Genomic DNA, 144,179 nt, shown 5'->3' with positions numbered 1-144,179 from the left:
AACTTTACTTTTTTTCAGATTGCTATCCATTTGTCTCACTGCCACTTACTTAAAATTCCATCTTTATCCGAGTGACCTGAGATGTCACTTTGATCTTATTTTAAGCTTTCCTATGTACTTGTTATTTCTGGGCATTCCCCTTCCCACTCCACTCATTGTTGTGCATAATCTTGTACCATTACTACACTTTACATGAGTTTTATAGTATGTTTTAATATTAGTGGGGTTAATCTCCCCTTTTAACCTATTTTTTCAAAATTTGTATTGCTATTTTTGCATATTTATTTTCCATGTTCCTAGTCCCAGGTACCTGCTGAAAGGAAATAGTCCAGAATGTAAAAAATTCTAATGAAACAAATAGAAACAAGTGCTAGCTCTTTGAGAAATAATCTAGAGCTAAAATCTGACATCTACTGTTCAGTGCAGTAACTGCATGGTGTTAACTAACATCTGACAGTCTTATTCAGTTCAGTTCAGTCGCTCAGTCGTTTCCGACTTTTTGCAACCCCATGAACCGCAGCACACCAGGCCTCCCTGTCCATCACCAACTGCTGGAGTCTATCCAAATCCGTGTCCATTGAGCCAGTGATGCCATCCAACCATCTCATCTTATGTTATCCCCTTCTCCTGCCTTCAATCTTTCCCAGCATCAGGGTCTTTTCAAATGAGTCAGCTCTTCGCAGCAGGTGGCCAAAGTATTGGAGTTTCAGCTTCAACATCAGTCTTTACAATTACACCCAGGACCGATCTCCTTTTGGATGGACTGGTTGGATCTCCTTGCAGTCCAAGGGACTCTCAAGAGTCTTCTCCAACACCACAGTGCAAAAACATAAATTCTTCGGTGCTCAGCTTTCTTTATAGTGCAACTCTCACATCCATACATGGCCACTGGAAAAGCCATAGCCTTGACTAGACGGACCTTTGTTGGCAAAGTAATGTCTCTGCTTTTTAATATGCTGTCTAGGTTAGTCATAACTTTCCTTCAAAGGAATAAGTGTCTTTTAGTTTCATGCTGCAATCTCCATTTGCAGTGATTTTGGAGGTCAGAAAAATAAAGTCAGCCGCTGGTTCCACATCTATTTTCCATGAAGTGATGGGACTGGATGCCATGAATGATGAGCTTTAAGCCAATTTTGTCTCTCCTCTTTCACCTTCATCAAGAGGCTCTTTAGTTCTTCTTCACTTTCTGCCATAAGGGTGGTGTCATCTGCATATCTGAGGTCATTGGTAATTCTCCCAGCAATCTTGATTCCTAATTCCAGCTTGTGCTTCCTCCAGCCCAGTGTTTCTCATGATGTACTCTGCATATAACTTAAATAAGCAGGGTGACAATATACAGCCTTGACATACTCCTTTTCCTGTTTGGAACCAATCTGCTCTATGTCCAGTTCTAACTGTTGCTTCCTGACCCGCATACAGATTTCTCAAGAGTCTGGGCAGGTGGTCTGGTATTCCCATCTCTTTCAGAATTTTCCACAGTTTATTGTGATCCACACAGTCAAAGGCTTTGGCATAGTCAGTAAAGCAGAAATAGATGTTTTTCTGGAACTCTCTTGCTTTTTCCATGATCCAGCGGATGTTGGCAATTTGATCTCTGGTTCCTCTGCCTTTTCTAAAACCAGCTTGAACATCTGGAATTTCACAGTTCACATACTTCTGAAGCCTGGCTTGGAGAATTTTGAGCATTACTTTACTAGCGTGTGAGATGAGTGCAATTGTTCGCTAGATTGAGCATTCTTTGGCATTGGGTTTCTTTGGGACTGAATGAAAACTGACCTTTCCCAGTCCTGTGGCCACAGCTGAGTTTTCCAAATTTGCTGACATTGACTGCAGCACTTTCACAGGATCATCTTTTGGGATTTGAAATAGCTCAACTGGAATTCCATCACCTCCACTAGCTTTTTTCGTAGTGATGCTTCCTAAGGCCCACTTGACGTCACATTCCAGGATGTCTCGCTCTAGGTGAGTGTGAGTGATCACACCATTGTGATTATCTAGGTCGTGAAGATCTTTTTTGTACAGTTCTGTGTATTCTTGACACATCTTCTTAATATCTTCTGCTTCTCTTCAGTTCAGTTCAGTTCAGTCGCTCAGTCGTGTCCAGCTCTTTGCGATCTCATGAATTGCAGCATGCCAGGCCTCCCTGTCCATCACAATCTCCCAGAGGTCACTCAAACTCATGTCCATTGCATTGGTGATGCCATCCAGCTATCTCATCCTCTCTTGTCTCCTTTTCCTCCTGCCCCCAATCCCTCCCAGCATCAGAGTCTTTTCCAACGAGTCAACTCTTCGCATGAGGTGGCCAAAGTACTGGAGTTTCAGCTTCAGCATCATTCCTTCCAAAAGAACACCCAGGGCTGATCTCCTTCAGAATGGACTGGTTGGATCTTGTAGTCCAAGGGACTCTCAAGAGTCTTCTCCAACATTACAGTTCAAAAGCATCAATTCTTCTGCTTCTCTTAGGACCGTCCTATTATTGCATTATAAATTAATGCCTTATAACAGTTTTCAGTTGAGTACTGTATACTCAAGCAGCCTTGCAAATGCATAGATCTTTTGGAGAGAGAGCTCCACATCAATTAGTAATAAGGGTAATTCAATGTTAGGTATTCTTGTTTGTAACTTTTAAAATCACAAAAGCATGAATAAGGGGAAGTGAGCAAAAGTTCACTCAAAAAGTGAACAAACTTGGAACAGGGTTGGGAACATACACACCACGAGCACTGCTGAGGCTGGAGGGGCTAAAGGAAAAAAGGGGAGGCTGGGAGTGGCTTCCATCTCCTTTTCCTCTCATTGCCAGGTACAGTAAGGTCAGAAAAAGCAAAGAGCTATTAGCAATTGGGTTTTATAGTTGGAGCCAATATTTTTACCAGAGATTGAAAAACATGGGTGATTAGAAACCTGGGGAAAGGGAACTAGGCTGTTGATGCTGGCTAGACTGTACTTTTTTTTTCTTTTTTTTAGGGCTTCCCTGGCAGCTCTGTCCGAAAGAATCCTGCGCTGCAGGGGACCTGGGCTTGATCCCTGGTTTGGGAAAATCCCCTGGGGAAGGGAATGGCTACCCATTCCACTATTCTTGCCTGGAGAATCCCCATGGATAGAGGAGCCTGGCAGGCTGCAGTTCATGGGGCCAAGAAGAGTCAGATAAGACTAAGCACAGCACAGCACGAAATAATTCCAATGCTAATATCCCAGCTAGAAGAGAGAAATCATCTTTGAAGGTGGTGCGGTGTGATTCCATCAGTTGTGTTTTACTTTCAGTTTTAATTTTTCCCTGCTCCTAGTGAGACCAAACAAACTGACACGTGGGAGTTTGTAGGAGAGAAAGGCTTACTGCAGGGCCATGCAGGGTGGTTCATACCTTAAAAAAGTCCCAGCTCCCCGAAGTATTTCAGCAAAGCACTTTGAAAAGCCAGGTGAAGTGGGGTGGGTTGCAGGGTCAGCTCGTGCACAATTCTCTGATTGCTTGATGGTGAGGAAACCGGTGGTATCACATGGGTTAACATCAGTCCTTAGGCTCCAGGAGGCTTGGAGCTGTGTGCTCACAGTTGTCTGTAGTTAACTTCTTCCATTTGGTGAGGGAGGGGAGTGGTTTCATATTTGCAAAACAACTCAGGAAATGTACAGCAAGTACTATTATCTAGGTACTTCTGAGAGGAGCTCAAGTAGAGGATGTGCGGAAAGCCCTGTTCCCCTCCCCCGAAAGGCCCCATGGAGTCCTGCTCAGTTACATTAGAGTTTAATGCAATAAGGGAAAACTAGGTATTATCACAGACAACTGAAAGACAGGTAATTTATAGTTCTTTCATGTTTTTGTCAAAATTTAAATCACCAAACAAAAATTTGTGACAGAATTGCAAAGTGAGCAGAAACAAAGCTCGTGGTGTTGGATGAGATTCTCTTCTAGAGGACGCGTAAATGTCTTCCGAACTGCCCTGTCTTATCCTGCTCCCAAAGTCTGAGCAGACTGAATTCTCCATTCCTCCTCTGCATTTCTTCTCAGTGGGTCTGATGCAGAGAGAACGCTTGTCCTCACTCAGTGCAAAGACAATTGCAAAACCCAGTCAGCCTCCACCCTGAGCAGACAAGCACACACCTCACTGTAGCTGAGGATGTTGTCTCTACTGAGTCCCCAAAGAGTTCCAAGCTGCTCGAGAGGCCAATAATAATTGAAAGTACAGGCCTCAGGGGACTTCCCTGGTGGTCCAATGATTAAGACTCCGTGCTTCCAAAGCAAGGGGCACGGGTTCAATTCCTGGTTGGGAAACTAGATCTCACATGCTGCTACTAAAACCTGCCATGGCCGCAAAAAAAAAAAGTACAGGCTTCAGAATCTGACAAACCAGGCTCTGATCATGACTTAATATCTGCATAACTCTTGATAAGTCATTAAACCCCTGAGCCAGATTCCCCATAATAAAATAAACACGTATATTTATTACACATAAGTATATATAAAATTTGGCACAATTATCAGCATGCAGTTACATGTTAAGTAAACAGTAGGCACATTATCATTAGGAAGAAATAAGGCACAAGGCTGTAATAATGAGACCATGTACCAGGTGGGAGTAACCCTCTGTTCATCAGTGCTATAGATACTGTATGTCCCTGGGGTAGAAATTAGACACATTCTCCTGAGAAACTTATGGACTCCAGTTCCTTATAACTCTCCCCTCCGGCCCCAAGGATAAGTCTCTAGGTAACCACTGGCTCAGGATGACCTAAGCATATATTCACTCTCAAGGAATTGTTTTCATTATAACTGAAGCTCTCCTTCAGCCAGTTTACTTTTCTCAGAAAAGTGAAAGTGAAGTCGCTCAGTCCTGTCCGACTTTTTGCGACCCCATGGACGGTAGCCTACCAGACTCCTCCATCCATGGGATTTTCCAGGCAAGAGTACTGGATTGGGCTGCCATTTTCTTCTCCATTACTTTCCCCACAATAAACACCTAAAATTTAAGTTTCCTCTTATCTTTGTAGTTGACATTTGTGTGACCTCTGCACAATAAGAAACCATATAAGCCATATATTTTCTATACGGCTAAGTCAACTTCATCCAGACTAGACAAATCCAGCCATTGTTTGCGTCAGCTTTTATTGCAGATGGAAGAACACAGCTTGTGATGTTTAGCTCCTCCTTTACTGTCCTTGAAAGATACACAGACACAAGCAATTGGAACCCAAATTAAAAAAAAAATACCAACAAGAATAAAAGATGAAGAAGACGTTGATTTTATTATTTAATCATTTAAATTTCTTTTACATTTCCTAAAAAGATACATGGTCTAGTGAAAAGAAAACAGTTTAAAATCAACATAACACCATTCTGGCTCAACCTCTAGCACTGGTTATCTACATAATCTTGAAGAAGTCATTTGTTTTCTTTTGTCCACAAATATTCATATGTAATGAGAATAAAGTTTATTATCTTACCATGATTCTCTGAGTATGTACGTATGCACACAGAAGTAAGAAAGAAGTGAAAATATATGTATATGTATGTTTATATTTGCATACCAAATGCACACCTACATAAACAGGCCTCTTAGTTTTCCATGAGAAAGCTGATAATGAACAAGGGGGCTGGAATAGGTGATAGGCAGTGTCCAGTCTTATGCTGATAGCATCTGCTTCTAGCTTTTTAAAATGCTCCATCCAAGGTAACTGAGAAATGGAAACTTGCTGGAAGTACAAATTTTCAGGCCCGACCTCAGACCCATCCTCAAACTTATTGAATTAGGGGCTGTGCGGAGAGACTCAGCTATCTTTGTTGCAACCTGCCCTCCAGGTGATTCTGAAGTGCACTAAAATGTGAGAACCACTACATTTAAACATTCCCGGGGAAGAACTATAGGCTAGAGGAGAGACAGGAATTAAAGGGGGGAGGGGGGAAGGCAGGATAGTCTACAGAGATCCTGAGTCACAGGTGGTAGGAAGAGATTTGGGGAGACAGAGCAGTGGCAGGCACAGGAGAGTGTTATTTATGGTTGTAGGACACCAGTGTGGTTGCATAAGCCCAAGGGAAATAATAATGCAGTTAGTCCCATGTTAGTCATTTGTTCTCATGCAGTCATTTCTGCTCCTGTGCTAAGACTGATGGCTTTACAACCTTTTTCCTGCAGTGGATCCTAAAGGAAGATAGTTATCCTGTTTCTAGTCACAGCTGTTTCTGACCTCTATCATCACTACCATAGAAATTTGAGACAGGGAGAGTTAGGGCTTCCCAGCCTAAGCCTGTTTGTCTTCTGGTCTTTTTCAACAATTTAAAGTCCCCCTGATTCTAGTTTTAAGTGTCCCCTCATTGGCAGTTAAGGAGTGTGTGTATATTCAGAAAAAGGAAGAGAACTCCTGGAGTTCCAATGGGCTAGAGGTGAACTTGCCTAGAGAAAGCTGGAGGGGTGAGAATCAGCCTATGGAACCGACAAGGCAAGAAGTCGCTGTGGATGCTCTTCGCGAGGTTAATGGATGTAATGTTGTCATCCACGATGTTGCCTTGACAGGGGAATCCCCGGCTTTGCAACTTTCTGGCCAACGTGAGGATCACCAGCCGATTATAACCTTTCCTGCGATGCTCAGGCATGGTGTAGCCATGGCACATGGTGGCAAACTGGTCCATCATAGACCAAGACACGGGGTTGCCCTTGTCATCACGGACACACACACTGGGGAAGCAGGAGATTAGGTTGGTGATGTACCGGCGACACTGTTCATTGCCGCCCCGAGACCAAGTCTGGTTGAGTAAGTCAACATCAGCAACACTCAGGTAGGTTAGTTGTAGGGAAGAATTCATTCTTGAAGAAAATGACATGGGAAGAAATATGAACTCGGGATCATATGATGACAAACAAGTATTTCTCTCTTTTTCATTCGCTTCAAACCCTGGGGAATCTTAGTTCTCCCACCAGGGATCAAACCTGGCCCCAGCAGTGAAAGCACCCTGTCCCAACCACCGGACCTCCAGGGAATTCCCCAACTAGTTCTCTTTTTACTTTGATTCAAACTGAGAAAGCATCCTGGAGATCAGTTCAGTCCAGTTGCTCAGTCGTGTCCGACTCTTTGCAACCCCATGAATCGCAGCATGCCAGGCCTCCCTGTCCATTACCAACTCCTGGAGTTCACTCAGGCTCACATCCATAGAGTCAGTGATGCCATCCAACCATCTCATCCTCTGTAGTCCCCTTCTCCTCCTGCCCCAAATTCAGACTTAAATTGAAGAAAGTAGAAAAACTGCTAGACCATTCAGATATGACCTAAATCAAATTCCTTATGATTATACAGTGGAAGTGAGAAATAGATTTAAGGGCCTAGATCTGATAGATAAGAGTGCCTGATGAACTACGGAATGAGGTTTGTGACATTGTACAGGAGACAGGGATCAAGATCATCCCCATGGAAAAGAAATGCAAAAAAGCAAAATGGCTGTCTGAGGATGGCTTACAAATAGCTGTGAAAAGAAGACAAGTGAAAAGCAGAGGAGAAAAGGAAAGATATAAACATCTGAATGTAGAGTTCTAAAGAATACCAAGAAGAGATAAGAAAGCCTTCTTCAGCAATCAATGCAAAGAAGTAGAGGAAAAGAACAGAATGGGAAAGACTAAGACTAATTTTCTCTTCAAGAAAATTAGAGATACCAAGGGAACATTTCATGCAAAGATGGGCTCGATAAAGGACAGAAATTGTAGGGACCTAACAGAAGCAGAAGATATTAAGAAAAGGTGGCAAGAATACACAGAAAAACTGTACAAAAAAGATCTTCACAACCCAGATAATCACAATGGTATGATCACTCATCTAGAGACAGACATCCTGGAATGTGAAGTCAAGTGGGCCTTAGAAATCATCACTACAAACAAAGCTAGTGGAGGTGATGGAATTCCTATTGAGCTATTTCAAATCCTGAAAGATGATGCTGTGAAAGTGCTGCCCTCAATATGCCAGCAAATTTGGAAAACTCAGCAGTGGCCAGAGGACTGGAAAAGGTCAGTTTTCATTCCAATTCCAAAGAAAGGCAATGCCAAAGAATGCTCAAACTACCGCACACTTGCACTCATCTCACATGCTAGTAAAGTAATGCTCAAAATTCTCCAAGCCAGGCTTCAGCAATACATGAACATGAACTCCCTGATGTTCAAGTTGGTTTTCGAAAAGGCAGAGGAACCAGAGATCAAATTGCCAACATCCACTGGATCATGGAAAAAGCAAGAGAGTTCCAGAAAAACATCTATTTCTGCTTTATTGACTATGCCAAAGCCTTTGACTGTGTGGATCACAATAAACTGTGGAAAATCCTTCAAGAGATGGGAATACCAGACCACCTAACCTGCCTCTTGAGAAATCTGTATGCAAGTCAGGAAGCAACAGTTAGAACTGGACATGAAACAACAGACTGGTTCCAAATAGGAAAAGGAGTACGTCAAGGCTGTATATTGTCACCCATCCTGGAGATAAGTGCCTAGCAAATACTAGAGTATTTTCAATAAATAAGAATCTATCACTTACCACTTACAAACATCTTTAGGATTTCATTTTTAACAGGACAAAACACTCATTATATTGAGTCTAAGTCTTTCGTTCAAATTTTATGCCCACTTGTTATTGTCCTCAGAATAGATGAAGGAAATTATTTCATTTTTCTGGAAAACAAACCTCAGACTTATTCTTATTAAGTCCTGAGTCTGCTGACACCCTCTCTGAGGCCTTGAATAAGTCCAGATACTTGGGCCTCTAATCTTTTTCTTGATAATAATAAATGTTTTAGGATAGGACTCCTACATTTATGCAACCATGTCCACAAAAGAAATATAAACTGCTTAATGTTCTAGGCATTTGTAGGTGCTTAAGAAATGCTAGCTCTTTCAGACCTTTCCCTAAACATTCTGGAAAAAGATTTCAAAATCCATGGGCATTAAGATTAAAAAAAAAAAAAAAAGGACAGAAATTGTTGCAGTTTCTAAGAACTGAGACAGGTTACTTAGTTGCAAGTCTCTGGGGGCTGGTTGTGTTTTGAATTTTCTTTCATGCTTGAAGTTATTAATAGATCCTAAGATCATCCCCAGTTAAGAGGCCACTGACGTCATTCTCACTATGTCCTTTTTTAAAATATTTGTCTGACTGCCCCAGGTCTTAGTTTCAGCATGTTGGATCCTTTACTTGCAGCAGGTGAGATATAGTTCCCGAGCAGGGATTGAACCTGGACACCCTGGACGGGGAGCGCGAAGTCTTAGCCACTAGACCACCAGGGAGGTCCTGTACCATGTCCTTCTTTATGAAGTAAAAGTTGGTGTTTTCTCATATATATGGAATTTAGAAAGATGGTAACGATAAACCTGTATGCGAGACAGCAAAAGAGACACAGATGTATAGAACAGTCTTTTGGACTCTGTGGGAGAGGGAGAGGGTGGGATGATTTGGGAGAATAGCATTGAAACATGTATAATATCATATAAGAAATGAATCGCCAGTCTAGGTTTGATGCAGGATACAGGATGCTTGGGGCTGGTGCACTGGGATGACCTAGAGAGATGGTATAGGGAGGGAGGTGGGAGGGGGTTCAGGATCGGGAACTCATGTACACCCGTGGCAGATTCATATTGATGTATGGCAAAACCAATACAGTATTGTAAAGTGAAATAAAATAGAATTAAAATTAAAAAAAAGAAAACAGGAAGATTCATTACTTGGCACATAATAATAGAAAAAAAAAGTTTGTGTTTTCTTTTATTAGTGGTTATGCAATGTTAGCTCATATTTCAGGTATTCTGTGGGACCTGGAGCTGGGCCATTCGCCTAACCACTAAGCAGGGGGAAAGAATATAAATAAATGCAAGCAATAACTGGCTTAACAGGATTTTTTCATTTAATTCTGGAAAATAAACTTTCAAACAAAGTCAAAGAAGCTTCAGGTAGTGATGTCGCTACAAATGAAAACACTAAACTACGTGTTTCAGGAGGGACATTCGAGACAATGACCTTGTATGTGAAGGGCAGGTATCCAAAATAAAGTGTACAAATTTGGGTAATGATTTAGGTTTTAAAGATAAATTGTCTAACTTCTTATGCAGAAAGGAGCAATTCAAGAAAAAATTTGATTTAAAAAAGTCTGATGGGGGATTGAAGAAAGTTTTAAATAACATCTCAGGGATATGACAGCAAACAGACTTGTTGAGTAGCTCAGTCATGAGCGGCTCTTTGCAACCCCATGGACTGCAGCATGTCAGACCTCCTCGTCCTTCACTATTTCCTGGAATTTTCTCAAACTGATGCCTATTTAATTGGACAGACTGTGGGGAAACTCTAAAGGACAAATAGCGTGATTTTTTTTCAACCAAAAGTAACATGAGAAATAAAAAAAGATGAAAGGGGTATCTGTCTGTCAAAAGAAACTTAAGAGAGATATTAACCAGTTACATATAATAACCAGGTGCTTATTCAAAACAAATAAAGTGCTAAAAGTTTTGTGATAATTGGGAAAATGTGACTACTAATAGGTTATTTTATATTTAGGAAATAGTGTTCACAAAATTTTAAGGAAAGAGCTAACAAAGAAGGCTCAAGGCCACTGTTTTTAGAGAACCTGCTTGCGAAGTTGGCCTTTGGCTGCTGCTGCTACTAAGTCGCTTCAGTCATGTCCGACTCTGTGCGACCCCACAGACAGCAGCCCACCAGGCTCCTCCGTCCATGGGATTTTCCAGGCAACAGTACTGGAGTAGGGTGCTGCTAGGTGTCAGGTAATTTTGATTGCTGGAGGAGTCCTGCCATTCCCAGAACTGGTAAGAGTGGTTAGCTTGGCCTGTTTGTATAATCGATGCAATTTATGCTGAACACCTGTTTTCCTCCTGGGAGTCTAGGAAATTGGTCTAGTCAAGGCTATGGTTTTTCCTGTGGTCATGTATGGATGTGAGAGTTGGCCTGTGAAGAAGGCTGAGCGCCAAAGAATTGATGCTTTTGCACTGTGGTGTTGGAGAAGACTCTTGAGAGTCCCTTGGACTGCAAGGAGATCCAACCAGTCCATTCTGAAGGAGATCAGCCCTGGGATTTCTTTGGAAGGAATGATGCTAAAGCTGAAACTCTAGTACTTTGGCCCCCTCGTGCGAAGAGTTGACCCATTGGAAAAGACTCTGATGCTGGGAGGGATTGGGGGCAGGAGGAGAAGGGGACAACAGAGGATGAGATGGCAGGATGGCATCACGGACTCGATGGACGTGAGTCTGAGCTAACTCTGGGAGATGGTGATGGACAGGGAGGCCTGGCGTGCTGCGATTCATGGGGTCGCAAAGAGTCGGACATGACTGAGCGACTGAACTGAACTGAACTGGCAGAAGGTACCTCCAGTAAAAAAATTCTTATCTGTGTTGTCACAACTCATTGCTGAAAATCAAACGCATACTGCGTGACTCTGCTCAGGGAGGCCTCTGGGGAGCTTGTGTCCGATTTCCTCTGGACTTTGCCAAAGCACCTTTTTCCCCTTGTGCTGATTTTGCTTTATATCTTTTCATTATAATAAGTTATGCTGCTAAGTCACTTCAGTCATGTCCGATTCTGTATGACCCCATAGACGGCAGCCCACCAGGCTCCCCCATCCCTGGGATTCTCCAGGCAAGAATATTGGAGTGGGTTGCCATTTCCTTCTCCAATGCATGAAAGTGAAAAATGAAAGGGAAGTTGCTCAGTCATGTCTGACTCTTCGCGACCCCATGGACTGTAGCCTACCAGGCTCCTCTGTCCTTGGGATTTTCCAGGCAAGAGTACTGGAGTGGGGTGCCATTACCTCCTCCCATAGTAAGTTATAGCCATGACTAAATATATTGAGTCCTGAGTCCTCTTAGCCAATCACTGAACTTGTGGGTGGTCTGGGGGACTCCTGACACAGAGGTGATGTTACTATAGCAGTTAAAAAAAAATTCTTGGGAATTCCCTGAGTGAATTCAATGTGTTCACTTTTGGGGCCAGGGTTCGATGCCTGATGGGAAAGCTATTAATAAGATCCCACTAGCCATACTATGCTATGCTTAGTTGCTCAGTCATGTCTGATTCTTTGCAACCCCATGGACTGTAGCCCACCAGGCTCCTCTGTCCATGGGGACTCTCCAAGCAAGAATACTGGAGTGGGTTGCCATGCACTCCTCTAGGGGATTTTCCCAACCCAGGGATTGAACCCAGGTCTCCTGCATTGCAGGTGGATTATTTACCATCTGAACCACCAGGGATTAATAAGATGCCACAAGCCGTGAGGCCTGGCTAATAATAATAATAATTCTTTTTTTGGAGGTATAATATTTAAGTGGCTTCCCTGGTGGCTCAGACGGTAAAGTGTCGTATAATGGAATAATATATAAGATATTTCCTTCAGAATAAATCAGGGGGTGGGAAAGATAGAGATCTGGATAAAAGATTCCTAACATAATAAATCTTGTTCTTTTTGTACATTTTAAAAATATACATGTATATTTAATGAGCACAAGTTTGGTTGTATTTTTAAAATTCAATTAATAGGAAAATATATTGTTGAAAAGGTTACAGTTGGATCGAACAAAAAACAAAATTGAGAACTGCATTACTTTGTGATTGAAAGAGGCAGGTGTTTAAGATTTTTTTTTAAGTATATTGGTGTTGGAGGTTAATTACACTAGTTTCTCAACTCTTGTGTTTGAAAATTTTCATGACTGAAAAAGTAACAATAAAATCCAGTTGCTTTATGTGACTTAAAATGTCCCTTCTTTTCTAGGTTTAGTCTTGTTTTGCTTAATAATTACTTCAACATACACCACGGAAGTGGAGAAAAGTAACATTCAGTGAAGTGGCTAGTTTCATTTGCTTACAGGAAACATGCAAAGAAGGTATGATACATCAGTTTTTAGGAAGAATTGATTGAGGCTCAGAAAGGTAACCTGGAGAAGAAACTGGCAACTCTCTCCACTATTCTTGCTTGGAGAATCCCATGGACAGAGGAGGCTGGGAGGCTCGAGTCCAGGGGGTTGCAAAGAGTCAGACACACTGAGCGACTAACACACACACACACACACACACACACACAGAAAGGTAAGGCAAAATGGAAAGTAACTAGTGAATGACAGATCAGGGACCACAAAGTGAAAGAATGCAGATATAAACTAACACACATTCTGAAGGGCTGGATCCTGGAATTAGGCTTCTTTTGGTTGTTTCTGGCTCTACAGTTTGCTCCTGTGTGTTATTTCAATTCTGTTCAAAAAGGGAGTAATAATGGTACTGTTTTATAAGGTTGTAGAAAGGATTCAAGAGGCAATGTATTTAAAACTTTGAAACATTTAGTGCCTGGCATAAAAGACACGTAAGTCAGCTAAACACCTGCATCCCTGAAACAACAAAAAACAATTATAACCACCTTGGGCACAGACAACGGAAGTTATTTAGAATTATTTGGAGGAGGAGGATGCCCAAGAAATGATTTTTTTGTGTATTCTGTGAAAAAGCTGTCCATAGTTAATGACAATGGAGAGAGACACAGATTTGATTTTGCAGGAAATTATGAGCAGTCAAGCACAGCAAAAAGGAAAAGCGTAAACACATACACACATTTAGATTCAGTCCTCTAGATCCAATATTCCTAAATGGTATTCAGTATTCCAGGCAGTTTGTACTGCCATGGCATAAATTCTCCCCTAGAAGAAGCTTGTTTACGTACAAGAAACTGGTGTCTGCAGCTGAAATCGGAGGTAAGCAAGTGGCCTTGAAGGAAGCTAGCTTTACATCCACCTGCTTTGAGTCAGCAACAGCTTTGGAAACATCATGTAATTCACTCTGCAGCCCTGCATGTGGAAACACACAATGAAAAAAAAAATGTGGATGCTTTATCTGAGAATGCCAAAAGCAAATTTGTTTTAGTATTTCTATACTTGGTATCATCAATACCACCAGCTTCCCACCTTGTATTATCTTAACCACTTTGTATTCATACATATATTATCAGAGCTACTCCTTTGTCTGATTTTCAAGTCTTGTATGAGATTTTCAAATTTCCATGTTGATCATGATCTTCCATGGGAATTTCTGATGGGACTATCCCTTAAGAATTTGTAATGCTTTATGGGAACTTTTTATTTTCTTGACTTCTCAGATTGATCTTAAACCCCTGAGGGTAAGGGATGTTCTGGAAGTATGAAAGAGCTTCAATTTATTTGGCAGGGCAATCTTACTTTAAAGACTGTCTTTCAGTCTCCTGCTTAAATGCCCATCATGGCAATGTCAATATATAAATTTAGACTGGTGAGGTTTATTCTGAACTTAACTTACCCAGCACTCACTCATTTGTCATAGCTATACTGTATTCTCTATAAACCCTTACTCAGTACTTCTTGTATGTAAAGTGCTGTGCTGGGCATAGCCCCAGAGTGGGATATAAGAATGGCATGGTCTCTGTTCTGATAGTAATTACAGCATGACAAGGGGCTTGTTTACTTAGAACTGATTGTCCACTTCTCCAAATCCTGATCTGCTCTGTCCTTTCCATTCTGGCTGCTATTGCTTGAATGCTCTGGAAATTGACTTTCCCACTTCCTTTCATATCTAATTGCTTGCTTCCTTCTCCTAGAAAATCACTTCCTCTTGAAGAAAACATGAACGGCAGGTCCTGGTGAACACAGACTGTGCTCTGAGCCTCGGCTTCTCCATCATGGAGTTAAGTCTAAGAAAAGATAAGAAAGTCTTCAAGTTAATGCTATTAAGATTATAGATGCTGTGGCTAGCACTCCATATTAAAACACTGAATTACATCTAAGTGGTAGTGAGCCCTGCTGACTCAAAGTGTGGCTGGTAGTTCCAACAGAATTTTTTTCTTCTAAGTTAGACTGAGTCAATTCTTTCTAAAGGTCATCCTAACATTAAAACAAAACCTTTTAGACTTATAAGATGTAACAGGTAACAAAAACTGCATAAAAGGTATAGCTTAATTAGAAATAATTACATACATTTTAACTACTTCTAAAGCCACAGAATAGAATTTGATGAGCTCCCTTCTATGTATCACTCTCCCAATCTTTTAATCACAATTCCTTCTCTCTCCTTCAAAAATAATCATTATAATAATTTTTAAGATAACCATTTTCTTTTTTTCTTTACAGTTTTATTATCCAAGTCTGCATCCTTAAACACTACAGTTTGATTTTGCCCACTTTTTGTCTTGTGAGTCTTTTCATCAACAGACCTTTCAATTCCCACTAAAATCCTCTCTCCCCTCTTTAAAAACTTCTTTTGTCGGAGAATCCTGGTGGTTAGGGCCCTCTAATCACCAAACAACAGGATTTGTTGTTTAGATTTTGCCAATCATCTCTCCATGGTGCTGTGGATTGTGTCCTTCTATCTGTTGACAGGGTATCATTTTTAACAAATGATTTTCTCCTTTCTCAAGGAGAAAGCAATCTCTACTTCTCGTTCTGCTATTGACCACTCCACCTCCTTACAAGGGGAAGGGTTGCTAACTGAATAAGCCAGAACCTGGGACATTTTTTTGGTTCATAGTTACCAGTGAGCAGGCCTTTGAAACTTTCAGGCTGGTGCTCATGTAGACAAGCTCTCTCGTTCATGCAACTAGCAGTGAGCAACAAGCAGGGCCTGTCTGGGCAATTATGCATGTTTTTGTTTCCTGTGTACAGCAAACATAAGGAGTTTGGCTCCTCTGAGTCCATTAGAGGATTAACCCTGATTTAACATTGTTTATGGATGGTTCCTAGATTAAAAATGACAAAGGCATTCCTATGAAGGGTGTGTTCTTGCTCTAAACACCCAGTACTGAAGCAGCTTCACTGCCTAAATCCTGATCTATCCACCAGCCCAACTAGTAGCTCTGACCTCGCCTGCAGAAAGTAAAAGGCTGTTTATATGTAGCTGATAGGCTTTTAGGGAGGCTCATGATTTAGAGATGTTATAGAAATGGCTCCTTTTTAGGTTCTCTGAGTAAGAATAGTAAAGACCCTGATGACTTCTTAGAAGCTATTCAGTGTCCTAAAGAGATTACAGTTCTTACCACAGAAACCTACAGTTGAGACCACATCAGAAGTCAAGAGCTCTACATGGTAAATGAGGAGTTTTACCATTCCAGCTATATTAGGTGCTATAAATCACATCTCTCCCCACCAAACCCTCAGGAAAGATGACTATCAATTAAAATGAGTATAACTCACAACAAATAGCTCAGCCTTCTGAAAAAAAGTATTGGCAGTTAGAGGGATGGTCTCTCCATAATGATGAATTCAGGGGATTTGAGGATATTAACCAATAATACCAAAATCCATCCAGTAACTGCCATGACTTTTCACATCAAGGAGGAGATATACACATTTCCACATTAAAGTAATCCTGGTGAGATTTTTCTGAATTGTTAATTAGATATGCAAGTAGTTGAATTATGCCTCACTTCTAACCAGCGTAACAGGGGTAAATCTGTAAATGTGTGAGAGAGTTTAGAACTGCCTCTATAAAGTCTTTTTGAGCATTTGCAAGGGGATTCTTTTTTAATATATATATAACATCCCAAGTTTTTAGGTTATGAATTTACATAAATCATTATAGGTGGACAGAAACTTTTCTTGTAGAGGGCTTCAGCTACTTCTGGCTGATAAAAATTACCAGAATTTATATATCTAACATGGGGGTTCCTACCTTCTTGTCAAATGATCAAGGAACTCATTTCACTAGAAGAGCTACACACAAACTTCATTGCCTATATCAACTCCCAATCATTATAAAAAGTTGAGACAGCAAGTGATACACTGAAGCCAAAGCTATCCATCCAAATAATCAAAAGTCTTAATCTGTTTCAGTCTTGGCCTAAAGTTCTTCTAGAAGCGTTGATGGCTATGCAGTTATCTCCTTGGAGCCCACATATACTCTTTCCTTATAAAATCATTTCAGTTTATCCTATGCAGACCAGTTGATTATCTTTTTCAAGAATCATTTGCTTTAGAAAGAAGAAAGGCTTACCTATTGGCTTAGACTTAAATTAGATTTTCTTTAAAAGATTATGATAGGAAAGGGTTAGAAGTAATAAGGAGAAATATCCTGTGATATTCCCTGATACCATTTTTTTGAAAGAAAAAAAAAATCACTTAAGAACAGCCTAATTTAAATGGCCTCTGCCAACCCCAAAGGCCAAACCTCATTAAAAAAAAAGTATTGCTATAAGACTGTAATACATAAGCTGTTAATATATAAAATGTATGTAAGTGTATTTGTACATATGTGTGCTTATATGTGTGAAGTGTGTCATATTTATATATCTGAGAGATACGACAAAAAGAAGAAAAAACAATGCGTGTCTAGTGTCTTGTACTTGACCCACCCTGTATTTGAAAAACTTGATCCCAGTTGATAACACCATGTTCTTCCAACAGCTGTCGGTAAGCATTGACATCTTTGTAGAACACAGCATAGGCATTAGTATAATGGTCCAGGTTGTCTGTCTCAGCCTAGGACAGAAGACATAACCACAAACACATAAAACACACCACCTTTGATCATGTGAGCCTCTCCTTTGTCTCAGAGGCAGAATGGGGAGGATGCTGTCTTTTTCAATCTTCTTTCATATTTATCCATATGCCCAAAGTCAATGATCATAAGGAATCATCAAGCCAGTGGGAAAACTAGTGTGTACAAGTATATCTGCTTCATGCTTCGAGGGGTTATCAAACACTAGAGAAATCATCCTAGTGAACACATTTAGACTGGAGGTTTCCATATGTCTGATACTCCAAAGCCAGTCAAATTAGAAGCTAATGGTGAAGTGTATAGCTTGTTAAGCTATGATGGTTACGATTTCCCCTTTACCTCATCTTTTCATTTCAGTTGGTACCAATTCTTTTTTGCCTTTTAAAACTGTACCTCTTTCTGCCGCCGTGTGATGATGGCTTTGAAGTCAGGCCATGAATCCAACACCACTTCCTTTTGAAAGGGATTCCCACGATTTATGTTCATCACTGCTCCATAAACCTGAGGCAGAGAACCCAGAGGAATAGCTAGTTATATTATTAACCATTTCAGATGCTTATTGCTCTTTTCATTTCTTGTACTAGTGCAAAGTTATGGCCATGAGGGAAAATTATAAATATACACACATATATTCAGAACCCATACACATACAGACTTCTCCCTTTTTATTTCATCAGTGCACAAGGAAACTGTTAAAGTGTCTATGACAGTCTATGAAAATGCTCCCAAAACTTAGTGGTTTTTTTAGCACAATGGTGAGAGGTACCAAATCAATAGGCTTACCAGACAGGGACTTGGAATATAGGTCAGTAATACTTAATGAATCAGCATCTAATATCTAGATTTAGAGTTCATATGCCTTTTAAAATTTCTATGGATAATTTTGATGTGCAGCTGCCTTTGAAGTTTACTACACTATCTTAACAGAGAAGGCAATGGCACCCCACTCCAGTACTCTTGCCTGGAAAATCCCATTGACGGAGGAGCCTGGTAGGCTGCAGTCCATGGGGTCGCTGAGAGTTGGACATGACTCAATGACTTCACTTTCACTTTTCACTTTCATGCTTTGGAGAAGGAAATGGCAACTCACTCTAGTGTTCTTGCCTGGAGAATCCCAGGGACGGGGGAGCCTGGTGGGCTGCCATCTATGGGGTCACACAGAGTCGGACACGACTGAAGCGACTTAGCAGCAGCACACTATCTTAAAATCATATGTGAAGTACAACTACTCTTTCAACCTTGAATTACAATTAAATATCACTTGAGACAGAGATACTATCCCCCAGAAAAAAAAGCCAAAAAGCATACCCTGCATGTTAGATTTGATAGAGCAGGTCTGTATAAGCATTCCCTAAGGGTTGTAACTATGTCTTATTCACAGTTATATCCATGGAGTCTGATAGAGCTGACCAAATGCTTATTGACTAAGCAATACTGAAGTATCACTAGAATTCTGTTCTGTGACTTTTCACATTTTTTTCCCACTAAGAATCAAAGATTCTGTCCCACAAAGCAACTTCCATATGTTATCTCTGTGCTTCTAGAGAAAACAAAGTTGCGGTGGTAAGGAGGAGAGCTAAGCTATAGGCCAGTGTTCACAGCAATGTTTTTATAATACGGTAGACAGAAACTGGTAACAATATCCAGCAACAGTGGAATAACTAAATAAATTGTGGCATATTCTTACAATGGATTACAAAAGAGAACATGGTATTGAGCTTGCCCAGCCAAAGAAGCTAAGTTCAAAAAGATACTGTGTGATCCAATTTATATTACATTCAAAGACAGGCAGAATTAAATGATGACTTTAGAAGCTGATAGTGGTTACTATGGGAGAGCAGGGAAAGATATTGACAAGAAAAGAGTATGGAGTGGGGGAAGAATGGTGTTTGATGTACTGTTCTTTCTTGAATGGAGTAGAAGTTACCTAGATATTCACTTTGAGAAAATCCACTGAGCTGTATCATGTTTTGTGCACTTTCTAGTGTTATGTGGGTGCATGACAAGTTGCTTCAGTCCTATCTGAATCTTTGTGACCCTATGGGCATAGCTGTCCAGGCTCATCTGTCCATGGGATTCTCCAGGAGTGAAGAAATCCTCCAGGGGATCTTTTCAACCCAGGGTCTCTTATGTCTCCTGCATTGGCAGGCAGTTTCTTTACCACTAGCACCACCTGGCAAGCCCCTTCTAGTGTTGTACTTCAGTGAAAAAAGTTAAATTATAAGAGCTTCGGAGCCCACATTTTACCTCCTTTATCACTGTCCTAATTCAAATCACTCACCTCATCTCAATGCCTAGAAGATGATCCAACTCTCTTCTGTCTTATCCAAACTGGGACCTCGCTCAGATTTTCACATAGACAGTATCTTTCTAAATGTAGTCTAATACTAATGTGCAACATGGATCACACTTAGGGAAATCCACCAACTAAAGTAACCTGGAAGGATCATGCTTGTTCTCTTCATGGTTAAATTCCAGAATTGATGATCTTATGTGTACAGAGTAATACATTTATTAAAATGGTTTCACATGAGCAAAGCATAATCCTTATTAGAAAACAAACACATTATTTCAATAATTTATTTATCCAAAGAGTGAGTGTTGAGAGGAGATGCAAAGTGGCTAGGAGGGAGTACAAATGCTAGAGAAATGAGCAGGTAGAGCTTGTGAAGGAAATCCGGAAGGTTATTTAAACATTTAAGCCTAAAGATTTTCCTGGTGGCTCAGATAGTAAAGTGTCTGCCTACAGTGTGGGAGACCTGGGCTCGATCCCTGGGTCGGGAAGATCCTTTAGAGAAGGAAATGGCAACCCATTCCAGTACTCTTGCCTGGAAAATCCGGTGGACAGAGGAGCCTGGTAGCCTACAATCCACAGGGTCGCAGAGTCAGACACAACTGAGCAACTAAACTAGATTTTAAGCCTAAAGTGAGATTATAAAAACGCAGCCATAAATTCCAGTGGGTGGAGGAAGAGGAAACAACTGAGACTACCTTTTCTTTATCTTTTTTATTCACTAAAGGACTTAGTGTTTACTGAAAGGGTATTTTGAAATGATGGTCAAAGAACAAAGCCAGGCATTATATAACAAAGAAATCATTAAAGGAGGATAAAGAGATTTAGGGATAAAAAGACTCAGGGTAGGAGAAATAAGAAATTAGGAGCAAAGAGCTAAGCAGCTATTAAAGAGGAGATTTCTCAGAAAGGCATCTACCTGTGCCTATACGGTTCCTTTCCTTAATTCTTACTTCAGATGGTGCTGTGAGAGGCAAGCATTTCCAAAAACACTCAATTTGAAACGTGATAATCTGGATTTTAGTCTGAATTCTAGCACCTGGAAATGGGGAAGTTATTTAGTAATATTACCTGTATAATTATAATATAAATATCTGCCTATTCAGAGATTTTAATATTACAAGGGAATTAATTTTAGAGAGGGATTGATTAGGTGTTTTTGGAGCTCAAATGAGATAATGTGAAAGATATTTCAAAAAAATTATACATACCATTCAGGCCAAGTCAACTAATCTGAATTTAGAAGTCTTTAAAAAATAAAATTTTAACAAGTAAGAAATTACCCTTCTGCCATTTAATAAAATTTAGAACTGAAATTTATTTCATAAATAGTCCAGTCTAGCACAGCCTGAATTTTCCTAGCAAGACTGTATCTAGCAAGACTGTCAAAAATATAACTAACTGCATTGTATCCCCAATCCACTGAATCAGTCTCTAGAAGGAGAGGATTGGGAAACTGTATGTTTACCAAGTACTCCCAGAGTCTTACCATTAGGAAAATTTGGGAAACAGCTATAAGTCTAATATTATTTCACAGATTAATAAAATGAAGATAGAACTATTCAATGTTTCATACCTTGAGTGATTCAGGAAAGTGACTCTTCAGCATTTTTTCCAGGATCAGTAATTTGGTAGAACAGTTAAGAACCTGCATCTTCTCTGGAGAGTAGAGAGCTAGTAATTCCACCCCTATTTAAAAACATGAAAGGATGTATTTAATTTTTGTCTGTTAATATTTAAAGCTATCCTGAAAGATCCTTGAAACTTCTTTTTGTCTTTGTTTGTTTGTTTGTTTAAACTGGGCTTCATTCACTTTTTCTCATATAATGATATGGTGGCTACAACTGGACCCGGGGTCTTCTGCCCAGAAACTCTGGTGTGGGTCTTAAGATGGTCAGTGAATTCCTAATATGAAGACTTGGTGAATACCATCTCTTTTAGGAGTGAGCTAGCTGTAGGTCTTGGAAATGGCATCAAAAGTTATTTAGTGGTTAGAACTCCCTGCTTTCACTGCCAAGGACATGGGTTCAACCTTTGGTCAGGTAAATATGATTCATCAAGTGCATCCAAAAAAAAAAAAAAGGGAAAGTTGCCGATGGAGGCAGTACAGCCCCTGGCAGAGGTACAGAAAGTCACCAGTTTGAGATATTGTCAGTAACTTCTTAGACACAGGGGCTGGGATGATGCTAGTGCCACTGGGGACAGGGATGTGGTACTGCAGGACAAAGCCAGAGCAGCCAGTCACCTTGCAAGGGTTGGTATGGGGCTTGTCAATCTCCCCAGTAGCCTCACTGCATAGGGATAAGGGTGTAATTCTTTTTAACTGGAGTGTAATTGCTTTACAATGTTGTGTTAGTTTCTGCCATATAATGAAGTGAATTAACTATATGTATACATTATCCCCTCCCTCTTGGACCTCCCTCCCACCCTCTCAATCACACCCATTTAGGTCGTCACACAGCACTGAGCTGAGCTCCCTGTACCCTACCACAGGTTCCCAGTAGCTATCTATTTACATATGGTAGTGTATATATGTTGAGCTTCCCTGGTAGCTCAGCTAGTAAAGAATCCGCCTGCAACACAGGAGACCTCAGTTCTATTCCTGGATCAGGAAGATCCCCTAGAGAAGGGATAGGCTACCCACCCCAGTATTCTTGGGCTTCCTTGGTGGCTCAGATGGTAAAGCATTTGCCTGCAATGCAGGAGACCTGGATTCAATCCCTGGGTTGGGAAGATCCTCTGAAGGAGGGCATGGCAACCCACTCCAGTATTCTTGCCTGGAGAATCCCCGTGGACAGAGGAGCCTAGAGGCCTACAGTCCATGGGGTCGCAAAGAGTCGGACACCACTGAGCAGCTAAGCACAGCATAGTGTATATGTGTATAATCTTCCAAATCATCTCATCCTTCGCTTCCCCCCACTGCGTCCCCATGTCTATTTTCTACCTTTGGGTTGCTAGTCCTGCCCTGCAAACAGATTCATCTATACCGTTGTTCTTTTTTAAGATTAATTCTGAATGCCACCTTCATCTGAAGAGGGAAGAAAGAGAGAGAGAAGGAGGCCCTGGGATGTGTCAATCAGAAGCACTGGAAATGGAAAGTTCACAAAACTGGATCACGGGGAGATGTGAGTGTCTGCACTGGGTTAAGCCTTTGATTATACATGTTCACTGTACTCTGAATTCTTCCTTCAGGACATGCCAGCAGTTATAACTTTACATTTATTTGTGCTTTCTTTGGTATAAGCCTGTCTTAAGTAGCCTGTGAGCTGCATGAAGAAAGACCCACGTCTGCTCTGTGCTCCACTGAATCCCCAGCACCTACCACAGGGGCTGGCATACAGTAAGGGTCGCTGAAAGTAGTTGTTGAATGCATGATATGAAGCTCAGAGGAAAGTCTTAGGTTAAGTAGGGAAACTTCTTTTCACAATGCGGGGCAAAGACCAGAGAAAAACTTGAGTGGGTTAGGTGGCTAAGAGGAGAGAAATACCTAGCTTAAAGATGAATCAGATGTGAACAAAGTCTGAGGCTCATTTTAATCCAATAAAATTAAGGGCCTAAATGTAATGTATGCAACTCCATGCATTCTTATATAATTGCATTTTGTAGATTTTGGGGGCTCTGTCCCATGGCTTTTTGTTTCCAAGAAATTTTTTTTCCCCCCATATTTCCAATCGGGTCTTGACTGAATTAGAGAAAAAAATTTTTTTTTAATTTTAATTTTTAAAATTTAAAAATAGTGTAATAGAGCTTATCCAACTTACTCTTGTTCCCTACCCTGAGTAGCCAGGCACTTGGATGCAAAGATAACTAAACGTTGAGAACTTGGGCTTCTGCTGGATTATTTCTTTACAATACATTTTCCAGACAGAGAAAGCTACTTGACTTCTCTATGTGGCATCTCTGTGTGGCTATGAGACACTCAGAATGTATGACTGTAGATTTATTTAAAATCCATTGTCATAAAACTCTGTCATATAGTTTATGTGGGTCTGAACTTCTGAGAAGCATGTTTCTTATGATCCAGCCCCTGGGCTCCAGTCCACTGAGTGGTATGTCTGAAGTGTTTGCATTCCCAGCAAGAGTCGGAAGAGATATGAAAGACTACACTTCCCTGGTGGCTCAGACGGTAAAGCGTCTGTCTACAATGCAGGAGACCCGGGTTTGATCCCTGGGTTGGGAAAATCCCCTGGAGAAGGAAATGGCAATCCACTCCAGTACTATTGCCTGGAAAATCCCATGGACAGAGGAGCCTTGTAGGCTACAGTCCACAGGGTCGCAAAGAGTCGGACACAACTGAGCGACTTCACTTCACTTCAAGGCAGTCAGTAAATCAGGCTTCTGAGCTTCTGAGCCAATATTAGAAACTGAAAAGAGGAAGTTTTCAGAGTTGAGGTTGAACAGAGAAAGAAGTATAGCCACTATCTCCTTATCCTTGTATCTGCTTGACTTTTCACTCACTCACCTCATCTCTAAACGCAATCTTAACTTCTTAGCAAATCCTTAGGTTAAACACATTCACTAATTCTAATCCAGCGTCTTTTGAGAGAAAATGAAATGAAATGATTTTAAAGGGAAGTTGATCATATTTCTCTTACTAGGTTTGATGTTCAGAGATCTTTTTGTATACAAATACGTAGTAAGGTCGCTAGTGCAAAGAAGAGGAATTCTAAATACTTGTAGCTGATTTGCTTATTAATTGCTTGGTTTGTTCCCCGAAGGAGTCAAAACCACTTATACACACAGGAAAAATACACAAAAAATTAAATTGAAATAAAAATTCAGGCTACCAGAAACACAAAGAAATATGGAGTTACGAGTGAAGTAGGCAGGCAAGGCATATAGAGTACAATCTTGCATGTAGGGTTGATCCTCTTTATTCATGGATTTCATATTTGTGAATTCACCTACTTGTTAAAATTTATTTGTAACTTCAAATCCGTACTGACAGCGATCCTGAAGTCATCTGTGGACATGGATAGGGCAGTGAAAAATTGGAGCCTCCCAATGCCACATTTTCAGTCAGTTGAAGCTGAAGAAGCTGACTTCTTGCTCAAGCTCTCCTACTGCAAACAAGTCCTTTACACGTCTAGTTAGTGTCAGTTTTTTTTTTTGTTTGTTTGTTTGTTTTTGTTAGTCTTAGTTGGGATTTAGTTCCCGCACCAGGGATGGAACCTGCAACCCCCTGCATTGGAAGCTTGGAATCTTAACCATTGGACCACCAGGGAAGTCCCAGTGCCATGTTCTTTTGCATTTTTCTTTGCTTTTTGTTGGCTATTTCACTGTATAAAGTGGCCCCCGATCATAGTGCTTAAGTGCTGTTTAGTGTTCCTAAGTGCAAAAAGGCTCTCACGTGCCTTTCTAAAGAAAATACATATATTGGATAAGTTTCTTTTAGGCATGGGTTATAATGCTCTTGATTGTAAGTTCAGTGACAATCAACAAGATACATTAAGTAATTTGTCTTTAAATGAAAATACACATATAACAAGGTTATGTATTGATCTGCTGATAAAAACCTTGTGACCAGTGGCTTGCAGGAAACTAATCTTGAATTTTCCTTAGGAGCAACGGTTCAAAAATAATTAAGACAGGTGACTTTTTCAACCTTACCACGAACAATGAGAATCAACTATACTTGCAGGTAAGGGTCCGTATTGTACTCTAAGCTTTCTAGCAGGTAACACAAAGAGAAATAAACATGATTAGTTACATGATTCAGACTGCCCATAAAATTATCCTAATACTTTTTACCAGAGCATTTGCTAAAATTTCACTTATTCATTTCTTAATTAAGTCCAGTTCTCTAACTTTTATATAATCAAAATCAACCTTGCTCTGGCTTCAGTTTATCTTTCTAGGCTAAGCAGCTCTTTTGAATCACAAATTTTTCAGGGTCACAGATTGGTGACATTAAAATCAGAGAGACAGTTCTCCCATGGGTTCACACAAAGAGGACACTGTAATTAATATACAACACTATAGACAATATCTTTAGTGAAAACAGCGATAAATTTCATAAGGATCTTCCTTTTGTTTAAGACAAAGATAAATTTTAAAGCTCACAAAAAAGAAAACAGAAATTCCCAGAGAATAAGAATGAAAAATAGTCCCATAAAATATTTTTTAACATTTGGAATCCCATTAGAAAGTCATAATGACAACTATTAATTCTGAAAAGTGTTACATCAGAATGTTATATCCTCATAACTCAATTATAAATTCCCTATAATAAGCAAATGTTCTTTAAAAATTATTTTATTGAAGTATAGTTGATTTATAATGTGCTAAATTCTGCAGTACAGGAAAGTGATTTGTTATACATATATGTACATTATTTTTCATTATGGTTTATCACAGGATATTGAATATAGTTCCCTGTGCTATACAGTAGGACCTTTGTTTATCCGTTCTATATACGATAGCTTGCATCTACTAATCCCCAACTCCCAATCCATCCCTCCCCACCGCCACCTCTTGGCAATCACAAGTCTGTTCTCTATGCTTGTGAATTTGTTTCTGAATAAACACCTGTTCTTGAATAGGAGAGTAAAGGTTTGTGCCTCCTTTGGCCACAATTTTATCATTAGCAGAGTCGCTGTCTCAAGGAAAATAGTTAAACTCACATAACTTTTAGGAACTGAGGTTTCTTGAGGCATTTGGGTGTCCATCAGGACACAGCAAGCAGCTAAAATATGTTATTAGTATTAATCAGACAAGAAAGGCATGACACGCTCCTAGAATTCATTCTTATAAATAAATAAAACATAAGGTCTCTGTTTTTATGATGTAATATGCAATTTATGGGCTTCCCTGGTAGCTCAGATGGTAAAGAACCCGCCTGCAATGCGGGAGACTGGGTTAGATCCCTGGGTTGGGAAGATCTCTTGGAGAAGGGAATGGCAACCCACTCTAGTATTCTTGCCTGGAGAATCCTATGGACAGAGGATCCTGGGATGCTACAGTCCATGGGGTCACAAAGAGTTGGACATGACTGAGTGGCTAGCGCAGCATACACCATTTATAATACAATAGTGAATGTTTGTTAAGGAGGAAATAAAGAACTTTTTACAGTACTTGTAATCCAATAATACTGATTATTTTTCAGATGATAGGTTTTCTGTATAGAAAGATTCTTATCTGTTTCCCTAGTGTGCCCATGTCACAGTGCAAATAATTTATATTTTGTAAGACTTTTTTTTCTCCATATCAAAACTTAAGAGAGCAAAGAGACAAAAGCACCCCCAAACCCCAAAACAACAGCAAGAAATTATCTTTTCCTGTAAACTTAAATATAGGTTGATCTTCCTATACAACATTGAATTTCACCTCTCCTCTTTCTATGTCTCCCATTTCTGCTTGTAATTATAACCAATGACTCGATACTTGCCATTTTAATGAATAAATGCTTACCTGATGTTGAGAGTTCAGTCTGGAACTGAAGTCTTAAACTGTGTGGCAGTGCAGTATTTCCTTCTCCGTCCAAGGCTGGTTGATTCTTCAACCCTACCTTCCCTAATTAGTTCTACGTGGAAAGAGGAGGGCAAGAGAAAGACAGGGTATCCACAACAGGAGGAAGGGAGGAGTTTATGACGTCAGGTGGAAAAAATCACCATGAGTATTTTCATTCCTCCTCTTTCTACCACATTGGGTTTTATGGTGTAAAAGGCACTGAATACTCATCTTGATTGAGAGATGGATGTTCTCTAGACACAAAATCTATCTTTCTGACAGGATACAATGGAAAAGAATAAAAAGGAATGGGACCCAGACAAATAGGATACAATAGGAAGACAGTACTGACTGTTTATATATTTTTATCTATTCTGAAGAAAATGATTTTGCTGCTCTAAACTTCCAAGTCTGAAAGAGAGTGATCTCTAAGGAGGCCCCTCATGGAACAGAGTGTTTTTTGAGAATTTTAATTCCTTTACCTTGGTCTTTCAAATGAAAATTCATTCAGAATTTACTTGGCTCCACTGGCTGCAATTTCAAGCACCACGGGCATCTCAGTACACAATACCTGAGCCTTAGGATAATAAGCAGTACAAATGTCTCAGGGGTATAGAGAGAGAACTTCAGCGTGGTCACTTGGGAGGATACTGTTTACCATGTTTAAGTCTGACAAAGTCAAGATCAAACCTAGAGATGTTAGGGCATTCTTATTTGAAGACGTTGGTTTAAGTAATACAACGGATAGTTGGTAGTTGAAAGTGACTGGAGGAAATTGTTTTAGAGGACAATTACTGGATATCAAAGTAAGAGCATTTTTGATCCTGGTATACTGATAACTTTTAAAAAATGATGTTACCCAGGGACCTATATAAATCTAATCTTTCCTGTACATTAATTCGAGAAAAATGGATTTTAAAAAATGAACGCAAGCTGTTATTTATAGAACAGAAACTGTTTTAGGTATGAAGTATAGTATCAGAGAAAACCTTAAAAAGTCAGGGGCCGAGTTATTTATGGACTTGGAGGACTTATACCTGTCAGGAAGCAACAGTTAGAACTGGACATGGAACAACAGACTGGTTCCAAATAGGAAAAGGAGTACGTCAAGGCTGTATATTGTCACCCTGCTTATTTAACTTCTATGCAGAGTACATCATGAGAAAGGCTGGACTGGAAGAAACACAAGTTGGAATCAAGATTGCTGGGAGAAATATCAGTAACCTCAGATATGCAGATGACACCACCCTTATGGCAGAAAGTGAAGAGGAACTAAAAGCCTCTTGATGAAAGGGAAAGAGGAGAGTGAAAAAGTTGGCTTAAAGCTCAACATTCAGAAAATGAAGATCATGGCATCTGGTCCCATCATTTCATGGGAAATAGATGGGGAAACAGTGGAAACAGTGTCAGACTATTTTTTTGGTCTCCAAAATCACTGCAGATGGTGATAGCAGACATGAAATTAAAAGACGCTTACTCCTTGGAAGAAAAGTTATGACCAACCTAGATAGCATACTCAAAAGCAGAGATATTACTTTGCCAACAAAGGTCCGTCTAGTCAAGCCTATGGTTTTTCCAGTGGTCATGTATGGATGCGAGAGTTGGACTGTGAAGAAAGCTGAGTGCTGAAGAATTGATGCGTTTGAACTGTGGTGTTGGAGAAGACTCTTGAGAGTCCCTTGGACTGCAAGGAGATCCAACCAGTCCCTTTTGAAGATCAGCCCTGGGATTTCTTTGGAAGGAATGATGCTAAAGCTGAAACTCCAGTACTTTGGCCACCTCATGCGAAGAGTTGACTCATTGGAAAAGACTCTGATGCTGGGAGGGGTTGGGGGCAGGAGGAGAAGGGGATGACAGAGGATGAGATGGCTGGATGGCATCACCGACTCGATGGACGTGAGTTTGAGTGAAGTCCGGGAGATGGTGATGCACAGGGAGGCCTGGCGTGCTGTGATTCATGGGGTTGCAAAGAGTCGGACACGATTGAGCGACTGAACTGAACTGAACTGATACCTGTCTTCCCAGGTTTAGAGTACATGTTCCAGAACAGAAACTTCTACTCTTTTTACAAAGTTCTTTACGTACCTAGAATAGTAGCTTTTTGCCATAGGAAAAATAGCTAAAAAGGAAAAGTATATCTTTTCCAGGAAAACTGCATTGGATGAAGATAATTAAACTTGAAATAGGTTCATCAAGTTAACCTAAACTTTTTTTTTACTTTATTTCTGTATAGTCATTAAGCAAGTAGAAAATTAAAGACAAATTTTAATGCAGGTTATCTGTAGCAGAAGCTAAGTGATGCAAAGAGAAACGAGAATGGGTAGAAGGAAAAAAAATGAAACATTGATCATAAAATCCCATAATATGTGAGAATTTGGGTAAATATATATATATATATATATATATATATTTGGATGTAAAGAAAATTTTTTCAAATACATTTAATTCTACAGTGGAATGATTACCAAATATCCATTGCCAAGTGAAAGAAAATTTTAAAATTAATTGGAGGATAATTACTTTACAATATTGTAATGGTTCTGGCCATACATTGACATGAATCAGTCATGGGTGTACGTGTCCCCCCATCCTGAAACCCCGACCTGCCTCTCTCCCCACCCTAACTGAAACTTTTGACTCTTGAAATTAAAAGGAACAAAAGAAAAAAAGGAGGGAGGAAGGTTTCTAATATAAATTTAAGATTTTCTTCTAGAAATCCAACTGAACAAATTCATAATACATATTATCAAATATTTGTACATTGCTGTATTAGGATTCACTCATTAGCTTCAGAACTACCTTTTATTTGTAGCTTATCAGCAAATTCCTAAGAAGTCAAAATTATAATTTTTTTTTCACATTCTAGCTCTATCACTTACTATTTGAGTGATCTCAGTTACTTAGCTTCCTTTGCCTCAGATTATGCAGGATGTGAATAATGCTACTACAGGGTTTGATCCCCATAATTCGGATTAAATATTGGTATAAATACATGTATACATGTAATGGGCTTACAACAGTGCCTGGCATGTAGCACAGATCAATAAATATCAGCCACTTTATCACTGTTATTTTTGTTATATAGCTTTCATTCCATTTGAAAATCTACCTTAATTTTAAAGAACTCCTTAGGGGTGGAAATGATTAAAACTGATTTTAAGGTACATTTGTTTCTATTAGTTAAGAAAAAGTTCATTAAAAAAAAAATAGTTTTATTGTTTTTTTTTCTTTTTTTGGCCTCACCATGCAGCTTGTGGTAGCTTAAACCCCTGAGACTTGGGATGGAATCTGGGCCCTCGGCTGTGAAAGCACCAAGTCTTAACCACTGGACTACCAAGGAATTCCCACTTTGTTGTATTTGGAAAATGTCCCTCCTTTATCTTCCTCTTTGTCCAATTTTAACAAATGTAACCAGTGTTTGGATATGGTTTCTACAAGCAGCAGCCACTTTAATGAAAGTGGTTGTGTGGCAGTGAACGGCAAGAAATACACTCAAGGACAGCAACTTTTTGATGTTTTAAATTAATTTTTATTGAGGTATAGTTGCTTTGCAATGTTGTATTAGTTTTTCCTGCATGATAAACTGAATCAATAAGCTATATGTATACACATATCCCCTCTCTTTTGCATTTCCTTCCTATTTCGGTCACCACAGAGCACACCCCAAAGTTCACTGCATTACTATTTACAATAGCCAGAACATGGAAGCAACCTAAATGTCCATCAACAGAAGAATGGGTAAAGAAGATGTCATACATATATACAAAGGACTATCACTCAGCCACGAAAAGGAACGAAATTGGGTCATTTGTAAAGATGTGGATGGACCCAGAGACTGTCCTGCAGAGTGAATTTAGTCAGAAAGAAAGCGCAGCAACTCTTAACAAGAAAACTAGTTAGGACAGAAAAATATATCAGTCGCTTTAGAAAGAATAAAGTGCACACGGGAAACATGAATTTCTCTGTTTTTGCTTTCCTTCTTTCTTCCTTAAAGCTGAATATTTCTCGACAGTGAATGAAATCTGAGAGGATTTAGGAGACTTCTGTTTGGAAACTACGCCAATCTGAATGATTCAAGTATTAATTTTGACAGATGCACCTGTATTTATTTTCAGTAAACAATGCCAAGATATTCTATCCAACCAAATAAAAGAAAGCAAATCCTTTAATTTTAGGTCACTGAGCAGGTGTCTCATATTCAGGCAAAACCTGTTTGTTAAACATATGCCCAACTGAAAGTTGTGAGAACGGATGAATTAATATAAAATAATGACTTTAAATGACTGATAGTAAACTGTGTTTCTGTTAACGTATCTGTACAGGTTGCACTCTCCCTGGCCCCCGCCAAATGATATCATTTGCCCTCCTTCCTTCAGCAGCATTACCAGGTACCCATTTTCCTGTATGTTCAGCAACTTTCCTTTTCAGTCCTTTTCAATCTTTTTCAGCCCAATAATTAAAAAAGTTTGTCTTCATTTGCATTTACATGATTTTTAAGGTTGAAAAATCTTCCAAGTATTGATACTTATTGACTACTTATTTCCTTTGACAATTGCCCATTTTCCTATTGGTATTTAACCTGTTACTGGATTTTACAGCTTTATGAATAAAAATACTATGTTTTATAGATGTTGCAGATATTTTTCAGTCTGTGTTGTGCCTTTGGCTTATTTTTTTCAAAATTGTATCTTAAAAAGTTCAAAGTCTTAGGTAGTGATCTACTGATTTTTTTCCTTTATGGTTTTATCTTTGTTTATATGCATAATACAGGCATACCTCATAGATTCTGCAGGCTCAGTTCCAGATCACTACAATAAAGCAAATCTCACCACAAAGTCACACCAATTTTTTTACTTTACAGCGAGTATAAAAGTTCCATTTACATTATACAATAAGTCTATTAATTGTACAACAGTATTATATCTTATGGAGAACAGTGTGGAGATTCCTTAAAATACTAGAAATAGAACTGCCTTATGACCCAGCAGTCCCACTTCTGGGCATACACACCAAGGAAACCAGAATTGAAAGAGACACATGTACCCCAACGTTCATCACAGCACTGTTTATAATAGCCAGGACATGGAAGCAACATAGATGTCCATCAGCAGATGAATGGATAAGAAAGCTGTGGTACATACACACAATGGAGTATTACTCAGCCATTAAAAAGAATACATTTGAATCAGTTCTAATAAGGTGGATGAAACTGGAGCCGATTACACAGACTGAAGTAAGCCAGAAAGAAAAACACCAATATAGTATACTAACACATATATATGGAATTTAGAAAGATGGTAATGATAACCCTGTATCCAAGACAGCAAAAGAGACACAGATGTACAGAACAGTCTTTTGGACTCTGTGGGAGAGGGAGAGGGTGGGATGATTTGGGAGAATGGCATTGAAACATGTATAATATCGTATATGAAACAAATTGGCAGTCCAGGTTCAATGTAGGATATAGGATGCTTGAGGCTGGTGCACTGGGACGACCCAGAGGGGTGGTATAGGGAGGGAGGAGGGAGGAGGGTTCAGGATAGGGAACATGTGTATACCTGTGGCAGATTCATGTTGATGTATGGCAAAACCAATACAATATTGTAAAGTAATTAACCTCCAATTAAAATAAATAAATTTATATATATATAAAAACAATGTAGACACCTTAATTTAAAAATAACACTGTTTGGAAAATGGCATCAATATTGCTCGATACAGGATGGCCACAAACGTTTGTAAAAAATGCAGTATCTGCAAAATGCAATAAAGTACTACAAGACGAGTGTGTCTGTAGGGGTTTAGACACACTAACATCAGTTATTCATTCATAAATTCTTTTTAGTTTCTATTTTTTCATTTAATTTTATCTACTTTGAATCTATTCTGTCATAAAGTAGGAATATTTACCACCACCACCCCTCTACCCCCTGGGCTTTCCAGGTGGTGCTAGTGGTAAAGAATCCCTAGCACCCCACATCAATGCAGGAGAGGTAAAGAGACATGGGTTAGATCCCTGGGTCGAGAAGATTCCCTGAAGGAGGGCAAGGCAACCACTTTGGTATTCTTGCCTGAAGAATCCTTTGACAGAGGAGTCTGATGGGCTACAGTCCATATGTTGCACAGTCAGACACAACTCAAGTGACTTAGTACATATGCACCCATGCTCCAGCTCTCTCCCCAGTGGACTTAGCTAGTTTCTTCAAGATCATTTACTGAATATATTTTCTCTACATTTTATTTGATATGCTATCTTTATCACAGCCTATATTTTTACACCATATATCCTTTGCTCCAAAATATTTACCTTTGAGAATTTAAAGTTTCTTCCATTGGTACTCATCAATCACTGAAGAGAACGTGTATCATAGTTGGCATGGCCTTTGTATGTGAGAATTTAGACAGATAAGAATATTTCAAGAGGATGACCATCTGCATTACTGGGACCTTGTGTAGTTGAATTTTAATTTTACTTGGGTCTGTTACTAACTCTTAAATTCTTCACAAAGAGTACACACCAAAATTCAGCCTTTGAAGAAAATATTGTATATTTTGCCTACCTGCCAGGAGATACTGCAGATATCTCAAAATTAGATCATGTACTTTTTTAAGCTATGCATGCATGCATGCTAAGTCGCTTCAGTCATGTCCAGCCCTCTGTGACCCCACAGACAGCAGCCCACCACGTTCCTCTATCCCTGGGATTCTCCAGCAGAGAATACTGGAGTGGGTTGCTATTTACTTCTCCAATGCATGCATGCATGCTAACTTGCTTCAGTGGGTAATCCTGTCCAGCAGGTTAACCCTGTCCAATACCATAGACGGCAGCCCACCAGGTTCCTCTGTCCACAGGCAAGAATATTGGAGTGAGTTGCCATTTCCTTCTCCATTTCTAAGCTATAAGAGGGTAATCTAGTCAAGGCTATGGTTTTTCCAGTGGTCATGTATGGATGTGAGAGTTGGACTGTGAAGAAAGCTAAGTGCCGAAGAATTGATGCTTCTGAACTGTGGTGTCGGAGAAGACTCTTGAGAGTCTCTTGGACTGCAAGGAGATCCAACCAGTCCATTCTGAAGATCGGCCCTGGGATTTCTTTGGAAGGAATGATGCTGAAGCTGAAACTCCAGTACTTTGGCCACCTCATGCGAAGAGTTGACTCACTGGAAAAGACGCTGATGCTGGGAGGGATTGGGGGCAGGAGGAGAAGGGGACGACAGAGGATGAGATGGCTGGATGGCATCACTGACTCAATGGACGTGAGTTTGCGTGAACTCCAGGAGATGGTGATGGACAGGGAGGCCTGGCGTGCTATGATTCATGGGGTCGCAAAGAGTCGGACACGACTGAGTGACTGAACTGAACTGACTGATGGCCAGTTTATGTGTGATAAAGAACTACCCCTTAGCAACAATGGTGAACTGAAATTCTTGTTGACTTTCAGTCACCTGTTAAACAGACATTCTGACAGGACAGTAGACTTAGTAACTCCTTCATCCCACCAAAACTATTATAAACATCATGACTAATGACAGAAATCAGTGAGCTGGGGCTCTCCTAGCATTCTAAGAAACACAAGATTATAAATTTCCCAGATTTTTGAAGTTTTAAGACATTTTGTAAAATCTTTTTCTTTTAGTTGCTTTTCCTAGCACATAGTAGACAGTCCAAAGTATATACAATCATGTTCTCTTTAAATGCTGCGCTACAGATTTCCTTTTTTGAAGACCTTTCTTCCCTTAAAATCTATTAATGTCCTTCTTGACCATTATTTCCTAAGAGGATATTGCTTCTGACCCTTTTGTTGAGCTGTCCAAGGTTCCCAATGACTACAGTGAGCACTAAATCCAATTTGTTTAACCCAACCTGTCTTCCCGGTGGTCTCAGTCTGGAGGCATTACCAGAATTAGTGCACCTTCTAAATTAACTGACTAAACATCCTAGGTTAGACAGAAAAGTAATTAAATGAGTTATTTTATTCCACAAATACTTAAAAACAACCCACACGATATCTTGTGATTGGTTAAAAATGATTTTTAATGTATTTAAGTGATAATTTCTTCACATGAATATGCATATTATCATGAGGAAAGGTTTAGAAAAAAGTTTTTTTTTGTTTGGCATTTGTTTTAAGGGAATAAATGAGCTTGGGTTTCTTTTTAACAATTTTATGAAGTAAAGGTATGCTCTGATGAGAGTAGAAAATAAATATTCAGCATCTATTCACTAACCTAAAAAAAGAAACAAAACTTTCATGCTGCCTTTAAAGTTAAAGATACCTGGTTAATCATAATGATGCCGCATACAGTCTAGAGTGTTGTGTAAAAGAGCAAGGGCGATTGGGAATGTTGCAAGTTCCACATGACCAGACAGAAAATGCAAGTCATCAGCTAAAGAACAATAAGGAGAGCAAACACTTATGTTTTTATGTGCTAGGCACTATAAACAATATACATACATTAAATCATAGTATCACACTTGCTTTGCATTAAACAATAAACAAGCTCTATCAGCTATTATAAACCATCAGATTGTGGCTATTCTCACTTTATGGTTATGGGCACATAACTGGAGATACAGTAACATAAATGTGAGTTCCTAGACTTGTGAACTGATAAAAACAGTCTTTAAGGCCTACATTAGATGCTAACGGTAGACCTATAGAGGTTAAAGTGCATATCTGAAGAAGCCTCAGCCTCTGCAATATCACATAGATTAACATTTTTACAATTCATAAACATTAATATGGGACAATCTACAAAAAAAAAAACCCAACTCTTTAAGAGGCATCCAGTCTTTTATAGACTTCTTCAATGAAGGTGAGCATGTGCTTCATCTGGTATGAATTATGGAGAACTTCCAAGTCCTTCAGAAGACTGTTCGGATTTGGAATTAGCGTCAGAATTTCTCTCTGTGGGCATGAGAGAATAACTCATTTTTTAAATTTTATTTTTTATTGATATGTAATTGACATGAACATTATATTAGCTTCAGGCATATAACATAATGATTTGATATGTGTATACACTGCAAAATGATCACCACAGTAAGTTTAGTTAACATCTATCACCAAACATGATACAAATTTTTTTTTCCTTGTGATGAGAACTTTCAGATCTACTTTCTTAGCAACTTCCAAATATACAATACAGTATTAACTCTAGTCACCAGCTTATACATTACACCCCCATGACTTATTTATAAGTAACTGGAAGTGTGTACCTTTTGACTTTACCCATGTAATTAGTTTTTAACCTTTCACTATGAAAAATATTATATGTATTGATATGTTATTTAGAGAGAATGATAAAATAATAATCTTATATAATCACTCAACTGCAATTATCTATCAACTAATTGCCAGTCTTCTTTTAAATCTATATTATTCTGTTTCCTCTCTGCCCATTCCCATTCCTCAGACTACGTAGATTTCAGATAGGAAAATTTTTGCTACTTTTTGAGAAAACATACAGACTTTCTACCAGGGTAAACAGTGACACTACAGTATCTATTGGGGTCCCTTGAAAAAAGATAAGTTACCAGTGTGCAGCCTACTACAAACAGGACATAGTATACTATTTTAGGAAAAGTTACATGCAATTATTGGAAGCATAAACAAAGCAACTGTCAGAATTTACTCCCAGAAATCTATCCTACAGCCATGAATATACAAATGTGTAATAATGCATATACAAAGGTGTACACAGCATTACCTGTACTAGAAAAATTATTTATTTCCAAAATCTCCACAAATTACATTATGGCACATCTATATAATGGAATGTTATACAGCAAAAGACAAGCATGAGATGTTCAAACTATACCATCATATGAGAAAAATAATTTTCCCTTACAGTTTATATCATAGGTTTCATTTGTTTAAAAGAAGAAGTAGCATATAATTTTTTTTACCTATATGAAATTTATAACTGGTGATACAGTCAATATGGTAAATTGTAAGTACTTACCTGAAGGATGGGTGCTCTGAGACTCTTCTGAGAAAGTTCAGGAAGAGAGAGTACCCCACTATCTATATGAAACATCTAAAGTAGAAAAAGAAAGCTATAGATTATTTTGTAAAGCTAGACTGTTTCAAAAAGTTGATTTCTCTTATTATACTCAAAAGCTGTCTGGGTAAAATCTAATAATGAAAAATTATATCCAGATTCTAGTAATAACTTTTTTTTTGGTGGGGGACAATTACCTGTTTTATCTTCTTTTCTTCTTCTTCTACCTCACTTGTCAGAACACGAACTTTGTTCTTTAGGCTGTGAATATCCCCAGTCATTGACTCTATAGTCGCTACCATTTTATCTGTTTCTTCCTGCATCAGAAAGAGAAAGCTAATGTTTTAAATTAAATATACTATTAAGTGAAACCCAAACAGTTTTAAAAACATCTTACATATTGAAACACTTCTGGAAGAAACTGGTAATTTTCATTTTTCTTTCAAAAAAGTCTCCCTAGAGATTGATTTACCAGTGGAACAAAGATGTAAATGAACCTTTTGAAACTTTCCTCAAAAACTTACCAAAGCTGCTGGTATCAGAGATCCTGGAAGACCTATGTGAATTTAGCAGAACCCAAGGATTCACAGCAGCAGGTATAGCAGCATTCCTTAAGCAGCATGTAATAGCAGAGAAACTCTAATTTAGGAATATCTGAGTGCTATTTTCACTTGCCAAAAGAATAAGTGCTGAACATTTGGGCAAAGATAATAACAGAAAATGAGTGGCAGTTTCTCACATAAAAAGAACATAAAACGTTCAGAGGAAACAAAACAGAAAATAAATGAATGAAATAAATATGGGAATACCAGGGGTGTACTGACTGCAGGCCACACATAGAGTTAGCCAACTTCTGGGTTTTTAAATGGTATTAAGTACTGCATTGCTTTCAAATCTAGTCCTAGCAACAGCAAAGGACAGCGCGGCCTCTGGGGATCAGGGAACAAGTAAAGAAGCCATACAGAAGCCACACGAAAGTAATGAAGTAATAACTCTGAAATCCTGATGCGCAATATGGTTGGTATTTACATTTAACATCATTTTCCAAATACTGAAAGCAGAACTGTTACTGTCAATTATAGTAATCTTCCTTAACAAATATATTATGGCTTCCAGAAACCATTAGAAAGGGTACCTACAGAGGTCTGCAACTGCTCATGGGCTGTTTTTGATTGGTTCAAGAGCTATGAATGATTTTTACATTTCTAAAGGATGTTAAAAAAATGAAAAAGACTGTGCAATGAAAACCAATGCGACTCATAAAGAGCAAGATGTTTATCATCTGACCCTTAAAGAAAGGTGCTGATTCCTGAGTACCCAAAACTCTAGGTCTGAGAGCTCCATTTACCAGGCCAAACAAGGTCACAGGATCTAATACAAAACATGGAGAACTTGTTATATAACTGAAATTTGTGTCATATAATTGAAAGTAGAACTTAAATGTCCTTACCAAGAAAAAAAAATAAGAGTGAGGTGACAGATGCATTAATGAATAAGACGGGGGGGAAACCCTTTCACAATGTATACATACATTAAATCACCATGATGTACACTTTAGATATCTTACCACTTTGCTACTTATATCTCAAACAAAGCTGAAAAAAAAAAAAGCCATATTATGCTTCCCAACTGTTCATTAAGCAGGGGAGCTAGTGACAGTACTGAAAATATACTCTTGCCAAGCTACACTGTAATGAAAGTTAAATATAACCTCACGCAATGAAGAAAGTGAGAAAGCCACTAAAAACACCACTCTATAAATTTACAGAAGTCATGTATGGATGTGAAAGTGGGCAATAAAGAAGGCAGAGCTTTTCAACTGTGGACTCTTGAGAGTCCCTTGGAAACCAAGGAGATCAAACCAGTCAATCTTAAAGGAAATCAACCCTGAACACTCTTTGGAAGGACTGATGCTGAAACTGAAGTTCTAGTATTTGGTCGCCTGATGCAAACAGCTGACTCACTGGAAAAGACTGTGGTGCTGGGAAAGACTGAAGGCAGAAGGAGAGGAAGGTAACAGTGGATGAGATGCTTGGATGTTATCACCGGGGAAATTCTGGGAGATGGTGAGGGACAGGGAAGCCTGGTGTGCTACAGTCCATGAGGTCTCTAAGAGTCGGACATGACTTGGTGACTGAACAGCAACGTAAATTTACAATATATATAAATTTACAAAATATATTAAGTTTACAATATATTTACAATATATAAATTACAAATTTATAAACCTGTAATTTACAGAGCTACAAGTAGATCTGCTGCTTACAAATAAACTCTTCCATTTTTATTCTCAATCACATGGAAAAGCTGGAATGACCTATTTGTGAATGCTGACTCACTGGGGTGCAACCCCTGTTTAAACTACCACCACCCTGTAACAGATTAACAGACTTATTACTTTAGAAAGTTGACCTGCAGACAAAGACCAGATCTACAAACTACTTCAAAACAGCAAAAGTATATACGGTCCAATCTGTTTTAGTTTTAATAATTATATAATAAGCCCCTTAAGATTGATTTTCTTAACTGCTGAAGTATCCACTAATGAAAAGCCTGTTGTTTATCCTAACAGCAAATATTATCTCTCACTACCTTCCACAGGATAAAGATAAAAAATCACATGCCCTAAAGTTGGACTAATAGGACTGCATCACAACTGTGAGCAGTTTGTCTAAGGTTCAGCTAAAAATGCCAATATTTCTCTTTCTCACATTTGTAAAACATGAAATATAGCACAAGCCTCTGTAAGTCATTAAGGGCTATAACTATAAAGTGCTTACAACAGTGACTAGAAAAACATAGAAGGCTCTTGTTACAAGTTATCTATAATGATTATAAAAATGATGATGATGATTGTGTTCTTCTTGTCAATAAAGTAGCACTGAAGGACAGAAAAACTAATGTTTTGAAATTCTACAGCATTTAGTGATGAATTCCTATAACTTGCTAATCAAAAATAAGAGTTCATTATATTTAAAGTCTGATAAAAAAAATAAGGCTGCTACTTAATTACAAATATATTAGAAATAGTCAACTTTAGAGGACCAAAATTGAAAGGTTTTGCTTTGATTAAAAAAAAAAAAAGTTAATAAAAAACCTTGCCCAAGATGTAGTACTAGTTATTAGAAAAATAACATAATTCAAAAAACTTTAAATTAAATCTCTTCCCCTTTCCCCTAATAATGAATTCCCTTTTCAAACTTCATACCTGCAATGATGCCAGACCTTCCTCATTATCTCTGTGCTGTGCCCTTTCCGTTTTCAGTAGACTTGACACATGAGATAAATCTTGCAGCTTTTTGGGAGGGACTTTCAGGGTTTCACACAGTTGCAGCAATCTTTGGGACAGAATAACAACATAACTGCTTATTTTTGAGTACCACTAGTATTGTTTTTGATTTGAAATACTGTAGTCCCCTTTTTCTTTCCCTCATATTTCTAAAGGCTGAAATATTCTTTTATTAACAGCAGCTAATCTTAGCACTAAGCCTCCCCCTGACCAAAAGCCCTGACAAGTCCTCATTAAGTCTTTCGATTGATTAAGATTTACCACAAATCATGGGGTATCTAGGTTGCTTTATAAAAGGAAAAGTTTCTCTTTTACACATTTAACGATTGACTATTTATACACAGTTTAAAATAAACTAAAAATTTCCTTGTATCTTCTGAATGTGTTTCTTGGACTACTACAGTACATAAGTCTATCATTTAATGTGAATTTCTGGTAAGAGGTGAAACACTATTCTGTTAGTCTTAACTATGACTCTGAACTTTAAATCTCGGTTGTTTCACAGAATGTGACCAATAATAGAGAATGCCTGTATCAGTTACTCTAAGTTAATGATTTTTTCCTAACTTAAAAAAAAATCCCCTTCAAATCTTATGACTAACCTCACTTCCAGTAGACAGCAATACAGCTTTCCCAGGTTTGATTCTTGAGTTCCATGAGGAAGAAATCAAGAAGCAAAATCTAAATTTGGTTCCTTCTGTCTAATAGCAGTGTGTCTGGATCCTAAAAAATCCTACTACTTGAGATTTGCAGGCAATTAGAAGAACAGTGGAGCCCAAGATTTGTCTTCCCGGGATCATACTCAAAATATTAATTTTTATAAAGAAAAAAGTAGGTTGTTTAAACTCTACCAATCATACTTTTCATTAAACTGTCAGGATAAACTTCAGCTATCCCCCAAATCATCATTAGCCCATAAGCACAAAACCTGTCTGAATTTTTGGTTTAAGTAAAATAAAGATTCCCTTTATAAACAGTTTTTTTCTAAAACTTTATCAAACCTGTTCTGCAGAAAGGTCATTCACCATTCCAAATGTTCTAAATTTGTAGGTTATTCTACAAAATCTTACTAAACTAAAAATATAACCAGTGTTTATCATGTTACAATATACCTATCATAATACTATGTCAACAACATCTAAGCACATTTACGACATTGTATATCTATAAATCAGAATTCCCCAAAATATGTTCCTCTAGAAAGTGTAGTGGTTAATTTTTGTTGACTAGCAACTCTATTGTTTCATGACAAGGAAAAGCATATATGATTCCATCTATGTCAATCATAACAGCTCTTGCCACAAAATCAGTACAACAAGAGGCAAATCACCCAAACCAATCAGAATCAATCACCCAGAATATTCTAACTGAAGCTAAGAGGCTAAGAGCTTTCTTTTGCCTCTTTCTAAACAGGAAGCTATCTATATATACAGTTCTAATCTACTGAGGACAACTTGTCTAAAAGAATGAAGACAACATGAAGACAGAAGCAAAGACGAGACTAATTATACAATAAAGAGTTTCTGTGGTAAACACTAACTTGGAAGATGCTGGGTTGGGAAGATCCTCTGGAGAAGGAAATGGCAACCCACTCTAGTATTCTTGTCTGGAAATCCCATAGACAGAGAAGCCTGGTGGGCTATAGTGTATAGGGTCTCAAGAGCTGGACATGACTAAACCTCTACCACCAGGTTAAACAAAATGAAACAGATTTATTTACTGTAGGATTTTAATATGTTAATATACCAGGAAACATAATTCTCTATCACTTTTATTCACAAAGTATCTCTAAGCACAAGTGTTCCAACTATATTTGGAGACATGCTGTGCTGTGCCTAGTTGCTCAGTTGTATCCGACTCTTTGTGACCTTGTGGACTGTAGCCCCCGCCAGGCTCCTCTGTCCATGGAGATTCTCCAGGCAAGAATACTGGAGTGGGCTGTCATACCCTCCTCCAGGGGATCTTCCCAACCCAGGGATCGAACTGGGGTCTCCTGCATTACAGGTGGATTCTTTGCCAGCTGAGCTACCAGGGAAGGCCACAGAAATGGTGCTAGAGGAAAATTTGTTCAGATTCTAATTAGAATCAATTTGCTAAGGCTACATTCTGTCACATCAGTAGAAGGGAAAGTATCCTGAGTATTGCTACTTTGGGAACTAAAAAAAGAGAGCTGTGAAAGCAAAAATGAGGAGACAATAAGTAGTCTTTGAAATGTCTCTCCATGGCTGCTGTATTGTGAAAAAACAGGTTATCTGTTGAACAGAATTTAATCTTTTCTGATGAAGCAGTGTGATCGCTGTGAAGAAGAGTTATTACATACTAAAATATTCTCATTCATACACACCAAACATGGCTACCTGCCCCATATTAAAAAGATCATATATAGCTAAATTTTATTTATTTTTGCTACACTTTTATTATGTATTAGTTTATCTATTAAATTTTTAGTCATTCCTTCTTTACTAACAGGTTGCCATTCCTGTAAACAGTTTATAAGTTCACTACTAGTTGTCTTTCTTTAATCTCTTCAACCTGTCTCCATAAACTCTCACACCCATCCACTCCATCCTATCTTCAGTTCAGTTCAGTCGCTCAGTCATGTCCAACTCCCTGCGACCCCATGAATTGCAACACGCCAGGCCTCCCTGTCCATCACCAACTCCCGGAGTTCACTCAGACTCACGTCCATTGAGTCGGTGATGCCATCCAGCCATCTCATCCTCTGTTGTCCCCTTCTCCTCCTGCCCCGAATCCCTCCCAGCATCAGAGTCTTTTCCAGTGAGTCAACTCTTCGTATGAGGTGGCCAAAGTACTGGAGTTTAAGCATCAGCATCATTCCTTCCAAAGAAATCCCAGGGCTGATCTCCTTCAGAATGGACTGGTTGGATCTCCCTGCAGTCCAAGGGACTCTCAAGAGTCTTCTCCAACACCACAGTTCAAAAGCATCAATTCTTCGGCACTTAGCTTTCTTTACAGTCCAACTCTCACATCCATACACGACCACTGGAAAAACCATAGCCTTGACTAGATGGACCTTTGTTGGCAAAGTAATGTCTCTGCTTTTCAATATGCTATATAGGTTGGTCATAACTTTTCTTCCAAGGAGTAAGTATCTTTTAATTTCATGGCTGCAGTCACCATCTGCAGTGATTTTGGAGCCCCCAAAAATAAAGTCTGACACTGTTTCCACTGTTTCCCTACCTATTTCCCATGAAATGATGGGACCAGATGCCACGATCTTCGTTTTCTGAATGTTGAGCTTTAAGCCAACTTTTTCACTCTACACATTCACTTTCATCAAGAGGCTTTTTAGTTCCTCTTCACTTTCTGCCATAAGGGTGGTGTCATCTGCATATCTGAGGTTATTGATATTTCTCCCGGCAATCTTGATTCTAGCTTGTGCTTCCTCCAGCCCAGCATTTCACATGATGTACTCTTCATATAAGTTAAAAAAGCAGGGTGACAGTATACAGCCTTGATGTACTCCTTTTCCTATTTTCCATCCTATTTTACCCTTTCTATTTTCTTACTATTAATATCATTGAGAATTATGAGTTAAAAGAGCAGTATTTGTGCTCATGCTTCCCAAGAATAAAGTACTAGGTCACAAACATTTCCAGGCAAACCTGAGGAAACACTTCATACAGCAGCAGCTTAGGGCAGATAGTAGGAAAAAAGAAGTCACTGAAAATTATTGGCAGTGGTGACTTTAAAGAACACTTGGGGGCTTCCCTGGTGCCTCAGTGGTAAAGAATCTGCCTGACAATGCTGGAGATGCAGGTTTGACCCTGATGGGGAAGATCCCACGTTTCAGAGCAACTCAGCTCCTGTGCCACAACTATTGAGAATGTGCTCTACAGCCTGGGAGCTGCAACTACCAAAGCCTGGGTGCCTTAGAGCTTGAGCTCTGCAGCAAGAGAAGCCACCACAATGAGAAGCCCATGTCCTGCAGCTAGAGAGTAGCCCCTGCGTGCCACAGCTAGAGAAAAGACAATACAGCACCGAAGACCCAGTACAGCAAATTTATTTATGTAAATAAATAAAATAGAATTACTTAAACAAAACACAACAAAAAATACTTGAAAAGAAACCTCCACCTGAGACCTGCCAGAAATAAATAGCAATAGTATCCTGGAAAATTATACTTGTTACAAATAAGGTTATATAATATGAAGTGAAGAGAAAACAGGGCAATAGGGTTAAGTATCAAATGAGAGTGGTGAACTGTTAACTTGCAATTGGTCAAAATGAAGTTGAAAGGAGTTAGAGTTGAAAAAATTTTTTTTCAAACCTCAACACAGAAAACTGAACTTTCAAAGTAGTTCCGATTTTCAGATTCTTTAGAAATTCTCTTAAATTTACTTACTTCAGAATTCCATGCAGCATCAGTTTAGGGTAGAATACATATTCCCAAACCATTCATCTTCTTAAAACGTCAACAACAAGACAAAACAAACAAACAAAAAAAATGACAACAACAAAAGAATGAAAACCCCAAATAAAAAAGTTCTATATTCCATAAATATCTGTTCTGGTAGCACAAGAACAGACTGGATTTTTACCAACTGTGTTTCAACTGTTTTTTTAATTGTGTAACTATATTACCTTTTCTTTAGGAAATTCAGATGATATTGAATTTGTTTATTTTCTCTAATACTGTCACTCAGAACTGATCTAGAAAAGAAAAAATAGGGATTGAATAAATATTGGGATTGAATATGTATTAGTTTCAAACATTACATTATATTTAATCTGTTTATTTTTTCTAATTTCTTTCAAGTGCCCCTTCTTACTAACCAGGCAGAATCAATCACTTTATTTTATGTCAAGGACATTTAAAACAGAGGAATAATCTAAGTGAACTAAGATGGACTGGAATGGATGAATTTAACTCAAATGACCATTATATCTACTATTGGGCAGGAATCCCTTAGAAGAAATGGAGTAGCCATCATCGTCAATGAAAGAGTCCGAAATGCAGTACTTGGATGCAATCTCAAAAGTGACAGAATGATCTCTGTTCATTTCCAAGGCAAACATTCAATATCACGGTAATCCAAGTCTATGCCCTGACTGGTGACATTGAAGAAGCTGAAGCTGAATGGTTCTATGAAGACCTACAAGACCTAGAACTAACACCCCCAAAAGATGTCCTTTTCATTATAGGGGCCTGGAATGCAAAAGTAGGAAGTCAAGATACACCTGGAGTAACAGGCATATTTGGCCTGGGAGTACAGAATGAAGCAGGGTAAAGGCTAATAGAGTTCTGCCAAGAGAACGCACTGGTCATAGCAAATACCCTCTTCCAACAGCAGAAGAGAAGACACTACACACGGACATCACCAGATGGTCAACACTGAAATCAGACTGATTATATTCTTTGCAGCCAAAGATGGAGAAGCTCTATACAGTCAGCAAAAACAAGACCAGGAGCTGACTGTGGCTCGGATCATGAATTCATAACCAGACTGAAATTGAGGAAAGTGGAGAAAACCACTAGACTATTCAGGTATGACCTAAATAAAATCCCTTATGATTATACAGTGGAAGTGAGAAATAAATTTAAGGGACTAGATCTGATAGAGTGCCTGATGAACTATTGATGGAGGTTCATGACATTGTACAGGAGACAGGAATCAAGACCATCCCCATGGAAAAGAAATGCAAAAAAGCAAAATGGCTGTCTGAGGAGGGCTTACAAATAGCTGTGAAAAGAAGGGAAGCAAAAAGCAGAGGAGGAAAGATATACCCATTTGAATGCAGAGTTCTAAAGAATAGCAAGGAAAGATAAGAAAGCTTTCCTCAAGTGATCAATGCAAAGAAATAGAGGAAAATAATAGAATGGGAAAGACTGGAGATCTCTTCAAGAAAATTAGAGACACCACGGAAACATTTCACGCAAAGATGGGCACAATAAAGGACAGAAATGGTAGGGACCTAACAGAAACAGAAGATACTAAGAAGAGATGGCAAGAATACACAGAAGAATTATACAAAAAAGATCTTCACAACTCAGATAACCACAATGGTGTGATCACTCGCCTAGAGCCAGAAATCCTGGAATGCGAAGTCAAGTGGGCCTTAGGAAGCATCACTACGAACAAAGCTAGTGGAGGTGATGGAATTCCAGTTGAGCTATTTTAAATCCTGAAAGATGATGCTGTGAAAGTGCTGCACTCAGTATGTCAGCAAATTTGGAAAACTCAGCAGTGGTCACAGGACTGGAAAAATCAGCTTTCATTCCAATCCCAAAGAAAGGCAATGCCAAAGAATGCTCAAGCTACCGCACAATTGCACTCATCTCACATGTGAGTAAAGTAATGCTCAAAATTCTCCAAGCCAGGCTTCAGCAATATGTGAACCGTGAACTTCCTGATGTTCAAGCTGGTTTTACAAAAGGCAGAGGAACCAGAGATCAAATCACCAACATCCACCGGATCATTGAAAAAGCAAGAGAGTTCCAGAAAAACATCTATTCCTGCTTTATTGACTATGCCAAAGCCTTTGACTGTGTGGATCACAATAAACTGTGGAAAATTCTGAAAGAGATGGGAATACCAGACCACCTGACCTGCCTCTTGAAAAATCTGTATGCAGGTCGGGAAGCAACAGTTAGAACTGGACATGGAACAACAGACTGGTTCCAAATAGGAGGAGTACATCAAGGCTTTATATTGTCACCCTGCTTATTTAACTTATATGCAGAGTACATCATAAGAAACGCTGGGCTGGATGAAGCACAAGCTGGAATCAAGATTGCTGGGAGAAATATTAATAACCTCAGATATACAGATGATACAACCCTTATGGCAGAAAGTGAAGAACTAAAGAACCTCTTGATGAAAATGAAAGAGGAGAGGGAAAAGGTGGCTCAAAGCTCAACATTCAGTAAACTACGATCATGGCATCCAGTCCCATCACTTCATGGCAAATAGTTGGGAAACAGTGGCTGACTTTACTTTTTTGGGCTCTAAAATCATTGCAGGTGGTGATTGCAGCCATGAAATTAAAGGATGCTTATTCCTTGGAAGGAAAGTTATGACCAACCTAGATAGTATATTCAAAAGCAGAGACATTACTTTGCCAACAAAGGTCCATTTAGTCAAGGCTATGGTTTTCCAGTGATCATGTATGGATTTGAGAGTTGGACTATAAAGAAAGCTGAGCACCGAAGAATTGATGCTTTTGAACTGTGGCATTGGAGAAGCCTCTTCAGAGTCCCTTGGACTGCAAAGAGATCCAACCAGTCCATCCTAAAGGAGATCAGTCCTGGGTGTTCATTGGAAAGACTGATGCTGAAGCTAAAACTCCAATACTTTGACCACCTGCTGCGAACAGCTGACTCATTTGAAAAGATCCTGATGCTGGAAAAGATTGAGAGCAGGAGGAGAAGGGGACGACAGAGGATTAGATGGTTGGATGGCATCACCAACTCGATGGACTTGGGTTTGGGTGAACTTGGGGAGCTGGTGATGGATAGGGAGGCCTGGCATGCTGCGGTTCATGGGGTTGCAAAAGTCATACACGACTGAGCGACTGAAATGAACTGAATGATCTAAGTTCTTTTTATCACATTATATCATTGTAACTAATTTATATGCCTCTTCTCATGGATTTCAGTGCCTTGATGGCCGAGTCCTATCTCTGTATTCCTGTTAGCACTGCTTCCATATAAAGTATCAATTTGAGCAAATTTCTTCCTAAAGTATCCCTCTTGACAGAAAAAAGTTTTAAGTTTACAGAGAGCAGATTAGGCCATGTAAATTTCATTTTAATTTCAGCAATAAAATTCCAAGTTTCTGATATTAATAAAGGCTTTTTTTAATTGAAGGCGTAGGCCATCAAAAGACATTAAAAAAACCTTGCGAAAGAGAAAAACACCATATCACCATAAAATAGACAAGAATATTTAAAAGGATACTGTTTGTAGGAAACATAAGTAGAAATGAAAACAGTGAAATGTAAAATATTTCACACTCACATTGCTACAGATTCCATCATATTTTGCAAATGTTCTCTGCTACTCTTCGAAAGAGGTTGCCAGGTTTTTCTCTTGTTGGATGCTATCTTTACCTGTTTTAGAGTAGTATGCTTTGTTTGTCTTGTCACTGGTCAAAGAAGAGACTGTGGTTAATCTAGAAATGTGTATATTTTTATTTATAAATTCAAGGACAAGTTTATCTAACAAGAGCCAATGGAATTCTGAGAACCACGATACTATAAAGCTGTATTAGCTGTTTAATTTCTTTTTTTATTGCACAGTCATAAAATGCCAGGTGTTGAATATGTTGTTATTGTGTTAACTTAAATACCATTAGCTGATATTGCAGACAGAAACACAAGACAATTTTAAATGAAGAACCAATTATTAGGATTCAGCATAAAAGTCTGGTTCTCAGAAATGACCTGAACTAACGGACTTATTGAGAAGACTAGGAAAATGCTTTTTGCCATATGTTGGGTGGCAACTGGAAGTAAGGCAATAAACCAAACCAAAAATGGATATTGAGCGTCTGGTAGGTTACCGACATTGTTCTGTTTATAATAAATAAACAAAGGATATACACTATTGGCTTACACGAAAATTCATTTGGAGAGAAGGGAGATTAAATAATTATAGTTACAGGTATGCAGAGCATTACAAAGGAAAAAGCACTGTTCATTATGTAAGTATAAAACCAGAGGACCTAACCTGTTTCTGGGTGAGGAGGTAGAAAATTCTTCCATGATGAAGTGATATTTAAGTAAAGATGATCACTCCAAACTAATTTACTCTAGACAAACTTAGCTCCAATTTAATCTAAACAGTGGTAGCAGAACACGGTATTTGTCTCAAAGAGAAAACAGCAGGCGTGTCTCTATATCACAAATCAGAATAAGTCAGACTGTTGTATACTTTGAATTTCTCTAGTTCCTTTCAGTTTAGAAACCCACACAGTATTTTGCTGGTGGTGGTAAGTAAAATTTTAGCTGACCTAGGTATCTGACTAACCAGCACTACATATTCTTGCAAAAATGAGAATGCTTCCATTTATTACTATGTTTTGCTTATGCAAAATTCATAAACAAGATGCTGAGAACTTTTTCATAAATAGATATAGCTTGAGAAAGATATGGTGAAACTAAACATAGAAAAGAAATACCTTCAGAAGACAGATGTTTCGGATGATTTTTATTTTTTTTCACTGTGTTTCTAACCTAGAGAGAAAAACACACAAACATGCACATACAATTAAGCACTTAATAAAAAGATACTGCTTTTGCGATAGACTTGTCATGTATATTGGAGTGAATTCATATACCTTCTGGAAAGATGAAAAAAAAGTATATTGCTACTTCTACAGCAAAAGGTGTGTATTTATCACAAGTGGAGGATATAATAAAGCAACTCCTGAACAATGGTGATAATGTATAAAAGAATTTCATATGGTGCTAAAGAATGTTTTAAAGAAATCATTACTTATTTTGCCTGTGAAATAGTGTTAAATACTTTTCCTGCAAAACAAAAAATATAGGCATTACCTAATACAGAGAAAAACATGCTGATTATTCTTTTTATAAGAGAGGCACAAAGTTATGGCAGGAAGAAGCTAATTCCTCTCCAACTAATTTTTCTCGATGTTAATAAAAATCTCTTCCATCAACTGACGGATTCTCTTGTCTTTTAATATATGAATGCCATATTCACTTTATTATACTTTATTACCAGTATTCCCATTTGAACACCTTAGCAATGTCCCATAGCATCTTTCCCAAAGAATTCTCTGATTAATATTTTGGAAAAGAATAAAAAAATCTTTATCTGAAAGTTTTTAAATCATGTTGCAGCAGCTCCCACATAACCATATATATGGAATATAAATTACTATAATTTGTAGTAAAGCTGACCTTTAGTCTTCACATACTCCTTTATACAGAACAGATATTTTTACCAGAGTCCTGAATGATAAAATCTTTGAATAAGTCCTGAATGATTACCTTTTTCTCTGGTAATTCTGCTTTTTCATCATCAATTTTTCTTTTTGGATTTCTTTTTAACTGTTGAGATTTTTTCTTGGAAGCATTTGCTTTGCTAGACATCTTGATTTAAACAGAACAATTGTAACAGTTTTTCACATCTGTAAAGATGAAAAGGACACAGAAAAATGCTTAAGACTTGTTTTATTACAAATATTTTGTTAAAAGGACTACCTATAAATGTTCCAAGTTTGCCTTTAAAAAACCAGAATGAAAGTTTTGGGACAGTATTCTGTGTTTTTAAAGCATTTAAACATATTTAAAAATAAATAATGCTGGTTATCAATAAAGATGTCTAATTCAACTTCATTAAAAAATTTCTGCCATTTGTATGGCCTTAAAAAGTCATATAAAACCACTTTCACATTTCTTACTTTATACTCCCCCATATAGTAATATTATCTCCATGCTTAAACCCAAGAAAAGGGAAATATAAAGTGCTGAATTGTTTTTTTCTGGTTACAGATAATGTCAACTCAGAGTAACATTCAGGTGGATTCATCATTCTATGTGACTTAGCACACGCACAGACAGATTTATGCCAAAGATGGGAGGAAATAACTTTTAGGATTATACCATGAGTCTACACTGTAGAAATTTATGTGGTAAATTCCCTCTTAAGGATTTAGGCTATAATTCTTGCTAGGTTGCAAGAATTATAACAAAGATTCTTCACATCAAACTCATCTCTGCTAAAAGAAACAGAGGAATAAAATATTCATTTCTGCATTAGACCATAAGGAGCAGTTTAAAGTCAGGTACAGTATGTTGACATGCACACACATATCCTCCTAAATATGTGTGGTATGTACATTACACACACACACAATTAGATATATAGATAAATCAGTCACCATTTCTTTTCTAAAAATTCAAAGTTAATTACATTAATACAGTTATATATGCAGATTTAGAGACAGACAAAGAAGGTACTCTGAATAAATCTATTCCCTCAAATTTTAAAAGGAAAAGTTCAAGCTTTCCCCCCACCCCAAAAATGGTCGGAAAGAATAAACTGAAAGATCATTAGCTATACTTAGGGATTACACGTCAAATCAGTTACAAAATACAGTTGTTCAGTCGTGTCCGACTCTTTGGGATCCCGATGGACTGCAGAACGCCAGGCTTCCCTGTCCTTCACCATCTCCCAGAGCTTTATGAAACTCACGTCCATTGAGTCGGTGATGCCATCCAAGCATCTAGTCCTCTGTTGTGACCTTCTCCTCCTGCCTTCAATCTTTCCCAGTATCAGATCTTATACAGTGAGTCAGCTCTTTGCATTAAGTGACCAAAGTATTAGAGCTTCAGACTCAGCATCAGTCTCTCCAATGAATATTCAGGATTGAGTTCCTTTAGGATTGACTGGTTTGATCTCCCTGCAGTCCAAGGGACTCTCAAGAGTCTTCTCCAACACCACAGTTCAAAAGCATCAACACTTTATCGCTCAGCCTTCTTTACAGTCCAACTCTCACATTCACAAAACACAGTGGAAGCTAAAATACACTTTACTATGCTCCTGAACAATGTGGTACCTTATACTATACCAGTCTCCTCTGCTTCATTCTTGAAATGTCTAATTCTCTTAACTGAACACTCATGCCCTTTACTTCCCCTACTTAGAAACCAATCCATATGCGAGCTGCGCTTGTGGACCTCTCCTGGAAGGGCTGCCATGTACAGTTCAGGCTGTTCACTGGAGAAAAGCATCCAGGTGAAGAAACCATTGAGGGCTAAGATTTACTCCTCATTCCATTCAGGAGACTAAAAATGGTACAAATTCCTTCTCACTCCTGTTGTTGAGAGGTGTAGTCTATGTCCCCTTGTCTTAAATCTCGTAGACCCTGCAGCAGTTTAAGTGGTAGAATATGGTGCAAATGATTCTGTACCAGATTTCTGGCCAAACATGAACAGATTAGTAGCTACCACTACCCCTTGCTTGGAATATTTGCTCTTGAAACCCAGCTAACACTCTATGACCAAAGTCAACATGGAGAGGAACTGAGGACCTAGCCAAAAGCCCCAGCTGAATTTCCAACCAATAGCTAGTATCAACTTGCCAGCCTCATGCATGTACCTGAGCCAACAGGCTGCGGCTGATACTGCATGGAAAAGTCATCAATCAACCCTACCAGCTGATCCCAATTCTAAATTCAGGAAGAAAGTAAGTGATTTTTTTTAAAATTAAAAAATAAAAACCCTTAAATAACACCCACCTCATAATACCCAAACTCTTTACCATGACACTTGCAGTCCTCAACAATCTAGCCTTGCCAAGCTTTCCATACTTCTCTCCCACGACTCCTCAAATGAGTCTCCCTCTCCAGCTAGACTTGATTTCCTGAAGACACTGTGAATAATGCACTAGTTCCACCTGAGCTTCACTCTCCTGTCTGTGCCCACCCTCCTCTCAGATTGTGAGCCATCTGCTTCTGAAAACCTTCCTAACCACTTCCCCTCACTGCTCTCTGAAAGTCTGTGGGCTCTTATGGTCTCTCTCATTTGGCACTTATTTATAGTTCGGTTTTGTTAATCATTTTTCTTGATATTCTTTATTCACTAACATGTAATTCAGTGCTACAGTCTTTTTAAGTACAGAAATTAAAAATATTCATTTAGAAACTTTTATAGCAACTTGACAACAATTTTAGGAATGTTAGGTCTGGTCAAAAAATAACTGGCTTTATTTTAAGTTTAATTTTTCTGGTAATTCATTTAAAAAGAGACTTAAGGTAAGTTTTAGAGAAATTAAGCAGAATTTGAATATAAAATTTGAATATATCCACCTCACCTTCCCTACTATCAACATCCCTTACCAGGGCAGAGCACTTACTACAATCCATGAACCTACAGTGACACATCATATCACCCCAAATTTATGGCTTACACTGGGGTTCTTCCTTGTACATTTCATGGATTTGACTAGTAATTTGTTTATTGTATTTTACAAAAGTAGCAGTTGTAGTGACTGATTAAAAATTAAAGCAACAATAACAAAAAAAAATTGGTCCTTTATCACAGACCATCTGAAAAGCTCTATTTTCATTGATACATACTTGAAGCAATAAGCCATACAGCAAAGAAACTAAAGAGCTTCCTGATGAGGATAAACGAGGAGACTGAAAAAGTTGGTTTGAAACTCAACATACAAAAAACTAAGATCATGGCTTCCAGTCCCATCACTTTATGGCAAACAGAGGGGAAAAAAATGGAAGCAGTGATAGAGTTTATTTTCTTGGGCTCCAAAATCACTGAGGATGATATCTCCAGCCACGACAATAAAAGATGCTTGCTCCTTGGAAGAAAAGCTATGATAAACCTACACAGCCTATTAAAAAGCAGAGACATCACTTTGCTGACAAAGGTCCGTACAGTCAAGCTATGGTTTTTCCAGTAGTCACATATGGATGTGAGAGTTGGACCATAAAAAAGGTTGAGCACTGAAGAACTGATGTTTTTGAACTGTGGTGTTGGAGAAGACTTTTGAGAGTCCCTTGAACTGCAAGGAGATCAAACCAGTCAATGCTAAAGAAAATCAACCCTAATATTCATTGAAAGGACTGATGCTGAAGCTAAAGCTTCAGTACTTTGGCCACCTGATGTGAAGAGCTGATTCACTGGAAAAGACCCTGATGCAGGGCAAGACTGAAGGCAAAAGAAGAAGGAGGAGGCAGAGGATGAGACGGCTGGATAGCATCACTGACTCAACAGACATGAATTTGAGCAAACTCCAGGAGACAGTGAAGGACAGGGGAGCCTGGTATGCTGCAGTCCACGGGGTATCAAAGAATCGGATGGTCAGGACTTAGTGACCAAATAACAACCACAAGTGGTAGTAGGCAGAGACAGATATGAAAACAGTTTCCGTGTATAGTCAATTATACATACTGCAACAAATGTTAGACGAGTGCATATCTCAAATTGGTGTGTGCATGGGGAGATATAGGGTACTCAGAGAAAAAAGTAGTATATGAATTACATTTTGAAATATTTAGCTAGAAGAAAGGGAAGTAAAGTATCTGACAGGAAAAAAGGCCCATTGGCAGGACAGCTTAAAAGAAGTCAGTCTGTTCAGGGAAAATTCAGAGAGGCTTTGACATGGGCAGACGCAACGGACAGAAGAAAGACTCGAACTGTAGTTTGCGGCCAGACTACATACTGCAGTAAAGAATGTATTCTTTACCCTGTAGGAAACAGGGAAGCATTCTAGGTTGTCTTGGTTTTCTTTGTCAGCTTGCTGAAACTCGTGGAAACCACCAATCTAAATCTCTATGTGGGTAGAATAGGTGAACACGACGTCTGCCAAAACTTACAAACACGCAATGTTTACTTTTTGCAACTGATGCCTCGGGGTAGCGACGCTGCCAACCGCAGTTTCCTTAAGGCTCAAAGGCACTTATCACTAACGCTGCACTTCGCTCCACGACTGACTGCGGGAAAGAGTAAGGAAGCAGGACGAAGATGAGGATGATTCGGGGAAGGGAGGGAGGAAACATGCGTGGCTTCACTCCTTCTTTGCGAATCATACAGTACTTTGTTTATCCCCGGCTGCGAAAGGCAAACCTGTTCTGATCTCCCACTCTCCTTTTGGAAAACCACTTGAAACTCCTCAAACACAAGCCGCCAAGTTTGCCACAAACGTGTTGGCCGCAAAACTTATCCCCCAAACTGGAGCCACCGGCGGGCGAAGCGCTTTCATTACTCACCAAAAACTGATCCTTGAACCCTTTCAGGAGCTGTGCTCAGAGCATTTCGCGCCCAAACCATCCAAAGCAGAGGAAGCCCGGAAGTGAGCACAGAGAAACCGGAAACGCCTACGGGGAGTGGCGGGCATCTATCCACGCCCCCTAACGTCATCAGGAGCGCGCCCACGAAAGCGTGACGGGATTGGTTGGAACGAGGGCGGTCGGCCGACGCCCCCATCCCGTCCCATCGCGTTGGCCTTTGCGCTTGCTTGGTCCCGGGCCCTGCTTTGGGGACTTCTGACTTGCAGAGCTCGGGGTTCCTAGGTCTGGCCGTCGTCTTCCAAGGCCTCGGTCTGAGACAGGCCGACTCGTGAGTAAGACCGTGCACCTTGAGGCACGTCTGCCTTTCAGATCCCTCCATTCTTCAGACTCCTCCCCACCCTTAGTTGTCCCCGGAGAAAGTTGTCCTTTCTCTCTTCCCAACTCCCAACTTCCTCCTTCTTTACTGCTGAGAAGGGATCCCACTCTGCTCTACCTCTTCTTAGGTTTAAATGCTCCACTGGCCTCTCTCTTTCAGTGAGGTCTGCGGAAGTTCGGAGGTACTGCAGAAAAGAAGGTGCTTTTAATGTCCCAGAGGCCATATTGCCATCTTCCCTGGTTACCCAGGAACCCCGAAGTTCCTCCGGGCAGAGAGCGATTGTAGGATTCCAGAGGAATATGCTGTCTCCAGAGCTGCCTCCTTCGAGGCCGCGGTGGTTGTGAGGGTTTTTTGTGAGGGGTGGCGATATTGGAAGTCTCTTTCTGTGTACAGATGAAGGTGATGGTGAGAAGTGGAAAGACAGGTCTAAACGTACTTGAAAGTGTAAATTGCTAACTTGTTCTCGTTTTTATCTGGAAAGAGAGTAATCTTTTATACGCACCAAATTGAGTAATATATTTGTGTGTGTCAAATTTTAAATCACTTGATGATTTTTCTCTCAGTATTTTATGTTTAAAGACTTATTTATGCTGATACTAAATTTAATTTGCATGCTCTGTGTTGTCCTCTCTCACCTAAATTGGACGAACATTGGAGGCGGCTAGCTTTTAAAGTAGAATCACGTGTAAACAAATTTAAAAGGGATTTGATTCAGAACTGTATGTAGGTGTTTTACCCGTATTTTTTTGAGGGTGTGGCAGATGTTGCTTCATCATTAGGGCAAATGTTGCTTCACTGTTGCTCTTTCACACATTTTAATCACTCATAACTTATTATATTTGCTTTGCATATTATTTCTTTGGTTGTTGAAAGTGTCTCTTGATGTATCTTTTGAGAAAAGTTCAGAAATCCTGTTTCCATCAGCCGAAGTTGTGTTCTTATCTAAAAAAGATGTCTATTTCCAGTCTTTACCAATTTGTCATGCGATTTTCAGGAAGTCACCTCTTTCCAATCACTTATCCAGGTTTAGGAAAGCCCTACCTGCATTTTGTAAAGCCCTACCTGCAACATTGTAAAGAGCAGTATTGCATAGAAACCTGGAATGTTAGGTCCATGAATCAAGGTAAATTCAGCTCAGTTCAGTTCAGTCACTCAGTCGTGTCTGATTCCTTGCGACCCCATGAATTGCAGCACGCCAGGCCTCCTTGTCCATCAACAACTCCTGGAGTTTACATAAACTCATGTCCATCAAGTTGGTGATGCCATCCAGCCATCTTATCCTCTGTTGTCCCCATCTCCTCCCACCTTCAATCTTTCCCAGCATCAGGGTCTTTTCCAATGAGTCAACTCTTCCCATGAGGTGGCCAAAGTATTGGAGTTTCAGCTTTAGTATTAGTCCTTCCAATGAACACCCAGGACTGATCTCGTTTAGGATGGACTGGTTGTAAATTGGAAGTGGTCAAAAAGGAGATGGCAAGAGTGAACATCGACGTTTTAGGAATCAGTGAACTAAAATGGAATGGGTGAATTTAACTCAGATGACCGTTGTATCTACTACTGTGGGCAAGAATCCCTTCGAAGAAATGGAGTAGTCATCATCGTCAACAAAAGAGTCTGAAATGCGGTACTTGGATGCAATCTCAAAAATGACAGAATGATCTCTATTTGTTTCCAAGGCAAACCATTCAATATCACAGTAATCCAAGTCTATGCCCCAACCATTAGGCTGAAGAAGCTGAAGCTGAACAGTTCTATGAAGACCTACAAGACCTTTTAGAACTAACACCCCCAAAAGATGTCCTTTTCATTATAGGCAACTGGAATGCAAAAGTAAGAAGTCAAGGAATACCTGGAGTAACGGGCAAATTTGGCCCTGGAGTACAGAATGAAACAGGGCAAAGGCTAACAGAGTTTTGCCAAGAGAACGCACTGGTCATAGCAAACACCCTCTTCTAACAGTACGAGGGAAGACTCTACACATGGACATCACCAGATGATCAACACTGAAATCAGATTGATTATATTCTTTGCAGCCAAAGATGGAGAAGCTCTGTACAGTCAGCAAAAACAAGACCAGGAGCTGACTGGCTCAAATCATGAACTCCTTATTGCCAAATTCAGGCTTAAATTGAAGAAAGTAGGGAAAACCATTAGACCATTCAGGTATGACCTAAATCAAATCCCTTACAATGAAAGTGACAAATAGATTCAAGGGATTAGATCTGATAGACAAAGAGTTGCCTGAAGGACTATGGATGGAGGTTCGGAGGTTCGTGACATTGTACAGGAGGCAGTGATCAAGACCATCCCCAAGAAAAAGAAATGCAAAAAGGCAAAATGGTTGTCTGAGGAGGCCTTACAAACAGCTATGAAAAGAAGAGAAGCTAAAGGCAAAGGAGAAAAGGAAACATATACCCATTTGAATGCAGAGTTCCAAAGAATAGCAAGGAGAGATAAGAAAGCCTTCCTCAAGTGATCAATGCAAAGAAATAGAGGAGTAGAGATCTCTTCAAGAAAATTAGAGATACCAAGGGAACATTTCATGCAAAGATGGGCACAATAAAGGACAGAAATGGTAGGGACCTAACAGAAGCAGAAGATACTAAGAAGAGGTGGCAAGAATACACAGAAGAACTATGCAAAAAAGATCTTCTTGACCCAGATAACCACAATGGTGTGATCACTCACCTAGAGCCAGACATCCTGGAATGTGAAGTCAAGTGGGCCTTAGGAAGCATCACTACGAACAAAGCTAGTGGAGGTGATGGAATTCCAGTTGAGCTATTTAAAATCCTAAAAAATAATGTTAGTGCTGCCCTCAATATGCCAACAAATTTGGAAAACACAGCAGTGGCCACAGGACTGGAAAAGGTCAGTTTTCATTCCAATCCCAAAGAAAGGGAATGCCAAAGAATGCTCAGACTACCATCAATTGCACTCATCTCACACACATGCCAAATAATGCTCTAAATTCTCCAAGCCAGGCTTCAACAGTATGTGAACTATGAACTTCCATGTGTTCAAGCTGGATTGAGAAAAGGCAGAGGAGCTAGGTATCAAATTGCCAACATCTACTGGATCATCAAAAAAGCAAGAGAGTTCCAGAAAACATCTATTTCTGCTTTATTGACTATGCCAAAGCCTTTGACTGTGTGGATCACAACAATCGGTGGAAAATTCTTCAAGAGATGGGCATAGCAGACCAGCTGACCTGCTTCCTGAGGACAGAAATGAGTACGTCAGGAAAGGAGTACGTCAAGGTTGTATATTGTCACCCTGCTTATTTAACTTACATGCAGAGTACATCATGAGAAACACTGGGCTGGATGAAGCACAAGCTGGAATCAAGATTGCTGGGAGAAATATCAATAACCTCAGATATGCAGATGATACCACCCTTATGGCAGAAAGTGAAGAGGAACTAAAGAGCCTCTTGATGAAAGTGGAAGAGAGTGAAAAAGTTGGCTTAAAGCTCAACATTCAGAAAACGAAGATCATGGCATCCAGTCCCATCACTTCATGGCAAATAGATGGGGCAACAGTGGAAACAGTGGCTGACTTTATATTTTTGGGCTCCAAAATCACTGCAGATGGTGACTTCAGCCATGAAATTAAGAGATGCTTGCTCCTTGGAAGAAAAGTTATGACCAACCTAGACAGCTTTTAAAAAGCAGGACATTACTTTGCCAACAAAGGTCCGTCTAGTCAAAGCAATGGTTTTTCCAGTAGTCATGTATGGATGTGAGAGTTGGATAATAAAGAAAGCTGAGCATCGAAGAATTGATCCTTTCGCACTGTGGTGTTGGAGAAGACTCTTGAGAATTCCTTGGACTTCAAGGAGATCCAACCAGTCCATCCTAGGGGAAATCAGTCCTGAATATTTATTGCAAGGACTGATGTTGAAGCTGAAATTTCAATACTTTGGCCACCTGATGAGAATAATTGACTCATTTGAAAATACCCTGATGCTGGGAAAGATTGAAGGCAGAAGGAGAAGGAGACGACAGAGGATGAGATGATTGGATGGCATCACTGACTCAATGGACATGAGTTTGAGTAAACTCTGGGAGTTGGTGATTGACAGGGAGGCCTGCTGTGCTGCAGTCCATGGAGTGGAAAAGAGTCAGACACGATTAAGCGACTGAACTGAACCTGCATTTTGCATGAAATGATTGTGATATTATCTTCTGCAACGTAGTCTCAGGCAGTTTTCAGATTACTTTTTTAAAAGTGTATTTTTTATTGAAGTATAGTTGAATTACAATGTTATGTTAATTACTGTGTACTCTGCATGCGTGCTCAGTCATATCCTACTATTTGGGATGCCATGGACTGTTGTCCACCAGGCTCTTCTGTCCATGGGATTTCCCAGGCAAGAATACTGGAGTGAGTTCCATTTCCTTTTCCAGGGATCAAACCCACATTTCTGTGTCTCCCGAATTGGCAGGCAGATTTTTTACCACTAGAGTTAACCTGAGTGTTAATTACTGCTGTACAGTGAAGCCTCTCAGTTACACATACATGTACATTTTTTCATGTTCTTTTCATTATGGTTTATCACAGAATATTGAATATAGTCCCAGATGCTATACAGTAGGAGCTTGTTTTCTATCCATTCTATTAGATTACTTTTTATAACATTACTACCCTAGTAGTTCAGTTATAAATTTTTTCTTCTCATCTGCCTTTTAAGCTAGTACGTGCAGTTTATGGCTCAGAAGAAGATGGATGTCTAGGACCCCATGAGTTTAATAGAATAAAAGGCATACTAGTTTAAAGAAATAGGAATTGTTTTTGTTGTATTTCTGTTTAGACTTTGTTCTATGCAATTTTTACCTAGGACACTTTTTTTTTTTATCTTTTAATGCTTCTTGAGCCTATCTCCTTTTTTTAAAGACACTGCGCATAACATTTTAAATTTTAACTTATGTATAATATGTTATGTATAATATACTTATAGTTAAGTGCATGTATTATATTTGTAAAATTTGATGAATTTCCACAAACTGAACACATCTATATAATAGGAATTCAGATCAAGACCATCACCCTAGAGCTCCTTTCTTTCTTCCTTTCTCAACTAGTCACCACACAACCACTCTTCTGACTTCTGACATCAAAGATTAGTTTTGCCTAATTCCTAAACATATTTTTACAGCTACATAAAATTCTGTAATTTTTAAATACTGAACTTATTTATTTCTTCTTCATTGATGATGTTTCTGAGTTTTCCTAACTATAAGTAAAACTACTAGGGAATGTGTATTTTGTCTAATAATTTTTCCAGGAGTAATGATCCTCAGTGGAATGGCATGATCATTTCAGAGATTGTTTGTGTATGTTACCAATTTGCTTTTTTAAATAGTTAATCTCAGTTAATACTCCCACCAATTGGATTCCTTTTTCTTTTATAATTCCCTAACAAATGTTGGGTATTCTTAATTTTGTTTAAAATTCACTAAATTGATAGATGAGAAATGGTATGGAAAATAGAATTTTGAACTCACTTTACTTGTCTTATGTATTGTAGGGAATCATGAATATATTAATAATAATTTCAACTCAAAATGCTTTTAGATACTAGGCTCTACATGTTGAGACTATGACTCTGATAAGCATTAAATAATGCAGAACTTTCAGTACTGCTTTTCTGTGTAGAATTTTGATAAGCTGCTTTATTTCTGTATTTCTTTGGACTTTAATTTCTACATCTGTAAAATGATGAAATTGGACTTAGTTATATAGTATAAGACTCTGGGTAATTATCAGGAATATATAGCTCTGATATTAGATCAGTTTATGGAATAGAAGAGAATATATATATATGAAATTTTATATGCACATATTTTATATAAACAAAACATAAAGAAATATATCTTATATGAAATAAAAAACAGTGTTCTAATCTATTGAAGTATGGGAGATGATAGATTTATAAAGAGGGAAACAGAGCTCTGTGGTATAGAATACTGAAGAGGCCATTTAATCCAGCTTGTAGTTTCAGGGACAGGGTGTGAATGTATTCGTTAAATGCTTTGCTTTCCAAGATTAAATACTAGCTCTTCTGTGCCTGAGTTTCCTCATCTGTAAAATGGGGATAATATTAGTATAAATTCCTATTTCTTGGTGGTGTTTTGAGGTTTAAAATTGCTGCTCTACATAAAGTCCTTAAACAGTACCTGTCACATAGAAAGCCCTGCATACCAGAGGTTATGCCTTAGCCAAAGTAGTGCATTCTAGGTCAATAGAAGAGCAAGGGCAAGTCATGGAACTTTGACACATGAAGGGCACTGTAGGTGATCCAGAATTTCTAGAATACAAAATGTGTAGAGGTCAAAGAAGTGAAGTGAAGTCACTCAGTCATGTCTGACTCTTTGCGACCCCATGGACTGTAGCCCGCCAGGCTCCTCTACCCATGGAATTTTCTAGGCAAGAGTGCTGGAGTGGGTCAAAGGCAGAGGTAATTCTGAGAGATAAGCAGGATCAGGGCATAGGGGACTTAAATGTCTGTTTGATTCACCCCTTTTTTCTCCAGCATCCAGTACAATGCCTGTCATAATATAGATGTTAAATAAAAACCTTCTGAGTGAAAAATTAATTAGGAGGCTATGCTGCATCCTCTACGTGATGCATCGCCTTTGAAAAATCTTCACAGTGTGACATGATCATCTCTGCATTGGTGTCAGGGTGCAGAATGGATGAGAGGGGGCTGAAGACTGGTCAGCACAACCTGCTGAGAGGCTCTTGAGGAAGAGGACTAGACTAGAACAATGACAGTAGTTTTGGACACGAGGGACCAAAGTTATAAAATATTATGTGTAGGGAACAGAAAAGGAGAAGAAATCATACTTATATACTGTTTTTTCTCTTTTTCTTTCTCACCAGTAAGCTCCAGTTTTGCCAGTCTTGCAAATACATATGCACTGTGCTTCTTTTTCTAGGTCAGTTCTTGTTCTTGTTTGGCGTGTTCCATGTTCCATCATGTTGAGGGCTAAGACTCGGCTTTTTTTGCTTTCACCACATCACCTGAGGCAGCTGAAAGGGTCCTCAGGCTCCAGGCTTATCTGGCAACGACTTCTGCATCAGCAACAGCCCCTTCATCCAGAATGGGCTGCCTTGGCTAAAAAGCAGTTGAAAGGCAAAAACCCAGAAGAACTAATATGGCACACCCCAGAGGGGATCTCCATAAAGCCCTTATATTCCAGCCGGGATACCAAGGACTTCCCTGAAGAACTTCCAGGCATGAAGCCATTCACGCGTGGACCGTATCCCACCATGTACACTTTCAGGCCCTGGACCATCCGCCAGTATGCTGGTTTCAGTACTGTGGAAGAGAGCAATAAGTTCTATAAGGACAATATTAAGGGTGAGATTTTAATGTGAGACATAGTACTTATGATCAAATATAACACTTCCTCATCTTGGCTTTTTGAAGGGAGACTAGTTAATCTCAATAGAGCTAATAGTCACTTTATAATCTAGTAGTCAAGGCTATACTCTCAAAAAAAAAAAAAAAAGAATGTTTTTCAATTTACATGGTCAAAAAAATAGATAACCCAGAATAAAGTGCTCAATTCCTGAAAGAAAACAATACCTAAATGCACATTGTATAAAAGGAATTAGGTGAAGTTATATGAAGAAAATTCTGAGACATTGGCTTTGCCTTTGAAAAGCTTTTAATTTAAACTGTCAGGATAGGAATGGGAGGGGAAAATGGTTTATGAGACGACCAAAGAAAGGAATAAACAAAAATGTGGTACCGATTTTAGTTTTTTGAGTGTTTTTTATAATTCTATTTCCCATTAAATTTCAATGGCCAAGACAAGAGCAAAAATAAATGAGCATACAAGTACTAAATAATGTTAACTGTATATAAACAGCCATATCTTCCCATGAATCTTAAAAATATTTCTATCAAAAATTGTTAAGATTAAAAAATCCTCAGATGGACATGAGATCAATATGTTTTATTCCTTCTAGTCTTTATTATAGTGAAGTCTGGAATTCACTTTGTGTGTTTTTCAGTACATGGGAAACAACAGACTCTTAGGAACTAAAGTCTCTTTATGTAAGTTTGTTTTGAGCATAAAGATTGTTTATTATCAAAGTAGACTGTGATGAGATGAATCAGTACTTTTAGTAGTGTTAAAATCAGTTTACTTTGATGCCAGACTGTTTAATCCTACCTTATTTTTCTCTATATATTTAGCTGGTCAACAAGGATTATCAGTTGCCTTTGATCTGGCAACACATCGTGGCTATGATTCAGACAACCCTCGAGTTCGTGGTGATGTTGGAATGGCTGGAGTTGCTATTGACACTGTGGAAGATACCAAAATTCTTTTTGATGGAATTCCTTTAGAAAAAATGTCAGTTTCCATGACCATGAATGGAGCAGTTATTCCAGTTCTTGCAACTTTTATAGTAACTGGAGAAGAGCAAGGCGTACCTAAAGAGAAACTTACTGGTACAATCCAAAATGATATACTAAAGGAATTTATGGTCAGAAATACTTATATTTTTCCTCCAGAACCATCCATGAAAATTATTGCTGACATCTTCCAATATACAGCAAAGGTATCCTTTGTTATTATAGGTTTTACTATTGTTCTTAGACTGTAGGAATTTTTATAAAATGCCATAACCTAATTTGAATTTGGTAATTGAGTCTGAGTAGTAGTTATAGTATAGTCAGGATGTGGGATTTGTGTTTGTATGTATATTATTAGCTTTTATTTTTTAGTCTTTAATGTACTAGTTTTATGGTCTGTCATTACTTATAGGAGTCTGAACAGTAGGCCTTTATTGTATTTTCTTTATTGTTAAAATTTTTATTCTCTGATAATTGTTAGAATCAGGGAGGGCTCATTATTTACACTTCTTTATTTCTCTCCAGATTTCAGAATCAATTGTGAATAGATACTGGTGTCAGATAGATGAGAATCAAAATAGCAACTTTGTTTCTGCAAGAAAACTGGATTAGAAGATATCACTTGTATCTGCAACTACAATAAGATCCTTAATATTTCACCCCTGAAGTAGGTTCATTTTCCCCAGAGTGGTAGGAAAAGAAGGTTCTTATAGTATTTCTATATTAGCAAACCTTCAACAGGGAAACATAAAGCTTCTTCATTTCCTCTAAGTAATTCATTTATACTTTCCCCTGTCATTCACACTTTACTTTTTGCTGACAATGTTCTTCTCTTATCTACCTTAAAATTAGACCATTATTTCACAGTAAAGGGCAGTCATTCTGTAATCAAAACTTTTTTTTTTTTAATCTCTTTACCTCTTATAATTGCCATTCTCTCAGTACCCTTGCTAGTATTGCCTACTCTCCTCATTTGATATTTAACCTTTACACTTTTCCTTTTTTTTTTCATAGATTCCATCTGCCCATGTGAATTGTTTAGAATTATACATTCCTATCACCTTTTTCAATTTCACAAACATGCATAGGAGGATTAGTTGAGCCGTATATGACAAACACACACACAAATAGCAGTATCTTTAAGTAAATGAAGATTCTAAGAGAAGTTCTCTTTCATCTAAGAGAAGTTGGAAGGTAGGCTGTCAAGGTCTTGGTTATATGGAAGCTCCACAGCCATAAGGATTCCTGTGTCCTTTCATTTGGCTTTCTCCTCTATTTTTAGTGTGCCAACTCATGATTAAGGAAGTAGGGAGGCGGACTTTGTTTGGGGAGAGGGACACCACCCCTCTGGTTAAAGGTGAGCTTCCAGAAGGAAAAAACCAAACTTCCACTTATATCTCAGTGGACACACAGAGAGGAGGTTGGAAATGTAGAACACATTGGCACTCTGACTGCATGGTTCATATACAAGAGGAGAATGGAGAATGATTCTTGGGGTAGATAGTAGCAATCTGCTATTATGGACTTGGACTTTTAACCTTGTGAAAGACTCTAATGTCACCTGCAAGTTCAAAATCGCTTTATATAATTCTTCATGTAAGTGATAAATGTGCTAGTTTCATATACTGATGAAATATGTTATATTGAAGTACTTTGTAAGCTTTTATGTTATTCCTTTAAAAAAAATTTACTTGTGGCAAAACACATATAACATAAAATTTACCATCTGAGTCATTTCCAAATAAACCATTCAGTGGTTTTAAGTCCATTCACTTTGTTGTGTAACTATCACCATCATCCATCTCCAGGATTGTTTTCATCTTGCAGAAGTGAATCTCTGTGTCTGTTAAATACTTTGCATTTCCCCCTCCCTTTGGCCCCTGGCAAACACCATTCTACTTTTTGTTTGTACTTATAAGTGGAATCATAGCGTATTTATCTTTTTGTGTCTGGCCTATTTCACTTAGCATACTGTCCTCCAGGTTCGTCTACATTGTAGCTTGTGTCAGAATTTGCTTCCTTTTTAAGACTGAATAATATTCCAGTATTCTAGTATTTCTGTTATTCTTAAAGAAATTCTATTAAACTGCTCTCAGTAGGGAAGCACCTGTTTGCTTCCTTGCTGCTTTCTTTGTAACTGTAAATATACTCAAGTAGTCTGTCAATGCCATGTAATTCAGTCCCCTTATTACTTTGTAATGAACGTTTTTCAAGAGCTGTTGGTTATAAAAAGTATTTGCAAGTGTAAAATACAGATAATCCATACCATACCAACAACTAACTTTTTTTGAATACTTTATATATAGGCATAATACTAAGTGGCTTTGGTGAGTCATTTCTGTTAATCCTACAATTCCATGAGGAAGGTAGAATTATGATATCTATTTTATACTTTAGGAAGCCAAGGGATAACAAGGTTGAGAAAATTGCCTACAGTCCTCTGGCTAGTTAAGTGATATGACTATAATTTGAGCACTCTGACTTGAGTTCACATTCTGAACCCACTGTAATGAGTGTTTTGTGATTTAGTATATATTATTTATTTTTGATTAATTCTTGGAAGGATAATAGTTTTTTTTTTTTCCTTGGTTCTGGGGGTTCTGTGTGATATGTACCCTACCTAACATGACTTTTTAGGGGAATAGTGGATTAGTGATTGTGGGAGAAGGAGCCTGTCTGAGATACCCTAAGCATTAAATGTCATAGTAAACCAAACTGAAATCTTTGAATTTTAAGTCATGCGTTTTTCCTGTTTAGTTTTCATATACAGTACTAGCACTGAATCATTTTCTTTTTTTCCCCCACTGTGTACTTACTCATGTTCAGATAAGATAATTAATAACTAGTTAACAATAGTTAAATTTATACATCTTCAGCACATATGCCCAAAGACTTGAGGTCTTAGGACCTCTTATGAGGTCAGAGGCATCAATTTCTAATTAAAGATGTTATCATTCAGTTCTTGGACCAGAGGTTACATTCCTAATCTCAGTCAACTAATTCAGTGTTTAACTTTTGGTGCTGATCAATGGTTGATGATTCCTTTTCACTAGGAAATAAAACAGGTACATGTAGTCCTTTGTGGTTCATTGGATGAGCCATTTAAATTGAAAAATGAGTGTAACTAAACATTAAATCTTTTCAGTTAGTGTTATATCTGAATTGAACATCATTTTCAAGTAGTTTTATTTCATAGAAAATAAATTTAATAGAACCTTTTTAATATTTTTATTTAAAGTTGTGTTTTTTATTATTTTATATAGCACATGCCAAAATTTAATTCAATTTCAATTAGTGGATACCATATGCAGGAAGCAGGGGCTGATGCCATTCTGGAACTGGCCTATACTATAGCAGATGGTTTGGAGTACTGTAGAACTGGACTCCAAGCTGGCCTGACCATTGATGAATTTGCACCAAGGTGAGTAAATTAAACTCAAATATTACCTCAACATTAAAAAGTTTATAGGACTATTTTATGATTGTACAGCAAAATATATTGATACAGTGAATTTGTGTATATAAATATACCAGATTCCTTTAGGGAATAAGCCAGTACTCTTTATAATTATTAATAAAATTCAGAGTTAAGTTTGACCATACTTCTTTGTAAATTAGAGGAATTTTATTCTCTGCTATTCTGAAAATAATTAACTGACACATTTTGAAAAATAATTTAAAAATGTAAATATAATTTTCAAGACAGATTTGTTTTTGTTCTTTTAAAAGACAAGTCCTCTATTATAGGTTTAAGGTTATTGAAGTACATATGCTTTGATTTTGATTCAAATTAAGTTATTTGAAATTAAAATCTGAGCTCTTGTATGTGTGTGTGTGATGCATTTAGTTTTATTTTCCATTTTATAATTAGATTTTAGACTTAACATTACTATTTTAGGTTGTCTTTCTTCTGGGGAATTGGAATGAACTTTTATATGGAAATAGCAAAAATGAGAGCTGGGAGAAGACTCTGGGCTCATTTAATAGAGAAAATGTTTCAGCCTAAAAACTCTAAATCTCTTCTCCTAAGAGCACATTGTCAGACATCAGGATGGTCACTTACTGAGCAAGTATGTATGAATTTTAAGAAGTCATTTATTTTCTTCTAAGCAACTTGGCCTAGGCAAGAAATGTATTTAAGAACTTTTCTGCTAATATTTGAAAATCACAATTGTTCTGACGTGAAAGTGAAGTTGCTCCGTCGTGCCTGACTCTTAGCAACCCCATGAACTGCAGCCTACCGGACTCCTCTGTCCAAGGGATTTTCCAGGCAAGAGTACTGGAGTGGGGTGCCATTGCCTTCTCCATAAGACCCAGCCCAGCTAGCTAATAAATAAAAAAAACTGCAGTAACTAAAAACTGGTCACAATTTGTTAAGTGTCTGACTAAAGTTGAGAAGGTGACAGATACCTCTCTGTGCAGACATCATGCTGCTGCTGCTGCTGCTAAGTGGCTTCAGTCGTGTCTGACTCTGTGTGACCCCACAGATGGCAGCCCATCAGGCTCCCCCGTCCCTGGGATTCTCTAGGCAAGAACACTGGAGTGGGTTGCCAATTTCCTTCTCCAATGCATGAAAGTGAAAAGTGAAAGTGAAGTCTCTCAGTCGTGTCCGACTCTTCGCCACCCCATGGACTGCAGCCTTCCAGGCTCCTCCGTCCATGGGATTTTCCAGGCAGGAGTACTGGAGTGGGGTGCCATTGCCTTCTCCGAATTGTTCTGAAGCATAATGCATATTTAATGTTTGTTTTTACACAAATTGTAATAAAATTTGCTCCCTCTAGTGGTTAACAATATAAAATCATTTAAATCTTAGCTTACTTGTATGGCTGTGTGTTTTATTTTTCTAACAGTAAAAAATAAGTGATGATGAGGAAAAAGTACAGTTATAATTTAATATCATCTTAAGTAATTTTAATGATTGAAATTCTTAACACAAAACTTCCTCATTAAAGTTGGTGTTATACATACTTTTTATGTACATGTTATATGTTTAAGTAAGCATCTGTGCAAATAAACCACTTAAAAACTATTGTCACTTGGATAATCTATTTTCATTTCATTTAATTAAAAAATTATATAGTGGTGATCTTTTTAACATGCATTTTCTTAATGTATTGAATTATTTTGATATATTAAAAATAAGTTATAACTTTAAAGTTACATTGCTTTTATACATTTAAAAGCAAATAAAAACTAGAAGTATCCATATTACAAATGACTTCAGGTACTTATAAATGGAAAAATACAGATTTCAGTGTTGGAACGAATTTCAGTAATCATTTTTGTCTTAATCCCCTCATTTTTACAGCTAAGTCAACTAAAGTTCCAGAGAAGGCAATGGCAACCCACTCCAGTACTCTTGCCTGGAAAATCCCATGGGTGGGGGAGCCTGGTAGGCTGCAGTCCATGGGGTTGCAAAGAGTCAGACACGACTGAACGACTTCACTTTTCATGCATTGGAGAAGGAAATGGCAACCTACTCCAGTGTTCTTGCCTGGAGAATCTCAGGGATGGGGGAGCCTGGTGGGCTGCCGTCTATGGGGTCACACAGAGTCGGACACAACTGAAGTGACTTAGCAGCAGCAGCAGTAAGCTAAAGTTCAGAAAGGTCTAGTGACTTGCCCAGATCAGAGTTAGGAACAGAACAAACTATAAGACATATTTCCTTTCTCATAGTCCATTCTTTATCTGTTTTATTAATAAATCATCGCCAGTTTTGGCCACCTCATTAGAGTAGATACTTAAGGTATACAGTAATTAGGAAATAGTGAATTATGAGATGAAGGATAATGTATTACCTTCATGATGCTCATATAGAAGATTATTTAGGCGATAAAAAATAAGCACAACAAATATTTAGTATTTCAAATGATTATAAGAGGCAATGTTTTATTGCTTAAGCACAGACTAGGCACCTGGGCTCTGAATTCTAAGTCTAGTTTGTTTCCTAATTTGTTTAAGTTTATTTGATATTCTGAAGACTAAGGCAGATTTTGGCAAAGAAAGTATGCATCAGGCACTCCTAATCGTATCATTATTTACAGCTGCAGTATATATCAATTGGCTTGTTTTGCTTTTTACTAAATGTTTTAGGATCCTTACAATAACATCATTCGTACCACAGTAGAAGCAATGGCAGCGGTGTTTGGAGGTACTCAGTCTTTGCACACAAATTCTTTTGATGAAGCCCTGGGTTTGCCAACTGTGAAAAGTGCTCGAATTGCCAGGAACACACAAATCATTATTCAAGAAGAATCTGGGATTCCCAAAGTGGCTGATCCTTGGGGAGGTTCATATATGATGGAATCTCTCACAAATGATATTTATGATGCTGCCTTGAAGGTGAGTTTCTCCTCTTTGAAACTTTGCTTTCAAGATTTACAGATTTATGAAGATTTATAGATTTTTGATTTATAAATGAAATCATTTATAGATTTGTATCAGGATTTATAAAGTGAGAGAAAAGGGGAATTTTAGATTTGACTTTAAAACTGAAATTTAATTTAAAAGTATATTTTTATTTATATTATTTTATTCAAAGAGTTAAAAAGATGACTAAGGTTAAAAGGCTATAATAAAATAAGCAATCCTTTGTCCTCCACTTGCTTGTTTTCATGCTTCCTTGAATTAGCTACATTTTTTGTTTGTTTTTGTCTCCATATTTTAAAATTACATGTGTTACCGTTTGTCCTGACTCAGTCAGTTTTAGACCTCATCTATTGCTTTGCTAGTATGGTGGTGTGGTATTTTAGCTGGATCTTGCCCTTTCTTTCCCATCATACCATAATACTCATGTATTGTAATTATATCTCAGTGTAAAACCTTCCTGAAGCCCTCTAAATTCTCGTTTGATTTAGACTGGTTTCTCTCTGGACCATTACTATCCTTGGACTTGTTACTCTGGGAATTCTTTTCACCTCTGCTATGCTGAATCTGTATCCTGAATCCTGTCTCTTTGTTAATTATCCTTTGTTGTTCTAAAGCACATCTTATGAGAACCTCCTAAAAATGGTTCATGGGAAATGAATTATTTGAAAGTTTGGATGCTTGAAAATGTCTTTATTCTACTTTCATATTTGATAGCGTGGGTTTGGAATTTTTCATTTGGGAGTTTGTAAGCAAATATGTAAGTTTTCACTTGCTTTTTATTCCAGCTTCCAATATTTCTGTTCAGAAATCTGATGCCATTCTCACCCAGGCTCTTTCTTTCTGAAAGCTTTAGGATTTCTTCTTTATTTTTATATTGATCTATCTTTGGTATGTGTATTTTTCCCTACATTGTCCTTGACCTTTGGTGAACATTTTTTCACCTGGCCACTTTTTCATGTTTTCATGGCTCTGGGAAATAGTCATATATTATTTCTTTGGTAATTTCTTTCCTGTCATTTTTCTGTGATTTCTCTTTTTTAGAACTTTAGAAATCTTGTTCTGAAATTCTTATAATGCATCTTTAGGGTTTTTTTTTCCTGTTTTTTTTTGAAGAGTCCTCAGCTTTATCTTTCTACTTAAATACTTTAAAATTCACATATCGTGTTTTTAATTTCTAAGAGGTCACTTTTATATTCTGCTTTTTCTGCTTGCATATCATGCTATTTGTTTCATTAATATAAAATCTCTTCTTCCTTTTCTGAGGATAATTATGTCTTTTGAAGTTTTCTTATATATCTTATGTTGTCACTGTTTCCTCTGTGCACCTTTTGGTTTGTAGTTTTATTCAGAATGCAGGGTTTTGTTTCATACACATCTTATCCTTGCCTCTTCCGGTACTTGATGTTTCATAGGCCATTGCTTCTCTAGTCTAAAGTTTTAGTTTTCCTAAAGAAAGGGAAAAGGTAGTTACAAACTCTCAAGTAGTTTCCATCTTTTTAGCTTCCTAAAAGATTCTCAGCTTCTGTTGAATCTAGTATAGGTTTCTCTTTCTTAAATTTGTCAGGGGGAAGCCAGTTTGACCTTGCTCCTTTCTGAGAAGTCATATCCCATTCCACCATCCATTTTCCACTATCTCGTGTATATATGAGGCTGTGATCGAAGGTTTAGATGTTTCTTGATGTCAGTAATAGAGTTATATCATTACTCTATACCTCAAATCAAAAATAAAATGGCATTTTGAAATTGTTTTTTAGAGTCTTTATTTATGTAACCAAGGAAACTTTATTTATATAACTAAAATTAAAGACTACACAGTTAGTGTTATCTTTAGTTGGCTTCTCAAACAAGTGAGAGCTGTTGTGTTTTCCAAAATGGACTTGTTAGTTCTGTTGTCTTTTTTTTTTCTTGTTTTTGTTTTTAAAATTAATTAATTTATTTTAATTGGAGGCTAATTACAAGATTGTGGTGGTTTTTGCCATACATTGACATGAATCAGCCATGGGTGTACATGTGTCCCCCATCCAGAAACCCCCTCCCACCTCCCTGCCCATCCCATCCCTCTGGGTTGTCCCAGTGCACTGGCTTTGAGTACCCTGTTTCACACATCAAACTTGGACTGGTCATCTATTTCACATATGGTAATACACATGTTTCAATGCTATTCTCTCAAATTATCCCACCCTCTCCTTCTCCCAAAAGGTCCAAAAGTCTGTTCTTTATATCTGTGTCTCTTTTGCTATCTCACATATACGATCATCATTACCATCTTTCTAAATATCATATATATATGCATTAATATACTGTATTGGTGTTTTTCTTTCTGACTTACTTCACTCTGTATAATAGGCTCCGGTTTCATCCATCTCATTAAAACTGATTCGAATGCATTCTTTTTTAATAGCTGCGTAATATTCCATTGTGTATATGTACCGCAGATTTCTTACCCATTTGGCTGCCGATGGACATCTAGGTTGCTTCCGTGTCCTAGCTATTGTAAACATTGCTGCGATGAACATTGGGGTACATGTGTCTCTTTCAATTCTGGTTTCTTCGATGTGTATACCCAGCAGTGGGATTGCTGGGTTGTGTGGCAGTTCTGTTTCCAGTTTTTAAGGAATCTCCATGCTGTTCTCCATAGTGGCTGTACTAGTTTGCATTTTTACCAACAGTGTAAGAGGGTTCCCCTTTTCTCCACACTCTCTCCAGTGTTTATAGACTTTGATAGCCATTGCTGACTGGCATGAGATGGTACCTCATTGTGGTTTTGATTTGCATTTCTCTGATAATGAGTGATATTGAGCATCTTTTCATGTGTTTGTTAGCCATCTATATGTCGTCTTTGGAAAAATATCTGTTTAGTTCTTTGGCCCATATTTTGATTGGGTCATTTATTTTTCTGGCATTGAGCTGCACGAGCTGCTTGTGTATTTTTACGATTAGTTCTTTGTCAGTTGCTTCATTTGCTATTATATTCTCCCATTCAGAAGGCTGTCTTTTCACCTTGCTTATAGTTTCCTTCATTTTTCTTCAGTTTTCCTTCAAAAGTGCAAAAGCTTTTAAGTTTAATTAGGTCTCATTTGTTTATTTTTGCTTTTATTTCCATTACTCTGGGGCATGGGTCATAGAGGATCTTCCCGTGATTTATGTCAGAGAGTGTTTTGCCTGTTTTCCTCTAGGAGTTTTATAGTTTCTGGTCTTACATTTAGGTCTTTAATCCATTTTGAGTTAATTTTTGTGTATGGTGTTAGAAAGTGTTCTAGTTTCATTCTTTTACAGGTGGTTGACCAGTTTTCCCAGCACCACTTGTTAAAGAGATTATCTTTTCTCCATTGTATGTCTTTGCCTCCTTTGTCAAAGATAAGGTGTCCATCCTGCTAAGTCACTTCAGTCGTGTCCGACTCTGTGCGACCCCATAGACGGGAGCTTACCATGCTCCCCTGTCCCTGGGATTCTCCAGGCAAGAACACTGGAGTGGGTTGCCATTTCCTTCTCCATAGAGCGTGGATTTATCTCTGGGCTTTCTATTTTGTTCCATGGGTCTATATTTCTGTCTTTGTGCCAGTACCATACTGTCTTGATGACTGTTGCTTTGTAGTATAGCCTGAAGTCAGGCAGGTTGATTCCTCCAGTTCCATTCTTCTTTCTCAAGATTGCTTTGGCTATTTGAGATTTTTTTTGTATTTCCTTACAAATTGTGAAATTATTTGTTCTAGCTCTGTGAAAAATACCATTGGTAGCTTGATAGGGATTGCACTGAATCTATAGATTGCTTTGGGTAGTATACTCATTTTCATTATGTTGATTCTTCTGATCCATAAACATGGTATATTTCTCCATCTATTTGTGTCATCCTTGATTTCTTTCACCAGTGTTTTATAGTTTTTTATGTATAGGTCGTTTGTTTCTTTAGGTAGGTTTATTCCTAAGTATTTTATTCTTTTTATTGCAATGGTGAATGGGATTGTTTCCTTAATTTCTCTTTCTGTTTTCTCATTGTTAGTGTATAGGAGTGCAAGGGATTTCTGTGTATTAATTTTGTATTCTGAAACTTTACTATATTCATTGATTATCTCTAGTAATTTTCTGGTGGTGCCTTTAGGGTTTTCTATGTAGAGGATCATGTCATCTGCAAACAGTGAGAGTTTTACTTCTTTTTTTTTTTTCCATCTGGATTCCTTTTATTTCTTTTTCTTCTCTGATTGCTGTTGCTAGGACTTCCAAAACTATGTTGAATAGTAGTGAGAGTAGGCACCCTTGTCTTATTCCTGACTTTAGGGGAAATGCTTTCAATTTTTTGCCATTGAGGATAATATTTGCTGTGGGTTTATCATATATGGCTTTTATTATGTTGAGGCATGTTCCTTCTGTGCCTTTCTGAAGAGTTTTTATCATAAATGGGTGTTGAATTTTGTCAAAGACTTTCTCTGCATCTATTGAGATAATCATATGGTTTTTACCTTTCAATTTGTTAATGTGGTATATCACATTGATTGGTTTGCAAATATTGAAGAAACCTTGCATCCCTGGGATAAAGCCTACTTGGTCATAATGTATAATCTTTTTAATATGTTGTTGGATTCTGTTTGCTAGAATTTTGTTGAGGATTTTTGCATCTGTCAGTGATATTGGCCTGTAATTTTCTTTTTTTGTGGCATCTTTTCTGGTTTTGGTACTAGGGTGATCATGGCCTCACAGAATGAGTTTGGGAGTTTATCTTTCTCTGCAATGTTCTGGAAGAGTTTGAGTAGGATGGGTGTTAGCACTTCTCTAAATTTTTGGTAGAATTCACCTGTGAAGCCATCTGGTTCTGGGCTTTTGTTTGTTGGAAGATTTTTGATTAGTTTCAATTTCCATGCTTGTGATGGATCTGTTAAGATTTCCTATTTCTTCCTAGTTCAGTTTTGGAAAGTTACACTTTTCCAAGAATTCGTCCATTTCTTCCAAGTTGTCCATTTTGTTGGCATTTAGTTGCTGATAGTAGTCTCTTAGGGTCCTTTGTATTTCTGTGTTGTCTGTTGTGATTTCTCCATTTTCATTTCCAATTTTGATGATTTGATTCTTCTCCCTTTTATTCTTGATGAGTCTGGCTAATGGTTTGTCATTTTATTTATCTTCTCAAATAACCAGCTTTTAGTTTTGTTGATTTTTGCTAAAGCCTCCTTTGTTTCTTTTTCATTTATTGCTGCTCTAATTTTTATTATTTCTTTCCTTCTACTAACCCTGGGGTTCTTCATTTCTTCTTTTTCTAGAAGGTGTAAATTTAGGTTATTTATTTGATTTTTCTCTTGTTTCCTGAAGTAAGCTTGTATTGCTACAAACCTTCCTCTTAGCATTGCTTTTATTGAATCCCATAGGTTTTGGGTTGCTGTGTTTTCATTTTTGTTTGTTTCTATGCATATTTTGATTTCCTTTGTGATTTCTTCCATGATTTGTTGGTTATTCAGAAGCATGTTGTTTAGCTTCCATATGTTTGTATTTTTAATAGTTTTTTTTTTCCCTGTAGTTGACATCTAATCTTACCACATTGTGATCAGAAAAGATGCTTGAAATGATTTCAATTTTTTTGAATTTACCAAGGCTAGATTTATAGGCCAGGATGTGATCTATACTGGAGAATGTTTTGTGTGTGCTTGAGAAAAAGGTGAAATTCATTGTTTTGAGGTGAAATGTCCCATAGATATCAATTAGGTCTAACTGGCCCATTGTATCACTTAAAGTTTATGTTTCCTTGCTAATTTTATGTTTGGTTGATCTATCCTTAGGTATGAGTGGGATATTGTCTCCCATTATTATTGTGTTACTGTTAATTTCCCCTTTCATACTTGTTAACATTTGCCTTACATATTGAGTTGCTCTTATGTTGGATGCATATATATTTATAATTGTTATGTCTTCTTGGATTGATCCTTTGGTCATTATGTAGTGTCCTTCTTTTCATGGCCTTTATTTCAAGGCTGTTTTATCTGATATGAGTATTGCTACTCCTGCTTTCTTTTGGTCTCCATTTGCATGAAATATCTTTTTCCAGCCCTTCCCTTTCAGTCTGTATGTGTCCCTTGGTTTCAGGTGGGTCTCTTGTAGACAGCATATATAGGGGTTTTGTTTTTGTATCCATTCAGCCAGTCTTTGTTTTTTGGTTGGGGCATTAAACCCATTTACATTAAAGGTAATTATTGATAAGTAGATCCCATTGCCATTTACCTTGTTGTTTTGGGTTCAAGTTTATAAACCTTTTCTGTGTTTTCTGTCTAGAGAAGGTCCTTTAGCATTTGTTGAAGAGCTGGTTTGGTGGTGCTGAATTCTCTCAGCTTTTGCTTGTCTGTAAAGCTTTTGATTTCTCCTTTATATTTGAATGAGATCCTTGCTGGGTATAGTAATCTGGGTTGTAGGTTTTGCTCTTTCATCACTTTAAATATGTCCTGCCATTCCCTTATGGCCTGAAGACTTTCTCTTGAGAGGTCAGCTGTTATCCTTATGGGATCCCCTTGTGAGTTATTGTGCTCTTCCATTGCTGCTTTTAATATTTGCTCTTTCTGTTTGATCTTTGTTAGTTTGGTTAATGTATGTCTTGGGGTGTTTCACCTTGGGTTTATCCTTTTTGGGACTCTATGGGTTTCTTGGACTTAGGTGGCTATTTCCTTCACCATTTTAGGGACATTTTCAACTATTATCTCCTCAAGTATTTTCTCATACCCTTTCTTTTTGTCTATTTCTTTTGGGACTCCTATGGTTCGAATATTGGGGCATTTAATATTGTCCCAGAGGTCTCTGAGGTTGTCCTCACTTCTTTTAATTCTTTTTTCTTTTTTCCTCTCTCCTTCATTTATTTCCAATATTGTATCTTCCACCTCACTTATCCTATCTTCTGCCTCAGTTATTCTACTGTTAGTTCCCTCCAGACTGCTTTTGATCTCAGTTATTGCATTACTCCTAATCAATCGACTCCTCTTTTGTTTCTTCTAGGTCCTTGTTAAACATTTCTTGCATCTTCTCAATCCTTGTTTCTAGTCTATTTCTCTTTAACTCCATTTTCTTTTCAAGATTTTGCATCATCTTTACTATCATTATTCTGAATTATTTTTTAGGTAGACTCCCTGTCTTTTCTTTGGCTTGGTTTGGTGGGCATTTATCATGTTCCTTCACCTGCTGAATATTTCTCTGCCTTTTCATTTCGTTTAGATTGCTGTGTTTGTGGTGCCCTTTCTGTAGGCTGGAAGTGTGTGGTTCCTTTTTATTGTGGAGCCTGCTCCCTGTGGGTGGGGTTGGACCAATGGCTTGTCAAGGTTTCTTGGTTAGGGGAGCTTGTGTCTGTGTTCTGGTGGGTGGAGCTAGATCTCTTCTCTCTGAAGTGAAATGAAGTGTCCAGTAGTGAGTTTTGGAGTGTCTGTGGGTTTGGTATGACTTTGGGCAGCCTGTATATTAATGCTCAGGGCTATGTTCCTGCATTGTTGGAGAATTAGTGTGGTATGTCTTGCTCTGGAATTGTTGGCTCTTGGGTGGAGTTTGGTTTCAGTGTAGGTATGGAGGTTTTTGGGTGAGTTCTTGTCTATTAGTATGCCCTGGAGTCAGGAGTTCTCTGATGTTCTTAGTTTTGGATTTAAGCCTCCTGCCTCTGGCTTTCAGTCTTATTCTTACAGTAGCCTCAAGACGTCTCTATCCATACAGCACATGATAAAACATCCTCGATCATAAAACATCTATGTTGATGGTAAAACAATTCTCTACAGTGAGGGACACCCAGAGAGATTCACAGAGTTACATGGAGAAGAGAAGAGGGAGGAAGGAGATAGAGGTGACCAGGAGGAGAAGAGGGGGAGTCAAAAGGAGAGAGACCAATCTAGCCAGTAAGGAGTTCCCTAAGTGTTCTCCATAGCCCAGAACACCCAGAGAGATTCACGGAGTTAAGTCGAGAAGAGAAGGGGAAGGGAGGAGATGGAGGTGACCTGGGGGAAAAAAGATAGAGTTAAAAGGGGAGAGAGCAATCAAGCCAGTAATCACACCCCTAAATGAAAGTGGGTACTGAAGATTAGATTCTTAAAGGTACAAAATTGATATCAAATACCAAAAAGTAAAGATTAAAAATCTAGAGTAGAGGTTGGATTCTCAAAAATACATATTAAAGATAACAAAACCAAAACCAGTCATAAAAATTATAAAATATATATATATGAAACTTGCTTTAAAAATAGTCTTTTTTTTTTCAAGGTAATTATAGTTTATAAAAATGAAAATTAAAGGAGTAATAAATAATTTAAAAAATTAAAAAGTGATCATAGTAAAAATATATCTAGGGATTTCTTTGGAGCTGTTGTGAGCATTGTGGGGTCAGTTCAGTTTCAGATAGTTCCTTGTTCCAGCTTGTACTTGTTCTCAAGTTCTATAGGCCCCCTCCAATGCTTAGTCAGTGTTAACTACAGGGTTTTAATCTGTTTTACCTGTCACTTCCAGAATGGTTCCCTCTTGTTTATTTTGGCTTCCTCTGTTTGCAAGTTTCGTCAGTGTCTAAATTCCATCCTGACACAAGGGTGCAAAGGTGGTCACTTGTTTAGGCTCACTTGTTCAGTTGTGTTATGGGGAGGGAGGGATACTGCAAACAAACATTGCTGGCATGTGTGGGGAGTGCTTGGTGTGTATGGACCACACTGGGTTTGCTCCAGCTCAAGGCAGTGTGTGCTTCCCAGGTCTAAATCGCTCAGCTTCTGGGGTACTCTGCAAGTGCACAGACTTGGTTGGGCATGCGTTTTGTGCCCTTCCCAGGTCTCAGCAGCTCAGGCAACCAGGTGCTTAGCGAGTGCAGTGTCTCAGGTGGGCCATGCATCTTAATCATCTCCCTGGTCTTGGCTGCTTGGTTTCCTGGTTGTGCCACGAGAGCATTATCTCAGGTGTGCTGTGTGTCTCCCCTGGGGAGCTGATCTCAGGCTGTGTCCCTCCTGGCAGATATCAACTGTCCAGGATCCCAGGAAGACGTGGTTAGCAGCTGGGAAGCTGCTCACAGTTTGGTGGAGGATGCCGGTCTCTGGGGCAAGACTGCAGCAGCCCCTTGCCTTCTGGTTCAGGCTGTCACATGCCTTTCTGCCTCCGGTGGAGGCTAGGGGCCTGTATGCAGCCGACTAGCTATCCTTTGGTATTCGCTCAATCCTTTGCTGTGTGAATGGGCCAGTCTTCACGTTAGAGCCTTTTGCAGTAAAGTTCTCCTTTTTTTTTTTCCTTTCTGGGGATCCCGCAGTTTGGGTTGCTATCTCATGTTAGCTTCCTCAGATTGTCCTCAGGGCATTCGTGCCCGGTCCTTAACCTAAGCACCAGTTATGCAGCCCATGCCTCCCTGTCCCGCCCCTGCTTGCTGCTGGCAGATGCAAGTGTCTGGGCTACTTCTCTACTGGCAGTTGTGGTTAGGTGTGTATTCTGTGGGGTTTTTTTTTTTTTTCTTCTCCCTGTTATGTTGCCCTCTGAGATTCCAAAATTCCCCACAGACCTGCCTGTGAGAGAGTTTCTTACTGTTTGGAAATTTCTCCTTCACGCCACCTCCCCAGGACAGTCTCCAGCCCTAACTCTTGTCTCACTTTTTGTCCTTTATATTTTGTCCTACCTCCTTTAGAAGAGAATGGGCTGCCTTTCTGGGTGCCTGGTATCCTCCGCCAGCATTCAAAAGTTGTTTTGTGGAAGTTGTTCAGCATTCAGATGATCTTTTGATGAATTTGTGGGGGAGCAAGTGGCCTCCCCGTCCTATTCCTCTGCCATCTTGGGTCCTCTCTCCCCTTCTGTTGTCTTTTTAAATGATTTTAAACACAGAAAGTCCTTTTTAATTGATGTAATTTGCATATTTACATTGTGTTAAAGTGTACAGTGTAAGGATTTAATATTTGTATATATTGTTAAAGAATTATCTGAATAAGTTTGGTTAACATCCATTACTACACATAGTTACAGATAGTTTTGCTTGTGATGAGAGCTTTTAAGATCTATGCTCTTGTGAAGTGAAGTCGCTCAGTCATGTCTGACTCTTTGTGACACCATGGACGGAGTAGCCTGCACCAGACTACTCCATCCATGGGATTTTGGAGTGGGTTGCCATTTCCTTCTCCAGGGAATCTTCCTGACCCTGGGATTGAACCCAGGCCTCCCACATTGTAGATAGACTCTTTACCGTCTGAGCCACCTATTAAATAGTATTGTTAGCTCTGCAGAATTTCTAATCAATGCCCTTGTTAACTTACTTCTTTTCTCAAGAAACCTTAAATTTATCACTAAAATAATTTATAATTTTATTAACTTTAGTATTTACATAGCATAACATTTGTACTATTTATTAAAATATTTTCATATTTTCTTCTAGTTTCTTCTAGTAATGTGTTTTTCTTATTAGCTCATTAATGAAATTGAGGAGATGGGTGGAATGGCCAAAGCTGTAGCAGAGGGAATACCTAAGCTTCGAATTGAAGAATGTGCTGCCCGAAGACAAGCTAGAATAGATTCTGGTAAGACAAAGTAGAAAAGGCTTTATGTGAAATGAAGTATTTAAAAAGAAATATTAATTTCTATTTGAAGATAGCACATACAGTTAATAGAACAAAAGTTATGGATAAGTGAAACTTGGATAAAATGTTTCTCATGAATCTGTATGTATCTATCTCTGTGTTGTATTTTTGCATGCCTGGATACACATGGGAAAACATGTATAAAGTATATTTGGAGGCATTATAAAGCAGAGTTTGTAATTCTAGTTTATTGTTTATAAATTTTAAAGGTTTTTTTTTGTTGTTGTTGTTTGAAAGTGGTTGGCTGTAAGGGAATTAAACTACTAGAAAAGCTCTTGCACATTTATCTTCTACCTTATAAATCTTAGATGGTAGCTGCTACTACTGTCTTAATTTTGTAGTGTTAGAAGAGAGTTTATCAGAAGCTCTGGGAAAGTTTGAGAGAATAATAAAAGCCCTCCCTTACAGATATTCTGATATCTACTTGTCTTTTCCCCTTCTACCCCTATTCCATGTTGGTATTTGCTGATCTTTATTGATGTCTATTAAGAGTTAAGAATACTACTTAAAAATATCAAACTTATAAGAAAAGTATGTGGTGATCAGAGCATTACTGTTAGACAATTATTTGTGAATAGAATCTACATATTATTTTCCTCTGGGAAATTGATAGGTTCTGAAGTAATTGTTGGAGTAAATAAGTACCAGTTGGAAAAAGAAGAATCTGTGGATGTTTTGGCAATTGATAATACTTCAGTGCGTAATAAGCAGATTGAAAAACTTAAGAAGGTAATAACAGCTATCATATTTTGAGTGGTTTTGTTTGGTATGCTGGGCACTGTCCAAGCCCTCAGATGTCCTGCTCTATTGTTACAACCACCATGTGAGGTGTGTATTATTTCCCAACATTTTAGAGATAAAGAAACTAAAGATAAGGGAGATTGAGAAACTTGCTCAGGATAAATAATTAAGCAAGACTCAAATCTAAGTCTGTTGATATTAAACGTTCACCTTTTTAATCATAATATCTGCCTCTGTGAAACTTGTATGTTCTTATTAAAAACTGCTCCATAATAATAATAAATCAATAATTTATTGAAGTAAGGCTTAGATGGTTATACAGCTCAAAGTTAAAAACAAGATTAAATTCAGAGTCCATATTTAAACCCAGGTCTTCTCACTGTAATTGATTTTTGTGTTCCTGATACTACTATGAAAGAATTATTTGCTTTCATTTTTTTAAAAAACATTCAAATATATTTGAATAGTGTTTCGGTAAGATATAATTTAGAATGAAAGATATTTATTTTGATTGGAACTAGAGTACTGGTATAATTTTTTATTTCCAGTTTCTTACTGAGATGACCCAAAGTATACAAAGTACTAAAATAAAATAGATAAAACATATTAATTCTTATTGTTGTAACCTATATATTTCTATTACATGGAGCTACTTTGTCTCATAATCTCTGGCTTTAGTAATTACTGCTATTTCTAAGGCAGGAAAGTTGAAGTTCCTTAATGATTTTCTCTGTTTACTATCCTTGTGATTAAGATAGGACTTTCCTCCCCTCAGTTTAAGTATTCTTTTAAGAATCTAATAGACTTTGTCCAGTTAGACTATATGCACAACATTCATCTTCCATTTGTTTTTCTATTAGAGTTAATGGCAGATGTTTAATGATATTATTTCTTTTTACACCCTCATTCAGGAGTTAATTGTTCCTCTCCCACATTTTGCCTTTTTTAAAAAAGAGTTTTATTTAGGATGTAGAATTATATTTCCAGTGACCACAAAAGTCTCAATATTTATTATATTTGGAAAACTCCTTGTTTCCTCTTTTGTGATTAAACTTTCTTAAACTTACAGCTTAAGGGCATACAGTTAACATAAATGATAATATAACTTATTTTTAGATAAGAGTGAGAAGTTCAGTAATGATAATAGATGTGGTTTGTTCTTTGCCTTTAATATAAATTTCCTAATCCCCCTCTGCTTATAAATATGATAAAATTTTAGTGGCATCTTAAGCAGTATCATATTTTAGACTCATACAGATGTGAAAACTTGTAAAAAGTTGAACTTTAGGTAACTTTGCTTAGGTATGTATTTGGGTCCAGAGCTAATAAAGTATTATATAACTAAGATATTTCTAAGTTTGATCTCTTAAGTACTTGGGAGTGTCAGCACTATTATTTATTATTGCCCTGCTTATTTCTGAATGATCAGTGTTAATATAGAATTTGGCATTACTTTCAGTTCAGTTCAGTTCAGTCACTCAGTCCTGTCCAACTCTTTGCGACCCCATGAACTACAGCACGCCAGGCCTCCCTGTCCATCACCAACTCCCGGAGTTCACTCAGACTCACGTCCATTGAGTCAGTGATGCCATCCAGCCATCTCATCGAGTCAGTGATGCCATCCAGCCATCTCATCCTCTGTCGTCCCCTTCTCCTCCTGTCTCCAACCCCTCCCAGCATCAGAGTCTTTTCCAATGAGTCAACTCTTCGCATGAGGTGGCCAAAGTACTGAAGTTGCAGCTTCAGCATTGTTACCTCCAAAGAAATCCCAGGGTTGATCTCCTTCAAAATGGACTGGTTGGATCTCCTTGCAGTCCAAGGGACTCTCAAGAGTCTTCAGCACCACAGTTCAAAAGCATCAATTCTTCGGTGCTCAGCCTTCTTCACAATCCAACTCTCACATCCATACATGACCACAGGAAAAACCATAGCCTTGACTAGACACGACCTTAGTCAGCAAAGTAATGTCTCTGCTTTTCAATATGCTATCTAGGTTGGTCATAACTTTTCTTCCAAGGAGTAAGTGTCTTTTAATTTCATGGCTGCAGTCACCATCTTTAGGAAGTTCTTAAATGTTGAGGGAGTGAATAAATGAACAAAATACCAAATGTAGGATATATGTTATCTCTCTCTCTCTTTTTTTTTTTTTTTTTTGCTTTTAAAGTTAGGATTTTGGAACAGTTTCTATATGAAACGTGTGTGTATATATATGTGTATATATGTGTGTGTGTGTATTTATATATGTATGTATAATCTGATCTGTATTTTATTTTCTAATCACACAAACTGTCCCTTTTTTACCTGTTTCTGTAAGGTCAAATCCACTAGGGATCAGGCTTTGGCTGAACGGTGTCTCGATGCTCTGACGGCATGTGCTGCTAGTGGAGATGGGAATATTCTCGCTCTTGCTGTAGATGCAACTCGAGCAAGGTAAAGGATATGTAAGTTTGAAGTTTTCCAAAAACTAAAAGTTGACCAGTTGAGCTTTTCAGAATCAGTCTTAAATAAGCGATTGATTCTGTAAACCATGTGAACCTAGAAGAAAATAATTGGAAACCAAAATAAAATTGATTCTTGTTTTTTTTTTTTTTTTTTTAAAATATCTGTGCTTTAAAAACATTCATCCATTTTGCATGGAGTCTATTAATAGCTGTATTTCCCTGTGGCTCAGGACATTTGAAGCTCTTGTAACGTCACTGATTTACAGGTTCAAATTTGATGTTCTTTCAAGTATAGGAAGACATTATGCTCACAGTAAGCAAACCTGCCTTTTGTCAAAGGTGGACAGTATCTCTTTCTTCCTGAGCTGTGTACTATGTAGACATCTTTGAAAAAATAGTCTAGAATAAAGGCAGTTAGTCCTTTGCCTTACAGAACGTGCAGAAAAGCAAGTGACCCGCAAAATCTTTTCTCCCAATATATGATAATGTCACTAAAGAAATTGGTTTTGCTTTTATTGTTTATTGGTTAATATAATTAATATAATGAACTTTTGTTTCAGCTGTTTAAGGGATAGAATGAATAGTATGTTACTTTTTTGTTTGTTTTTCAGTTTTAATTTCTTAAAAGAAATAAGATGACTTATCTGCTTAAAATCCTTCAATGGTCTCCTATTTCTTTTAAATTAAAACCTAATCTTACTATGGCTTGTAAGACAGCTGAATGTAACTCTTGCCTACTTCTCTGACCTTGTCTTATCCTGCTTCCTTTGTTAATGTCCCCAATTTCCTTCTTTCTATTTTTAGCACATAAAATATATTTTCCTACTTCTCAGAGTCATTGCATTTGGCATTTCCTTTTTCAAACACTTTTCTCTCAAGTTCCCTTGAGTTTCTCTTTCTCATCATTTAGATCTTAGTTCAAAAGCTGTATCTTCATGTCTTCAGCTGCTTTAAAACAGCTTTCCCAAGCACCTCATTCTATTTTGCCTATTTTAATGTCTTCATAGTACTTATTACCATATGAAATTAATTTGTTTGTTAGTGTACTGTGTATACTCTGACTAGATGATATGCTCTGCAAGAGTAGGGGTTTTTTTTTGTTTTGTTTTTGTTTGGTTTTATTTATCACTATATCTCTAGCACTTACCAGTTCTTGCCCCATATTAGGTACTCAGTACATGTTGAATGAATTAATAAACAAAAATGTAATATGCTATTAATAAAAGATTTACTTTTTATCAAAAAAATCTTACTGGGAATATTGCTCTTTGCCCATTTACATTGCTAAGCAGTGAATTGCTCAGTAATCTTTAGATACTTGTCTATTAGTAGTTTTTAGGTCATTAGGTCATTTTTCAGTTGACAAATGTTGAAAAGAGATCACATTGTATAAAGGCATCCAGAGTATTTTTTTTCATAATTATTCTGAGGAAAGATGCAGTCGTGAATGCAGTAAAGAACATTCAGATTTAGGTTTTTGACAGCCTATTTTTGACAGAGGTAATAAAATATGTCTAAGTATATTGAATGTTAAGATAAATATTATATCCAAAATAGTGATATTATCAGAACCTCCATTTAATATTTTAGATGTACAGTTGGGGAAATCACAGATGCCATGAAAAAGGTATTTGGTGAACATAAAGCTAATGATCGTATGGTGAGTGGAGCCTACCGCCAGGAATTTGGAGAAAGTAAAGAGATAGCATTTGCTATCAAAAGGTAATGTGTGAGATTTCTTAAACCAGAATGTCATCTTTTCTGTTAACACAATCCTCATGTATCTACTGTGGGCTTAATTTTCTCACATACAACTGGAAAATATTGATATTTGACTTATACTTTCCTCCTTAATCTGTAGTTTTACTATAGTAATATTTTGAACTTTGACCATGGTCCCCTTTAGGAGTTTCTCATTTAAAGCAAATGTTTGTTTAACTAATGTTGATATTGCTTCACATCCTCCAGGGACTTAGATTTCAATCTCCTTAAGATGGTATACTTTTATATTAGCTTAAATTTTATTTACATTGTGTAATCACTCTAACAATGATAAAATCTTTACTTTTCCTATTTGAAAGTAAATATTTGGTTGCCATCTATGAATAAGTTAAAAGCAGTCATTACTGAACTGATAGTAAGTGACACAGTCTAACATGAGTTGGAAATATGAATTAATATAAATTGATCATGTTTCTGTAGTGTGAGTAGTACCTTCCTGTTGATTGGTTTTCTCAACCTCTGTAATAAATTTTCCACAATTATATCACTACTCATATATGAGATAAATATCAAAACAACCAAGGTGAAAGTCATCAAAATGGCACGTGTTTTTTTTTCTTTTAACAAAAGCAAATTTGTTTCTTACTGCTTTTTCATCTGGAGCATACATTTATTGACTTAAGCATGATTATACATTATCATAAGATATCACATTGAGGCCACTTGGAGGAGTTCACACTTGTGAATGGTAAGTGAGATATGGACAGTCCAAAACAGCTAGTGAGTCAAGTATATGTACAAATAATTCTGAAGGCATTTTTTAGTTAATATTTTACTATTTCTGCATATTGTACTATAGAGACTATCTTAAGAAGTTGTAAAGTTGTTGTTTTCTCATCTTGCTTCACTGTGATGTTCTCAGTGTTACAGGCTTACAGTCTTTCAAATTTTCTTCTAGGGTAGGAGATGGTAAACATATTCAGGCTTTAATTTAGTTCTTGATATAAAACAAAGATATTAATAAAATATGAATAAACAAATTAGGTGTTTTATATAAATTTGAAAGATTTGCTGCAGGTAAATTATAGTTTTATATCTTAACTTTGGGCAATTATTATATAACTTATATTTTATTTTATTTTTGGTATCTAATGCCTTTATTCTCATTTTTATTTGCTAGCCCCTTAAATATAACTCTTTTACAACATCATAATCTTGAAGGTCTGTGATGTTATTTCTTTACTGACTTCCTGTCCTGAAGGTTTCTTTCTAGAAGTGATACTCACACCTGCTAACACTAAACTGTCTTTTCTTTTTTTTTTTTTTAGGACTCTTAAGTCTTAAAATATATTTTAAAATGTTCCTTAGGGTTGAGAAGTTCATGGAACGTGAGGGTCGCAGACCTCGTCTTCTTGTGGCAAAAATGGGACAAGATGGACATGACAGAGGAGCAAAAGTTATTGCTACAGGATTTGCTGATCTTGGTTTTGATGTGGATATTGGTCCTCTTTTTCAGGTATTGAAAACTGTTGGGAGGAATTTCAAGTCCTGTTGTTATATGCTGCAAATAGGTCAACTGAAATGAAGACTAAGGAGTATTCATTGAATTTTTACTGGGAAAGAAGTATACCTTACTCAAGAGGCCCAGCCTTTATAGAGTCTCCCATTAGAGTTTTCCCATTTGGGATTTTAAGATATTGCTCAGAAAAGCTAGAGAAAATTTTTATGATAAAGAGTTAGCCCAGACTTCTGGGTATGTGTTCTTAAACTGTATTGGTAGATAAATATGTAAATGTGTTTAGAGTCTCATATATTTAAGGTGAGTTTTGTTAAGAATCTCAAATATATTTAAGATTAAATAAATTGTATACAATGTATTTAGTTTGCTTTCAGTCCTCTAAGTTGAATACTTTTCCATTCTACTTTCTTACTCACACTTTGCTATCCCTTTGCTTTAGTTTGTTTGCTTATTTTAAATAGTGATCAAATATAACGCAAATATTTAGTGGTTAGCTTTTGGGAAATGTTTTTTCCATAAAATAAAAAGAATTTTAAAAAATTGTTGGAAAAATGTAAACAAATTGGAACCTAAAGGAATCTTAGAAATAACTGAAAGTTAATTTCCCCATTAAATACCATCTCTAAAAGTTTAATTTGTCTTTTAGTAACATCAGCTTTGTTACCATAATTCTGCATCATTAAAAAAAATAGTTATCTATGGCTGAAGGTACAATCATGTAGTACTCTGATGACTGATTTAATAAAAATAATCAATTTGATGTTTTTAAAATTGCAACATTTGATAATTTCCACTTCGACTTATATAAACATAAGGCATGGAACTGAATTATTCAAATGGAGTTTTAATCTAATAAATTCTGGTAGCATGGATGATATGAATAACAAATCATGCTTAAATTAAATGCCTTATCTTTAAGAAATCAATAGCAAGAATATGCACAATTTTAAAAGGTTTTAATTTCATGTCAATATTTTTTGCAGACTCAAGGTTTTACCAATATGTTATATGACTTTCCTCGGGATCTTCTTAAATGTAGTTCCATTAATGAGTATGAATCCTTTGTTTTTGCACTAAAATTATGAGTCTTACAATCTTACCAAACTCCAAGAAAATTCACAAATTTTATAGTATTTTTTCTGCTTATAATTATGCAGTGGTTTCTCAGATGGCCTTATCCTTCCCAATTGTCTTGATTTACATTATATGTACCATTAGAGACATGTAGGTACTTTTTTAAAATATGAAATGATTTAAATTCATGTATATTATCTAAGCAATGTCATGAACTTATAACAGAGGAGATATGATCTTTGTTAATTCATAATTGAATGTTTGAAAACATCCTTTATAATTTTATATCCCAGTAGTAAACTAAGATTGGAGAAGGCAATGGCACCCCACTCCAGCACTCTTGCCTGGAAAATCCCATGGATGGAGGAGCCTGGTAGGCTGCCGTCCATGGGGTCGCGAAGAGTCAGACACGACTGAGCGACTTCCCTTTCACTTTTCACTTTCATGCATTGAAGAAGGAAATGGCAACCCACTCCAGTGTTCTTGCCTGGAGAATGCCAGGGACGGGGGAGCCTGGTGGGCTGCCGCCTATGGGGTCGCACAGAGTCGGACACGACTGAAGCGACTTAGCAGCAGCAGCAGTAAACTCAGATAATAAATGAGAGACATGGCCTCACCTGAATCATCCCTTCTCTTGTTTATGCACTTCCCTGGATGCTATAGCCCCTTAACTAGTTTCTACAGTTCTCCTGTTATTTTGCTCCATGAAGTGAAAGTGAGATTGTCAGTCGCTCAGATGTGTCTGACTCTTTTTGACCCCATGGACTAGCTTGCCTGGCTCTTTTTGACCCCACGGACTAGCTTGCCTGGCTTCTCTGTCCATGGAATCCTCCAGGCAACAATACTAGAGTGAGTAGCCATTCCCTTCTCCAAGAGATCTTCCTGACCCAGGGATTGAATGTGCATCTCCTGCATTGCAGGCAGATTCTTTTACTATCTGAGCCACCAGGGAAGCCCTATTTTGCTCCATATATTACCGTTAATTTCATATTTCCATGGGAGAACAAGGTCCTGGTGCTTCGTAGTCCACACCATCTTCTGTCTTCTCATTCAATTTTTAATCCTAAAATTCACTTTTTTAATGTTGCATTTTAAATTCAGTCTTTAATTCTTTAGATCCTATCACATGTTACCTCTCAGTTAATGTTGGTAAGGAAAACAACAGATGTATTTTTTAAAAAATTATAATGAAGAGATAATATATTTTGCCTATATCTCCCCTTTATCTTAAAGATTTTGTAGGGAACTTCATCTTGATATAACTTAATTGATAAATGCTAGAGCTAGCATTTATCAGCAGACCTGGTGTTTATTAGCACTGGTGTTTATTACAACAGTTGGATGAGGTGGTATTTGAGAATGGTGAAATATGAAGTTACATTCACATCAAGATTTTTAATGAGGACAATTTTAGAATGTCCGCTGAAGTAGTTGTAACACTTTAGAAACACTTTTGGGGATTAATAATGATTTGCGTCTTTAATTTATAACTGTTCAGACTCCCCGGGAGGTGGCCCAGCAGGCTGTGGATGCAGATGTGCACACTGTGGGTGTGAGCACCCTGGCTGCTGGGCACAAGACCCTCGTTCCTGAGCTCATCAAGGAACTCAACGCCCTTGGACGGCCAGATATTCTTGTCATGTGTGGGGGAGTGATACCGCCGCAGGTATTTTCATCTCCTACATTTTCTAATACTGTACTGGGACTGCTGAGTAACAGTAGTTTGTATGTAATTATTTAATTTACTGTATATTTTCTCTAAAAATGTGTTGCAGAGTTAGAGCCAAATTAGAACCAAATTATTTCTTAGTGCTTCTACTAAGTAAATTCTACAAAAGTGGTCAATGTTGTTTTCTGTTTAGACTGTATTGTAATTCAGTATGCATGCTAAGTTGCTTCAGTTGTGTCCAACTCTTTGCGACCCCATGGACTGTAGTCCGTCCTCTGTCTATGGGATTCTCTAGGCAAGAACACTGGAGTGGTTGCCATTACCTCCTTCAGGGAATCTTCCCGACCTAGGGATTGAACCTGTGTCTTAGGTCTGCCTGCGTTGGCAGGCATGTTCTTCACCACTAGCATCACCTGGGAAGCCCTCAGTATGCATAATTTAATACTATATAACGCTTCTATGAGAGAGTTGCCTCCCTACAAATTAGTCACCTAGATAGAGATCTGTCTTCGTCATATTCAGTAAGCACTGATGGAAAAGGAACAGGCTGAAAGTAATAAAATCTAACAACTGGAATAGAGAAGAATGGTGAACACACAGTGAGGATATCAGCCCTCCCCAGGGAAAGAGTGAACACCCCTCATCCTGGCAGTGGAGTCAGTCCTTTAGTTGCCCAGTCCTCTCAGCACTTGCTTCTGTTGTTTCAGAGTTGCTACCTTGTTCATTTCCTCCATATCCCTATCCCCGAATGCTGCCCTAACTTAGCACTGTATCAGTTACATGGTCCTATAAAACCCCCATTTTCATGAAGCTAATTCAATTGGGATATAGTTTTCTGAGAGCCCAAAACACCTAATTCAGACATAAATGGAATCAGCCTGTCCTGAAAATTATGGCTGAATGGAGAATATGTGGATTCTAGAACAAGAATGTGGATCCTCTTAGGAAAAGATAAATGGATGCTAGATAACAGTAATGTTAATTAATTTATTAAGGAGACAGGGCCGCTGCCCGTATGTGACCTTGTGCTGTGTGTGCTTAGTTGCTTAGTCATGTCCAACTCTTTGTGACCCTATGGACTGTAGCCCGCCAGACTCCTCTGTCCATGGGGATTCTCCAGGCAAGAATGTTGGAGTGAGCTGTCATGCCCTCCTTCCCGGGATCTTCCCAACCCAGGGATCAAACCCAGGTCTCCCGCATTGCAGGTAGATTTCTTCACCATCTGAGTCACCAGGGAAGCCTGTGAATACTGGAGTGGGTAGCCTATCCCTTTTCCAGGGGATGTTCCCGACCCAATATATGACCTTACCAATCAGTTAAAATAGTTAAGGTATAACCTGGGTCTATTTCCAATCCAGTTTTTAATAATATCAAATTGTGTTTTTACTGAGAATGTAAAAAATATTGAGTTACAAGAACTGTATATGAGATTGCTTCTAAGTAAATGACCGTACGTAGTACAAAGACCCCCACCACTATATAGCAGGAATCTGTCAGTGAAATGTGACCTTGTGCCCATGTGTTCAGTTTTTCTCCTTCTGTTACAACTCAGAGTATAAAATAATGAATGTGTACACAACTTATGAAATGAGAAGATACATATGTATGAGCTTGTGAGGTTGGTTATAATGGACTGGCAACCAAGTTGTGTATTACTTCTTTCTAACAATGCAGTGCTTAATGTGGTATAGTCAACACAAAAGTGGTTTTGTTCCCTGGTGGCTCAGATGGTAAAGAATCTGCCTGCAGTACAGGAGACCCAGGTTTAGTCCCTGGATGGGGAAGATCCCCTGGAAAAGAGAATGCCTATCCACTCTAGTATTTCTGGAGAAGAGAATGCCTACCCACTCTAGTATTCTTGGCTGGAGAATTCCATGGACAGATGAGCCTGGTGGGCACAGTCCATGGGGTCACAGAGTCAGATATGACTGAGTGACTATTTAATTTTTATTTATTAGTCAACACAAAACTATTTTTATTAGCACCTTTGCCTCTTATTTTGATAAGTATAGTTTATTATTTGAAAATATAAAGGACTTTAATTCTTTATTACTGTCTGACTATGGAACACTTCTATCTGTATTGCAGTTTTAGAGCCCATAATAGTAATACCTAAGCTCTTAGGCATGATATTAAAATGTAAGACTCAAAATAATTAGGCAGTACAAGGTAGTGGCATTGAAATACAAATTGATGCCAGCCTGGATGGTAGGGGTTTTGGGAGAGAATGGATATATGTATATGCATGGCTGAATCCCTTTGCTCTTCATCTGAAACTACCACAACAGTCTTAATTGGTTATACCCCAATACAAAATGTTTTTGGTGTTAAAAAAAAAAAAATTGAGAAGAAATGCAGGCCTGTAATACAAGGGGCTGACATTTTCAAGCTGTATATTTCATAGAAGTCTCTAGATATTTAAATTACCTAGAACATCTGTGGAGAAGGCAATGGTACCCCACTCCAGTACTCTTGCCTGGAAAATCCCATGGACAGAAGAGCCTGGTAGGCTGCAATCCATGGGGTCGCTAAGAGTCGGGCATGACTGAGCGACTTCCCTTTCACTTTTCACTTTCATGCATTAGAGAAGGAAATGGCAACCCACTCCAGTGTTCTTGACTGGAGAATCCCATGGACAGAGGAGCCTAGTGGGCTGCTGCCTATGGGGTCACACAGAGTTGGACACGACTGAAGTGACTTAGCAGCAGCAGCAGCAGCAGAACATCTGTAGGTGTTTGCCGTGCTTTTTCCTCTTGAGTTTAAAGACGAAGGATCATTTTTTATAATGACACATTTGTGTGTTAATATTGGCATCTTTTTTAAATATAATGATATCAGTTAACACCCATGCATTTTTCTCATTACTTGTTTTCAGTAAATATATAAAATGTTGTTATTATTCAGCTGAAAGTCTCTTAGCTTTTAAATTAGAGAGCACTAATGTATGGCTGTTAATCAAAATGATTTAACCATTGCCATTGTGGAGCTTATAGCAATAAGACATGTAAAGTGCCACTGCAGAATTATGGTATTATAAGAATATTACAAGGAAATAATAGAGACAGAAAAGAAGTAGTTGGGGGATAATTAGCATGACCATGTGATTTATCATCTCATGATCAATTTTGAGAATGAAAAATGGATACTACTAAAAAGGGTGTTGCAAAAACAAACAATTCAATTAAGAACTGGGCAGAGGATCTGAATAGACATTTTTTCAAAGATGACAAATGATCAACAGGTACATGAAAAGATGCTCAACATTACCCATTAACAAGGATGTGCAAATCAAAACCACAATGAGATATCACCTCATATCTGTTAGACTAGCTGTCATCAAAAAGACAAGAAATAACAGGTGTTGTCGAGGATATGTAGAAAAGGGAGCTTTCGTGCACTGTTGGTGGGAATGTAAATTGGTGCAGCCACTATGGTGAACAGTACAGAGATTTTTCAAAAAGTTAAAAATAAAGCTACATATGATCCAGCAATCCTAATGCTGGATATTTATCTGAAGAAAACAAAAACACTAGCTTGATATATGTTCACCCCCTGCCATGTTCATAGCAGCATTATTTACAGTAGCCAAGACATGGAAATAACCTAAATGTCCGTCAGTGGGTGAATGAATAAAGAAAATGTGGCACGCACACATGCACAGAGGAATATTATTCAGCCATAAAAAAATTCTTGCCATTTATGACAACATGGGTGGACCTTGAGGGCTTTATACTAAGTGAAATAAGTCAGAGAAATACAAATAGGGCATGATCTTACTTATATGTGAAAGAACAGATTGGTGGTTGCTCGAAGCAGCGGGTAGAGGGTAGGTGAAACGAGCAAAGGGAGCCAAAAGGTACAGACTTTCAGTTATAAAATAAATAAGTTCTGGGAATATATGTGCAGTGTGGTGACCATGGGTAATAGTACTGTACTGCATATTTGAAAGTTACTAAGAGTAGTATGTAACTAAGTAACTAAGTAGTAACTTAGAGACCAAGGACTAAGGACATTGTTGTTGTTTGGTTGCTAGGTAATGTCTGATTCTTTTGCAACCCTTTGACTGTAGACTTCCAGGCTCCTCCGTCCATGAGATTTCTCAGGCAGGAATACTGGAGTGGGTTGCCATTTCCTCTTCCAGGAGATCTTCCCAACCCAGGGACTGAACCCACGTCTCCTGCATTGGCAGAGGGATTCTTTACCACTGAGCCACCAGGGAAACCCTCAAGGACATAGTACTAAGAAACTAAGAGAGGTACCAAGAGCTCACAATGTTGCACAGTGTTCAGGATATCTTAGAAGTTCTAAACTCATATGTGCACACACAAAATTTTTTTACTAATTTATGGTATAGATGTTAACTAGATCTACCATAGTGATCATCTTACAAGGTATACACATATTGAATCATTAGGTTGTACACCTGAAACTAATGTCAATTAAAGCTAAAAAAAAATAACCTCATGGGAAAAAAGGTATTGCAATAGAGAACACAAGCCAGGATGTCCTGGAATTATGTTCACTCTAGTGAATGGAAAAGACCCTGATGCTGGGAGGGACTGGGGGCAGAAGGAGAAGGGGACGACAGAGCATGAGGTGGCTGGATGGCATCACTGCCTCAATGGACATGAGTTTGAGTAGACTCCGGGAGCTGGTGATAGACAGGGAGGCCTGGCACGCTGCGATTCATGGGATCACAAAGAGTTGGATACGACCGAGCGACTGAACTGAACTGACTGACTGAGTGAATGAGGATTAGGGCTTTAAAGCATCTCCTAAACTTGATATTATAGCTCCAAATACTCTGATATTAAAACAGTCTAAAGCCTGGAACAGTATTTGTGCCCTGGGAATCTTTTCACTCAAACTTTATTTAAAACAAACTAATAAATAGCAGCAACAACAACAGAGAATTTTTTTCAAATGAGTTAACATGATTTTGAACAAACTCTAGGAGATAGTGAAGGATAGGGAAGCCTGACGTGCTGCAGCCCATGGGGTCACAAAGAGTCGGACGCAGCTGAGTGACTGAACAACAACAATTTTCATTTATAGAAAATCTAATTCCAGCATGAAGCCAAATTCAAAGTACTGCCATTCACTAGCTGCAGGCAAAGCACCTGGAGGAAATAAATAGCCTTGTAAATCTGAACCTATAATGTGATACTAAATTTAACACAAATAATGGCAAATAGTAAAAATTTAGGTAAGGTAATATGATGTAGGGTCCAGAAATTCTCAGCTGCTGGACCATACAGCTTCCCACCACAAACAATACACTGAGGTATTTGGAAAATTGGCAGAATGTCTTTTATTCTTTTAATATCTTGGAGTGTAAAGGTTAGAGTTAGGGCAGGCCCAGTCATGGAGGATTTTTTCAGCCTCAAATGCCAGTAGTGTATCAGATGAGAAAGTTTGCGGCACTGAGGATAAAGAAGAAAGGACAGCATTCATTGTCCTTTTGTTTCACTTTCTTGAAATATAAATATTGTCTCTTCTATTAATAAAATAAATTCTTTCAACAGGATTATGAATTTCTGTTTGAAGTTGGTGTTTCCAATGTGTTTGGTCCTGGGACTCGAATTCCAAAGGCTGCCGTTCAAGTGCTTGATGATATTGAAAAGTGTTTGGAAAAGAAGCAACAGTCTATATAACATCCTGTTTTGGGGTTAGCTTTTTTCTAATCTATTCTTTCAGTAATGATCAAAGAGGCCATGTCTTCAAATTATTCAACACCTAATATGTGCTTTCCTGAAAGCTTTACGTTAAAATACCTGACTTATGAGAATGCTGTCATGCTATGTGTGTGTATAGTTTCACTTTAATTTTAATTTTAAAAATTAAAATTATCCTTAAAAAATCTCTATAATACATGCTGAGTACTTTGTCAGAAACTGGAGAGAAAGGTATTATTTTTAACAATTGTGATATTTCTTTGAAATATTTCTTATAAATCTGTTTACTTTCTATTTTAAGAATTAAACAATACCTAAAGCAATCTGACTAAGCCTGTTCTTTCAGTTTAGTACAGTTTAGTTGCTCAGTCGTCTCCGACTCTGCGACCCCGTGAACCGCACGCAGCACGCCAGGCCTCCCTGTCCATCACCAACTCCTGGAGTCCACCCAAACTCATGTCCATTGAGTCGATGATGCCATCCAACCATCTTATCCTCTGTCGTCCCCTTCTCCTCCCACCTTCAATCTTTCCCAGCATCAGGGTCTTTTCCAATGAGTCAGCTCTTCGCAGCAAGTGGCCAAAGTGTTGGAGTTTCAACTTCAACATCAGTCCTTCCAGTGAACACCCAGGACTGATCTCCTTTCAGATGGACTGGTTGGATCTCCTTGCAGTCCAAGGGACTCTCAAGAGTCTTCTCCAACACCACAGTTCAAAAACATCAATTCTTCAGGACCCAGCTTTCTTTTTAGTCCAACTCTCATATCTATACATGACTACTGGAAAAACCATAGCCTTAACTAGTCTTATTCTTTAATTTAGTTTTAATTGACTTAAACACCAGAAAATATAATCCATAGGTAAATAAAATAATTATACCTATATTGGAAAAAATAGTAGAAATATTTATGAAAGGAATATATTGTGATTGTGGTCCTCAGCCAAATTCTACCAGAATTACTTTGATACAAGTATTAAGTCAGACCTGAAGTTGGAATGGGGAGGCAGGAAAGAAATGGCAGAAATTCTTCAGGTGACTTTGCTTTCATCTTAGACATGAACATGTGACCCTGTTATTTCTGGGCTTGGCTTAAGACCCAGGAGAGTGGGTCTTCATGAGTAGTCCCTAAAATGGAAGTCCTTAGGCTCTTAGCATGGCTTAGAATGATGATATGAGCTAGGAGTGTAGAAGGGCCACTGTGTATGTATCTGAAAAGACAGTGATATGATTCAGGCTGAGTCTGAAGGCTTGAGAACCAAGGGAGCCCATGGTGTAAATCTCAGTCCAAGGGCCAGAGAAGATGCAGTGTGAGATGGGAAAAAAGTGGTGAATTCCTTCTTTCTCTACCTTTTGTTTTTATTCAGACCCTCAGCAGATTTCATGGTGCTCACTCACATTGGGGAGGGCAGTCTACGTTGCCAAGTCCATTAATTCAAATGCTAATCTTATCTAGAAACACACTCACAGACACATCTAGAAATAATGTTTAATCTGGGTACCCCATTGAGTTAACATGTAAAATTAACTATCACAGAGTTGACACTGCAGGTAGAGATGCACAATTATGCAGCTACTATGGAGGAGAAAATGGCAAATGACTCCAGTATTTTTGCCTGGAGAATCCCATGGACAGAGAAGCCTGTTGGGCCACAGTCCATGGGGCTGCTAAGAGTTAGACACAACTTAGCAACTAACCACCACCATCGAAGATGACAGTGCTCAAAAAAATTAAACAATTACCATATCACCCAGCAATTCTACTTCTGGGTATATATCCAAAAGAATTCAGAGCAGGGACTCAAATAGATACTTGTACATTAATATGTGTATTAATATTCATGGCAGCATTATTTACTGTAGCCAAAGGGTGGAAGCAACCCAAGTGACCACTGACAGATGAATGAATAAGCAAAATGTAATAAACACATAGAATACTATTCAGCGCCCATGGATGGAGGAGCCTGGTGGGCTGCGGTCCATGGGGTCTCGAAGAGTCGGACACGACTGAGTGACTTCACTTTCACTTTTCATTTTTATGCATTGGAGAAGGAAATGGCAACCTGCTCCAGTGTTCTTGCCTGGAGAATCCCAGGGACAGGGGAGCCTGGTGGGCTGCCGTCTATGGGGTCACACACAGTAGGACATGACTGAAGTGACTTAGCAGCATTCAGCCTTAAAAAGGAAATTCTGACACAGATGAATCTTGAAAACATGATGCTAAATACTTCAGTCACAAAAGGTCAGATATTGAATGATTTCACTTATGTATTCATGCATGCTAAATCACTTCAGTCATGTCCAAATCTTTGCGACTATATGGACTATAGCCTGCCAGGCTCCCCTGTCTGTGGGATTCTCCAGGCAAGGATACTGGAGTGGGTTGCCATGCCCTCTTTCAAGGGATCTCCCAACCCAGGGATTGAACCTGTGTCTCTTATATCTCCTGCATTGGCAGGCAGGCTCTTTACCACTAGCGCCACCTGGGAAGCCCAATTTCACTTACATGAGGTATACCTAGAATAGTCAAATACATAGAGCCAGAAAGTAGAATGGTGCTTGCTAGGGCCTGGAGAGAACAGGGAATGGGGAATTAATGTTTAATGGGTATAGAGGTTCAGTTAGGGAAGTTCCAGAGATGAATTATGGTGATAATTGCACAATATAAATGTATTTAAAGCCACAGAAATATATGCTTAACAATGGTTAACATGGTAAACTTTATATTGGGTATGTGTGCTGCATGCTAAGTCGCTTCAGTCATGTCCAACTCTTTGTGACCCCATGGACTGTAGCCCACCAGGCTCCTCTCTCCATGGGATTCTCCAGGCAGGAATACTGGAGTGGGTTGCCATGCCCTCCTCCAGGGGATCTTCCCGGCCCAGGGATCAAACCCACATTGACAGGTGGGATCTTTACCGCTAGTGCTACCTGGGAAGTGCTTATGTGGTATGTTTTTACCACCATTAAAAATATTTAGGACAGCCCTGGCATATGGCATCTGTTTTATAAATGTTAGGGTTATTATTTTAAAAGGAATGAATGCTAAGGCATGAAACTGGGAAGGTAGGTAGGCAGGGGCTGATCTCATACAGAGGCTTGTACAGTTAAGGGATTGAGACTTTATCCTGAAGATAAAGATAATCATATAAGGATTTTTACCAGGAAAATAATCTGATGAGATTTGAGTTTTAGCATAGCAGCTGTGTGAAAGATGTCTTTTAATGGAGGCAAGACTGGAGATAAGAATTAAGAGACTGTTACAATAATATACCAGAGAAATTCTAAGTATCTAAGCTTATCTGCTTAGGTGCTGTTCAGAGATGGAAAAGATGGAGAGGCTATGATCTTATATTGGAATATTGAATTGGCAGAATCTGACTTTTATCTAAAAAAAAAAACAGTAGGCTCTTGATCCCTAGGTATTTGCTGTGTGGAATCTGCTGTTCCATCACTCATTGTAGTTGTTCTTTTGTGGACTCTTTTTTAATGTGCAGTGATTTCACAACTGGATACACAGACCTAATGTCAACATTAGGAAAAGGTTGAATTATAGGATTTGTTTTCTAATGATTATTTGGGTCAATATCAGAGCTTTAGAAGCTTTTCTTTCTTTGGAAGTGTGTCGGGCTTTAGAATGATGTCTAAATTCTTTCCCTGCAATTTAATGGAAATTTGTGTTATATAAATATTATAGTAGTAATATCAGAAGTGGAGGAGAGGTTTGAAGAGGCATACTTTCTGAGCAAAACCTGCATGGAAGCAGGAGAGGTAAAGTAACATGAAAAAAGGATGAATTCCCCCTCTAATTTCTGTTTCAGGGAGTTTTGTAATGGAGGTAGGGGGGAGGGTTGTTAACAGTTCTATATTCACAGACAAGATTATGTCAGATGTAACTGCCACCCTCCACTAGTATCTGTAAATTCCTATCCACTTTATACTGTTAAACAATCCTTTTTAAAAACAGGTCCTGGTGGCTGGTGGTTTAGTTGGTAAGTCATATCCGACTCTGCGATCCCATGAACTGTTGCCCACCAGACTCCTCTCCATGGGATTTCCCAGGCAAGAATACTGGAGTGGGTTGCCTTTTCCTTCTCCAGAGAATTTTCCCAATCCAGGGACTGAACCCGTGTCTCCTGCATTGCGGGTGGATTCTTTACTGACTGAGCCACCAGGGAAGCCTATGTTAAGGCATAAAAGTGCCAGCATAGACCATGTTTGTTCTACCAGAATTATTTTTATTTTAAATAAGGGGAAAAAACTTACCGAAGTGATGAATACCTAAATAAACTTGTTGCTATTTGATAGACACTCAGTAAAAATGATGAAGATGATGATGAATGACAGCAACTAATGTTATTTCTACCAGTCAATAAATCCTGACCCATTTCCAACAATTATGGATCATGCTTTAGACCATTTGACAAAGTTTGATTTAACTAGCCTGAAGTTGAAAGATAATATATATATACACATTTGTTACTAAGATATTCTTGTCTAATTTGTGCTTATAAAAAGTTCTCAGCATTCAAAAGTATTTTCAAAGAAGATTATTTCGGTTTTCCTGATTAAGTATTGTTTTCTGACTCTCGGATCCTCCTTTCATTTTATCAACTGTGCCTGTAGGTGTCTCCCTAAGTTCAGGATTATTCTGTTTCTCTGAAACAATATTTGAAATGATGCCCATTCTGGCAACCCATAGGTGCTATAAACACTCTCAGAAAATCTCTTTGATAATCTATTTAGATACACCTAATGTCATCCTTGGTGATTGAGATCTGTGATAAAACTAAATGTTGGTGATCGTTCATGAACTGTGCTGCATTTGTGCTAACGTGATTAGTTCATTAGTAGAAGCTAGAATATGACCTTGAATATGAGATTATTATTGAATTCTATTCAGTAAATCCATCCGTAATTCACACTGACTTATTTTAAGTTACTAAGTCTTCATGACCTGTTTCCTCCCTCTGCATTCAAACCTCTTATTGTTATATTGACCTTCTCTTACTATCTACCATGAGATAGGAGAGTGATGATAATAACAGCATTCACACACAACAGAGTATACAAATTCCTTTAAAAAAGAGCAATGTAGACTTTAATAACTTCTCTCAGGATTATTCAAATATCCTTTTGATTCTGAGATCATGGACAAAATATCAATTTGGATAAATGCTGTGAATTTATGTAATATATGGTTCTATTGGTTGACTCTCAATTGTTAAGTTCTAATATGGTATTACTTTTAGAAAATAAAAACATGCAAGATTTTCTGTGAAATAATCAAGTACTAAAATAGCCTCGAGCTTGTAGTAGAGTAACAGTGATGATATTCTCGGATTTTCTGGTCTATCTTTACTTCAAACAGCCTGTCCTATTAGTCTCCTTTAGTTTTCTCATCCTCGTTAGACCATGTGGTCATCAGAGCAATGCTAGTGACAGTTTTCTGTCAGATTAAATGGTTACCTGGACAATAAATTTTGAAGGACACTAAGCAGATGGCTGTCTTTGCCTATAACATGTTTTTTGGTTCAAGGCATCAAGACCTCTAAAAATATTCTTCAAAATTGCCAATACATCTGATAAAAGCCTACTATTCATTTTATCGTGACTGCACCCCTCCTATTGTCTTGTGGCTTCTTCGTCTTTGGATGTAGGGTATCTTTTTTGGTAGGTTCCAGCAAGTTTTTGTTGTTGATGGTTGTTCAGCAGTTAGTTGTGATTTTGGTGTTTTTGTAAGGAGTCAGCTCACATCTTTCTACTCTGCCATCTTGTGGTCAGTCCTCAAAAGCCTAATATTCAGTTGAACATTATATTTGTTTCTGAAAGCATCGACTGAGACGATCCCACTAATTCTGCATGGGTTGTGGCACTGCCCAACTCCAGGGAGAGGCTTCTACTTTGTAGCCTTGAGTTTTCATAGCCCTGCATACTTGGTATTGCTGTTTTCTACCTTGAAGGGGTGATAATGGCAGAGCCCATGTCAAATATTTGTCTTAAGGATTAAATGGGAAAATGCATGTAACGTGCTTTGAACTGTGCAGCTTACAGTGAAAGACCAATGAGTGTTTTTCTGACTCTCATCAAAGTCACTATTCAGTTGGATAATTACTTTGTAGACCGAGAGAAGAAATAATCAACTAGTATGATTTCACAGATGCCACTCCCAAATACACTTTCTTGCATGCTTAGTAGTACTAGAAATGCTTATAAAAGTAGGCCACATCTTTAATTCTAGTTAGAACTGAGAATAACTGTTAATAACTCTGGGAGACATGTTGACAATTCATATTAGATGTTTTTACACACATGCATTTTGATCTGGGAGAGATTATAAAGAAACTAAGAGAGTAAAATGAGTATTTGTGTGAGTAGTAGAATGCAGGGGGTAGACAGAGAAGAAGGGAAAATTGAGGCACATCCTTTTTTTTTTTTTCAAACTCAATCTCAGTTTCCACCAGAGAACAAACTCAGGCTTGGAGCAGTGAAAGCGCAATCTTAATCACTGGACCACCAGGTCCAATTCCCAAGCCACATTCTTGCAATTGGTTCCCCTAAACAATGGGAAATTGGCAAAAAAGTTTTTTGTTTTGTTTTTTCAGTTACCTGTGTATAACTTATGCTCTCATCCACTTTGCTATCCCACTATTCCCAACGGGTTTGCTGAGGCCAAATTTGATTCAAGAACCAGGAGACCCCAACATATATATGTCCAAAAGGACACTTTCCTAAAGAGAATGTCAACATGAAATGTGTGCTCCATAGAGAACCAAGGATGGAAAGAAAATATGTATGCTAGAGAATGCTGTATGTACATCTCCTCTATATAGACACATTTCCTCTGTCAAACTCTTTATTTGCATTAACTAGTTTATTTGTAACATGTATGTGGTCATACATGTGTGTGTGTGTGCGCGCACACAAAGGTGAAAAAAACCTCTTTTACTTCTTATCTTTGCTGAGGGTCCACTAAATGGTGTTGAAGACGTTCGTGCAGGTGATGTGGAAGCAACCTAATTTTGGGTACTGATGGGTATAAAGTTTTCTATTTAAAATTTTTTAAAAAAATTCAGTAGTACACATTTATTGAGCAGCTGGGTGTGCCTGCAGCCTCTTCAGGGTCCCTGGGAAATGGATGATGATGAGAGAACAGAATCTAAGCTCCCTTGGCCTGTGCGTCCCGGGACGTTAGGTCAGGGCCATTTGGGTCCCCGCTGGGCCCCTAAGTAGGGCTCTCCAAGTCGTTCTGGAAAAAACACGGGATTCGAAGTGCCACACCCCGCCAGGTGGAAACAGACCCGGCGTGGCCAAGGCGTCTCAGGGCTTCTGGGATCCCCACCTGCGGCGCGGGAGGCCTGGCGGAGACTAAAACAGGCTGTACCCATGTCCTGGTGTTCTCCCCGGGGCCATCGCAGCTCAAAAGACTGATTGAGGAGAGTGAGCCGGGTTGGGGGTCCCTGCCACTAGCCCTGAAGCTCTCTCACCCCGCCCCTGCGCCTTCCACGCTTTTGGCTCCGACTTCTGGCACCTTCCAGATTCCACCTGCCCTCCGGGTCTCCCCTCTTCTCCATCTTCGATTCCCGCTGCCTTTTGGAACCTTTAGCTCGCCTTCCCATATCTGGGCGCTCCGTCCCAGGCGGGCCGGCGGGGACTTCTGAATCCTTGTAGTCTATCCCGCGAACCTGGAGCATCCCTCCCTGTGTTGCCCAAACCTTTCCAGATTCCTGGACGGTAGAAATGAGTATCTTCCACAAGACTCTTATACAAGCACAGAATTTTATTAGAAGAGATAGCCTATGCACAAGGGAGAAGAAAGAAGGGGAAAGAAAAGTGCCAGCTCCTTGGGGCAAGTTGCTTTTATAAAACATGGAAGGATTTGTCTCATAGTCACTGGTAATTTCCAGAAATCGTCATACTTCTTTGATCAGCCTCAAGGGGCTCCAGGGTGGCTATCAGGAATGGGGAGTGCTTCTGTGAGGGGAAAGAAATGCAGGAGAATTTTCTGCAAGAAAGCACAGGAAGAGATAAGGTTAAAATCTATAGTTGAGCTTTTTGTCTTGGGGCAGCTAGGTATACTCATTAGTGTAACAGAGATAACGTTAATCTTTTAAGCCTGTTTTTCCCTCCTCTGCAATTCAAGCCCCTCAGGGTCTTTATTCTTTAACTTACAAGGCCTGTTTGCCCACGATCTTTTCTGGTGCTTTCCCCAAATATCTGCTTTTGTCTTCCTGTCTCAGATGCAGTCAGTAACTCCACTAGAGCCTGGGAAAGCACTTGCGAACCCCACTCTGGGGACTTGGACTGGGGAGGGTTGGCACCAGGGCAGAGGTCACCCTCTAAGATTCAAATTCCAATATGAAAATGCATTTATTTTTTTCTTTTCATTCTGTTGACCAAAAGGCTTCTCTAGGTGTATGGCATTAAAAAAAAAAAAAATTTACTTTTTTTTGAACTGTAGTTGACAGACAATGTTGTGTTAGTTTCTGGTGTACGGTAAACTGATTATATATATATATATATATATATATATACACACACATATATATATGTACATATATTCTTTTTCAGATTTTTTTCCATTATAGGTTACTGAAAGAAACTGAAAGTGAAAGTTGTTCAGTTGTGTTCGACTTTTTGCAACCCCATGGACTATACAGTCCATGGAATTCTCTAGGCCAGATTACTGGAGTGGGTAGCCTTTTCCTTCTCTAGGGGATCTTCCCAACCCAGAGATCAAACCCAGGTTTCCCGCATTGCAGGTGGATTCTTTACCAGCTGAGCCACAAGGGAAGCCCTAGAATTCTGGAGTGGGTAGCCTATCCCTTCTCCAGCAGATCTGTCCAACCCAGGAATCAAACCAGGGTCTCCTGCATTGCAGGCAGATTCTTTACCAACTGAGTTATCAGGGAAGCCCTTATAAGTTACTATAAGATATTGAATATAGTCCCTGTGTTACACAGTAGGTCCTTAATAGTTTATTTACTTTATATATAGTAGTGCTTGTGCTTAGTCACTCAGTTGTGTCTGATTCTTTGTGATCTCATGAACAGTAGCCCACTAGGCTCCGCTGTCTGTGAGATTCTTCAGGCAAGAATACTGGAATGGGTTGCCATTTCCTTCTCCAATATATAGTAGTATGTGTATATTAATCCCAGATTTCTAATTTATCCCTCCCCTCATCCCCTTTGGTAATCACAAGTTAATTTTCTATGTCTGTTAGTCTATTTTTGTTTGGTAAATAAGTTCATTTGTATAATTTTTTTAGATTCCACATATAAGTGGTATCATATGATATTTGTATTTCTCTGTCTGACTTACTGCACTTCATATGGTCACCTTTAGATCCATCCATGTTGCAGCAAATGGCATTATTTCATTCCTTTTTAAATGACTGAGTAATATTCCATCACATACATACACACACACACACACACACACACACACACACACACACACACTCTTGAGGCTTTTATGATTGTGTACCCAGGAGGTAGAGTCTCAGATCACCCTCAGTTAATCGTGTCCAGCTGTGGAAAGAACATGGACTGGCATTAGACTGACCCAGGTTCTAGTTTATTGTCTTTCCAGATGTTGAGTGGTAGGTAACTTCATCTACTTGTCCTGCTGAGCCTCAGTTTTCTGTATACCTTAATGCCCTTTTTGAATGTTTTGTATATGAACACAGGTCTCAGAGTAAACACTGAAGAATGTCAGTTTTACTTTCTTCAGGGAGAGGGAGAAAACACAGTGTGGGTTGTCCAAGAAGACAATGGAAACAATTTTTCATTCATTAAGACTGGAAGGAAAAAAATCAGATTTTCTACTTCACCTTGACTACTAAAGATATCAAAGGACACTGGTACATAAGATATGATATTTATTTAGTTTGCTTCCAAGCTGTGGATTTGTGATATATAGAAATCTACAGCAACTAAACTGAAGTAGGTTCTAAAATTGGATTTGATTTGTCACCTTTTCAGTTTAGAAACAATATTATGAATATAAGTGACAAAGTTTGAAGGAAAGGCAACAACATGCCACTATGCCAGCTTTCACAAAACCTAATTTTCCATGCAATCTCTAGTGCATTAAAAAATGAAATGTAACATCAGTGTTGAAGGGTGTCTCCAGATGGCCTTTTATTAGCTTCTGAGAAGGCTGCTTTTATTCTCCATGAACTGTACATGTTGCTCAACAATTCTCACCTTTATATACAATAAGCCATCACTGTTGTACAAAATACTAAATGCCAGGTGGAGGGCTGGTCCCTGAAATATTTTTTGAAAGGCCATGTGCAAGGTAGAGTTCGCATGATCCCAAATCTGGATTTGCTTTATTTATTTGAAGGTCAGATAATGTTGGTTTGCAACCTTGGGAACTTGGTGGGTGAAATCTGAAATTGGCTCTTATACACATAGGGCAAAGAGAGAATGCAGAAAGAGGTAGATCACTTCAGATTAGTAGGTGGCAGTTTTAATAAGTTAAGGAACTTACATATGAGACTTGTCTTGGAAGAATACAAGATAAGTAGATCTTCACATGCATCCATCAGAGTCTTCCAAATTTATAGAGGCCTTGATTAAGGAGGAGAGTGAAAAAGTTGGCTTAAACTCAACATTCAGAAAACTAAGATCATGGCATCTGGTCCAATCACTTCATGGGAAATAGATGGGGAGAAGTAGAAATAGAGTCAGACTTTATTTTTGGGGGCTCCAAAATCACTGCAGATGGTGATTGCAGCCATGAAATTAAAAGACGCTTACTCCTTGGAAGGAAAGTTATGACCAACCTAGATAGCATATTGAAAACAGAGACATTACTTTGCCAATAAAGGTCTGTCTAGTCAAGGCTATGGTTTTTCCAGTGGTCATGTATGGATGTGAGAGTTGGACTGTGAAGAAAGCTGAGTGCCGAAGAACTGATGCTTTTGAACTGTGGTGTTGGAGAAGACTCTTGAGAGTCCCTTGGACTGCAAGGAGATCCAACCAGTTCATCCTAAAGGAGATCAGCCCTGGGATTTCTTTGGAAGGAATGATGCTGAAGCTGAAACTCCAATACTTTGGCCACCTCATGTGAAGAGTTGACTCACTGGAAAAGACCCTAATGCTGGGAGGAACTGAGGGCAGGAGGAGAAGGGGACGACAGAGGATGAGATGGCTGGATGGCATCACCGACTCAATGGACATGGGTTTGGGTAGTTGGTAATGGACAGGGAGGTCTGGCGTGCTGCGATTCATGGGGACGCAGAGTCAGACACGACTGAGTGACTGAACTGAACTGAACTGAACTGATTGGGTTCAATCGTGTATTCAGTCCAGATGATCTCAATAACACAGTGCTCTCTCAAGAAATGTCCTTGAAATATCTCCTGAGCACATCACAACAGCTTAGTAGTAGAAGTTCCTTTGTGAGGGCAAGTCAATTTTTAAAGAACCCTGAAGGTAGAAAAAATGTTTAACTTCACTTTATATTAGTTTATAGAAAATCTTTGTCCACTTTTCATGAGCTTTCCAGCACATTTTCTCAGCACTTTGCAGCACTTTCCATGTTTCTAATTGTATCACTTCCATAAGGATCTGCAGAGAGCAAATATATTCAGGGTTTCCTAGTGGTACAGATTTAAGGAAAAAACAAAACAAAACTAGAAAGATGTTGAAAACTTAGGGCTTCATTCTGTAAGTTGTCTCTTCATTTTGTTTATGGTTTCCTTTGCTGTGTAAAAGCTTGTGAGTTTGATTAGGTTTCATCTGCTTATTTGCTTTTTTTAATTAAAAATTATTATTTAAAACAAAAGAAAACTTAGGGCTAAATAACTATATTTTAGGTCAAATTTTGGATAGAACCTAGATCTTGACAATGTGTTGATTTACATGGTTATTAAGGATTTGACAGCCAGGTCCATAAGCACTTGATCTCAGTAGGAGAAATTGAGGATCACAAAGAACAAAATATGTAATGAAATGGAGACCAAGGACTCTTCTGACCAGCTCATTACAGTCCTCCAAGGGGGTCTGCATGAACCATGGGATATGTCTCTCCACTCATACTCAGATCAAATGTGCACAGGTCTTTAAGAATATGGCACCTTGGCCCATATCCATCCTGGCTGGTTGGTGTTCATGTCAAACGATCTGGGAACAAAAATTTATTCTGTAGGAAGAAAAGGAATTCTCATTAACAATGAACGTCTCATGTGGAGGGAAAAGAGAGCTAAATAAGAGATTGTGGTGTCTTACTCTGTAAAATCTGCCTACTTTTCTTTTTTCTTCCCTCAAATGTGCATGAGATATTGAGCTTCATGTTTCTAGCAGAGCATTTACTAATTGGTGCTACATTAGACTCTGCTCTCAGATCACAGAGACTAAGTCTAATTCACATTGATTTTCTCCACAGTCTAACTTTACATGAACAGTAAGTGCCCAACAAATATGTAGAATTAAACTTCTCCATTGGTGTTGCCTTCATGATCCCTGTCTGAAAATTAACCCTTTCATTGGCTACTCACTTTTGCGGGTCTGCTCATTCCCTCTCCTAGACTATTTGCTAATTTTCGTGGGTAATATGCCTACATGGTCCTGATTTCCCTGCCTCAGTCTCTGGCTTTCATATCTTGATTCCAATTCTGTATAAATCCCCATGATTTGTAACTTTGTATACTAATAGACTTAAAAGGTTGAAGGAGGCTTAATTTGTACTATACTGCTAACCTTTTTCCATATTGAGATTCAGTTTCCTCCTTAAAAATATGGAAAGTGTAATTTAATCTATTTTGCAGGGTCATGTGATGATTAAATGAGGTAATTTATTCTAAAGGGTTTTTTGAACTGTCAGTCACCATACAAAATGGTGTTATTGTTAACAGTCAGTTGTAAGCTCTTTGAGAGTGAAATGCTCCTGGTCTTGTGTGGCAGGTTCTGTGGACTGCTCACGTGTATTGTGGGCTTTCTGTTTCTTTGCTGTCAGAATCCTTCTCCTGCTGTCAAGACTGAAAATTCCTGAATACTCTCTTCGATGCATCTCTGGCAGCTAGAACTTGGTCAGGGGGCCTAATTCTAGTCTGTAACACCTGAGTGGAGATCAGCTCTGTGGTTCCTGGGCAATATTTAACTCTCTGATTGCAAGAAATTCATGGAAATAAAATTTCCGGTTTTCTGCCTGGAGCTCTGACGGTCATCCTGCCACTCCAAAGAGAAATGCCAAAAATGAGAGCCAGTAATTTAAGGGTGGCAGAGTGGAAAGCTGTATGGAACACAGATCTCTTATACTGACGAGTGGCCACACCGACCCTGGAACTTCCTGGCCTCCAGGACTTTCATTATGGGGAGAAATAACTGTTCTGACCTGTTAAACCAGTTTTAGCTGCATATCTCTTTCTTGCACCCAACACATTCCATGGAAGATATATTTCTCTTGTATCTTTGATGGTGCCAAGACCAAGTTTAGGTTCTTTTTCAAAAACTTTTTTATTGAGGTATAACTGATGTATAATGTTATATAAATTTCAAGTGTATAACATTGTGATTCACAATTTTTGAAGATTATATTCCATTTATAGTTATTATAAAGTATTGGTGATAATCCTTGTACTGTACAATATATCCTTGGTGGCTTATTTTATTTTTTAAAAAATATTTATTAATTTGGCTGCAATGGGTCTTAGCGCAGCACTTGAGATCTAGTTTCTGCCCTAGGGATTAAGTCCACACCCCTGTCTCAGCCACTGAACCACCAGGGAAGTCTCCTCGGTGGCTTATTTATACATAATTGTACTTCTGAATTCTCTATCCTGTATTGCCCCTCCTGCTCCCCACTGGTAACCACTAGTTTATTCTCTATATCTGTGAAAGTTTAGGTTCTTAAATACTTCCTGTTTGATTATAATTATATTTCTCTTTATCGCATGTTTTTGCATAATGGGTACTTGTGTTCACAGACTCCTTGCAAAGGCAAAGAAACTGCACCCCAGGAAAGCAAAGATTGTTCAGATTATACAACCCTGTCATTAGCAGGACTCCACAGGCCCGAGGCCTGAAATAAACTAGACTTAAATTGAAAGCAGACATGCTGTAGGCAAGATACAAAGATTCAGTGGAAATGGAAACCATGATTGAGGACAGTGCTTCCGACTGTGACTCTGCAGACTGGAAACACAAAGCTTCACAGCTTCCTGCTTGAACAGCCCCGCACTTGCTTCGTTATGGTGATGGCTGTTTCTTCTCCACTTCTCCCTTCTCCCCTTTCTCACTCCTGGGGTGAAGTGTTTGTCATTTAATGGGCTCTATCACAATTTAAATTCAGAAAGACTGGCCATAAATTTACTCAGGAATGCTCAAAAATTGTGTACACGCTTTCTAAGGAAGCGACCCTTAGAAAATCCCAAGGCGATCACGGAATATCTGTGCTACCTAAAATAATCCATCCAAAATTGTTTGTCAGGCTATGACCGTAATATAAATGGCATCAGATGCATTTTACCAGTTGGATAGTTTTCACTGTTAAAGCTTTGCTCTCTAATTCTATCTTAGCCGGCTATTAACTCTCAGCATGAAGAGAAAATATTGCTGGTCTGACTGACAAATGCCCTCATCAAGTGATTGTATTGGCCTGGTTGTGTTGCTGGCAAGAAAGCTGGCTGGCCATTAGTGGCTACAATAGTGTTATGACCCATGGAATTGCATGGTAGTGGAGTGATGTCCATAAGGACTGACCAAAGCAAGGTTCTGTTTCCCACTACAGCTGGAGACCTTTGGAGCCTCCTTTTAGATGTTAGGACACAGCCCCCTTACACTGAGAGCTCCCTGGAGTGACAGATGGAATTTCAGTCATCCAAGGGCCCAGCCTTCCTTCTCTCATAACTGATATTGCTGCCAAATTCATCTGGTGTGGAGACTCATAATGATCAAAGCCAGTTGTGTTGTTCAATTAGGCGGAAAGGGGACACAGATGAGAACAGAAAGGCACAAAACCAGGGAACACAAATGAGAGTGAGAAAATTCAAATCAGTAATGGAAACCCTGTCTTGAAAAAAACTCCCTGAGTCTAAAAATGTCCACAGCAGAGAAGTCTCCAGTGCCCACAGCTAGGTGATGAACGAGCTCTTGAGAATGCCCGTGCATGGTGAACTTGGATTTTTACAGTGGCAAGACTGACACTAAGGACATTGAGGATTATTGGTAGTGGGTCTCTAGCAGCGTTAGCCTCTCAGGCACCTCTGGTCGTCTCAGTTCATGTGCATCATGTGAAGAGACAACAGGTTGGTTGATTGATTTCTGTCTCAACGAAAAACTGTCTCCATTGGAAGAGCTGCAATATCAGAAATGGCCAGAAGAGGTCAGCATTCAGGAAGCTATAGGAGGATCTGGCTATTTGGAGAAGCCAGGGGCAATTCAAAAGCGATGGGAATCTCCGACCCAGAAAGGAAAGGTTTGGCTTTCTCAGGGACTTGAGCACACAATAGGTTTTTGGTGAGTATGGGACGATAGCACTGCATGGCTCCAGGAGTTTCAAGGCCCAAGACTGGAGCTATCTATCGTCTTTACAATTGCCTACCTCCTGCTACTCCTATTTCTTCTCAAAATGTATACTCTTTTCCCTCCTTATCTTTCTGCTATTAATGTTTAGCACTTTATATCTGTCTAATACATAACACATATATAAAGACACACATACATCTCTACATGTTGCACAGATGGATTTGTTTCTGACTGTTTATTCTGAAATTTTCAATTAATATTGTCATGTCATTAAATACTTTTGAAACCATAGCTGTTAATGACTACTTCCTGTTCCATTGACTGCATGTAAGTAGTTCCTGTAACTATTTCTTTAACTATTGAGTTTTTATGTTGTTTAGTGTGGGTTCTACTTGACCTCAGTGCCATTCTCCTTAGGGAGAGGCAAGCTGACACACTTCCTGTGCTTTGAGGACAGAAAATCAAGGAAACAGCTTATTATAGTAGAACTTGCTCAGGATCCATGCTAAGCAGATCTAGATTTCCATCTGAGGTCTATCCTCTCTTAGACAATCATTTAACTTCTTTGAACTTAGATGGTAAAGAATCTGCCTGTAATGCAGGACGCCCAGGTTTGATCCCTGGGTCAGGAAGATGCCCTGGAGAAGGGAAAGGCTGCCCACTCCAGTATTCTTGCCTGGAGAATTCCATGGACAGAGGAGCCTAGTGGGCTACAGTTCATGAGTTTGCACAGAATCAGACATGGCTGAGTGACTAACACTTTTATTACATATAAAAATGAGATTAATAATATGTGCCCGCTAAAGTTATTATTAAGTTGCATGGTTAAATTGTGAAGATGAATTAAACATTGGGAGAGCAATAGCACTTAGAAATGGTTAAAAATATGTATATGTTTTAGGAATTATAAAGGCTTTTCCTTTCCTAAGCAAAAATCATTAGGAGAGGAGGAAAACTAAGCAGCAATAATACCAGTACAGCAATAATACCAATGCAGTCAGGATTCTTGGTTTTCAAAAATAGACACCAATTCCACTTAAATGGGATTTACTTAGAGGGTAATAGAGATCACTGGATTTAAGGGAGGGCTGAGGAAATAGACTAAGAAACTGGACCAAAATTTGAAGCTCTGTCAAAACCAAAATTTCATCCTACGCATAGGAGCATCCTTTGTTCTGTTGGCACTGGACTGACCTCTAGGATGTCAATAACCTCAGATATGCAGATGACACCACCCTTATGGCAGAAAGTGAAGAAGAACTAAAAAGCCTTTTGATGAAAGTGAGAGAGGAGAGTGAAAAAGCTGGCTTAAAACTCAACATTCCAAAATCTAAGATCTGGTACCATCACTTCATGGAAAATAGGAGATAAGTGGAAGCAGTGACAGATTTTATTTTCTTGGGCTCCAAAATCTTTGGGATTGGTGACTACAGTCATGAGATTAAAAGATGCTTGTTCCTTGGAAGGAAAGCTATGACAAACCTGGACAACACATTAAAAAACAAAGACATCGATTTGCTGACAAAGATCTGCATAGACAAAGCTATGGTTGTTCCGGTAGTTATATGTGGATGTGAGAGTTGAACCATAAAGAATGCTGAGTGCTGAAGAACTGATGCTTTCAAATTGTGGTGCTGGAGAGTCCCTTGGACTGCAAGGAGGTCAAGCTAGTCAGTCCTAAAGGAAATCAACCCTGAGTATTCACTGAAAGGACTGATCCTGAAGCTGAAGCTTCAATACTTTGGCCACATGATGGGAAGAGTTGACTCATTAGAAAAGACCCTGATGCTGGGAAAGATAGAAGAGAAAAGGAGAAGGGGCGGCAGAGGATGAGATGGTTAGATAGCATCACCAACTCAATGGGCGTGAGTTTGAGCAAACTCTGGGAGATAGTGGAGAACAGACGAGCCCAGTGGGCCGCAATCCACAGGGTTGCAAAGAGTTAGACCCTGCTTAGCCGCTGAACAACATATGCAATATCATGTTATTTGAAAGGGGGACAGTTTTGCTTGGTTTTTTTTTTTTCCCAATCTTGTTCCCCTTTATTTAATTTTTCTTGCCTACTTACCATGGCTACAATCTCAGTATGATGTTGAACAGAAGAGGCAAGAGTGCACATTTTCATCTTATTCCTGATCCTTAGGGGAAAGGAATTAAGTCTTTCAAGGTTAGGTCCATTTTTTCCATTCCATTTATCAGCTTGATATAGTTTCCTTCCATTCCTAGTTTGTAATTTTTTTTTTTTAATGAGGTGATATTGGATTTTGTGAAATACTCCTATTATGCAACTGTTGGCATGATCATGTGGCTTTTGTCCTTTATTGTACTGATATGGTGTATTACACTGATTGATTTTCAGATGTTAGGCTAGTTGGTCATGGTGTACAATTCTTCTCATATATTGTAGATTCTCTTTTCCAGTGTCTTATTGAGATCTTATTTTCCTCTGAAGTTTTTTGTATTACTTTCTCAAGGTTCAAAAATTCAGTTGGGACTTGTACTGCCTAAGGTTATGTCTGACACCCATGCCCAACTTCCAGAGGGCTGGGAAGGACAGTGTTTTCCTTTTTTTTTAGATAATTAGAGGTGGAATCCCACCTCTACTTTGAGATCCCCCTCAAACAGAAAAAAAGTTTGCATATTAGATATCTCCAAAATGACAAACATTCTTTTTAACATTCCATAAAACAACTACATTTTGGAAATCATTATTCTGTGCTGTGTATTCACATTTATAAGTGTATATAGAATTATACTATGAAAGAGGAAAGGTTTTTGATTTCATAAGGTGAACTGAATCACACCCTATCTTGCATTTTCACTTTGACGTACAGCCTCTTCAGTGCCTTTGGACTAATGATGTGGGCACGAAGACAGGTTTACGGCCTAAATTATGGGATGCCAGTGTTAGCACTGAGGGTGACTTTTGGTGGCATGGATATATTTCTAGTGCTAAAGAGCTTCTCTTCTCTTTTCTACTTTTCTTTTCAAAGCCATTGCCTACTGCTGGGTGAGGATAGTTAGAATCCATCTCAGAAAAGTCAGAGGTCACCCTTTTATCCCCACTGAGTTTCCATGCTGTATTCATTCTTCCTCTTTACAGTATCTTCCCACTCTCAATCCACATACCCACGTGGAGTGGGGAAGGGAGTGTGCAAACCCTCGTTAGCTCCAGTGAGGGATTTGGAAGGCAAGTCAGAGGGAGGTACAAACCTAAGTTCTTCCAGCACAAGGAGAAATCAGCAATCGAGGTGTCAGTGTATGCCTGTGAATGGATTGCCTTTAAACATCATGATTTAACACAGTGAAGCCTTCTGGGAGCAATAGCAAGAAAGCTGGACATCTTATATTGGGCTGAGCAGAATTTGCTTTTGAGTTTTAGGTCACAAAACCCTGGCCCTGGAGCTAAGGAGCTCTCGTCTGTTACCTTTCAGTTTATACTCTACTGAGGGCAAGGCGCCACTGATAATTGGACACATTCATCTTTTGGTGACAGGATGATGCTATTTAACATCCAGCCTGACTCCTGGTGTGCTGTTCAGAGTGAATGAGCTCATTCTCTGATTACAGAGGAATGTAGGATAATCGTGTCTCATATTTTAAACCAAGCCCTGCATTTGTTTTTCTTGGAAATTTAAAATGATTGAATATGTGTTTGTTTAACAGAGGAAATGTGTCTGATTCTTGCTGGAAAAGAATTGAATGAGGATTCCATTATTAAGATGGAACAGGGGGATCTTGAACTAGTCCAGGAAGCTGCTAGTGAGAGCTGGGAGATGTTGATCAAAACACCCCCAGAGGACAAATGCCAGCATTTATGGGTACCATCACATTTTGACGTGAAGAATAGGGAAGCAGGAGACTGTGACAAAAATCTCCTAAGGTCATTTACAGTTTTTTTTTTTTTTTTTTTTACAAAGAGAGACATTTATGTTCAGGCCAATAGGAGGAGCCTGTTTATGGAATGGAATCTGAAAAAAGATAAAAGTGGTTTGTGAACTCTGTGAAACCGCATTAGCGTATCAGGCATAACTCTTCAGTGATACTCTTTTCAGTTCAAATATTCCTGGGAAAGGAAACATGTGAAAGCTTAGTTAGCTTTTCTCTACTTCACTTGAGACAGTTTCCTTTTCCCCTCCTCATTTATTTAAGAGATATTGTTTGACATCAACTGCATAGGATTTCTTGGTGTGTGTGTGTGTGTGTGTGTGTGTGTGTGTGTGTGTGTGTGTGTGTGTGTGTGTGTGAGGGTACACAAAAAATGTAGAAGTTTTCCTCTTTAGGGTATAAAGTTTAGTTACAAAATAACACATATGATAAATAACTTTCATATAACCACATGGTGACATATACCTTGAACAAAGTAAAGGTAAATTTTAGAAAGGAGAAAATTTCCTTTATTCTTATATGCATTTATTAAATTTAAAACTTCATTCAGTTGATATGTATTAAGCTGTATTATGTACCAGGCTGTGGAAACTGGTGAGACAATGCTAGAACACTCTTAATACCTGTATGTGCTTTGCACGTCATCTCTCATCACCCATGGGGTAAGAAAAAGAATGGTGAAATTGATTCAATAAAACCTCAGGAAGCTTCAATATCAGGTATGGTGCAGAGGGACCGCTGCTTTGATTCTGTAAGAAAAAAATGCACATGCAAGTTACCATATGCTGCAGCCAAGGTTACCGGAGCGAAAGTGTTCTCTAGGTTACGTATGCAAGCATTCCTGAGGTGACTGAAAATATTTTCAGAATGAAAACCCTGAAAAGGGAAAGGATACATGTTTGTCAGCAGGTGGACCTGGGTATTTCTCCCTGAGGGCGCCGGGGGTAGTGCAATCTGGGGCAGAAGCGTGGGAGTTCACCAGATACACTCTGTGGTTGATCATTTCCATACTTCAGAGCATTCAGTCTCTAGAGAGGAAAGACAGTGCCTCCTCAGGGTTGAAATGTCACTTTCGATCAATGTCAGGAGTGCTCTTTGGAGATGTTCAATTTGTAAGTCTGTCAAGGGATTGGGTATTTATTTGAGCCTGCTATTGTTGCCAGTTTTCAAGTCAGGAACTTGAGTTTTATGTTGGGTTCTGCCTTTACTTAGCTGGTCATCTGGACTCCCTGGGTCTTCCTTCATCACTAACTAGTTACAGATCCTTGGATAAATTTTGAAACTTCTTTGGTTTACTTTTTGTGAAAAATATAATAAAAATGTATCACAGAGATGTTGTGAGGATTGAATGAGTAGTATATTTAGGACAGTGTGTGGAATACACACAAAAAATCTCAAGTGAGTCTACACAGTACCCCCTTAAGGTATGATTTGGGGGTAAGAAAAATATATGTGAACATTTCTTATTATGAGACTTCTTACTAGTGAAGAATCCAAAATCTAATGATCTTCAGCCTCTGTGATATCACCCCCAAGGATGAAGCAGGTGCCATTGTGAAGTAAGATTTAATTGGATTATCTTCCTAAGAAGGAGTTAGCAGTCAGTATTCATAGCACCAGAGTCTAGGCTGAGTGGTAAGAGATTGGGACATCTGTGGAAAGAATATTTGAATGTAGGAATGGTGCACTTCATCATATATGATTTTGATTTATCTGTATTCTGCGTGTGCATTGTGGTGTCTTTGGAGCTTTCTGTATCTTGTAACTGAATGCAAGTGTGAGATATCTGGAAGGATGAAAAAGTGCTACAAATGTAATAAAATCGTTATTTCTTAAAAAAGCTAGAGAACAAGAGCAAATTTCAAGTCATAATTATTACCCCTGAAACTAACATGATATTGTACATGAACTATATTTCAATATAAATAAATAAGTAAATAAAAGAAATTCAGGTTTGGTAATACCACTTCAGCTTCTCAGGGAGTGCTAGTGGTAAAGAACCTGCCTGCCAAGACAGGTAGGTATCAGAGACACAGGTTTGACCCTGGGTGAGGAAGATCCCCTGGAGGAGGGCATGGCAACCCATTCCAGTACTCTTGCCTGGAGAATCCCATGGACAGAGGAGCCTGGTAGGCTGTAGTCCATAGGGTTCATAGACTCAGATACAACTGAAGTGACTTAGCATGCACAATACCACTTGATTGCTTTAAACCTTTCAGTAACTCCCCAAGGATTTGAAATTAAAATGTGCTTGCTCCTTGGAAGAGAGACTATGACAAACCTAAACAGCATATTAAAAAGTGGAGACATTACTTTGCCAACAAAGGTCTGTATAGTCAAAGCTAAGGTTTTTCCAGTAGTCATGTATGGATATGAGAGTTGGACCATAAAGAAGCCTGAGCACTGAAGAATTGATACTTTTGAACTGCGGTCTTGGAGAAGATTCTTGAGAGTCCCTTGGACTGCAAGGAGATCAAACTAGTCAGTCCCAAAGGAAATCAATCGTGAATATTCTTTGGAAGGACTGATGCTAAAGCTGAAGCTCCAGTACTTTGCCCACCTGATACAAAGAGCTGATTCATTAGAAAAAACCCTAATGCTGGGAAAGATTGAAGGCAAGAGGAGAAGGGGACTACAGAAGATGAGATTGTTGAATGGTATCACTGACTCAATGGACATGAGTTTGAGCAAGCTCTGAAAGATGGTGATGGACAGGGAGGCCTGGTGTGCTGCAGTCCCTAGGATCTCAAAGAGTCAGAAATTACTGAGTGACTGAATAACAACAACTCCCCAAGGATTAACTCATTCATGTACCAATATTCTCATCTAACGTCTACCCACTGCCTGACTGTATCCTCTTCATATCTCCTTTCTCTGCTCTATAATTTATTGTCTGTCATTTTAAAGATTTTCATAGTTCACCACTGCATTTTCTCATTGTTTTGTTTTCATTCATATAACCCCTTCTCTCCAGCATGTATTTCCCGCCTCTCTACACCCACCCCTTTGCTTCATTAAAACCTATAGAACTTGATCTCAGCTCCAGTAGATACTCAGGAAGCCCTTCCAGTACCCCAGTATCCCGAGTTAACAGTCACCTCCTACTGAACATAGAATACATGTGCATATCTACATCAGCATACCTATCTCAAAATTTTATTTTTGTCTGTTATGGTTTGCATTCTCCATAGACAATAGGTTCCTCTGAGAAGAAGCTATTTATTATCTCTGATAGCCTGAGCCCAGCAGAGTGCTTAGAATATCAGTTTAGTTTGTGCTTTATTACTGTCTTACAAAAAAAGATTTCTTAGGAGAAATCACCTCTCTTTGTCTCATTCTGGTAGACCTTTTTGATCTTGTGTGTTTTCTCAGAAGCTCGGTCAATGTCATGTCTCAAGCTCAATCCATGTCTGACTCTTTATGACCCTATGGACTGTAGCCTGCCAGGTTCCTCTGTCCTTGGGATTCTCCAGGCAAGACTACTGGAGTGGGGTCCCATTTCCTTCTCCAGGGGATCTTCCTGACCCAGAGATAGAACTTGATATTTATCAAGTTCTACCAGACACATTTATTTTGTGCTGTTGTAAGGATTAAAGCTTTTGAAGATATAGATAAGAAATGAGAGATTTGGTAAAAAATAAAAGAAGTGAAAAGGTGTACTCTTTTGTGTAGATACATATCATAAGAATCCAAGATATTTGTTTCTGGAATGTCTGTCATGACATCATGCCATTTCCATAAGGCAGAGAAACCAGAGATCAAATTGCCAACATCTGCTGGATCATGGAAAAGCAAGAGAATTCCAGAAAAACATCTATTTCTGCTTTATTGACTATGCCAAAGCCTTTGACTGTGTGGATCACAATAAACTGTGGAAAATTCTGAAAGAGATGGGAATACCAGACCACCTGACCTGCCTCTTGAGAAATTTGTATGCACGTCAGGAAGCAACAGTTAGAACTGGACATGGAAAAACAGACTGGTTCCAAATAGGAAAAGGAATATGTCAAGGCTGTATATTATCACCCTGCTTATTTAACTTATATGTAGAGTACATCATGAGAAACACTGGACTGGAAGAAACACAAGCTGGAATCAAGCTTGCCAGGAGAAATATCAATAACCTCAGATATGCAGATGACAGCACCCTTATGGCAGAAAGTGAAGAGAACTAAAAGCCTCTTGATGAAAGTGAAAGAGGAGAGTAAAAAAGTTGGTTAAAGCTCACCATTCAGAAAACGAAGATCATGGCATCTGGTCCCATCACTCCGTGGGAAATAGATGGGGAAACAGTGGAAACAGTGTCAGATTTTATTCTTTTGGTTTCCAAAATCACTGCAGATGGTGACTGCAGCCATGAAACTAAAAGACTCTTACTCCTTGGAAGAAAAGTTATGACCAACCTAGATAGCATATTCAAAAGCAGAGACATTACTTTGACGACTAAGTTCCGTCTAGTCAAGGCTATGGTTTTTCCAGTAGTCATGTATGGATGTGAGAGTTGGACTGTGAAGAAAGCTGAGCACTGAAGAATTGATGCCTTTGAACTGTGGTGTTGGAGAAGACTCTTGAGAGTCCCTTGGACTGCAAGGAGATCCAACCAGTCCATTCTGAAGGAGATCAGCCCTGGAATTTCTTTGGAAGGAATGATGCTAAAGCTGAAACTCCAGTACTTTGGCCACCTCATGCAAAGAGTTGACTCATTAGAAAAGACTCTGATGCTGGGAGGGATTGGGGGCAGGAGGAGAAGGGGGCGACTGAGGATGAGATGGCTGGATGGCATCACTGACTCGATGGACGTGAGTCTGAGTGAACTCCAGGAGTTTGTGATGGACAGGGAGGCCTGGCGTGCTGTGATTCATGGGGTCACAAAGAGTTGGACATGACTGAGCGACTGAACTGAACTGAACTGAATAGGTGGTACTTCTAATGTCACTGTCCATGCAATTCATGATGTAGGAAAAAATTTCAAGTTCCATTCTTTGAATGGAACAGTTTTTTTTTTTACCCTGTACTCGAAAAACATTTAGGGAATGAATAACCTGGATTCTCTCACTTTTCATCCCAACCTTCATAATTTATGACTTATTTCAAAGTCAGTGCAGGGACTTCCCTGGTGGTCCAAGGGTTAGACTCCAAGCTTCCACTGCAGAGGGCATGGGTTCAATACCTGGTTGAGGAACTAGGATTCTACATGGTGCACAGTGTGACCAAAAAATATAATGAAGAGCCATAAATTAAAAAAATATAAACTTGAAGCCAGGCTTCCTCGCTTAGAATCCTAGGATGCTAATGTATCAGTTCGGTTCAGTTCAGTTGCTCAGTTATGTCTGACTCTTTGCAACCCCAAGGACGGCAGCACACCAGGCTTCCCTGTTCATCACCAACTCCCCGGAGCTTGCTCAAACTCATGTCCATTGAGTCAGTGATGCCATTCTCTGTAATCTCCTCCTCCTGCCTTCAATCTTTCCCAGCATATGGGTCTTTCCCAATGAGTCAATTCTTCGAATTAGGTGGCCAAAGTATTTGAGTTTCAGCTTCAGCTGAAACTGAAGTCCTTCCAATGAATATTCAGAACTAATTTCCTTTAGAATTGACTGGCTTGATCTCCTTGCAGTCCAAGGGACTCTCAAGAGTCTTCCCCATCACCACAGTTCAAAAGCATCAATTCTTTGACGCTCAGCTTTCTTTATGGTCCAACTCTCACATCCATACGTGACTACTGGATAAACCGTATCTTTGATTAGACGGACCTTTGTTGGCAAAATAATGTCTCTGCTTTTTCTATGCTCTCTAGGTTGGTCATAGCTTTTCTTCCAAGTATCAAGTGTCTTAATTTCATGGCTGCAGTCACCATCTTGCAGTGATTTTGGACCCCCCCAAAATGAAGTCTCTCACTGTTTCCATTGTTTCTCCATCTATTTGCCATGAAGTGATGGGACTGGGTGTTATGGTCTTCGTTTTTTGAATGTTGAGTTTTAAGCCAATTTTTTTCACTCTCCTCTTTCACTTTCATCAAGAAGTTCTTTAGTTCTTCTTCAGTTTGTGCCATAAAGGTGGTGTCATCTGCGTGTCTGAGGTTATTGATATTTCTCCCAACAATCTTGATTCCAGCTTGTGCTTCGTCCAGCCCGGCATTTCACATGAGGTACTCTGCATATAAGTTAAATAAGCAGGGTGACAATATATAGCTTTGACATACTCCTTTCCCAATTTGGAACCCATCTGTTGTTCTATGTCCAGTTCTAATTTTTGCTTCTTGACCTGCATACAGATTTCTTAGGAGGCAGGTCAGGTGGTCTGGTATTCCCATCTCTTTCAGAATTTTCCACAGTTTGTCGTGACTCACACAGTCAAAGGCTTTGGCATAGTCAACAAAGTGAAGTAGATGTTTTTCTGGAACTCTCACTTTTTCAATGATCCAAAGAATGTTGGCAGTTTGATCTCTGATTCCTCTGTCTTTTCTAAATCTTCTTGTACATCTGGAAGTTCACAGTTCACGTACTGTTGAAGCCTGGCTTGGAGAATTTTGAGCATTACTTTGCTAGTGTGTGAGATGAGTGCAGTTCTGCGGTAGTTTGAACATTCTTTGTATACCCTTGCACAAATTATGAAATCTCATTGTCTTGGACTTCTCATCTGTAAAATGGGCATAATACAACATGTTTCACAATCCCTCATCCAGAAAAGAAGAGCCGACTTCCAATGAAAATCAGATTCTATCATCAGCCAAGACATGTTGGTCAAAGACAAAAAAAAAGTCAGGGCATATTTAGGACTATCTGCTTAGATTGTAGGAAGCTGTAAATTGCAATATGGTTAGAGCTCTTTAATTCATAGCCACATTCTTGAGCAATATGGCAACTGGTATTATAAAATTATTCTAAGTCCCAAAGAGAAAATCAACTACTTCATCTATGCTTTTGGATAACCTTAGCCTGACCTACTTTCTGAGTATATCCCAGCATTTACGTATGGGTGTATCTTTTTTGATTAAAGCTATCATAAAATTCAGGCATAATGCCCGAGAGATAACACTAATGGAATAACTCTGAATTATTAAGAAACTCCAGAAAACCTGGGGGACTGCTTTACATCCATGATTTCTGCTAATGCATTGAAACAAAGGGCCTGTCTCTTGTGATTCATTAGAATCATCGTGAATCTCCTCTGATTGCTGTTTCTTTCATGCACCACCGGGGTGCATTGCTGCCAAATGAAAGAGAAAGTAAGATGAAAGAAAGAGGTTTCTGTCCCTAAAAAATCATCTGGGACCTTCATTAAAAAATTGAGATACTAACCTTAATAAAATACAGGGGAACCAAGATGAATAAGCCTGGATATTACCTAAAAGTATCTTCCTTTAGGACAGCAATCTCTATTGCAGTTTTCTTTAGTGGTAATAATTCAGTTCCCACCTGGATATATCAGCCAGGGAGAACATTCTTGCTCGTAAGATGCATATTTTTATACATATTTTAAACCCTCGCTTATTGTGTATTTTATAGTATCTTCTTTTTATTTGCTTTACATTAGTAACTTTAAACTTCCAGGTCTACCTGGCTTACACCTTTCCCTTTATCTCTTCCGTTTAGCAGGTTTGAAATTGTAACACCAACATGAGTTCGGGATCAGACAGATGTGCACCTGAATCTTGTGCTCTTAACTGAAGAACATGAACTGTGCTACTTGATATCTTTAAGCTTCAGTTTCTCATCTGTAAAATCAGGGAGAGTGACAATTATGGAGTTGTTATAAGAATTAAGCTTGATTACTGCTTCCATGTTATTAAAGACATACACTTCTTTATTTAGAATTGGGTACCCAGAAGTATCTGACCTCTCTACCTGACCTCAAGTTGCTCAGAGTTGACTGAGGAGAAGAGATGAGAAGCATTGACTGGTATAATGCTGTGTGTTACTAGGGCTGTGCGCGGTGCAAGCCTTTATGTCCATGTGCTCGTTCATCAGCCTATCCATAATTGTTTAAATGCAACTTCGAAAATTTCAAAAGTTCTATCTATATTTATATATCATGCTGCTGCTGCTGCTGCTGCTGCTAAGTCACTTCAGTCGTGTCCGACTCTGTGAGACCCCACAGACGGCAGCACGCCAGGCTCCGCCATCCCTGGGATTCTCCAGACCAGAACACTGGAGTGGGTTGCCATTTCCTTCTCCAATACATGAAAGTGAAAAGTGAAAGTGAAGTCGCTCAGTTGTGTTCGACCCTCAGCGACCCCATGGACTGCAGCCTTCCAGGCTCCTCTGCCCATGGGATTTTCCAGGCAAGAGTACTGGAGTGGGGGTGCCATTGCCTTCTCCGATTAAAGATAATCAAAAAGAGGGAAAAGAGAATCAAGCTCTTTCCAAAGCACTATTTTGTATTTATTTTCAGACTTTCCTTCTCTGTGTTATATTTATATATATATTATATATATATATATATATAAATAATATATATATTCCTAGGTATTGTATATCTGTAAATAAATGGGTTCACATTAAATACTGCATTTTGTGAACTTGCTTTACCCCTCAACAATGGACTTGCTTTCCAGTACCACAATTTTTTTTTAAATTAAAAATAATTTATTAATTTATTTATTTTTGGCTATGCTGGGTCTTCTCTGCTGTGTGGGCTTTTCTCTAGTTGTGGCAAACGGGGGTTGCCCTCTAGCTATGGTGTGCAGGCTTCTCATTGCTGTGGCTTCTCTTGCTGTGGGGCACGGGCTCTAGGGAGTGTGGGCTTCAGTAGTTGCAGCTCCTGGGCTCTAGAGCACAGGTTCAATAGTTGTGACGTATGGGTCTGGTTGCTCCACAGCATGTGGGATCTTCCTGGGTCAGGGATCCAACCCATGTTTCTGGTATTGGCAGATGGATTCTTTGCCACTGAGCCACCAGGGAAGCTCCCAGAGCCACAATTTTTAAATGCCCTTTATTTGGCATTTAAATGCTATCTTGTGGATAACTCTTGTCCTCTACTTCACTGTTTCCTTTTTCAAGGTTTCCCAGGAGGAATTCAATGATCTCTCTACAAAGGTAATTGCTGCCAGGGCTTGGTTATAGCAGATTGCTGTGGCATTGTACTGGTGAAGTTTGATTCCCAGATTTCTAAATGTTACTTTTAATCTCTGCTGTGTGGTTGGACCTTTGCCAAAAAGCATTAAATACTGGACCAGGTTGCTCTTCATCATCCCCCCTTATTCTCTTCAACACTGTAGCACTTAGAACACAGTGAAGAAAAATTTCAGCTCTACAGTTTTATAAAATCTAACTGACTTCACTGGCTTGTGTTCCAAACTAATTCAGAAACAAGGCTGAAATTTTCTTTTTCATAGTCTATGCAAAAATGTTTTTTACACAGAATACTAAGTAATAGATTGTTGAAAACAAAATTATTTTCATGTCTTCTGGGTGCATTATTTTGGAGAAGGCAATGGCACCCCACTCCAGTCCTCTTGCCTGGAAAATCCCATGGACGGGGGAGCCTGGTAGGCTGCAGTCCATGGGGTTGCGAAGAGTCGGACACGACTGAGCAGCTTCACTTTCACTTTTCACTTTCATGCATTGGAGAAGGAAATGGCAACCCACTCCAGTGTTCTTGCCTGGAGAATCCCCGGGATGGGGGAGCCTGGTGGGCTGCCATCTATGGGGTCACACAGAGTTGGACAAGACTGAAGTGACTTAGCAGTAGCAGCAGGGTGCATTATTTAGTCACAGATATCATTTATATACACATATTTTGGACACTCCAGTTTCCCACTTCATGTGTCTACTTTCAAGAAATTCTCTCTGATTCCCATTCAGAGTGAGCTGGAAAAAGGAGTGTCTAGATCTGTGCAACTTGGTGTCTAGGTCTTTGTTTTTCCCTCCACCTATAGCTGTGGAAAAGTAAGGACTAGTTTTTACATGTTATCTGCAGAGTTGGTTAGCAAGATTGGTTCTTAAAATAGTAAAAGAAGTTCTTTAAATGGGTAGTGTTTTGGGTGTGCCTCTGGTTATTTACTTCAAGTTGGAAGAGAGCTTGAGGAACAAATTTACAGTGATTCAAGGGCAGAAACTAATAGGTTGGTCAAATGGTCATGGAAAGAATAGGTTGTAAAATTGACAACAGTGTTTGGATGCAGGGTTTATAGTAGGGGTACAGAGTATGATGAGAGCCATATCTCATAAAAGTGTTTCCCAGAAGTCTTCAACTGATGACAAGGTCTCAGAGGTGCATTTTCCAGTTCCTCCTTCAAGTCAATATACTCATGCCCCTGATTAAGGCGAGTGTTGGCTGCTTCTTTTCCTCAGAATTACCATGGGTGTGTGAGTGCTAAGTCCCTTCAGTCATGTCCAGCTCTTTGTGACTCTATACTCCTCTGTCCATGGGATTCTGCAGGCAAGAATACTGGAGTGGGTTGCCAACCCCTGGGATCTTCCCAACCCAGGGAGTGAACCTGAGTCTCCTGCATTGCAGGCAGATTCTTTACCTTCTGAGCCACCAGGAAAACCCCAGAATTATCATAGTTGATGGCAAACGACTCATTCAAGAATAGTTTCCCTCTTCAAGGGCAATCCACTTTCAATTACTATTAATAATTATTAATAATAGAAATGTATTGGTAAAGCTTTACTCTTTACCTCAATTTAAAAAAACTTTGAAGGTCTCCAAATACAGAAATCCCTGTATAGTTGGCTGAGACCTCCATTTAAACTGTGCTGTTTCTTTCTTTAGAATTTTCAAAGCAAAAACCTACAGATAAAATGACTCAAATATTTCCTAAGTTCATTTGATATTTTAATTGATTATATGAATATGTACATCTCTGAGTTTGGGTAAGGCTGACTTAATGGTTCAAAAGAGATGTGCCTACCTATAAATGGTTAGGTTTTTGTTTATGAAGTGAAACAGTTTCTAAGCATCGACTTTGCAGAACTGACAGAATTAGGGAAGTTTTAAAAAAGGCTTAAAGGAGGTTGTTTGTAAACGCAGTTAAGATTTGTCAATTCCAATCCAGCTGAGAAATAGAGCTCGTAACAGATCCATCTGACTATTTGGAAAGTTGAGCTACTTTCTCTAGAGCTGTCATCAACTATGACCATTCCTAGAACTTTCAAGAAACATGTGTATTATTAACGTTAGGACAGACTTTCAGAGCTTCTGAGATACAGATGGTTGTCATGTGTGTGTTGAAAAGGAGTAATATAATTAACTGAAGAGTCATTTTATGAAAAAGAAGGGGAGGAAGGTAAGTCAAGATCATTTAAGATGCTTCATCAGGAAGTCTCTTCTTTGTAGCAAATGTGTCTTAGGCACTGGCTGAGTGACATTTTAAATTTTACATTCACTTATACTATTTTATCTATTGCATAATAGATTCTCTCACATTCTGTACAGAAATCAGAGGAGAATACCATTTCAGAAGCTCATAATTTTCTTAGGTGTAGTTTTCTTCTACCAGTATCACTTAAGACTCATGATAAATGCTCAAATAAAGAGCTCTCCTCATTCAAGAAGTTTGTTACAATATTTTTTTTGGTGGCTACATTATCTAAGATTGTGCACTAAGGATTGCATTTGGCACAGTGTAACAGAAACCTGACTACCATTGTTGTTGTTGTTCAGTCGCTCAGTTGTGTCTGACTCTTTGAGACCCCGTGGACTGCAGCACTTCAGGCTTCCCTGTCCTTCACTATCTCCTGGAGTTTGTAAAACTCATGTCCATTGAGTTGGTCATGCTATCTAGCTGTCTCATTCTCTGCTGCCCTCTTTTCATTTTACCTTCACTCTTTCCCATCATCAGGGTCTTTTCCAGTTAATTAGATCTTTGAATCAGGTGGCCAGAATATTGGAACTTCAGGATCAATCCTTCCAATGAATATTCAGAGTTGATTTCCTTTAAGATTGACTGGTTTGATCTCCTTGCTGTCCGAGGGACTCTCAAGAAGCTCCTCCAGTAACGCAGTTCAAAACCATCAAATTTTCGGCACTCAGCCTTCTTTACGGTCCAACTCTCACATCTGTACGTGACTACCGGAAAAGCCATAGCTTTGACTGTATGGACTTTTGTCAGCAAAGTGATGTCTCTGCTTTTTAATATGCTTGCTACATTTGTCATAACTTTCCTTCCAAGGAATAAGCATCCTTTAATTTCATGGCTGCAGTCACTGTCTGCAGTGATTTCGGAACCCCCAAAAGTAAAATCTGTCACTGATTCTACTTTCCCCCTTCTGTTTGCCATGGAGTCATGGGACCAGATGCTAATGGCTTAGCCAGAAAGGGATGAATTTTTTGTATAATATAAAAAGTATTGAGGCTAGTGGGTTATTGAGGTCTGAGGTAGCAGTCCCTTGAGATCACTCATGTATGTCTCAGTCATCCTTTATTTTTGTGCCCCATCATCTTGGGTGTGTGTGGCCCTTGTACTTTTGGTTCCATGACGTGTGTGTGAGTGTACATGTTCAGTCATGTTTGACTCTTTGCGACCCCATGGACTATAGCCAGCCAGGCTCCTTTGTCAATGGAATTTTCTAGGCAAGAATACTGGAACAGGTTGCCATTTTCTACTCTGAGGGGATTTTCCAAACCCAGGGGTCAACTTTCCGTCTCTTGCATATCCTGTGTTGGCAGGCTGATTCTTTACTACTAGTGTCACCTGGGATAGCTGCTTCAGGTCCAGACCACACTACAAGCATAAAAAGAAAGGAACAAAAAATTGCTTATCTCAGTAATACAAAGCATTTCTAGAAGCCTCTGGCAGAGTATGGCTTATATATTATTGTCCAGAAATGTGTCACCATCATTGCTGCAAGGCAGGCTGAAAAATATTGATTTTAGTTGGCAAATTGCCTGTACAACATCCATCAGAATGAGAGGGAGAATGGATTCTAGATAGGTAAACAGTGGTTCTAACAAAATGGACTTCTACTGTATTTTACCTTTCTTCTTTAAACTCTGCCTGCCATGGCTAGATTTTATTGACTTACAGCATTGTCTACTCCAACACTGAGAAGTTAGTGATATATTTCTCTAGAGTAATTATTTGCATATAAATGAAATTTGAATATGCATAAAAATCTTATGAGGTTTTCATGAGAGCCATTTTCAGTGAAGAGGTCACCAAATTATCCTCTTAATCGTACTGCCAAATATATAATAATGTTTCACTGCTAAGAAAATTATTGTATTAAGCATGATTCCTGATTAACTAACTTTGAAAACTCACCTTTTGATGAGTGCCATGTAAATGAAATTTTTCCTTGGACCCGAGAAATCATCTTTACCCTATATGATTGTATGCCTATTTATAAAAGTGGATAAAAGTGTTTTTTTCTTGCACCTGATAATCCTCAGATTGCTAAGGGCAATTTAATTTTCCTGTGGCTCAGTCACAAAAGTGATATCTCTAAGCTTTGTTGGCAATAGAATGACTTGCTTCCTTAAGGGAAGACTTAATTCCTTCCTAAATTTCACTGGTGCGCTCTTCCAAAGGAGGAAGGCTTCAAAGGACAAACTTTCTAGATTGCTAAATTTCATTAAAAAAAAAAAAAAAAAAAGAGTCCTTTGGGAAGGAGACACTTGAAAAGAAGTTCAATATTTGCTTACTGCCATCATCAAGTCTGTCACAGGTGGAATTGTTAAAAAAAAATCAAACAGAAGCTCAAAGCCTTTCAGATCCAAAGATGAGAGCATGGTTGATTTGTTATTTGTCAAAGGAAAAAAATATAGGGCCAAAATGTTGCAACTGAAATAATAGAGCTTTTAAATTGGTTTGTCATTATTAATTCAGTGGTAAAGTTTTGGATGAGTCCTGAGGGACATTTTAGCTGTAGAATGTTGATGTTTTTTCTTAAAGAAAGGCATTAGAACTGTTGTTAAGTAAAATGGTATTTAAAAGTACAGAGGAATAGTAGACATAAGAAATGCAGCAGGAGATAAAGGCAGAAGAAAAAAGACATCCTAAGTAAATTTTGATTTGATTTGTGTTTAATAAGCTATCTAAATTCATTCAGCTTCCTTTTTTTCCCCCCTCACAGTTATTTCTTGGTAGTGAATAGCTATATATTTAACTGAGGAGAAAGACTGATATTTAAGTTTAGCATATTGTTCTCAGTATGGAAAAAAAAATTAAGGGATAACCTAGAAAGTCACATTTCCTAGGGAATGAAGAATTAACACGGATAATTAAATAAAATTAACCATTTATTTATTATCTTCTCTCAACAGCTATTTAATTCGTTTCTGGTCCAATAGAGCTTTAATTAAGGGCATTAAAGTAACTTGTCAATTAAGTTTTTGGAGGTCTTGCTGGAGGAACAGTGTTTATTGTAAAAAAAAAAAAATGTAAGTAATTGAAATAGCTCTTGAGACAATTAACACAGACACACAGACAGTAACGGCTGAACACGTTCCCGGCCTTTTTATGTGAGCACCCGTGACTCTTGGAGCAGGGTAGACTGCTGTGTGCTCAGGCTACCAGGCTGGGAGTTCTGGGCAGCAAGGCCCCTAGAAGAGGCCTTCCTCAATGATGATGGGAAAGAGAGGATAAAAACCTTGGCTTCCTTGGGTGGGATAAATATGAGGTAATTTCATAGCTTCTCCCAGAGGTCCCTAACGGAATTGACACCCAGCCACCGAGAGCACTAACTGGTTCATTGGCAAGTCCTTTATTGTCTGCCTATCCTTCCTGGTTTCACTTTGCCTTGCCTATACTGGGGCCTCCTAAGGTCACCTTACAAATAAACTACTTACCCTCAAGTTCTTGTTATAGGGCCTGCTTGTGGGACGATCTCTCTTAAGATACATCATTTCTAATGAAATTACTTGGCTTTCATAGAAAAAATAGTGAGTTTTAAAACTTTTTTCTAATTGCCATGCTTATATTTGTTTTTACAAGAATTACTTAGTTATATTAATTATTTGCTTTTCTTTTAGACTCCCAAAGTGCAATATTTGTTTTTATATTCCTTTTCTACTCAGTGGGGGAAAAAAAGAGAGTTTCATAGCTTCAAATGTCTATGAAGAAGCAAAACAAAATGAGAAATCTCTACTATTTTTGTTTTTTTCTATTTGCCATTCTAAGAATTTTACTAGCAGTAGCTACAAAAATGCTATTGTGAAATGAATTGGTGTGATTATGTTCACTTAAGAGATATAAATATTCCCACTTAATGGTTTATCACTCAGTTTTCTGCCATGCAAATCAGGTGATCAGAATAAGAATTTTTCCTTACAAAGTCAAACGTTTTATAAAGTTTGGCTTCAGTGCTTCTCTTATGCTTTTATTTCCTAAATTAATACCGCTATATTCAAGAAAGTGTGGAGAAAAGAGAAACCCTTGCACTGTTAATGGGAATGTAATTTGGTGTAGCCACTATGGAAAGAAGGTTGGAGATTCCTGAAGAAGTAAAACTAGAGTTGCCATATGATGCAGCAATCCCACCTCTGGGCATATATCTGGAGAAGACTAATTCAAAAAGATCCGTGCACCTCTATGTTCATAACAGCATTATTTACACTAGCCAAGATGTGGTAGCAACATGAATGTCCAGCGACAGATGAATGGATAAAGAACATGTCGTATAAATACACAGTGGAATACTATGAATACTATTCAGCCATAAAAAGAGGATGAAACAGTGCCATTTGCGGCAAAATGAAGGGACCTAGAGATTATCATACCAAGTGGAGTCAGACAAATACCATATGATATCAATTATCTGTGGAATCAAAAAATATGACACAGTTCAGTTCAGTCAATTCATTCACTCAGTCGTGTCCAATTCTTTGCAGCCCCATGGACTGCAGCACACCAGGCCTCCCTGTCCATCACCAATTCCAGGAGTTTACTCAAACTCATGTCCATTGAGTCGGTGATGCCATCCAACCATCTCATCCTCTGTCATCCCCATTCTCTTCCTGCTTTCAGTCTTTCCAAGCAATCACTTTATGAAACAGAAACAGATTTACAGGCATAGAAAATAAAAGTGTGGTTACCAAAGGGGAAAGGAGTGGAGGGGGAATAAATTAGGAATTTGGGATTAGCAGATACAAACTATTGTATATATAATAGATAAACAGCACAGGGAACAATATTTGGTATCCTATAATAAACCATAATGGGAAAGAATATTAAAAATATGTATATATACACACACACACACACACGCACACGCACACGTATAAATGAATCCCTTTGCTGTACACCAGAAATGAATACAACATTGTAAATCAACTATACTTCAATAAAAAAAGAAATACTCCTGTATTTTTTGGTTTCTGTCACATTATAATCTTTTTCTGCCTTCTGTCTACCCAATGAGAGGGTAATAGGCAGGAAGGCCAGGGGTCTCTAAACAGAGGAAATAGGCTGGAAGTGTCAGACATTTTTTAATCTCTCTCTTAAGCGGGCAGGAGGAAACAAACAAGTGTTAGATTTTTTTCCCCTTCTCTATACAAATTAAGAAAGAGGTTTCTTTTAAAATTCTGTGTTGCCATGATGACACCTAGCTCCATCTGAACTTAACTTTTCTCAAACCTTGAGTTAACCAATGCATTTTTCTTATGGAAATGTTTGTCTTAAACTATGTTAAGGAACTATGTATTTACCCTAGACTCTGTCTTTTTTCAAATTCTGCTTAAGACTCAGAACCGGTAAAGGCTCAACAAACCTATATGTTTTACTCACACCTTGTTCTCCTAATCTATGTTAATGAAACTATATATTTACTTGGAAACTTGCCTTTCATCAAGATTCATGTCAATCATTTTATGGCCCAGGATGACTTACCTGGTGCCAATGTTATCTCAAAATGCATGTTGTGGGTGAGGGGCCTGATGCCATTCTGAGTTTTGAGACATCTCCTTTCTCTAATTAACAGCTTGCTGATAGGTATATCAGAGGATGAGATGGTTGGGTGGCATCACTGACTCAAGGGACGTGAGTTTGAGTAAACTCCGGGAGTTGGTGATGAACAGGGAGGCCTGGCATGCTGCAGTCCATGGAGTTGCATGGACATGACTGAGTGACTGAACTGACTGATAGCTATATAACATACTGCTAAAGGCTAGCAACCCACTCCAGTGTTCTTGCCTGGAAAATCCTAGGGACGGGGGAGCCTGGTAGGCTGCCTTCTATGGGGTCTATGGTGTCGCACAGAGTTGGACATGACTGAAGCGACTTAGCAAAGTCTAGCAGAGGGGCACTCTTTCTGCCCCTTTCTGATGTCTATGTCAGAAGCTTTCACTATCTCTTTTATACTATAATAAAACTTTATTACACAAAAGCTCTGAGTGATCAAGCCTTGTCACTGGCCCTGGATTCAATTCTCCTCCAGAGGCCAAGAATCCCAACATCTTTTGTGGTTCAGCAACAACCTTTCACCAGTGACCCCAAAGAAGAGTCTTTCCCTAATATATACTTTATAAATATTCTCTGAATAGCCTATTGTGGGGATAGCTTCTTAATCTTCTGTTCTAGCAAGACTGTGCAACCTTGAATCCAGAAGCTGCCTGATTGTGGCAGGATTTTCATGGAAATACTTTCTGAAAATGTACCACAGAGTACTATTCTAATCCTCACAACAATTTTGTGAACACTTTGTTCCCTATATTAAACTTAGTGCTATTTAAAATGAGCTTTCCCCTTGGCTCAGTGGTAAAAGAATCTGCTTGCAATGCAGGAGTTGCAGAAGATACAGGTTTGACCCCTGGGCCAGGAAGATCTCTTGGAGGAGAGCATGGCAACCCACTCCAGTATTCTTGTCTGCAGAACCCCATGGACAGAAGAGCCTGACGGGCTGCAGTCCACAGAGTTGCAGAGTCAGACACAACTGAAGTGACTGAGTATGCATTCACTATTTAAAATACCCAGAGTATTTTCTGTTTGAGTGAACCAATACAGCATCTGGTACAGAGGTCTGCAAGCAACAGACCTCAAGATTGGTAATTAGGAATTTATTATTTGACCTAGTTGGATTGGAAGGCAGTGAGGAGCAGGTTATCATTAGAAAATGACCCATTATTCCATGACGTCAATTACTAAAATAGACCAAGTGATGGTTGCCATAGCATAAATGATGAGCATAAATTACACAAGGACTATGACATGGAGATGGTTTCCGACACTCTCAGTTCAGTTCACTTCTCAGTCGTGTCTGACTCTTTGCAACCCCATGGATTGCAGCACACCAGGCTTCTCTGTCCATCACCAACTCTCAGAGCTTGCTCAAACTCATGTCCATTGAGTCGGTGATGCCATTCAACCATCTCATCTTCTGTCATCCCCTTCTCCTGCCTTCAATCTTTCCCAGCATCAGTGTCTTTTCCAATGAGTCAGTCCTTCACATCAGGTGGCTGAAGCATTGGAGCTTCAGCTTCGGCATCTGCACACTCTGCTAGAGAGAAAATGATGGAATCAGACAGTATCAACCGAGTCAGAGCGTTTCTATGACGACCCTAAAAAAAATTTCTTATATCTTGTAGTCACAGGATTTAAGTAAGTAATTCTCAGGTGCAGGATCTGCTTTTGTAATTTCTTAAATTTCGACAGATTTATTTTACATTCTCAACATATCTCTTGTGGAAGTTAAGATTTATTTGGGGGAAGGGACGTTGGAATATGGAATAGGGGTATTTTGGAGGATTCAGAGACATCCGAGTAACTCAAACTCCCGAATTTCACAGAACTTCCCATATCAGTAGAAATTGCTCTCCTTCATATGTCTGAAGGTCTGGTCTACACTGCTTGAAAACCTTGTGTTAAACACACATGAGCTTGCTATCTGGCAGGTAGACACCATTTCTTGTTTTCAATCCCTCCCAATACCTCACTGCCTTCTCCTTTACCTAGAAACAGAATTCTTATTGCTTGGCAGTCTGTCCCCAGTGCACAAAGGCAAGGAGAGACTGAAGGAAGACACAGCTTACTCCAAAGTGGTGGGTGGCAGAAGTGGCAGCTTAGGTATCCTTCTCTTGTGCATGCTCAATCACGAAGTCGTGTCTGACTCTGTGACTCCATGGACTGTAGCCCGCCAGGCTCCTCTGTCCATGGGATCTCTCAGCCATAATATGGTGAAAGTGAAAGTGAAACTGGAGTGGGTTGCTCTTTCCTTCTCCAGGGGATCTTCCTGACCCAGGAATCAAACCCACATCTCCTGAGACTCCCACATTCACAAGTAGATTATCACTGAACCATCTAGGAAGCCCCAGCTTTCTTGTACTGTTCCCTGTATTTTCATATTTTCTCCTTGTATTGACTTTCAGAAAATTCTCTTTGCTCCTACAAAACAAAACATATAAATGAATTGTTAGAATGAAGTGTTTCTTTTCTCAGGATATTTTCATTTTTTGCATGATTAAAACCTCAAGTTATGAATGTATGATAATCAAACTTCAGGAATCAGAGAGGATTTTGAGAAAAAATTCGCTCTAAAAATTCACCTGTGATTGTGGTGTGATGCAAAATGTATGGTTTTCAGATTCTAAATTGTGGGGCTGATTTGGTGAAAAGTTTTAGATGGGGAAAGGCTGCTGTTTTCTATTATACTTGGAGGTTAGCAGTACATTTTTAGTTCCTTAATAGAAGCCAATGATGTGATTTACAAGTAGCGTATTTCAGGAATGGTGAAATACATAAAGATGGCATTATTCAGGCAACTCCATCATAACAATATGACTCCCTTTGGCAAAATTTCTTTCAAAGGCTTATGAGCCTGATAATTCTTCAGTGAAAAGATTCTACTGGACAGGGACTTAAGTATCTCTTGAAGGCCCAAAGAGGCAAGTGCTGAATAGGATGTAATCTTAGGGTTTTAAATTAAGTTTAACAAAGCCTGTAGGATAATTGAGTCCAAAATTCTCTGTATACTGCAAGATTAATGTTTGTGGCTCTAAGAAAAGATTTCTGTAAAGATTAGGCTCTCTTTGGGGCAGAATGTCATTACAACAGTAAATACATAGCTGGAGAGAAACCGAAGTTCATGGGGTGTTTCAGTCTCATAGGCTGAGTTATTGCTGTAACTCTGCTGTCTTGCGTTCTCTGTATGGAGGACTAGAATTCTTTGATTTCCTGAGTGAAAGGTCTGATACTGACAAATACAAACTCTTCCTATACTTGGAGGATGAAATTATCTAAGTTGTTAAGAGCAAACGTCACAGACCACTCTGCTGTTTGGATTACGGAAAATCATCAGAGCAAAGAAATGATACGGATATGGAGCAAAGTAGACACTGTTAGGTCTAAAGTAATGATGATCAGGCCTGTACTGGACATGTCACATTGTCACTGTTGACCCAGTTTTGTTTGATCGGGGGATGCAGCCAGCCTTGGGCTTGGATAGATCTTTGCTGTGTATTTTAGAATGAGGTCTGCAAGTTGCCATGGAACGTGGCTTCAGTGATTGTGAGGCTTGGTTTGTTTGGCTTCCCTTAAGCTGTAGTAATAAACATGCATGGCATGTTGAAAAATCTCCTTGAGATTTCCTCACTAGTCAGACTAGAGATGTAAACGTTGCACAAAGCCGGCTATGATCTTCATAAGACTCAGCTGTCGATCATATGCATTCCTCTCCCCCAGTCAATCAAACTTGTCAAGCATCTCTCCTCCAGGCTCCTATGGAAATAAGTCATCTACAGAATGAGATAGCTGCTTACCTCCTATCTCTCCTAGTAGATGTAGGGAGTTCAAACTGTTGGTAGCATTACCATATCTGCATCTACATGGCATCGTGTCTGGTGGCACTCTGACTTCTGGTCTTTCAAATGATACTCAGTTAATATGCTATGGTAGTTGCATGATAAGAGCTTCATAAAATGACGTCTGGTATCTGTTCAGTGCCCAAGTATCAAGTTGAGAAAGTAAAACATGGTTATTACCTGACATCTGCTCTTACTGAATGTTTCCTGTTTCTTTCTCTTATACCAACTCTCTATCTATAGGTTACAAAGAAGAGATTATAGTCCCAAATTTTACAGTAATTTGACTGGGGCTATGCAACTGAAATTGGACAGTTGAAATGCTTTCTTTTTGTTACCTCATACCTACATTCCCTGGTGGCTTAAATGGTATAGAATTTGCCTGAAGTGCAGGAGACCCAGGTTCAATCCCTGGGTCAGAAAGATCCCCTGGAGATGGGAATGGCTACGCACTCCAGTATTCTTGCCTGGAGAATTCCTTGGGCAGAGGAGCATGGTGAGATGGGGTCTACAATCCATGGGGTAGAGTCACTCATGACTAAGTGACTAATATTTTCTCTTTCACACTCTAGCTAGAGGCTAAGAGCAGAGGTTATATACCCCAAATTACCCTTTACTGCTCTTCTTTCGAAGAAGGCAGTGGCAACCCACTCCAGTACTCTTGCCTGGAAAATCCCATGTGCAGAGGAGCCTGATAAGCTGCAGTCCATGGAGTCTTGAAGAGTTGGACACAACTGAGCGACTTCATTTTCACTTTTCGCTTTCATGCATTGGAGAAGGAAATGGCAACCTACTCCAGTGTTCTTGCCTGGAGAATCCCAGGGATGGGGGAGCCTGGTGGGCTGCCGTCTATGGGGTTGCACAGAGTCAGACACGACTGAAGTGACTTAGCAGCAGCAGGAGCAGCTCTTCTTTCTGCATTTAATCTATTAGAGAAATGCAAATCAAAACCACAGTGAGGTACCACTTTACACCAGTCAGAATGGCTGCGATCCAAAAATCTGCAAGCAATAAATGCTGGAGAGGGTGTGGAGAAAAGGGAACCCTCCTACACTGTTGGTGGGAATGCAAACTAGTACAGCCACTATGGAGAACAGTGTGGAGACTCCTTAAAAAATTGCAAATAGAACTACCTTATGACCCAGCACTCCCACTGCTGGGCATACACACCGAGGAAACCAGAATTGAAAGAGACACATGTACCCCAATGTTCATTGCAGCACTGTTTATCATAGCCAGGACATGGAAACAACCTAGATGTCCATCAGCAGATGAATGCATAAGAAAGCTGTGGTACATATACACAATGGAGTATTACTCAGCCGTTAAAAAGGATTCATTTGAATCAGTTCTGATGAGATGGATGAAACTGGAGCCGATTATACAGAGTGAAGTAAGCCAGAAAGAAAAACAACAATACAGTATACTAACACATATATATGGAATTTAGAAAGCTGGCAATGACGACCCTGTATGCAAGACAGCAAAAAAAGACACAGATGTGTATAATGGACTTTTGGACTCAGAGGGAGAGGGAGAGGGTGGGATGATTTGGGAGAATGGCATTCTAACATGTATACTATCATGTAAGAATTGAATCGCCAGTCTATGTCTGACACAGGATACAGCATGCTTGGGGCTGGTGCATGGGGATGACCCAGAGAGATGTTATGGGGAGGGAGGTGGGAGGGGGTTCATGTTTGGGAACGCATGTAAGAATTAAAGATTTTAAAATTAAAAAAAAAAGAAATAAAAATAAAGAAAAAAGAAGAAAAAAAAAAGAGGAACGTTGAAAGGAAATGTGCACTAAGTAGTGAACGAAGGAAGATGTGGCAGATAAACCTTATGGTGTCCCCCTGCTATTATTCTCCTGAAACTCTTGCCTTTTTATAATCTGTGGGCTGGACCTGTGCCTTACTGCTAATCAATAAAATAAGGCAACCATGATGGGATGTCACCCCCTTGATTGTTATGTTATAAGGCAAAGGTGAAAAGATTTTGCATATATGATACAGGTCCCAAATCAGTGATTTTGAAATAATCAATAGGGAGCTTATCAGGTGAAATGAGGTGAAAACCCTCAAAAAAGAAACTGGACCTTCCCAGAGTAACAACTCTCCTGCTGGCCTTGCAGAAGTGTGCATTGGGATGGGATTGCCAGTAGAGAGGGCCATGTGGTGGTGAGCTGGCGGCACCTTCCGTGAGCTGAAAGTCTCAACGTTGAGACTGTGAGGAACTGAATTCTGCCAGCAACGTCATGGACTCGGAAGAGGACCACTCTTCTCAGATGAGAAGGTGGCTATGGCTGCCGCCCTGGTTACAACCAGTGAGACCCTCAGCAGTGGACCCAGGTAAGACTCCTGACCCACGGAAATGAGGAGATAATAAATGTGTGTTTGAAACTGCTAGTTTTGTTATGTCCTAACAAACAAAACCAAAATACTTCATTCAGAGGTAATATATGAGGTTTAGAATTTTTATGACCGTAGATTCAAGTGAGAGGGGAGCACAGACTTTCTGCTCACATAAAACAAGTGAAAGACGAAGGACACCCTTTTTCCCATTTGCACCTCTGACGGGAGATTTGCAGCCAGGTAGGCTCAAGTTACTAATCTGCCATTTAGTAAAGGATTAGCCAAATGATTTGGAGCAAGTTGTCTAACTTCTTTTATTTTTTATTATTATTATTATTTTTTTAGTTTTTTATTTTTTAAATTTTTGTCTCCTCATTAGAAAGGGAGAATAACAACAACAACTTCGTAATACTGTTTTGGAGGGTAAAAGTAGTATGTGTAAAATGCCTAGCTTATAGTTTATTGAAAAAAAAAATTCTATCTTTCCACCAAGCTGTCCTTTACATTTGCGATGCTCCTCTTTCTTTTGTGTATATGTTCACATCTCACGTATACTTTTAGACAGCTCACGTTGCTTTGTGATTGCATTTTGCCAGTCCCTGAGCTAGACTGAAAGCTCCTGGAAGGCAGGAACGTGTCACACTCTTTGTGTTCCTAGCATGTAGCCCAAGCCTTGGCATCATGGAGATGCCCCTGTAACACTGCAGCTCAGCTGGATCTTCCCTTCTGAACGCAAATGTGTTTGTTGCCTTGTATCACTCATTTGGTAATTAAGGACTATCTTTTCTATTTTTCAAATGTTAATTATACTCTTGTTATTTGAATTTTCACATGCAAAATTCAGTTAGCAAACAGATTATAAACTCCTTCAGGTAAAAAAATTACACATATTATATCTTTATATCTCATACTTTGCCTATAACAATGAAAGCACATGTTCCATTTGTTAAAAGAATAAAAGACTGAGGAACTTGGGTAGGAATATTAAATTAAATGGACCTAAATTAAATACCTCTGGCTTAAAATAATGTGAATTTTTACTTAGAGTCTAAATACTTTGAAGGTATGATATTTGCTATATCATGTAAGTTTATTTATGTCCCCTTTTTTGATACACTGAAGTATCAGTGTATCATTTCACTTCAGTGTATTGTGCCAAACAATTTTGTGGTGTGAAATCTAGCCTGGGAATTTTAATGGAAAATTAGTCTTGAAGAGCTTTTTGAATTTGATTTTTAGTTAGAACTCATCTTATTTGCATTTTATTGCAGATTAATTTTGAACTAATTTAGGATTAAATGAATGAGAATAATTTTAAAATCAAGAAACTGACTTAATCATAGGAAGTAGTTACTTCTCAGTGTGAAATGAGAAATAAAATATTACTTTCATCTCAGAGGTCATTCTATTAGCTAAGAAAAAAATTTTTTAAAAGGCTTCCTGAAGGAAATTAATTTATATTAAAGAACATATGTTAATTTAACTATTGATGAGGAAAACTTGTCACTTGGATTTACTAACTGAAGAGACGTAACCAAATATCTCTTTGTCTTCATGATTTATCTCCAATTATTGTCCAGTCTGTTTTCATTTTTCTAACTGTCATGCATTTAGGCTTCTTTAGAAATATCCTATCATTATTTATTAGATATATAGAAAGCTATTAAGATGCCATGAAGTTTTCTCTTTGTTAATTTTATATAATAATTTCTTTTACATGCTAAACTGTTGACTTATCAACTATTTATTTAACTTTTTTTTGTTTTATTATTTTGTTTGTATATTGATCTTGTATACTGGGATTTTGATGAATACACTGTTTCAAAAGTTTTTTTTTAATTTATGGTAATTCCTGGGTGGTCCAGTGGCAGTGCTTTCACTGCTGGGCCTGGGGTCAATCCCTGGTCATGGAACTAAGATCCCTCAAGCTGCAAGGTGCAGCCAATAAGTAAATAAATACATGAATAAATAAAATAAAATTTCTTTGGATTTTCTGCCTAGATGGTCAAGTCATGCCAAAGAGACATATTTGCCTTCCTCTCCAATAGGCATGTCTTTTATTTTTCCTGCCTTTATGCACTGGTCAGGACTGATGATGACTGGGAGGGTTGAGGACAGACATCTTTGTCTCTCTCCCAGTCTTAGGAAGGAATCATTCAATATTACATTCCTAGCTTGCTGAGACTTTTTCTAATGAATGGATTTTGACTTTTATAGCATACCTTTCTGCTTCTTGCTCATTATGAGAATCATTTCCTGGCTCCCCTCAACCTATGTAAACAGAAATACCCATTATTTATATTAGAATCCCCTTAGGAAACATGTGCCTCACCTAGAAGAAAGTATAATTTTTCCATTTTCAAAACCAGAATATGAGAGAAAAGAAAATGAAATTGTTACTCACTGACAATGAGTAAATTGTTTACTTCATCTACAAAAATACGGAACTAGATATCTTATAAGGTTCTTTTCAATTGTTGTACTTTACAGTGCTAAGAAGGTATAGTGCTTCTATGTTTGCAATTGGAAATCAGAAAGTTTTGAAGCAAGCTAGAACTGCTCTGAAAATATAGGTCTAGGTAGGGCAACAAAACAAGAGGAAGTAGGCAGTGATGGACAGCATGAAGGTACTAGGTGCTTAAGAAACTGTATGTGCACAAAACTGGAATGCTCAAAAGACAGACAAAGGAACATCAAAAGAAACCCTAAATTTCATGAATGACTAGGACAATTGTCTACCTTATCTATGTCATAATAGTTATAATCATTTAAATATATCATGTTTGAAAACATCAATTACATTAATGCAAAGCCATAAATTCTTATTGTTAAGGTATTCTGTAAGAAGCTAATGGAATATATTTTTAAGTGAAAAGAAGTCAGCTTTTCTACCCTGCGAGAGATACATTATTTTATATTATTCAGCCTTTTGGAAGAAATTTTGTCTTACTTCCAAAAGGTTCGGGTAAATTCCCAACTTCACTTTCCAAATTTGATAAATTATGCAAAAGTTTCCTGGGCTTTATCTTGGTCATTAATTTTTTTTATCTGAAGATTTCCTATATGTACTTTTGCTTTATAGATCTTTGTGGATTTATTATTAGGTAAAGTGGTTTCCCTGGAGAAGGAAATGGCAACCCACTCCAGTATTCTTGCCCGGAAAATTCCATGGACAGAGGAGCCTAGCAGGCTACAATCTATGGGGTTGCAAAGTCATATATAACTGAGTACAGAAACAAAGCAGTTTACCAACTCATTTATCATTTCATGGCAATTTGTTGTGTTTCTTGGTTTATTAACAGTTAAACTAAAGTCAGTGATTTTCATTGCATCAAACAGGCTTAGATTCCAGTATCTTATCAATAGCCAGATTTATCTCTTGAGTTGTGGCTTACTACCTTGTTAGGCAGTCCAAATGGCCTCCTGGTAAAATGTATTGTGTTATAATGATTTTAAGAGTTAACCATATCCTGGGTCTGAGATATTTTGAGTATCTAGTATCTTTTTAAATTTTTAGTCAGTTGCTTGAGAAATTTTAAAAGTTGGATAGATAGGTATTGACTGCTTGATATACCATCTATGAAGAATCTGGAAAATGTCTCTTAAAGAAAATGCTTTATTGAAAAACTCCTTTATGGTTATCTATACATTTTTAAGAAGAACCTAAAGTGATAAGAGTTACTTTTTGTTAAATGACTTTTTAAGCATTAACCAAAACTTAAAAGATCTGTACTGTGGGTCTGTAAGATGGTAAAAACTGTGTTTTGCTGCATAGTCTATTAATAGCTTTGATATGTCTTATTGAAACAACTCTGGGAAGTGGAAACTTAATTAGCTGGCTGACTCAATTTAAAAGAGATTTTTCAAGTGCTATCCTCCAAAGCATTAACTTCAGAAAGTTCCAGCTGGAACCCAAGATTTAGCCGAGGTGCATATTTTATGACAATTATCCCATAATAAATATGCAAAACCACAGTTCATAGATGCTTTCTACTGCTAGTTTCTATACTCTGCTGTAGTTGCTTAGTCCATAAAATCTGAAATGATGTGGGATTGTGTTTAAGTCTGGTTTGAAGAGATGTAGCACTCTGCAAAGTGAGGCCCTCACAGATGGTCCAGCCTCAGAAAGGGTCAGTGATTTCTCCATGATCAGTATTTTCTACAGTTTTGTGTTGGGAAGGCCTGGAGCTAGTGGGGAGATTGACTCCTGAGAAATAAAGAAGGTTTCCTCATCCAGGCTGGAGCAGAAAGTTGAATGTATGCCAACAAGCTTGGGGAAACATATATCATGGGAAGTTGAGGCCATTTTTTAAAAAAACTGCTAAGGACAGAAATGTTTCTTCATCTAAGGAAATAGATTCATTTGAAAAGCACAGTAACAGTGGTAGTAGTAATGTGGGCACATTTCTTTCTTCCTCCTGATCTTTCTGAGGGGGCTGAACTTGTGAAACACTATGTTCCTCCCCAACTCTTAGCTACCTACCTTACTCCAGTTGAAAGGGATGCTCCTGTCTGGTGAATTTATGAAGACATTAAGCCAGGAGTGAATATCCTCTGCTCCTTTACTCAGGAAGTATGAACATAGTCGAGTTCTTTTGTGTGAAAAGGCCATTTAGTTCTTATTTTAAGCTCTCCACTCCAATTTAGTCTTTATGAATTTTTACAGTGATATTTTGGTCTTTACCAGATTCCCTTTCTTTTATTTCTAAATGAGTCCAGAATCTGAAGACAGAAGTATATCCTATTTCTTGGGCTTCCTGGGAGACCCCAGCAATAACATCAACTTACATGCACAGAGTGGTTCATGGGTGTCCAGTCCCAAGTAGTCCTTGTTACTCATGTCAAGATAGAGATCTTCCTCACACTTGAAATGTGCCCAGTGCCTTTATCCTGCTGCTGCTGAGTCGCTTTAGTCGTGTCTGACTCTGCACGACCCCATAGATGGCAGCCCACCAGGCTCCCCCATCCCTGGGATTCTCTTGGCAAGAACACTGGAGTGGGTTGCCATTTCCTTCTCCAATGCATGAAAATGAAAAGTGAAAGTGAAGTTGCTCAGTTGTGTCCGACTCAGCGACCCCATGGACTGCAGCCCACCAGGCTCCTCCATCCATGGGATTTTCCAGGCCAGAGTACTGGAGTGGGTCACCATTGCCTTCTCTGGCCTTTATCCTAGGTAACTGTAATTTTATAAGTTTAATATTTTAATTTTAATAAGGGAAAAATCTCCATAATTCAAATAGAATTATGGAGTTTTAAGGAATAGATACATGTTTTAAGGAAATATCTTTTTATGCAGAATTTTCTATAATGCATGATTCTTCCCAAACCCAAATCTCCCACATAGTTTACACATTGAACAAACACGATGCTTTTTGTTGATATTTCCCAAAGCCACAACATCAACTCCATATGGATTGCTTTCTTGGAACTCAGGGCATTATTTCTTTTGCTGAGAAACGGAGTAATCTGTGAACACTCATTTTTTTGGTGGCTTAAAATTATTTTTTTCTGTTTTTCCCTTTTGAGAGATCCATTAATTTTTCTAGGTTCAACAAGGACAAAGTCTAGGTTGCGGCCATGTACATGGTACTATCTGCCTATCTGCTGGGACTGGCTGCTGGGTGGTTTTGGCTTAGAGTCTCCCATAATGTTGCAGTCCTGTTGCCTACCAACTATAGTCCTCTGCAGGCTTGGCCGGTCTTAGAGGATCTGCTTTTAAGATCACTTAAAAGCAGAAGGCTTTTGTCGGCCGAAGGCCCCTCAGTTCTTCACAACATGGGCCTCTGCATTGGGCTCTTTATGACACAGCTTTTGGCTTCTTCTGAAGCAAATGATCCAGGAGATAGAAGAAGCAAGATGGTAGCTGTGATGTCTTTCATAACCTAATATCAGAAGCTAAATGTCATCATTTCTGCCATGTTCTGTCGATCACACAGAATAGCACTAGTATAACATGAGCAGGAATTACGCAGGGATTTGAATTCAAGGAGGCAGCAGTCATTGGGGTCATTTTAGAAGAGGCTATCATATGGATTTAGGATTAAGATAACTAGTTT

The 144,179-nt window shown here is 38.6% G+C and overlaps 3 protein-coding genes across 5 annotated transcripts; 1 reads left to right on the top strand and 2 right to left on the bottom strand.

Moving 5' to 3' along the window:
* Positions 1-5,214: 5,214 nt before the first annotated feature.
* GLYATL3 (glycine-N-acyltransferase like 3) lies at positions 5,215-21,435 on the bottom strand. The gene is made up of 5 exons (XM_027958546.3): positions 21,333-21,435; positions 17,857-17,964; positions 17,318-17,444; positions 13,667-13,790; positions 5,215-6,794 (listed from the first exon to the last, which is right to left on the bottom strand). Exons 1-5 carry the CDS (start codon positions 21,408-21,410, stop codon positions 6,368-6,370), a joined length of 864 nt encoding a protein of 287 aa, XP_027814347.1. The 5' UTR covers positions 21,411-21,435; the 3' UTR covers positions 5,215-6,367.
* Positions 21,436-30,711: 9,276 nt separating this feature from the next.
* CENPQ (centromere protein Q) lies at positions 30,712-55,301 on the bottom strand. The gene is made up of 9 exons (XM_004018876.6): positions 55,217-55,301; positions 50,475-50,614; positions 49,640-49,694; positions 48,478-48,604; positions 45,102-45,170; positions 40,416-40,545; positions 37,405-37,524; positions 37,169-37,243; positions 30,712-36,111 (listed from the first exon to the last, which is right to left on the bottom strand). Exons 2-9 carry the CDS (start codon positions 50,574-50,576, stop codon positions 35,980-35,982), a joined length of 810 nt encoding a protein of 269 aa, XP_004018925.2. The 5' UTR covers positions 50,577-50,614; positions 55,217-55,301; the 3' UTR covers positions 30,712-35,979.
* A 130-nt stretch (positions 55,302-55,431) lies between these two features.
* MMUT (methylmalonyl-CoA mutase) lies at positions 55,432-96,052 on the top strand. Of its 3 annotated transcripts, none has more exons than XM_004018874.6 (13): positions 55,432-55,565; positions 62,555-62,979; positions 63,823-64,190; positions 67,248-67,405; positions 67,883-68,054; positions 70,078-70,326; positions 80,717-80,828; positions 81,502-81,617; positions 83,944-84,059; positions 85,661-85,792; positions 87,161-87,308; positions 89,884-90,051; positions 95,580-96,052. In XM_004018874.6, exons 2-13 carry the CDS (start codon positions 62,595-62,597, stop codon positions 95,706-95,708), a joined length of 2,253 nt encoding a protein of 750 aa, XP_004018923.1. In that variant the 5' UTR covers positions 55,432-55,565; positions 62,555-62,594; the 3' UTR covers positions 95,709-96,052. The 3 variants fall into 3 exon arrangements, with proteins under 3 accessions (XP_004018923.1, XP_011956195.1, XP_004018924.1); XM_012100805.5 differs by having other exon boundaries at positions 55,432-55,569; XM_004018875.6 differs by having other exon boundaries at positions 55,432-55,589.
* Positions 96,053-144,179: the final 48,127 nt, after the last annotated feature.

The sequence above is a fragment of the Ovis aries genome, chromosome 20 (genome assembly GCF_016772045.2).
Source record: "Ovis aries strain OAR_USU_Benz2616 breed Rambouillet chromosome 20, ARS-UI_Ramb_v3.0, whole genome shotgun sequence".
Taxonomy (NCBI): Eukaryota; Metazoa; Chordata; class Mammalia; order Artiodactyla; family Bovidae; genus Ovis; species Ovis aries.
The sequence above is the reverse complement of the archived record's forward strand: the minus strand, read 5'-3'. Positions and strand labels throughout refer to the sequence as shown.

What these genes read in the sequence shown, in the direction of transcription:
- CENPQ (XM_004018876.6), bottom strand. Translation starts at nt 50,576, where the DNA reads ATGTCTAGCAAAGCAAATGCTTCCAAGAAAAAATCTCAACAGTTAAAA. An exon ending in ATGATGGAATCTGTAGCAAT is followed by an intron (nt 45,171 to 48,477) that starts GTGAGTGTGAAA and finishes TTTCTTTTCTAG; the next exon opens with ATCAGTTCTGAGTGACAGTA. An exon ending in TCAGAGCACCCATCCTTCAG is followed by an intron (nt 36,112 to 37,168) that starts GTAAGTACTTAC and finishes TCATGCCCACAG; the next exon opens with AGAGAAATTCTGACGCTAAT.
- MMUT (XM_004018874.6), top strand. Translation starts at nt 62,595, where the DNA reads ATGTTGAGGGCTAAGACTCGGCTTTTTTTGCTTTCACCACATCACCTG. An exon ending in CTATAAGGACAATATTAAGG is followed by an intron (nt 62,980 to 63,822) that starts GTGAGATTTTAA and finishes CTATATATTTAG; the next exon opens with CTGGTCAACAAGGATTATCA. An exon ending in GATGGTCACTTACTGAGCAA is followed by an intron (nt 68,055 to 70,077) that starts GTATGTATGAAT and finishes TAAATGTTTTAG; the next exon opens with GATCCTTACAATAACATCAT.
- GLYATL3 (XM_027958546.3), bottom strand. Translation starts at nt 21,410, where the DNA reads ATGCAGGTTCTTAACTGTTCTACCAAATTACTGATCCTGGAAAAAATG. An exon ending in ACTTTCCTGAATCACTCAAG is followed by an intron (nt 17,965 to 21,332) that starts GTATGAAACATT and finishes TCTCTGCCTCAG; the next exon opens with GTTTATGGAGCAGTGATGAA. An exon ending in TCACACGGCGGCAGAAAGAG is followed by an intron (nt 17,445 to 17,856) that starts GTACAGTTTTAA and finishes CTTCTGTCCTAG; the next exon opens with GCTGAGACAGACAACCTGGA.